Source organism: Enhydra lutris, unplaced genomic scaffold, assembly GCF_002288905.1.
Source record: "Enhydra lutris kenyoni isolate GAN:26980312 unplaced genomic scaffold, ASM228890v2 scaffoldscaffold44, whole genome shotgun sequence".
Classification (NCBI taxonomy): Eukaryota; Metazoa; Chordata; class Mammalia; order Carnivora; family Mustelidae; genus Enhydra; species Enhydra lutris.
In genome coordinates, this window is record NW_019154128.1 from 7,739,558 (window position 1) to 7,871,073 (window position 131,516).

At 43.7% G+C, this 131,516-nt stretch overlaps 2 protein-coding genes across 2 annotated transcripts; both read left to right on the forward strand.

Moving 5' to 3' along the window:
* Positions 1 to 18,333: 18,333 nt before the first annotated feature.
* Positions 18,334 to 74,810, forward strand: LOC111155948 (RFX family member 8, lacking RFX DNA binding domain). Its single transcript, XM_022516431.1, has 11 exons — positions 18,334 to 18,451; positions 53,343 to 53,453; positions 54,038 to 54,091; positions 56,383 to 56,496; positions 57,301 to 57,451; positions 60,003 to 60,061; positions 61,535 to 61,688; positions 63,815 to 63,909; positions 66,812 to 66,926; positions 69,205 to 69,521; positions 74,590 to 74,810. Exons 1-11 carry the CDS (start codon positions 18,380 to 18,382, stop codon positions 74,728 to 74,730), a joined length of 1,383 nt encoding a protein of 460 aa, XP_022372139.1. The 5' UTR covers positions 18,334 to 18,379; the 3' UTR covers positions 74,731 to 74,810.
* A 14,926-nt stretch (positions 74,811 to 89,736) lies between these two features.
* On the forward strand, positions 89,737 to 121,669 carry LOC111155960 (cellular repressor of E1A stimulated genes 2). The gene is made up of 4 exons (XM_022516441.1): positions 89,737 to 90,153; positions 92,290 to 92,459; positions 118,452 to 118,565; positions 121,189 to 121,669. Exons 1-4 carry the CDS (start codon positions 89,737 to 89,739, stop codon positions 121,334 to 121,336), a joined length of 849 nt encoding a protein of 282 aa, XP_022372149.1. The 3' UTR covers positions 121,337 to 121,669.
* Positions 121,670 to 131,516: the final 9,847 nt, after the last annotated feature.

A 131,516-nucleotide genomic window follows, 5' to 3' on the forward strand; every position in this document is an offset into this window, starting at 1 on the left:
AAGGAAAGCTGAGCACACAGTATTAGACCACAGCCTAAACAATGCTATGACAGAATTGAGCCCAGGGTGGGTAGAGGAGAGCACTGGGAAACCACTCGCTTAAATTGGTTGAAGAAGAGGGGTCTGGAAAGGCTGCCAGGACAAGGAGAGATTAAGCTGAACTAAGCTGGGCAGAAGTTAGCTGGGAGAAGATGAACAGAAGCCTAGAGATTCCAGACAGAAAGAGTAGGTTGTGCAAAGGCACTGGGACAAGCGAATGTGCAGCTCAAGGAACCGCAAGTTCTGTGCTTTGGGGAGGTGAGTGAGATGAGGCTAGAGAACGAGATATTCAAATCTACATAATTTCTTTATGAATATTTGAAACTATAGGCTCATACCTATAGAGAAGGAAAATCCTCAGGTGTGTGGTTACATCACTGCAGTCATTTTTGGCAAACTGAGGATCCAGAGTATGACAGAAATGTTAATGATAGCAAAAATTTAGGCCAAACTTAGTTGCAATACAAATTGCAACTGTACAATCTTGAGCAAACTGCTTAACTTCTCTCTAGAGAATGGGTTTTGTTTTGTTTTTACCGACATAAAAAAATATTCCATAAATGGATGGACATGACAGTGTTTTATGAGCTTTACGAGCAAATGTGATGAAATGGTAATAACAACAGTGTTAGGGATTAGCATTTTTAGCATTGTAATGTTCATCGTCGACAAAAGATTTCCTTAGTCTCCCAGCCCTCCACATGATGGGAGACCAAAGAAAGGAAGGCTAGGGAACATACAGTGGAGGGACCGGCGGGGAGGGGCAGACTCCAGGATCTCAGAGGTGCTGGGGGCCCCTGACAGAGTAAAGGATGAGGAGGAAGGTGCGTGCGGGTGTTTGCCTGGGCAGCACAAGGGTCAGGAAGGGGAAGTGGTTAATTGTCTGGTGGGCGGACAAATACAAAAGTGAGTCTGTGAATCAACATTCTGTGACTCTCAGCATATTTCTTGAGCAATTGTGATCACACTCTTTTTATTTTTATTGTTTTTTTAATAAAACTTCCAGAGCAAGGAAATGCCAAACTGATCAGTGTGTTCAGTTCTCACAGGGCTTTTCCATGCAGGGGTCAAACACAGGTTCAGGTGCTAGCAAAGAGGAAGAGCAGAGAAAATTCATTTGCATCATATCAGATGCTGAATGTATAAAACATGACTGCATGTGTATTTTTAATTTCCTATTTTATCTCTCCATGGATAGGACCTGACTTGGATTCTGCTTGTCATCAGAAAGCCTGAGCTGTGTGAATGGGGGGAGGGAAAAGTAGGAGCTGAGCCTCCACTCAGAGCCCCAAGGAACCAGAATTGTTTCTCTAGCCTCCCGTTCACACCACAGCCAAAGACGCTGCTCCCCTGGGAGAGGAGTGCGACGTGCTCACGAGGCCATCCCTTTTTCTTCTCTGGGTATGTGGCCGTTGGCAGTTGGGGCGGGGAAGGAGAGAAGGGAGAAGAGAAGTGGACAAAGGAAGCATGAGACAAGGACACTAAACTTCCGTTTTTGCTAAACCTCTAGAAACCATTTGTTTAACAGCCGCCTACACTTCCTGGACAGCCCACGTAAGATCTGACTTAATCTGTGATATAGCTCATTCCTGGACACCCCATAATATCTGGCTTATTCTGTGATATAGCTCATACCACTGTTTCCCAAACTGAGTTTCATGCAACCAGTATCCTTCAAGATATTTATCAGTGGTAATCAGTCTTATGTAAAAACAGACAAATAAATGGGGAGGGAGTGGGAATCTGTAGACAATTAAACTTGTAAACACTAAATTAAATGAAGTTAAACAGGCATATCTACTGCAGGACTGCTCAGGTCCTTTAATATAATCTGTGACTCACTAAGACAGACGATAGAACTATAGTATTGGGAAGTTTCCAAAGAAGAATTTTTTGTATGCATGTACAGAACACTTAGTTGCAAGGCTGTTCTACAGAACACTAAACCAGAGTTTAAATAATTGCATATTGATAAAATACTAGTGTTAATTATACTGTTAATAATATACTATGTTTGCATATTCTACATGCTGAAGGGGGTTTTAGGCAGATCTGAAACTAGTGTGGGTGTATGTGTGTGTCTTTGTCTACATGTGCATCATCCCCCAGAATATAGGTTCAAATATATATACATATATATACTTTTTATTGTGAACATTTTTTAAAGATTTTATTATTTATTATTTATTAGGGAGAGAGACCACACAGGAGAGAACATGAACAGGATGGGGTGGGGCAGGGGCAGAGAGTGAGGGATAAGCAGACTATGGCTGAGCAGGGATCTTAACCCGGGACTTCATCCCAGGACCCTGGGATCATGATCCGAGCTGAAGACAGACACTTAACTGACTGAGCCACCCAGGCACCCCTATTATGAACAATTTCAAACACATGAAAGTGGAGAGAGAGTATAATGAACTTCCTCAACCCCATGGCCGGGCTTCCACAGTCGTCAGTACCTGTCAATCTCCTCCCCTCTTCCTCCCACTCATGACAACTGGGTTATTTTGAAGAAAATCTCAGATATCCTCTAATTTCATCTGTAAATATTTGAACGTGTATATCGAAAATGGATAAGGAGGGGCACCTGGGTGGCTCAGTCACTTGGGCATCTGCCTTCGCTCCAGGTCATGATCCCAGAGTCCTGGGATCAAGCCCTGCATCAGGCTCCCTGCTCAGTGGGGTGTCTGCTTCTCCCCCTGCTCCTCAGCCCACTCTCATCCTCTCTCTCACTCAAATAAATAAAATAAGGAAGTAAAATAAAATGGTTAAGGATTCTCTTTACAAACATAACCATAATAATATCCCTGTGCCCAAAATTTCAAAATAACTGACATCATTTTACCTATTTCTTTGCAAGGAAAGTTGTAAGATAGGCAACAGTAAAAAGTTTACTGAGGACTTACTATGTACCAGGCACTGTACTAGACTTTATTGACTTTCTTTTTCCCTCACAGCAACACTGGATGGTAGCTACTTCACTGCCCATTTTGTAACCAAGGAAACTGCCACTTAGACTTCCCCCCGTGGAGTGGTTAAGCCTGTGCTCCAGGTGTTCTGCTACTTAGTGACTGGATGACTTTGGGACAAGGTCACTTCACATCTCTTCTTGTTGCCTTTCCCCCTGTGAAGTGAGGCAACTACTATGCTCCTCTCGTGCTCCTCTATACGTACAATCATGTAGAAGACCCTAGGGAGGACTGCTGTCTTCTGCACGTGTTAGGTACAAGGGGGGAAATCTATATTTTAGTCCAAACTGCTAAAGCGAGTCCAATGTAATGATACAGTCTGTCCTCTGAGATCATGCCCAGTCTCTTTAGGGAACATGATTTATCTCTGTTTCATTTCCTTCCCCTGTTTTTCCCCAAGATGGCCCCAAGCCGTAGGGGGAAGAGAGGTGGCTTACTGTGTGGGAGAACCACATAATTCATGGTGTAAGGCAGGGCAGTCTTCAGAATGGAGAAGAGAGCAAGAAACAGTCACACAAGGGCAGCAGGCATAAACCGGCACTGTTCCAGGCAAACCCCACCCAACATGGGTCCCTTCTCAGGCCTTGTCCTCTTCCCTGGCCCCTATCACGCAAAGCAATGCCCTTGTCTTCATGAGTGCTTCCTACTCTGATGGCAGCATGGCCATCATCTGTAGCTGGCCATGGTTAGACCTCAGTCACCCTTCCTCCAGGGAGGACTTTTTCCTGAGGGCCTTAGGGGCCCCTGAGCTCTCACTCCATCTTCACTATGTTCCCTGCCATCAGGCCCACCCTATGACCCTGAGTTATATGTCCGTTCTAACAAGGTCCCTAGCCAGACTTTCAACCACTATCTAACGTGTTCAATTCTGCAGACTGTTTTGGGGTTAGCCCTATTTTCATTTCTATGTCTCTGTCAGGATCAGTGATTGCTGTGGGGACCATGAGGGCAGGTACCATTGCAACATGTCCTTCCTGCCCCAGGCCCTGGCATGCATATGGTTCACATAGGTGCTTCATAAATATATATTGAGTGAAAGGTTCAAATCTAGCCCTCCCTCTGCTTAGCCATGATATACCAAGTATACTTCAAAATGATCACCTCGAGGTTGGTGTGGGATTACCCTGCTTTTCCCAGAACCCTCACTAAAAAAAACAAAGGATAAATATTAGAAACACATCTATTTGTGATAAGAAAAGGAAATCTGCTGACACTAACTCATGTGAAAAGGCAGTCCCTCAGAGAACACAGAGGAATCTTGCAGATTTCAGGAGGGACTGCAGAGCCACTTGGGATCTAGAAGGTGATCGGGCATCTGCCCCCTATAGGTCTCCCTGGCTCCACGGCCTCTCACCTCAGCTTCTCCTCACTCATCTGCTTCCTCTGCAAGCTTCTAAGAAGTGTTACAAACTGAGTGGTCTGGCTGGGGAATGAACCGAGGCAGGTGGGAGAGGTATGACATGGACCACTTCACTGCAGACAGGTGTGGATGAGAGGTCCTGGCCCAGCGGCGGCATGTGAAGATTGTATTTGAGAACGATGAGCTCGACAACTGTTTGCACTGTGGCCTAGCTCTTTGGGGTCTTCATATTAGTGGTTTTTAACCCAGATGAAAAAAAGCTTCTATTCACAAAACATTCTTTAACAATCTTTAGGCGCCTATCAGGATGTGTTTACTTTCATCCTGCAACAAAGCATATAGGCAGATGCCTTTTTTAAATTATAGCACTCTCCCTGCCTCTCTCTGCTGGGGATTCAATTCCTACTTAGCAGAAGGGGGTCACACAACCAGTTGAAAAGACAGTCTGCTGTCCTTTAGCTGCTTTCAGAAAGATGTGTCAAACATGTGTTTTGATGCTTTAGTGAAATTCATTTCACGGTGGGGATATCATGAGATAATTCTATGCAGAATAGCTTGCAGCAAACAGCTATTGGAGTATGCTTTTACCAAAGAAAAATATGAACTGTGAGGAAAGATGAAGGTCTGTCACACCAGAAAGTCAGCTAATGTTACCAGTGTAAAACTGCTTTTCCCAAAATAATTCCTCTGTGCTCATAAAAACCTTTAAAATAGTATTAACACAAACTTAATTTATTTTAAGTTTAACTTAATTAATTTATTAATTGAATTGCGTTAATTTATTAAAAATTAATTGCATTAGTGTGCCTTTATTCATTCTCTTAGAAAATTATTAAACAAATTAAGATGTGATTTATAATTTTGTACATGATTATGATTTGAATGGCTGCCTTTTGAGGTTATGGGGCAGCTCAAAAAGGATGACTTATTTAATTCCTACTGTTCCTTTGCAAAAAAGGAAACCACTTTGTGCTTTGTGTTTGCTTGGTTTTCTCTCGGACTTCAGAAAAAGCCCACTTTTAATGTAGCAAGAGTTCAAACATATTCCTCTACAAATTATTATTCACGAGCATTCTGTGATGAATGAAGGCTGTTCCCTTCCATTCCGTACATTCTCTGAGTTCCTCTGCAGATAATACTGTTTGTTATCCTTCATGGGGCCAGCCTTTCATGTGACCTGTGCAGAAGATGGGGAGGGGAGAGACTGTGGATTGGTAGCAATTAACCTCTGCAGAAATGGTTTTGTCTCCAAGGTGCTCCAAATCATGGGTTTCAGATCAAGAAATAGCAGATACGTGCTTTGTGTGGAATTTCGTTCCCATCCTATTCATGCCTGTGAATGTGGTGCACCAATCACTGTCAACTATAGCAGGAACCAGACACTCCGTAGGTGAATCTAGACCAATGAAAATTTTAACATATCATAGCAGTTTAGAATCTCTCCAATGAGACTGTTTTGCTCCAGTATAGTTTGAAAGTCTCCACGGCTTAATGATTTAGAGCCCAATGATCTTCGAAAAAGTCTCTTCCAGGTGACAATGAAACATGCGGTTGTCTGTTCTCTGAAATGCTCTGTCCCTGCAGATACTAACTACATTGTATATTCTTGACCAAATGCATTATACTCATTAGCTTTATTTAAAAATACATCTATTGCCTGAAGACACCTGGTACATCCACAGAAAGTGAATAATTGCAAGGATTGAATGAAATTAAGCACCCCAGATCAGAGATTGTTTTGTGCAAGGATAAGGCACAGCTGGTGCCCTTTTAGAAGGTGAAATAAGACTAATTGGATAATCTAGAAACCAATTAGACTGAAGTAGGCAGAAGTCACTGTTTAACTGAAAGAGATATATTCTATGGCAGAGGGAGAAAAAGCTTTTTGTGTGTAAAATGTGACATGAGGAATTGGAATTCTGTTTGATATGAACTTTAAGGTTTCAGTTCCCTGTAATGGTATAGGACATTAGCGGTCGGGTGCTGAACCTGAGTTAGAGGGAGACTGCACTTTTCAGGTACAAGAGAGCATATACATGGGTCTGGCTGTCTCATTAATGAAAGCAACAAAAGGAAGTTTTTTGTTATGTCAGTTGCAATTAAACATTCTTTGAAAATAAAATGAATTTTAGACCTAATTCTACTCCACGGTCTATGTGGCTATATGCGCAACCCAAATGAAAACCTTAATTATGTTGCTAGTAAAAGAGTCACATGCAGAGGTAAATGTCTTTTGCACATTTACCACATTAGGGAGGCATATACTGTGAATAAATCTAAGAGTGTTGTTGTATTAGCACATACCTACTCAGAGTGCATCTAGAAGAGGGCTGGTCAAAGTAGGCACACCAGCTGTCACCTGTCATAGAAGAAATTAACTGGTCCTTTGGGTGGAAGGTATAAAATTGACCCCATGGCCTCATGTCTATAGTCCACTAACCAACTGGCCTCAACAGCTTTGGACCAAGGCAAAGCAATGTTTGCATTTCATTGCATCTAATATTTGATGTAGTAAACAGCAGAGACCACTGGTCAACCAGAGGGTCAAGGTGTTCCATTATATTTCCAAGATCTATTCCAGTGCCTGGTACTGACTGGAGCAAAGTAAATATGCAAATATTACATAATCATCACAATGACATAGTAAGACCTCAAGTTGGCCCTAACAAGTTGAACCTAATAACAGTAGGCTCTTCTCTTGGTTATTTCCAGTCTCTGTGGAAATGAGTGAGCCTCTTGGGAAGTTTCTTGGGTGGCAGGGAGCTCTGCAGGATCTGCATGAAGAATGGCAGGAGCCAGACTCTCGGCTTCCACAGGCTGCTGAGAAGGACCTGCCCCCATTGCAGGAGGCCCAGGGTGTGAGCACTCAGGGCAAAGCAAACCCACTGAAGCAGCATACAGGTCCTGAGGGCTCCCGCCCGAGGTCTAGAGACACCTACCACCTTTCTAGAAACAACCAGAGAAGAAGGGCTGAACTCAAGAAAGCTTCTTTGGAGAACCTTCCATACCTTGGCTGTTTCATCTCTCCTCCTGATAGTTCTTCACCGTAGTTACCATTCAGCTTTCCCTGTTCAGCAGAGTCTCCTGGCACTACATGAAACAACCTGTTGCCAATCTGCGTGTCATTTATGGGACTGATAATCACAGCCTGGGGCGGTTCGCTGACCTGCGGAGTCTGAGTGACTGAGCCCCGGCTGCAGGCAGCGGACTGGATGGGGCTTGCGGGGGTTTCGGACACCTGTTACCCTATGACAACTTCGTGAAGGGTTGAAGCAAGACGAGTTAGGCAGGAAGAGAGAGGCAGGTAGTGTTCAACAGTCGAACCCACATGCATTCAGAAGGCACGGAAGAGATTCTCTTCCATGGGCTGGGTGTCCGGGGACAACATGGGGGCCCTGGGGCCCGAGCACCTGGCCCATGAGTATAGCCAGAACCGCCTTGAACCTGTCTGTTCGGTCCCAGGAGCAATTCCAGCGAGCGAGCGCAGCTCCCGGCCAGCCGAACGCGTGGTATGAGCGGGAGCGCAGCCGCCACTTCCTCGGGGGTCAGATGGGAGAACGGGGCGTTCCTGGCATTGGCTTCACTTCTCTGCCCTGGGTGGACCTTGGCTCCCGGTGCCGGCCTCAGCGTGCTGACGGTCAGGCTGAGCGCTGCTGAGGCCTTGGTGGGGCAAGCCCCGCGCGCCCGACGCTGCTCCCTGTCCAGCCCATCGTGTGGCTGCCGTGGCCGCCACGTCTGGCAGGGACCGAGCTGAGGTTGGCACGTTGATGCGAAGCCTTTTCAAAGAGCCTCCTGCGTGTGAATCCCGGCGGGGCAGGGGCCGCGGCTGTGTTTCTGTCCCCACTCTGTCTCCGCACGGCGCCGTGGCATCGCCCATGTGATCGCGTCTCAGAGCCGCATTTGTGTCCTGCTCCCTCCGAGTGGCTCGCTTTTGGTGACCCTGCGGCTCGCGTTTGATGTTATGTGTTGGAGGTAGGCTGTGAATTTTAATAAAATGATGCTTTCATGTGCAAAAAAAAAAAAAAAGAAAAAAGAAACACACAGTTGGCCTCCTATCATTGCCAGGTCATGAAGGAGTCTCTCCACCTGCTCTTCCCCTTGGGTCCTGGCCTGAGAGGGGCCGATGTAATGTCAAGTGTCCCCTACTGGATGGGTTTTTAAAACCGCCAGCCCTGAATAAGGAAATTCAGCTGACAAGATAAAAAGGGCAAACATTGGCCTCCATTGCTTATTTATAAGTCCTTTTCGCTTTACTGCCCACACCTACCCGCCTCCCCTGGAAAAAACACCCTCCCCAAGTTTTCAGAACCAGGCTGATTTCTGGGTGCAGCTCCCCAAAGTGGAGTCAGATGCCATCTGGTGTTGGCTCCATTGACCTGGCCAAACTTCAAGGCTCAGGTGCTTTAATGAATGTCCTGCGATCTCTCCTCTGGAATTGCTTTTGGAGCTTTTGTGCAACTATTGCCACTATTATTTTCCAGAAATTTTCCCTCATCCCAAACTGAAACTCTGTACTCACTAAACAACATCTCCCAATTTTTCCTCTCCCAGCCCTTGGTAATTACAATTCTTTCTGTCTCTCTGAGTTTGACTATACTAGGTACCTAATAAGTGGAATCATACTTTTGTGACTGGCTTATTTCATTTAGCATAAAGTCTTCAAGGTTCATCCATATCGTAGCATGTAATAGACTTTCGTTCCTTTTTAAGGCTGAATAACATTCCAAAGTATGTAAATACAAATACTACATCTTATTTCTCCACTCATCCATTGATGGACCTTTGGGTTGCTTCTACCTTTTGGCTATTGTGAGTAATGCTGCTATGAATAGGGGGTACAAATTACAAATATCTGTTCGAGTCTCTGCTTTCCGTTCTTTTGGGTACTGAAGGGATTCAGTACAAGTCTCCCCAAAATGTGCCACTTAGGCATTGTGGACTGTTTTAAGCTGCAGGCAACTGAGACCCTGTGGGCTCAAGAGAAACTTCGCTCTTCCTTTAATAACCCAGAAGAGTCTAAACTGGGGATCTTTCCCAGAATAAAATTACTACCAGAGATAAATTTTATCCAAGTGACCCATCCAAATGGCAGGGCAAATTCTAATTACCAAACGTTTGCCATTTCTTATTGTCCTGTGAATTGCCCTATTCCCCTTTGAAGCCCCAGACTCCTATCCCATTCCTCAGCTCAGGATGGCATATATACCTCATTTTACCTTTCTGTCTTTACACCACCCGTGTATGTGGAGTTCCCATTCTTACAAAATTAAATCTGTTTTTCTCCTGTTAATAGTCTGATGTAAATTTAATTCTGAGGCCAGCCATAAGAATCTTTGAAGGGTAAAGGAAATTTTTTCTTCCCCAACAGTACATACCCAAGAAGTGGAACTGATGGATCATTTGTTAATTCTATTTTTAATTTTTTGAGACACCACCTGGATTTATAGCAGCGGCACCATTTTACATTCCCACCAGCCATAAACAAGGTTCTAGTTTCTTTACATCTTCACCAACAGTTGTTATTTTCTTGTTTTTATTTCTTATTTTTAATAAGAGCAACCCCAATGAGTATAGAGTGATATTTCATTGTGATCTGGGTTTGCATTTCCCTAATGGCCAATGATGTTTAGCATCTTTCCATGTGCTCATTAGCCACTTGTATATCTTCTTTTGGAGAAGATATTCAAGTCCTTTGCCCATTTTCTAATTGGAATGTTTTGTTGTTGCTGTTGTTGAGTTGTCAGCAAGTGTTAAAGTGTCTTTTTAACCTAGATGAAGAAATGTTTATGAGAGGACTTTGAAGCAGTCAGCAGCCAAAGTAGCCGTTGCCTGACTGAGCTCTTCATTCCACATGCCCTGCATTTATTAGGTCACTTAATATTTACAATAGCCACACAATTCCTCAGTAAACGACATTAGCTTGGGAGACAGTAAGCAGTTTGACATCACAGATCAGTGACGTGAACATACAGCTCCTGAGGGCAAGGACGGCCTGGTCCTAGCTGCAGGTTTGGGGAATCACTCCAGGGCAGCGGTTCTCAGCCCCAGCCACCGCTGGAGTAATCTGGGGTCGGCCTCAAAAATCCTGATGCCAGCTCCCCTCAAAACTCCCAGGACCAGTGGTTCTCAGTGCTGGGTGCACACCAACATCATTACACTCCTGGGGAGCTTGTAAAAGCCCGTTTGCCTAGGCTGCTCCCACCCCCAGACAAATTACATCAGAACCTCTGGGGTTGGCTCTTGGGCGTCAGTATTTTTGAAAACCGCTCGGGTAATTCCAAAGTGCAAGCAGGGTTGAGGACCACTGCTAGTCACCACTGCTGTGTGACGTGATTTGAAACTTACACATTGGTTTGTGTTTGTTGCTTCCTCATTTGTTTCATGGCTTGGTAGCAAGGTGGGAAGAGCGTGTTCTGTATTTCTTTCAATCTTTTTTTTTTTTTTTTTTTTTTTTAGGATTTTATTTATTTATTTATTTGTCAGAGAGAGCGCGCGGAGCGCACAAGCAGGCAGAGTGGCAGGCAGAGGTGGAGAGAGAAGCAGTCTCCCTGCCGAGCAAGGAGCCCAATGCGGGACTCGATTCCAGGACCAGGGGATCATGACCTGAACCGAAGGCAGAGGGTTTAACGTGCTGAACCACCCATGCATCTCTGTCTTTCGATTTTTTGATCTAGCGGCCCGGCGACCCGGTCTCCCCCAGTCCCGCTCCCAGCAACCTTCACCGTAGGGCTCAGGGCGCAACCCAGCAAGCAGCGTCCGCCGCGAGCCCGGGGCTCTGGCCAGGCTGTCTCGGCTGCAGTCCCCGAGGCCCTCCGCGCCCCCCGCGTGCCCCGCGCGCCCAGCTCTAAAGTAAACACGGAGCAGCGGCGGCGCCCCGACGGGTGCAGAGCAGCCGCCCGCTCCCTGTCTCGGTGCGGCGGGCGCTGGTCGGAGCCATGGCTGAGGAGGTGCCGGCCTCCCCATCGGGCGGCGGGGGCACCCGGGGCCTGCACAGCGGCATCATCCAGTGGTGAGCCGCCCAGGGCGCATTCCCACCCGGCCGGGTTTCGCGGTCAAGGCTGGGAGGCGAGGCGGCCTGGCCCGATAGATTGGAAAAGTTGGGGCAGGGAAGGGGGAAACGTCACTCCCTCTGCGGCTGTCCCCAGGACATCCGGCCAGTGCCCAGTGCGAGGAGTGACCGCCGGTGCTACAGGAGCCCTGATAAATAGCGCTAGAAGGACAGCCCTTCACACCCAGAGCCAGTGCATTTTGATAGTGGATGGAGCTGGAGACACGCACACACCGTAAAGGCCTCCTGGAGTGGGTTTTCCATGTGGGGACTTCCTGCTGGTCACACTAACGGAGGGAAGCAATCCAGACTGGCCCCACACTGGGGGGCCTGTTGGTTGGTCCCGCTCTTACATATACATCTGAAGGCACGTGGGCGTTGGCCAGGAGAGGAAATGTTTCCCCTCAGTAGGAGATCCAGAATGGGATGTTTTCTAACTTAGAGCAAAGCAATTTTTAGCTTTAACAATGCATTCCACATTGTTTGTGAAATTCACTTCTGGCTATTTAAATAGGGGCAGAAAAACTGGAAAGAAAAATATCATTAGCCTCTGGGACTGATGAACTCATGGGTTTGTAGCTTTTCATAAATAGGAAAATAATTGAAACCAGTCCTAAAATCTAAAACCCAAGTTTTATAAGGTGTACAAATAGCAGATATCTGATTACTTTTTTTCAAAGGTTTTAAGGAATATTTCTCAGGAAAGATTTTCTGAAAAAGTTATGTGAGCAAAATAGAAAAATGAAGGGTGTGTTTGTGATTATAACATGAAAAGGACTAAAATTTTACTCTTTTCTTCCAAGAGAAAATTTTTGATACATTTTATCTTGCATAGGAGAAAAAAAAAATCAAAAGAATACATATTAGAGCACACATCAAGTTTTCAGAATACTACAGCAATGCTTTCTTTCTTTTACACTCATTGACTCAGACCCCTCAGCAGAGTGGCTCTTTCTTAGAAGAAAGACCTATAAGGATGCCTTTGTCAACCATTCCAGGTCACCGTTTAGTAAATTAGAGTTTCTGGATTTGCGTTATATTCCACAGACTTGAAAGAATGATTGGAGATTCAAACATACCTAGACAGCCTCCTGAGGTTATCTGTGAAATGACATAATGCAGGCTGCCCACAGTGCAGGTGCCCTAAATCACTTAGGATGGTGCAGACCATTTTAGCAGTGAGCCAAACTAAAACAAATTCAAGTCCTATGCCATGAATTCCTACCCACCCCTACAGGCCTCTAAAACGCAGAGGTCATACTCTTAAAGTTTGGGAAGGAGATGGAGAAATGGAGGTGAAGAGGGCATAGCTGCCTGTGGAGGACTGCTCTTTAGGTATTCAGTCTATGAGGTGAATGTTTAACAGATCATTGGTACTGGTGGTTTTAATACTGGCATTAAAAATATAGCCCAACCACTTTACACCCATTAGGATGGCCATTATCAGACAAAAATAGAAAATAACAAGTTATGTCAAAAATGTGGAGAAATTAGAGCCCTTGTGCTCTGCTGGTGGAAATGTAAAATGGTGCAACCATTATGGAAAACAATATGGCGGCACCTCAAAAAATTGAAATAGAACTACCATATGATCAGCGATTCCACTTCAGGGTATGTATCCCCAAAGAATTGAAAGCAGGGACTCAAGCAGATTTTTGCATACCTATACGTATAGCAGCATTATACGCAATAGCCAAAAGGTGGAAACAACTTTTTGTATAAAATGTGATACGTACATACAATGGACTATTACTCAGGGTTAAAAAAGGAAGGAAATTCTGATACATGCTAAATATGGATGAAATTTGACGACATTATCCTAAATGAAATAAGCCAGTCATGAAAGGACAAATACTGTGATTCCACTTGTATGAGGTACCTAAAGTATTCCCATTCATAGAGGCAGAAAGTAGAATGGTGGGTGCCAGGTACTCAGGGAAAGAGAAGGAAGAGTTAGTGTTTAATGGGTATAGGATTTCAGTTTTGCAAAATGAAAAGAGTTCTTATGGTTGGATGGTGGTGATGTTTGCACAACAATGTGAAGGTGCTTAATATCACTGAACTGTACATTTTAAAATATAAATTTTGTCATGTATATTTTATCACAATTAAAAGATAAATATATATTTTAAAAGCCACATACACACACAGTAGAGCGATTGAGTTTGTAATCCAGAGCCTTGGCTTCCTGGTGGGAGTTAGAAGATGTCCAAGGAGACCAGTTTCCTAGAAGAGTGGCAGTGGGTACTAGTGGGCGAGCTGTTTAGACACTCTTTCTGAGTGAAAGAGGGGGGTGGTTATTGTCACATGGAAAAAACATTCCACTTTTAGCATTGTTTCATTGCTTCATTTTCCAGTCACTGGTTAGGTCCTCAGCATTCCTTGGAGACTTTAGTGCCACTGTCCTAAACACGATAAATTCTCCAAGGAGAAAGATCCTGCAAGGAACAGGACAGTCTCCCGGAACAGAAGTAACAGACATTTTCTGTTTCACAGACAGGAAGGACTATAGGAATGAAGAGAGAAGTGATCAGACCTTGGGGGGAGCACAAAGGTATGAAGAGCAGTGATTTGACTTCCCCTGCTGGGTAGTGCAAACCGAACAGGTCTGACATGGCGGGACCCTTGGCTTCAGACCTCAGATGAAACTACGACACCTCTTCTAATCCCTATGCATGCTGAGCTTGGCCATAGTCTAAACTGTCTCCCACATATGACATGGCTTTTTCAAATTTCTGCAAACTGTTGAAATTAATGAAATGCAAATTTATTTTGAAAGATACAGAATTCATAGGAGCTTTTGATCAGGCTGAATCAGGATACTATAATTCCCAGCATGTGTAATTCCCAGCATTACATTTTTCTTTACCATGGAAAGGAGCGCTCAGAAAATGTGAGAATCGCATGGCTAGGTATGTGCGCTCTGATGTTGACTACTATCCAGTTGTCCATCGCTCAAAAGAAGGAGAACATCATGAATGTTTTTACAGTCTTAGCAAACAACTTCATCTGATGGTGCGACCTGGTAAATACCGTTCTTAGGCAGCTAAGCAAGGAATCCAATGATCTGATTCATCCCACAGCTTTATAATCATGGATCACCAAAACACATTTTAGTGACACAGAGTAAAATGCTTAACCAATCTCACCTGCCAGTAGTTCAGCCCGGCCTACTGCCTACACAATCCCCCACCCCCATCAGCCTCTCCTTAGACCCACATGTAGTTAAAAAGTCAGGCTCATTTACTGCAGATATTTCTGTGAGGCCAGTCTACAACAGCGACGTCTTGCTTCCTCTGAATATTTTGGAGGTAGACACTAAAACGACACCGAAAAGAGCTTCCGTGTGCCAAGAAGTGTACTAGGCACATCATGTGCTTTTTTTCTAGTCACAAAAGCTCTAGGAGGTATCTCAGAGTCAGAATACAAGCCTATCTGTGCGGTGCAAAGTCCAGGGTAATACTTGGGATCATAATTTTGAGAGGCACCTGGGTGACTCCATTAATAAAGCATTGCGACTCTTGATCTTGGGTTTGTGAGTTTGAGCCCCACATGGGGTACAGAGATTACTTGAAAAAATCATTTACTTTAAAAAAAAAAGAATCATAGGGGTCCCTAGGTGGCTCAGTCGGTTAAGCATCTGACTCTTGATTTTGGCTCAGGTCATGATCTCAGGGTCACGAGATCTAGCCCCAAGTCAGGCTCAGTGCTCAGTAGGGAGTCTGCTTGAGATTTTTTTCCTCTTCTTCTCACCCTCACTCCCCCCACTCATGCGTGCTCTCTCTCTGTCTCAAATAAGTAAATAAATCTTTTTAAAAAAATCATAATTTCCTATGCGTGCGGAGACTAAATGCTGAACCAACTACTATTTGAGCTGAAGTAAAGGCATGACCCAGAACAGATGCTCTTACCAGACAAACTAAAACTTTCTTTCAAACCTTCCATTTTTCCCAGTTAATGTATGCTGGCTGCCCACCACAGGCCAGTCTCTGAAATCTGGTGGGAACTTTGGGGAACCACCAAAGGCGTGGCCAGAAATGATGTGCAGCCAGGATCGAAGCCGCAAAGTCACCATGTGGCAGTTCAAGGCTTCAGACCAGAAGGCAGTCCTGTGTTTAGGTGTGTGTCAGAGAAAAGACTCCCATCACAGACCTTTACTGTCGTTCTTACTGATAGTATTATCTGGCCTTGTGTACCCAGAAACAGGCTGACTCAGTAATGTCATTCTGAAAGAGAAAGACACAGTTCATAGAGGCCTAGAACAAATGAATTTCTGTGACAAGGAAGAAGGGTTGGCAAAAATTTAAACTAGAGTTCATTTTAAGGAGTGAGTATTTTGCATGTTTCTTTTTTAAGGAGACCATTCCATGACTAAATCAGTTATAGCTATAAATAAACCACAGTGAGTTTGAACTTAACATCTATCACATTTTCTGGCAGCTCCCCAAGTGTAGCTATCTTTTGTAATACTTCAAGCATAGGCTTTTCATCTATCAACGAGTGGTTTCTTAACAAAAGAAATATAAAAATCACCTAGTTTTATGAATTTGCCTCTCCCCTCCCCACCAAGAGACATCATCCTCTTTCAACATGGAGCCAAATAATTGGTGCCATAGCAGCTATATTTAAACCATGGTAAAGTATGGCATATTCTCACAGCGATGTCAAGGAGACCCTTGGAAAATAGCCCCTGGCCAGGTACTGCGTTGTATAGTGGCTCTCCAAAATACATATCTTCCTGGAAGCTCAGAATGTGACCTTATTTGGAAACAGAGTCTTTGCAGATGTAATTAATTAAGAAGCGATCATACTGGATTTAGCTGGGCTCTAAATCCAATCACTGGGGTCCTCATAAGAAGAGGAGAGAGGATGCTCAGAGAAGAGAAGCCTAGGTGAAGATGGAGGCAGACATGAGTGTAACACATCTACAAGCCAAGGATGTCCAGTGACCACCAGAAGCCAGGAAAGGAGCATACAACACTTGCCCCTCAGAGCCTCTGGAAAGAACCAGCTCTACCAACACCTTGATTTTGGACTCTCAGCCCCCAGAACTGTGAGAGAACCAATTTCTGTTGTTTTAAGATGCCTGACCTGTGGTAATCAGTATACCTCAGTATGCAGGGCCAAAGATTCCCCCCACCTCCCATGTGTTGGTTTTTCCTTTTACTAGGAAGTCGTTGGGGTCAACAATGTGTCTTTAGCTCTGAGGGAAAATAAATTTGTGCCTCCATGTGCCTCATCCCAGAAAATAAACTGCTTATCATCAATGAGAAAGGAGATGTATTGGTAAATGTCCTTCTAAAAAATTCTTCTGTGTTTAAAAATTATATTGGCTTGCTCTGTATATTTCTCTAAAAGAATGAGGAGAACTCTGAAAGTCTCTCCTCAACCAGTAAAGGGAGGGTTGGGATCAGCTGTGACTGAGGACCACACTTTCTGATGTCAGTCTTCCCCACTTTTTGCCCCACACGCAAACCAGTTGCAGGAACAGGGACACAGCTGTCCCCACAGGGCTGGCTGTGGGCTGTGAGCCCCAGGCAGAACCCTTCATTGCCAAGGGACTGCCACCTCCTCCGAAGTGTGGGAGCACTTGATCAGTTGAAGACCCCACCCCGAGCAGAGGCCCAGAATGCTCCAGATCACATATAAATGCCACTCAGCTGGAGAGTGAAAGTGTATTGCCTCTATCTTGGTGTCTTGTATTTTACATCTTCTTTCAGTTTAAAGAACCAAAATATCATGGCCTGCCCTAAATGACTCAGATTTTAAAATTGTGTAAACAACTGGGGGAGGGAGACAAAGCATTGCACATGGGCCCTAGGTCACAGGCATACAGGGACTGGCAAGCCTACAGGGATGGTATAGCTAGTAAATAATCACTTCATAGCTACAGAGATCTTGGCTGCAACCTTTACAACAGGACATAAAACAGTGTCTGCTGAGCCAATAATTTAGGCTTCATTTTAATATGCCTACATGCCAAAAGCAAAAGCAGACCAACCAAGCAACAAACAAAACAATAATAAAAGCCCACCATGTTGATTATCTAAAGACCCAAAATCAGAATGCAAACCGGCACAGTCGCTGTGGAAAACAATATGGAGATACCTCAAAAAGTTAAAAATAGAACTATCCTATGATCTAGTAAGCACACTACTGGGTATTTACCCCAAAAAAGACAAAAACCCTAATTCAAAGGGATACACGCACTCCTGTTTATTGCAGTATTATTTACAAGAGCCAAACTACGCAAGCAGCCCATATAACCATCAATAGATGAATGGATAAAGAAGATGTGGTATATATATACAAATGAAATATTACTCAGCCATAAAAAAGAATGAAATCTTGCCATTTGCAATGACCTGGATGAAGCTAGAGGGTATAATGTTGAGCAAAATAAGTCAGAGAAGGACAAATACCATATGATTTTCTCCTATGTGGAATTTAAGAAACAAAACAAATGAACAAAGGGAAAAATAAAGAGACAAACCAAGAAGCAGACTCTTAATTATAGAGAATAAACTGATGTTTCCCAGAGGGAAGTGGGGAGGGGCTGGATGAATTAGGTGATGGAGAAGAAGAGTACACTTACCATGATGAATGCTGAGTAATGTATAGAATTGTTGAATCACTATATGGTACACCTGAAACTTATTATTAACAGTGTATGTTACTGATACTGGAATTAAAATTAAAGATATAATTTTTAAAAAGACCCACAATCAATATACTTATCTCTAGGCTGAGAACAAAAAGGTACATTGTTGATGCTGGTTGGTGAGCCTTTGCATTCAGAGACTTAAACAGGTTTCATTTCCTTGGATCCCACACCTGTTGATTCTTATCAGAATTTTCCACCCTAGAGAAACTGATGCCAATTTCCTCTGCCTTTTCTTTCTCTCCCCCAGGTTAGTTGACAATTTCTGTATCTGTGAAGGGTACAGTGTGCCTCGCTGCCTGATGTATGAGATTTATGTGGAGACCTGTGGTCAAAATGCTCAGAACCAAGTCAACCCAGCCACATTTGGGAAGGTAAGTTGTGAAGATAAAAATACAGTACTCAGTTAAAAAATTTTAAAAAAGTATGCAAGTGAATTAATGAGGCAATATTAAAATTGATTTGGGTCTGATGGGTTCTCAGTGGGAATAATTGGTTTCACTCTGGGAAGCCAACCAGATGGTTAATATACTCCTTCATCTTCCTTGAAAAGCCATTCTGTCCTTTGTCCACGCTTCACAGTGAGGGGCCAGAAAAGGTAAGGAATGAGTGGTACCTAAGAAAATACAACTGTGGCAGCTCCAAATATTCCAAAATTCAGTCAGGTTTGCTGGGCCATTATTCCCTGCATAGAAATGCCAACACTTGGGGTGCCTGGGTTGTACAGTAAATTAAGTCTGACTTGATTTTGGTGCAGGCATTGGGCTCAGGTCGTGAGATGGAGCCCCATGTTGGGCTCCATGCTCAGCGGGGAGTCTGCTCTGGATTCTCTCTCCCCATCCTTCTGCCCTTCCCGCTCATGCACACTCTCTCTCTAAAATAAGTAAGTCTTTAAAAAAGAAAAAAAGATATGCCAACATTCAGCACCACATGAACTCCAAGAGCCACTTGTGGTATCAGAGAGCTGGTGCTCCTACAATTTGGTTGTACTTAGAGAATTCATTGGCTATCAAATATCTCCTCTGGAGGTTCAGAGCTCTGTCAGGAATTTTGTGTAGATCATATAAGATACAGCAAACACTTATTAGCACAAGAATAGTCTGCTGAGACCCTCCACATACAACAAATATTTATTGAATGGCTGCTCTGTGCCAGGCACTGTTACAGATGCTGGGAATACAATAATGAACAAGACAGAAAAATTCTTGCCCTTACTAAATTTATTATAGCTGGAGGAGACAGATCCATAAGATAAAATACATAGTATATGAGAGTAGTATAAGTGCTGAGGGGACTAATAGAACAGAAGGAGATAAGGAGTATGTGTGTGTGTAAGAGTTGTAATTTTAGGGAAGGCAAACAGGGAAGGTCTCCCTCAGAAGTAACATTTGAATCCAGACTTTGAAGAGATAATGTAGTGAGTATGTGGATATGAACAGCGTAACGCAGTCAGAGCCAGTGCAAAGGCCCTGAGGAAAGAAGGAGCACAAACAGCAAGGAAGCTGCAACAGCTGGAGGGAGGAGTACAGGGAGAGAACCAGGATGGTCCTCAGGACCTTGAGGTCAAATCAGGGAGGTAAGAGGAGCCAGGTGTGCAGAGAGTGGGCAGGGAAATGGAGATCAAACTCTGGGTATATTTGGGAAACAGAGTCAGTGGGATTTGTTGATGGAAATAATAGAATCACAGGACTTAATCATTATTAAAGTAACAATAATAATGTCCAATCATAGAGTTGTATTTATTTTCAAGGCACATTTCAAGCCAGTTTTTAGAAATACACAGACAACATCTGGAAATAAGTTAAAAGGAGAATTTTTTTTTTTAAGAAAAGGGATATCTCATTAAAAACTATTGTAAAAGGGATATCTCATGAAATATTATTGTAAAATACTATTGTAAAGTTTAGGCTTCATGGAGTCTAGTCCATTGCTGTTTAACAGAAATATAATGGGAGGCACATATATAATTTAAAATATCTTAGTATCCTCATTTTTGAAGAGTTTTAAAAGGTGAAATTAATTTTTTATAATTTTGAAATTTAATCAAAAATATTCAAAATGGACTATCAACATGGAATCGATATTATAAAATCATTTAGTTATTTTTTTCATTCTTCATGCCAAATCTCAAAAATCTGGTGTGTATTTTACATGTAGAGCCCATCTCTGTTTGGACCAGCCACATTTCAATTTTCCAGTAACCACATGTGGCTGGTGATTCCCATCTCAGAGAGCTCACAACTAGATTCTAAGTCACCAGGCCATCTCCTTCCTTTCTCTCTAGTATATCCTTAAACCACTGGGTCTCTGCTTCTCTCCACTGGCCTGCTCCATGCCCTTTCCCAGAAGCCAGCTTCCTTCACTGGCTTCCTGATTTCTCATTATGGCTGCTTGGATGGTGCTTTCCATTTCCGCCCCAGTGACAAATTCTGTAACAGTCTGTGGGCAAGAGAGGCCTGCAGGAAAGACCTATGGGTGGGGAGGAAACAGTTGGCATCTTTAATGCTTTGTCTTGTGTCACAGCCATTGGCTGAAGCAGGTAGCATCAGAAGTCAAGAAAACAAACCAGCACCAGTGAAGGCTGAGGATCGCTCAACTAGTCGCAATGCTTGGGTGGTGTTTTGGGGAAAAATTTTTTCCTATACTCTTCCAGATTCTTTTGTTTGGCCTAAGATTTAAATTGACAAGAGACAAATTAACAGGAGAAAATCAAATTTAATTCTGTATGCATGGGGGCTCACTATGTTCTACCTGGCAGTCAGGCAGTTGAAGCTTCTATACCATCCAGAGCCAAGGAGAAGAGGGTAGGAAAGTGGGACTTCAAAAGGGAAGGAATGCAATTCATAGGAAAATGAAAAATAGTTAATGTTTGGTAAGCGAATGTTAGCTAGGCCATACAGAAACAATGAGAGGAATTTTAACAAACAGATTTTGCTAAATTCTTATCTTCCACACCTCCTTCATATTATACTGTAGTTATCTACAGTGATACCTCCTTTAGAAGATAGCAGGTCCTCTAAATTCTTTTAGGCAATTAGGAGAAAGGTCAAAGGTTCTTCCTGAGCCTTCTATTTCTTAAAAATAATCAGCCAAGTGGCGCCTGGGTGGCTCAGTCTTTAAGCGGCTGCCTATGGCTCGGGCCATGATCCCATGGTCCTGGGATCTAGCCCCACATCGGGCTCCCTGCTCATCGGGAAGTCTGCTTCTCTCCCTCTCCCACTCCTCCTGCTTGTGTTCCCTCTCTTGCTGTCTCTCTTTTTGAAATAAATAAATAAAATCTTTTTTTTTTTAATTAGCCTAAAATAATCCACATTCCAAAGCGATTCATTTCTGGATGGCGAATTTTGCACCCTTCCAGTGTCTCCTGAATTGTGGATCAGACCTCTTTCCACTTGTTATTCTCTCAAAAATATCCTTGAGTTCAAAGAGAGCTTGGAAGTCACCTGGTCCACCTCCAAACTCAGTGTAAGATCCCTTTGAAAGTACCTCTGGCTGGAACTTTAATGAGAACAAAATGCACTCTCTGGGCAGAGACAGTCACGGGGTATAGAGCTGGGTGATGGGGCAGCACACTTCTGTGTTCTTCCGTTGGGCAAACACAGTCCTGCCCCAGGATCTTGCTTGGCGAGTCAAGCACAGGCTAATGAGAATCTGCTGGACTCCTCCTCAGGGACCTTGGGGCAGCTCACAATCTGCACAGCCATACTGCTTTGGGTAGCCCCCTGGCTTGGGCTGAAATGATATGGGTAACCAGAAGCTTGCTGACTGGGCCACAATTATGCCGATTCAGTATCTTCCATCCGTCCTTCAGTCTTCCTTTTTATGTGTGCCTTCTCCTTCTTTTTGGTGGCCCTCGGATGGACAGAACTGAATTGGTTCATGACACACTGTCATCATGGGTTTACGCATGGCCTAATTCCATCTAGGTGTTTAGTTCTTGTCAACAATGTGGTAAACATCTGTGAGCCTACCACCCCAAATGAAGCACCACACCAGTTGCCCCATATCCCATCTCCCTGCCCTGCCCCACTGGTGAGAACCATCAAAAAAGAAGTTTTAGTGCATTTGTGTGTGTTTTTTAACCTTTTAACCACCTTTACCCCTTTTGCCCACTCCCAGTACATGCCCCTTGCCTTTGCCAACCACCAACCTGTTTTCTGTATCTGTGAGTTTGTTTTGTTATTGTTTTGTTTTTTAGGTTCATTTTTAAGATCCTATTTGACTTTTGTCTAACTTATTTCGTATATGTATTTCTAAAAAGCATATTTTAAATTTTTGTTGCTCAACTTTTTAAAAAGGGGTATGTTATTTGTCATCTTTGGGACTTTGCCCACTTAATATTGTATTAAGACTCATCTTAGATTCATTTGACCATTGTGTAATATTTTTCAATTTACTCATCTGCTGTCCTACTAATATGCATTTGGGTTATTTCCAGATTTTGCTGTTGTGAATGCTCACGTGTGTATTTCCTACTATGCACATGAAGATGTTCTCTTAGGCATTTATGTCCAGAGATGAACCTTGCAGGTGAAGGAGGTGTGCGACTGTGATATCTGGGGATGGGGCCAAACTATTTTCCAAAGTGACTGCTCCAGATTACCCTCCCACAAGCAATTCTATGGATTCCAGTGTTGTTTCCACAACATTTACATTTTTAGATCCACTCCTCTAGCCAAAATCTTCATCCCTGAAATGGAGTCATTGGTGGAAGTCCTGAACTTTTGGTAATAATAAAATACTTAGGAGAATCTTCTAATATAGAAGCTGCTCAAATATATTGGAACCAATTTTTTACATCTCCTTGTCTCCCCTCTCCACACTCAATATTCCTCAGCTCCCAAATTTTTACCTTCCTGCCCACTTGTTTCATTATGACTTCAATTTACTGATGTTCTTCTTAAAATGTAGGTAGCCCCAAGGGTACAACCCAGTGCCTTAGGAGTGCTCAGATGGCAGGGGCTCTTGTTTTTATGGGGGAGGTGGGCAGAGGGCTACTATTGCCTTTTATCCTTCCACAACACTTTGTTGGTTTCATTTTAAGGTTGTGGTCAACAGAAATACCCTTAAGTATTTTTCACATGAGTTAAATACAAAGTATTTGTATGTATTTACATAAATATAAAGTATTATTCTCAGATTATTGTTGTTATGCAGGTAACTATTTGAACATAGGAGTGGCCACTCTCTTACTCCTATATTTTAGCTTCTTAGTTTCAATCTGCAGTTCTGTTTCCCAGTATCTTCTTGATCTTGTAGGTTATCCAGTCTTTTCCCATATTTGAAATGCCTGTCTCTTATCCCTCATTCAAGAAATGAAAGCAATAGGAGTACATGCAAGACATTGAGTACACTCTGTGCTTGCAAGGTGTCCCTGAATAAGGTTTTCCAGCCAGCCAGGCATTCCCTCGGTTAGCTTATCAGTCAGCCCACACCTGGTCATTTCATCACAGGGCAGCCTGGGACACTTCCTCAAGGGGACCCAGTCCTGGGTAGCCTGGCTCTACAGCGTTTTCTTTATCTACCTGCCCAGCAGCTTGATCAGATGGAAATAGTGTGACTTGAGCATGACATGTTTAGTCTCTGTAAGATCTCCATTTCCTTTTCTAAGAAATCAAAGCCTATTTTTAAAAACTTTTTCAGAGTTTCTTATAAGTTGTGTTACCTCTAGTAGTCTCATGGCAGAGCATTCCAAAGGAAAACTTAAAAAGAGACTAAAGTGTGTAGCAATGGGGAATTTATTTAGCATTTTTTCATCTTAATACTTGCCTTAGAATCCATTCCTCAAGACAACTAACTTTCAGTTCTCGCTGGAGTTTGCCTGAAAAATAGGCCATTTAGTGGAGCCCCTGTTGGGAAGGGACCCTTACTGCCGAATTTGTGACTAATGGACTAGGGAGAGGAAGGGGAAAAGGATATGATCCCAAAGCATGTTTACAAGAGAAACAACAAAATACCCAATTCTCATTTCCTCCCTCTTCCCCTGGGAATGGAGTTGATTCCAGATTCCACATCAAGTTCCTGTGCAGATGTCGGAATGTTTCTTGCTCTTTTTGGCAGCCCCGGGCATATGATGGGTAGTGTTCATTCTTGGTGTAAGCGATATCTCACATGGATTAGGGAATTTCCATAACACTGACTTCCTTTTTAAAAATAACATTTACTGATGTTTTTCTGATTATAAAAGTATTACAGTCCCTTTATAGAAAGTGTAAAAATTAGGGAAGACTATAAAAAGAGGAAGATAAATACTGGCTATAGCCTCATTCTCCAGAGCTATAGCCACACACATATAGTTTATTTGCACGCTTGCACACACATGCACACACATGTGACCAGCAGGAGCTAAGGGACTAATCACACAGTGATTTTGCCTTCATTTCCCATGGTCCTTTGAACCTGCTCATTGGGTGGTTCTTCCTTCACTCCTGAATGAGCCCGTGAGCACAAAGTGTGACCTCTCTAGTCCTTGCATGATACAAAGCCCTGTTGTCACTCTTGATTTACTACACAGTATCAGTCTGATGCTTAGAATGTCCAGTTCTGTATAATATCAAAACTGAATTAGGTTTAAAGTGTAATCTTTTTCTTATCTCCTCCAGGACAGTTTCTTGCCTGTAAAGAACTAGACATTGGGGCTGCTTCCTCCTTCCCTATCCCTCCTCCCCAAAACATGCTGGGGAGTTTTACCCCTCTTTGAAGCAGGGGAGATAAAAATGGCTGGAAGGTTCCTACTGCTCAACTTCACACTTTGGGGGCCAGGCAGACTCTTGTTTCCTGGTCCCTTTGGTGGTTTCTTCAGAGCAGCCTGTGGGAATGTTCTAGTATGCATTCCTTGTGTTGGTGAATGACTCTTTCTGTAGCTTGACTGTCCATTCTGGGGGCCTTTTGCTGGACAGAGTCCGGGCTCTCCCACATGTCAGCTCTTTCTCACATGTAGACCACTTCTGGCCATAGGAACTACTCAGCCATTCTTGGTCTAAACAGCCTGTGGTTGTCCCGGCTGAAACCAGGGTGGTAGCAGCTCTCCTCTGCCTGTCCACTAAGTGCACTGGCCAGCCTTTCTATACTCTATTAGGAGTCCTATGCCATAGCCACTAACAACGGGGGCCTCCCAAAGAGTTCAAGTGAATCTGTGCACCTTCTTCTGCTAGACCTGAGATGATTGAGTCACGCTCTGTCTCACATACCCTTCACAAGTAAGAAGGTTGTCTTGCCACAAGAAATCCCCTTAGATCTCTTCTTCTCTCTATTTCATCGTGAGTGATTTGAGTTGCGGACTTATTAGGGTTTTAAAAAATCAATTTTAGCTAAATGCCTGAGTGTACAAGTCCCCTGTAATGCATGTCTCACAATTCACTTTGCTATCTGATATCTGTTGTGTTCATGTCTCATCCTGTTGTAAATGTACTACGTGGATGAATGGATTGAAAGATTGATGTATGGATAGGTGGGCCAGAGGTGAATGGACAGGTGGATAGACAGAAAGACAACATATAATATGGTAATTTTTATCATTTTTTCGTCATAAGTATACTCTTTAATTCCTATTCCCCTTTTCCCCAACCCCCTACCCACCTCCCATCTGATAACCATCAGTTTGTTCTCTACAGTTAAGAGTCTGTTTCTTGTATTGTCTGTCTCTCTCTTTTTTCCTGTGCTTGTTTTGTTTCTTAGGTTTCACCTATGAGTGAAATCATATGGTATTTGTCTTTCTCTGACTGAGTTATTTTGCTTAGCATTATACGTTCTAGCTCCATCCACGTCATTGCAAATGGCAAGATTTCATTCTTTTTTTTTTAATTAAAATATAATGTATTATTTGTTTCAGGGGTCACTGAATAATATTCCATTATTAGGCTGCTCCCATAGCTCGGCTATTATAAATAATGCTGCAGTAAACATAGGGGTGCCTGTATCTTTTTAAATTCATGGGGTCTTTTTTGTTTTTGTTTTTTGGATAAATACCTAGTAATGTGATTACTGGATCATAGGCTAGTTCTATTTTTAACTTTCTGAGGAACCACCATACTGTTTTCTGCAATGGCTGCACCAGTTTGCGTTCCTACCCACAGTGCACCAGGGCTTCCTTTTCTCCACAACCTCGCCAATACTTGTTTCTTGTGTTGTTGATTTTGCAATATAGTATACTTTTTAACAACACTAAGCCTGGAATCCAGCTAATTAGGTTATAACCCTGGGCAAGTTATTTCATCTTTTTGTGCCTCGACATCATCAACTGTAAAATGAAACGATTCATAATGTTAATAACAGTACCTGCCTTATGAGATGCTTTTAAGAAATTAATGAGAGAACGCATATAAAAAGAATTGAGTGGTCCTGGCACATAGGAAACACTCAAGAAATAATTAACTTTCAGAATCACATATCCATTTATCTAAACTTAGAATATCATAAACATTTCACACTAAAATATCTTAAAATAAATGTTGTAAAACAGTTTCAAATACTCTTTGGATGTTCCAGAATTCATTTAACCATTTCCCTAATTGGAAATTTCGGTTGTTCATAATTTTTATCTATTCTACCAGAAGTCTCCATCTGTATGTGGTAACTTCCTTAGGAGGGATTCTAGACCATTGTAACCAATACTCAGCTCTCATGGTAGTTCCCAATTTTTTTTTTTTTAAGATTTTATCCACTTACTTAACAGACAGAGATCACAAGTAGGCAGAGAGAGGGAGGGAAGCAGGCTCCCCACTGAGTAGAGAGCCTGATGCGGGGCTCGATCACAGGACCCTGGGGTCACGACCTGAGCCAAAGGCAGAGCCTTTAACCCACTGAGCCACCCAGGCTCCCCAGTTCCTGATATTCTTAACCAAATCCCTAATATTTTAACCTAGAAAATGTGTTAGTTAAGAACTATATTTAGCTGTTTACGGTGCACCTGGGTGGCTCAGTTGGTTAAGCCACTGCCTCTGGCTCAGGTTGTGATCCTGGAGTTCTGGGATCAAGTCCCACATCGGGCTTCCTGCTCAGCGGGGAGTCTGCTTCTCCCTCTGACCTTCTCCCTTCTCATCCTCTCACTCTCTCTCTCTCTCTCTCTCAAATAAATAAAAACAATCTTTTTTTTTTTTTAAAAAGAACTATATTTAGCTGTTTCCACTTGCACTTATTGGATGATTAGGGAAGGTAAGCACTTTTGCATGTGTTTTGGTCATATTGGGTGTATACATATTATCCCCGGACTACTTTCTATAGCAATATTGTTGTTTTCCCATTAATTTCTGTGAGTTGTCCATCTATTCAATATATACATTTCTTACTTATTACATTTTTTGGAAATAATTATCTCAGTTGGTTTTTAAATTTAACTATGGTGTACCTGATCATAAAATGAAATCACAGGATAGTCTGGGGTTGGAATTACTCAATAAAATAAAATGTGCAGATTATTATACTGCCAGGCAACTAGGCAATTTCTTTCTGCTTCTCCCTCTAAAACACCAGATTATTTCCCAGGGCCTTGAATCTGAGCCTGCTGCATAGTTTAAAATAATTCTTTTAGGTACCTACTATTTTACAGCTAGCATAGAGTGAAGGTGTTAAGTGATTTTCTTAAGAGGTGATGGAATTTTTAGAATCTGTGGTTGAAAGTAGGAATTTTTGGCTTCTAATTCTGCATTTTTAGACTTGCTGACTTTTTCTTTTATCATTTATTCTTCATTTGCACATTTTGGACCTCTTCCCTAAAGGAACCTCTCAATTTGGCCACATAACCTTGGTGTTTAATTGTACAAGAATTGCCTTTCTTGTTCCTTCATTTTTCTTCCTCTATACCCGGGCTTGGGTGGCTTCCCTAGGAAGAGCCTAGAACCAGGCAAGAGAAACATTACATGCCACTGTCAAACCCTGCTGCTTAGAAGTTAAGAAAAAAAGAAATAGCCAGGCAGGGGGGTGCCTGGGTGGCTCAGTCAGTTAAGTGTCTGCCTTCAGCTCAGGTCATGATCTCAGGGTCTATGGGATAGACCCCTGAATCAGGTTCCCTGTTCAGAAGGGAATCTGCTTCTCCCTCTCTCTCTGCTCCTCCCCCACTCCTGCTCTCTCTCACACTCTCTCAAATAAATAAATAAAATCTTTAAAAAAAAAAAAAAGGGAAAAAAAGAAAGAGGGATGTAACAAGAAACCAAGCAGAAGCAGAAGCTGAATGATTATGGAGGGAACTAGAGAAAAATAGTGGAAATCATTACTTGACTGCTTCAAACACCATGCCATCCATGCTCTGTATTTTTCTAATTCCACCATGCTCCAGGATTTCCACTTTCAACAAGACATGCACTTGGATACCATGCATGTCATGAACCTCTTCTAATTAGGAAACTGGAACAGTCTTCTATTTTTTTAAAATATAATGTGTCATAAATATAATGTCAGTGCTGACAAAACACATCAAAAACATATCTGGGAGATGAGAAGTTGAGTCAGAAGTAGCTATGTTATTCAATATTTTAATAGCATTTGCTACCAAAACCTTTAAAACAAAAAAATTAGGTAAAGAAGTAAATAATAAAAAGTGAAAATGACTATCACATTGGAAAAAGAGGAAAATAATTAAATTATGGCAGCTCACATGCTGGACTCTTATGCAGCTATTTCTTATTTTTTGAGAATTCTTAATGACAAGGGGAAATGTTTATGGTACACAGTAGAGGGGAGAAAGTCAAAAGCAAAACTGTACACATGCTAATTGTGTGACACCAGTTGTTTCCTGTGCATACCCACAGAATCCATACACATATGGAGGCTTGGAAAAAAAAAACAAACAAACAAACTAGAGGGGCGCCTGGGTGGCTCAGTCTTTTAAGCATCTGCCTTCCGCTCAGATCAAGATCCCAGGGTCCTGGGATCTGCCTGCATCAGGCTTCCTGCTCAGCAGGAAGTCTGCTCTCTCTCTCTCTCTCTCTCCCTCCCTCTCTCCCCCTGCTGCTCCCAGCTGCTCATTCTCTCTCTCTCATTCAAATAAATAAATAAAATCTTTGAAAAGAATAAAAAGAAAAAGAAGGGGGAAAAAAGAAAGAAAAGAAAAAAAAAAAACTGGAAAGGGGCACCTGGGTGGCCCAGTCAGTTAAGAGACTGACTTTTGGTTTCAGCTCAGGCCCTTATCAGGATCCTGAGATCTAGCCCTGTGATGGGCTCCACGCTCAGTGGGGAGTCTGCTTCTCTCCTTTTCCCTCTCCCTCTGCCTCTTCCCTCCCCCATGCATGTGCTCTCTCTTTAAAATAAATCTTAAAAAACTGGAAGGAACCACACTAAACCTCATTTAAACCACACTGAGGTTTAAATGGTAGTTCCCTCTGAATGGTATATTTTTGTCCCTATACATGTCTGATTTTTTCCAAATTTTATTTACACATATTTTCTTTATAATAAAAAAGGGGAAATACAACTGAAACCTTATAAGAGGAGGAACTGTTAGTTTTATTTCTAAGTTTTCCAATTGCAGCTTTAAGTCTGTTTTATTCTTTTAGCTTGTGCATTTGGTTTTTCCTGATCTCGGCACCCGGAGGCTAGGCACGAGAGGAAGTGCCAGGTAGGTTTATCATTTTTGTTTTATTTGAAATGTTAGAATAAACAAACATTTTGAAAAATCACAAAATGGGTGACACAAAAATGCAAAACTAAACAAAATAGAAATATCAACGCTACCAAAGAGTTCCCATAATTCACATTGAATCCTACTGCCTGGAATAATTTGGGTGATACTAGAACTAAATATTAGTCTCTACTTTCTTAGTGATTTTATTAAAATATGAAAGTGTTTTCTTGTTTCAACACTTTAAGTGTTTAGACCTGTAGATGTCCATTGACATATTTAAATAATTACACACACAGAGTTATAGAACTATTTTAATTATTCTTTGAACTAAAATTTCTAAGTATTCACCTAATTAGCATATTTGAATTATTTTCCAGAGACCAGATACCCAGACTCTATGTATTTTTAAAACAAAAGGAAATTCCAGTGTTATCAGGTGCATCATGGTGTAATTGTCACTCAATTACTATTATTTCTTTTAAATCAAGAAAAATCAGGAGAATCAGTTAGATCAGAAAATCAGTGAGAAGAGCTGGAAGCCAAATTAGGAAAAGGGTCTGCTACCCACGAGGGAATAAAGACAGCCGAAACGTTTGCCAAACTAAACATTGGGTAATAGTTCATTTGAAAAAATTTTTCTCTGCTGCTGTGAGCCTAGACTAGCAGCTGCATTTTCCCAGCTCAGCAGAGTGCCCGGGCTGCATAGCAGGAACTGACTGCCTTCTTGGGTTTGTGAGATTCTGAGTCTAGTTCTCGGGAGAGGGAATGTGGGTGTCACTGCCCTTCGCTTTAAAAAGGTTCACAGCAGTGGCAGGAGGAGGCTTTCTCTGTCACATGTCTCTGATATTGGAGTGTCTAAGCTGAGAAAGCAGAGTAGAGCATTTGTGATCCCATTTTAAAGCTAATGTGTATGAAATAGTATGAAACGGTCTACCTAACAGAGCTGATAAATGGCATTGTAGATAAAACTCAGATCTTTATTAGCTAGTTTATTCTGTGGCTTCTGTAAAGCATGTCAGTGGTTTGACATAATCTTAAGACAACCTTTATTTTTCAGGTATCATTATGATGGAATCTGTATCAAGAAAAGCTCTTTCTTCTATGCCCAGTATTGTTACCTTCTGGGTGAAAAAAGGTATCACAAGTTAGTATCTGTCATTTAAGTATTTTGGCCATAAGTCACAGTCTGATGAATATGAGAAGCGTTCATATTTTAGTTGAATCTAACTGTGTTTTTGGCTCTTCTGCTACTAATCCTTCTTATGGATGGAAACATACACATCATTCAACATGGCTTTGACGTGGGCAGTGTATCAGACTCTAGCAACATCACTGGCCAGGAAAGGCATTTCCAGTTCATTTTCTTGGATACTTTTCATTATAATTATCATCTCATTTGCCAAAACCATTTTTCATTCATTCTTCCCAACTTCTTGGTAAAATATGACAGAATTGGCCCCCTCTTTCTTAAAACTTCCTATAGCTCTTAAGATTGCTTTATCCAGTTTCTTCCCAAGTGACCTCTTCTTGTCTCCTTATTGCTCCCCTCCCCTTAAGTGCAGTCATCTTCCTGAGACTCAACCAACAGTGCTCTTCCTACCCCTTGGTCCCAAGATATCTCATCCTTCTTTATCTTTCACCTATCACTGCATACCCGTGGATGACTTCCTCCTCCTAAGTTGTTTTCCATGGCCCTTTCTCTCCCACTTCCCAGCCATTCCTCTCAGGATGTTTGCTGTATATTTTCATTTACATGACCCATTGGCTCTTCATATTTAGTATGTAGAAATCTACATTTTTTAAAAAGATTTTATTTATTTATTTGACAGAGACCACAAGTAGGCAGAGAGGCAGAGAGCGGGGGAGGGGGGGGAGCAGGCTCCCTGCTGAGCAGAGAGCCTGATGCGGGGCTAGATCCCAGGACCCCAAGATCATGACCTGAGCTGAAGGCAGAGGCTTAACCCACTGAGCCATCCAGGCACTCCAGAAATCTACATTTTTAATCTCCCTCCAAATCATCTCTGCCTCTTGACTTCCTTATTTCAATATATGCTACTAACAGATAGAATCTAAACAAAGTGTCACCCCAAAGCCATCCCCAGCTAGACTGGGAAGGAGAGAGTCAGCCCAGAGAAGGCTCCAAAGCCGCCATGGTCATTCTGATGAGCGCCTGAATCAAAAAAGAGGCAGATCTCAAAGACCTCTCCAAGGCAGGGTCTTCGGTTGGTTGACTCAGCCCAGCCTGTCCCACTGAAACCTCAAACTTAACCTCAAATAAAGTCATTATGCTCTTCTTCCAACCAGCTCTTCTGCTTCAATGTCTTATTCGTCGATTAGTCACGAAGACGGAAAAATTACATCAACAAAAATAGAGAAGTTAAGGAAGGGAAGAAATAGGAGACTTATTTCGGTTGAGGTTAGAACTGTCCTTATGCAAATGTATTCTCTCGCTTGCTGACCCATATGCTCCTGAAAGGCTAGAGCCGACATCTCTTTGTTTGCCCCAGATCACCCAGCAGGCTGTTTAGAGAGTCCTGCAGCATGACCAGTCTGACACTCAGTAGCCGTGAGAGGCCATGAGTGTCCTGAGATCTCTGGGTCCATTTCACACAGAGATAGAGGATCTAGAACGGGTCTTTGTGGGGGAAAAGAACTATGTTTTATCTTCAACAAGGAAGAGGAGGGCTGCCAGGAGACATAGATACAAACAAGGGTGACATTGGATTATCCATAAGATAAGCACAGGACCAGGGCTCAACACATATTTAATAATTGATAAAAGCTAAAGTCTTGGCCAGTTAAGCGAGTTTTTTTAAGTACTAAGATTTAAGGTAACTTCCTTACTGATTCCACATTTTTAGAAATACTAAATATATCTTAAAATACAGAAATATAATGATACACTATTGTTAATAATCTATGAAGCATGCAAATGAAAATATCTTCTGCTTTATTGTATCTTTTATACAAGGACCTGTGTGACAAATTCCTCTAAAAAATCAGGTCTCAAAACAGGGGTGCCTGGGTGACTCAGTTGTTTAAGCTCAGGTCATGATGCCAGGGTCCTGGGATAGAGCCCCAAATTGGGCTCCCTGCTCAGTGGGGAGTCTGTTTCTCCCTCTGCGCCTCCCCCTGCTTGTATGTTCTCTCTCTGTCTGTCAGATAAATAAATACAATCTTTTTTTTTTTTTTTTAAAATTTTTTTTTTTCATTCGAAAAGAGAGAACACAAAGTAGGAGGGAGGCAGACAGAGAGAGAGAGAGGAGGAAGCAGGCTCCCCACCAAGGAGAGAGACCAATGCGGGGCTCGATCCCAGGACCCTGGGATCATGACCTGAGCCGAAGGCAGAGGCTTTAACCCTCTGAGCCACCCAGGCACCCCAAATAAATACAATCTTTAAAAAAAATGTTTTTAAATTAGGTCTCAAACAAAAAAAAACCCTTTATTTCTTTAGTGTTCAGGTAATAAAATCTATATAACTCATCCATTCATTTATTTGTTCATTCAACAAATATTTGAGTTCCTACAATAAGTCAGGCCCTGTTCTAGTTACTGGTGATTAAGCAGTAAACAAGACAAACAGGGCCTCCCCTCTCATCAGTTTTAGTGGGGAAGACGTAAAACAATAAAAACGGAACAATAGCAAAATTAATCTGAAAATGATAAAATGGAGTCATGGGAAGGCCTCTTTGAGAAGATGCCTTTTGAGAGAAAGGTGAAAAAACAGCCAGCCATGTGAGGCTCTGGGAGGACAAGTATTCCAGGCAGAGGAAAGAGCAAGTGCAAAGGGCCCAAGGCAGGGATGAGTTCAAAAAAACAGCAAGGAAATCTGAAGGTGGAGTTTGGCGAATTAACAAAAGAGTGGGAGGAGTGGAATCTGAACATACAAGTAGGACCTCTGAAGTATTGGCAAGGAGGTTGGAATGTTATTCTGAGTGTGATAGGGAGCCACTGGAGAGTCTTAAGCTGGGAAGTGAAGCAATCTGATCTTTTAAAAAATTTTTTAAATTTGAGTATGCATGCCTATTATATTTGTTTCAACTGTGCAACACAGCGATTCAACAAGTCTATACATTCTGCTACACTCACCACAAGTGTAGCTCCCATCTGTCACCATCCAGGGCTATTACAATACGTCAACTATATTTCCTATGCTGAACCTTTTATCCATGTGACTCATTCATTCCATAACTGGAAGCCTGTACCTCCCACTCTCCTTCACCCATCGTGCCCATCCCTCATCCTCCTTTTCTCTAACAATCACCAGTTTGTGCTCTATTTGTAGCTCTGATTCTCCTTTTTGTTTGTTTATTCATTTGTTTTGTTTTTTAGATTCCACATGCAAGTGAAATCATATGGTATTTCTTTCTCTATTTGACTTACTTCACTTAGCATAATAACCCTTCATGTCCATCCATGTTGTGACAAATGACATTATCTCATACTTTTTTATAGCTGAGTAATATTATCCATTGTGTATATATACCACATCTTCTTTATCTATTCATCTGTCAGTGGACACTTGGCTTACTTCCATATCTTGGCTATGGTAAATACTGCTGCAATAAACATAGGAGTGCATGTAACTCCTCAAATTATTGTTTTCCTTTTCTTTGTGTAAATACCTAGCAGTGGAATTACTGGATCATATGGTGTTTCTGATTTGTGTTTTAAATGAAGATCCTCCCAGCAACCATGCTAAGACTGGACTGTGCAAGAACATGGAAGAGGAGGCAGAGTGACCAGCTAGGAGACTTTTTCAGCAGCCTGGCAGAGCTGGCCCATTGAGATTTCTCACTGAAATAAATTTAATTCTCTCAAAGAGGCAGCATAGGGGCGCCTGGGTGGCTCAGTGGGTTAAGCCTCTGCCTTCAAAGAGGCAGCATAATACTCTGCAATATTATACATGGATAAGGGCAGAGACTCTGAGACAGCCTGCCTGGTTCTACCACTAGTAAGCTATGTGATCTTAGGCAGGTCATTCAACCTCTCTGTGTCTCAGTTTCCTCATCTATTAATAAGAATAATAACAGTGGGGTGCCTGGGTGGCTCAGTTGGTTAAATGTCCAACTCTTGATTTCGGCTCAGGTCATGATCTCACGGTTGTGAGATTGAGCCCTGATTCACTCTCTCTCTCTCCCTCTGCCCCTCCCACCGATGTGTGCTCTCCCTAAAAAAAGAATGAAGAAAAAAAGAAATTTAAATAAGGAAAATAATATCTCTTCACAGGACTGTTGTGAGGATTAAATGAATTAATACAAGGAAAATGTTTGAAATAGCACCTGGCACACAGTAAGCACTTAATATGACTCTAAACATATTGCTCTTGACCTTGATGTATAGGTTTTATCATATCTATCATTTTTTCCGTGGTATTATGTATATGGTTGTTATTTTGGTCATTGTATTTTTCAGTTCTATCATTCCCATTTGATTCTTTGGTGTAACTTCTAGTTTTTTGTGGTTTTCCATTTTTTCAATTGTTTTAAGAGAATTTATAACTACTTGTTAGAGCATTTTTATAATGACTGCTTGAAAATCTTTGTCAGATAATTCCAACATCTAAATCATCTCAATATTGGTGTCAGTTTGTTACCTTTTCTTATTCAAATTGTGGCTTACCTAATTCTTGTTATTAGGGGTGATTTTCTTTTCCTTAGCTTCCTTCCTCCCTCCCTTCCTTCCTTCTTTCCTTTCTTCCTTTCTTCTTTTTCTATGATTGACATACAATGTCACATTAATTTCAGGCATACAACATAATGATTTGATGTTCTCATATGTTACAAAATGATCACCACAGTAAAACCTAGTTAATATTTTAATATTAATAACTTGGTAGTCACAAAATTTTTTCTTGTGATGAGGACTTAAGATCTACTCTCTTAGGGACCTCTAAATATGTACTATAATGTTATTAATATAGTCATCAAACTGTATATTATACCCCCAGGACTTATTTATTTTATAACTGGAGTCAAAAGGTACAATTTCCAATTATCCATCTCCCCACACCCCCTCTGGCAAACACCAATCTGTTCTCTGTATCTATGAGCCTGTTTTTTTGCTTTTTTTGAGTGGGTTTGTTTTGTTTTGTTTTGTTTTGTTTAGGTTCCACCTATAAGGGAGACCATGCAATATTTGTCTTTTTCCGCCTGACTTACCTCACTTAGCATAACATCCCCAAGGTGCATTCATGTTGTCGCAAATGGCAAGAGGTTATTCTCTTTTATGGCAGAATAGTATTCCATCATGAGGAATACACACACCACATTTTCTTTATCCATTCAAATGTCAATGTACATTTAGGTTGTCTCGTATCTTGTCTATTATAAATAACACTGGGATGAACATAGGGGTGCAAGTATCTTTTTGGGTTAGTGTTTTCATTTTCTTTGGATAAATACCCAGAAATGAAATTGCAAGATAATATGGTGGTTCTATATTTAGTTTTTTGAGTAAATTCCATATTGTTTTCCACAGTGGCTGCACCAATTTACATTCCTACCAACAGTGCACAAGGGTTTACTTTCCCTGCATCCTCAACAACACGTCTTTTTGGTATTAGCCATTTGACAGGTGTGAAGTGATATCTCATTGTGGTTTGATTACATTTCCCTGATCGCTGCTGATGTTGAGTATATTTTCATGTACCTGTTGACCATCTGTATGTCTTCTTTGGAAAAATGACTATTCAGATCTTCTGCCCACTTGTAAACAGATTTTTTTTTTTTTTGCTATGGAGTTGTATGTTTATATATTTTGAATATTAACCCTTTATTAGAAATACGATCTACAAATATTTTCTTCCATTAAGTAGGTTGCTTTTTATTTTGTTGATGGTTTTCTTTGCTGTGTAGAAGGTTTTTAGTTCCATGTAGTCCCACTTATTTATTTTTGCTTTTCTTGTCTTTGCTTTTGGTGTCAAATAAAAAAAAATCATTGCTAAGACTGATGTCAAGGGGCTTACTACCTATGTTTTCTTCTAAGAGTTTTATGATTTCAGGTCTTACACTCAAGTCTTTAAACCATTTTGATTTCATTTTTGTAGCATAAGGAAGTTTTCTCTTTTGTTGCATATGGTTGTCCAGTTTCCCTAACATCATTTATTGAAAAGAACATTGTATATTCTTGGCTACTTTGTTGTAGTTAATTGACCATGTATGTGTGGGTTTTCTACTGGCCTTCTATTTTGTTCCATTGATCTACATATTTTTCTATTGTATCCTGGGCATTTTCTGTTGATTTTCTATTGTATCCTGAGCATTTGTGTTATGACATTATATTTTTGATCCTATTTAAATCTTCTCCTTTAGCAGGCAGTCACCCAGTTTAGGTGGAACATATAGGTTCTGGCCTACTTTTGTGTACTGTTGTCCCAAAGACAGTTTAATTTTCGGAGCCCTTGCACCCTGTTCTGGTCTGCTTCATTCTTCTGACATTGGATGGACTTATGATCAATTCCTTACTGGTGCTATCTATAGGAGCTGAACCTGCTTCCCTGGTCCACTTTCTGCGTGGAATGCAGACAGCCAGAGTGGCTGAGCTGGGGTTCTTTTATGGTTGGTGTCAGGCAGGGAGATACCAGGTTCTGCTGGCATTGTTCCTGTGGATAGCATGCCTATGCCTATAATGTTCTGTGCTCTATTGAATTGGCTAAAGGATTCAGTATTGTCTATGCAGGTGGATTAGCCCACCTTTCAGTGCCCTGGATGTGGAGTTGGAGGGTGGGTCAGCTCACCACGATGTTGAAGCTGCCACTATGGTCCGACTGGGTTGCCAGCCCATGCTCCAGAAGCAAGGTTAGCAGCCCACTCCAGGTTTCTGTTAAGCTTCCTTCTCCTAGTCCTTTGTTCAGGGAGTGCAGATTTTTCTTGGGATTTATGTCTATGCCTATTGACAGTTTGGGGCTACAGTTCTCTCCAATATCCAGTCCAGCTATGTATAGGACATAGAAAGAAAACCCAGGACACTCACCACACTGTGGCGAGAAGACTCTAGCAGTTCACCTTCTTCCTTCCAGGCTTCAGAGCCTTTTTATCATGACCCACTGTAAAAGTTCCAGGGTATTTATTTGTATTAGAGAGAGGCAGAAAGGAAAAATGAAACTACACTATCTTATTCCCTGTACATCATCCTAGCTGCCTCAGAAACTTTCTGAAAGTAGACCGTATATACATTATAAATTAATGTTACCAAAAGTTGGAATGCTTGATGATATGATTGTGCCTAACAAATTAAAATATGATGATTAAAATGTGATGATGTAGGGACTTTGAGTTGGAAAAAGATGGCATAGATACATTTCTTTCTGCCTCTCCCTGCTAAATACAACTGTAAACACTGGAAATAATGCAGGAAGCAAAGGAAAACTCTGAAAGGTGATAAGAAGAAAATGAGCTGGTTGGGGACCCCAAGGACTGCACAACCAGCACAGTGATAGGGCACCCTGTATCTTCCCACCAATCACCCAGACCCACTGTTTCCCAACCCCCTCCCTAGCAAGACAAGGCATCTGGGTAGACTCATTTCTCCTCTAGTTCCTCTAATAATATTAAGCAAGGGGCAGCAACAGGGAGTTCCACCGAAAATAAACAGCCAGAGAAAGCCTTCTCATTAATTGCTGGGTCTGAGACACCTTTTTTTCACCAAAAGATACACTAAAGAGTGTGAGCTAATCTGTCAAGGAGACTGAACTATATAGCAAGTGGCCTAGTCCAGAAGCCTCTGTCCCCAGTGCACCCAGAGGCAGCTGGGGAGCACCAATGGAGGGAACCCTTGACCCACAGAGAGAGATGCCCCAGGCAGTCTTGGAAAAGCCCTCCAGCTCCCTCAGGCTGCACCATCTGGGAGGCTGGGTGGCACAAGATAATTCGCAAACCAAAATAATATATTCATACTTATGGCTAAATATACTACAGAGACATAGTAAGGATATACACTTGGAGCATAAGGGGAAAAGAGGCAGAGGTCTGGAGGAATCTATGTGCAGGCTTCCATATGCTCTTGCTCTCCCCTGAGGGCCACAAAGAGCACACTCTGTGTAACAAAATTACAGCAGCACCTATATATGGGTCTGCTCAGGTAGGCCCATTAGGAGACTCCACACTCAAAGTTTTTACTGGGGGCTGGTCATAAGGACATTCTTCCTAGCATGCACCAAAATTACAGTTTCCCAAAAAGAAAGTATGTTATTCTACATAAACTATATTGTTTGCACAAACAGTTTAGGCACAGGGAACTACTCTTATCAGTTAACTGTTGACTGGGAACACTCTGGGAACCAAGTTCCCAGACTCCAGCCAAGGGCCAGTCTTAGCAGCAGGCCTTTCTAAGGAGAGCAGTCTCAATACCACTATGTTATCTCTTTTCTGCACAATTGTATGACCCTGTGTATATGTGAAGAAAACATTGAATTGCACTCTTTAAATGGGTGAATTGTATGGTATGTGAATTATCTCTCAGTGAAGTTGTTTTAAAAAAAATCCCAGCAAGTTTTTTTTGTGGGCATAGACAAGCTTATTCTAAAAGTTCTATGGAAAGGCAAGGCCCTAAAATAGTTCAAACAACCTTGACAAAGAAGATTAAGTGGGAGGAAACACTACTGTAATGTAGCTACAGTAATCAAGACAGCAGTGTGGTTTTGGTGGAGACACAGACACAGATCAATGGAACAGAGTAGAAAATCCAGAAATAGATCCACTCAAATATGCTCAACTGGCTATTCACAAAGGTGCAAAGGTAATTCAATGGAAGGAGACTAGATTTTCAATAAATGCTGCTAGAAAAACTAGATATCCACATGCGGGGGGGAAAAAAAACACTCACAACTAAGCTTCACAACTTACACAAAAATTAACTCAAAATGGATCATAGACTTACTTTTAAACCACAAAAATATTAAACTTAAAAAAAATAGAAAATCTTGGGACCTAGGGTTAGGCAAAAATTCTGAGACTTGACAACAGAATAATAGTCCATAAAAAGAAAAGCTAATAAGTTGGACCTTATCAAAATTAAAAATTTTGTTCTGTGAAAGACTATGAAGGGGATGGAAAGACAATTTACAAATTGGGAGAAAGTATTTGAAGTTACCATATCTGTCAAAGGACTAGTACCTAGTATATAAAAAAATTCTCAGACCTCAGCAATAAAAAAAAAATCCATTTAGAAAATGGGCAAAAGACACAAATATTCATCTCACTGAAGAGGATATACACACGTGGCAGATAAACACATAAAAGAATGATCAGCATCATTAATCATTATGGAAATGCAAATTAACATCACAATGGAATATCACTGCATACCTGTCAGACTGACTAAAATGAAAAAACAGCAACAACCACCAAGTGCTGATAAGGATTCAGAGATGCTGCATCACTCATACACACATTGATGGTAGGAATGCAAAATAGTTTGGCAGGTTTTTTTCTTTTTTTAAGATTTATTTAAGAGAAAGAGAAAAGGCACAAGCAGGGGGAGCAGTAGAGGGAGCCCAATACAGGACTCAGTCCCAGGACCCTGGGACCCCTAAGCCAAAGGCAGACGCTTAACCACTGAGCCACTTGGGCAGCCCGGTTTGGCAGTTTTCATACAACTAAACATACAATTAACATTCAAACCATCAATTGTACTCTTGGACAATTATCCCACACAAATGAAAAATTACGTCCACATAATAACCTGTACAGGGGTGCTACATGGTTTCGGGTCAGGTCATGATCTCACAGTTGTGAGATGGAGTCCCTTGTCAGGCTCCATGCTCAGTGTGGAGTCTGCTGAGAGTCTCTCTCCTCTGTACTCCTCCTACTTGTGCTCTCTCTCTAAAATAAGAAATCTTTTTAAAAATAACAAAAAAATTAAAACCCACACATAGATGTTCATAATAGCTTTCTTTACAACAGCCAAAAATTGGAATCAGCCCTGATTTGCTTCACTGGGTGAATGGTTAAACAAACTCTGGTACAGCTATACCATGGAATATTACTCAACAACAAAGAGGAATAAACGATTGTTATAACAGCTTGGATGGATCTCTAAATGCTGAGTGAAAGAACTCCTGTCTCTAAAGATTCCGTATCTTTTGATTCCATTTATAAAACATTTTGAAATGACAGTTTTTAAAATAGAGGACAACACTGGGGAGGGTATGTGCTATGGTGAGTGCTGTGAAATGTGTAAGCCTGATGATTCACAGACCTGTACCCCTGGGGCAAATAATACATTTTATGTTAATAAAAATAATAAAAAATAATAAAATAAAATAAAATAAAATAAAGTAGAGGACAAGTTAGTGGTTGCCAGAGACCTGGAGGTGGAGAAGAAAGAGATGGCTGTGGTGATGGGGGGGGAGGCAAACAAGGATCCTTGTGATCATGAGTTCTCTATATTGTCTGTGGTGGGATGGATACACAAATCTCTATAAGTGATAAAATTGTAGAGCACTAAATACACACAAAAATGAGTTTAAGTAGAACTTGGGAAATTTGAGTAAGATCAGTGAATTGTATCAATGTCAGTATCCAGGTTGTGGTATTGTACTATAGTTCTGCAAAATGTTAGCATTGGGGGGAATTGGGCAGAGTGTAAAAGGAAGCTCTCCAAATCATCATATGTCAACCTACAGTTACATCAATTAAAAATTTCAATTTCAAATAATAAATGAGGCCTAATCCTACATGAAGACAGCTCCCATGAAGTCTCCCCACAGTGTTCCCCTGCCTATTTCTCAAGGCCATATCTGCAGATGTCTTGTTTCTCCTTCTGCTCACACCCATTCTCTCTTCTCACAGAGTTCAGGTCTTTCCTTTATTTCAAAGCATTCTCCGGCACGTTCCTCTGTGTGGAATTTGCAATGGCAGCACAGTTGTTTTTCTTCTGGAGACCTTAAATGGTGTCATTAGTCTAACCAAGCAGGACTCCTTAGAGTCAAGAGGTGCACAACAAGAGGGGTCCCCTCAGGCCTTGCACTCTTGGAAGTCTTCAACCCCAGTGGGCAGCAGACAGTTATGTCGGCTCAAGTGTGTTCTTACATTCACCTCCAAGAGCATGATCTCCCCAGTGTTTAAAACACAGAGGGGGAAACCCCAGCAAACCACAGATGAGTTTATTTGTAGTTCCCGAAAGTTGAATGCCCTGGTGAAGCAGGCACTTCTCTATGTGTGGTCTAATTTAAAAAACTTCGTTATGAAACTTTCTTAAGAGAAGAAAAGGACTCTGAATGTTTAGGTTTTGTTGTTGTTGGGTTGTTTTGTTTTTTAAGAGCATAGCTTGTTAGGGGTGTCTTAGAGTGGAATATATTCCATTCCCAGCAACAACCCTCTGAGTTATTGAGTGGTGTGCTTGCTGTTCAAGGGTACTCTGTTTGTCTTTTGCTCCCCTAGGACCTTGTGTTAAGGAAAGACATGGCAACACCAATAAGAGCATCAGCATTAGAGATTTGGCAAGGAGCCAGGTTTGGTAGAAAAGGGGTGGCTTTGGGGGACTTTGCTGCCTCTTCACCACCACCGCCAAGCACTACAAAGAAGCATATAATTTAATTAAAATAAATCTAGTCTCAATATGAGCCCCTATCTCCTCCATCTTTCCTCCATATTGCTCTTCCAATATGGCTCCAATAAAGCTCATCAGTATAGAAGTTCTGATGCCCAGGTCTCTGACATCATCCATCATCCATCCCACCCTACCCTTCACTCAAGCAGAAGCAGCAGGAAGACAGGATCCAGAGCCAGGGACAGCAGCACTGATGATCCCCTTCACTGGCCACCTGAACAGGTGGCCAAGGAGTGAATCAGGAGTCCCACGTCTCAATGGCATTTGCTTGCACTGGGCTGGAGTGGGGGTGGTGCTGAATTTCTCTCAAAATTGCTGAGGCAGCGTCTGCCCTGAACCAAGGAGAGACCAAGGTTTGATTTTCAAAGGAAATGAAAAATTTTAGGCTTTCTTTTTTTTTTTTTTTTGGAAAAAAAAAAAACTATAAATATGCAGTGTGCACCATATGAAAAGAACCCCTTCACAAAATCCAGAACGTTTTCCCTTCGGCTCCCCTCTCCGGGGTAACATAATTTTACAGGCAATAGGCCTCCTCAGATTCCAATCCTGTTTAGCTGGCAACCAGATTGAGACTTGGACCTGGGTATAATTGCTGACCTAGAAACTCACTGAAGAATTGAGGCCAGAGTATAAAATGCTTTATTATTGTCTAGGGAGAAGCTGGGAAGGGAGGGAGAGTGTGTGTATTATTGTGCCGAATTCACTGTTATGCTCTGCCTCTGAGGCAAAATCCCCATTACTGTGTTCCAAGGAAAATTTTTTTGTCATTTTGCAAATAGATGAATCCCCATTCTACCTAATGTAAGTTCTGAAATCAATTGTAGAGAGTCTCATGTTTCTCTCAGGAAATATGGAAACTAACCCTTGCCCTCATTCCTCCTCCAACAACAATCTCCCTCTCTCCACCTCTTTCTCTCTCTCCCACCCAGCTTTTCCAACTTAGGATATTAAAAGCCTTTAAAAAGCTTCTAAAATTGTGCCTTCAACATTCCATGCCTTTGTTCTTCAGTCCTTTGTTCTTCTGCCAGCTCATGAGCTCAGGGGGCTGCCTCAGTGGGCCCTGAGCCTACCAAATCTGGGGCTGTGGGTCCACAGCTGGCTAGTTGTGCCAACAAAGCAGAAAGGCAAAGGGTTCATCTTTCAGACCACACCCCCCTTAAGAAGAATGAGTTCACAGGGAGCTGTCAGCCTGGCAATTGTGGGCGCCACAGACCTAATGATGTCAGAGAGAACACCAACAGTTCCTTCAGAGTCCTTCTCCAGACCCAGGAAGAGTGTCTTCTCCTTCTGTTTGTGGAGCCATGGCACCCGGCAGGGGCTGAGCCCTCCTGGTTCTGAGGAGCCCAGAGGGCCTAACTCTGAGGCACTAATAAGGTGTCCAAGTTGCAACCCGCTTTTTGGCCCTGTCCACCCTATAGTTTTCAAGGCTGGTTAGAACTTGTTAAGGTTAAAAAAAATACACATTACCTGGTTGCTGTCTAGCAGCTCAAGAAACATACATGTGGAGAATTATACCCTAGACTGCACCCTTGTTTGGAAAAGAATTTAAAAGCAGGTAATGCTCCTAAGCTCACAAACACTGGACAATCCAATTTGCTCAAAACCTCCCTCACTCTCCCAGCTCCAGCTAGTGCCAGCACTACAAGGCAACGTGTTATTTGCTGTCTGCCGGTGAAGCTTGACTTCTGGTTGCTGAGTTTTACTTCAAGAGGGTGAACGTGAATGAGTTAGTCTCTCAGCACTTCCCAGGGTGTTCCCTGCAGTCATCATTTTGCAATTAAGTTGTTCATAAAATCTAATGGGTCAGGGTACAGTTAAGCAGTATAAAAAGCAGCAGTCCCCAATGCAGAATATGACTAATCCACAAACAACACTCAGCAAACCAGTTTTAAAAATAAGGTAGTTCTTTTCTATTTTAAATTTCAATACCTTATGTCTTACTTTGTCCTTCTCAAGTATACTATTTTTTATCCTACATATACATCTTGCAAGATAGAATAGTAGAATGGGTAATAGAGATGAGGCTCTGAGTCAGAGCTGGGTCTCTAGATCTTTGAGTTGTTTCTCTTTTCCAATATATAAAGTGGGGATAATAATTATTATCTACCTACCTCATGGATTGTTGGAAGAATTTAGGTAATACAAAGTAAAGCAGTTAGCAACAAATAAATGCTCAGTGGATTGTAGTGATTAATATCATTAGTAGGAGCAAAATTATACCAAAGAAAGCTTCTTTTGCAATCTTAATGACACACGTCCTATATGACTACATACATTTATGATTTTAATTTCAGTTATAAAAATATTCATCAAGTTAAGTTCATCTTCTCCTAATCAAACTGAAACATAATTATTCATGTGCTTTGAGTAAAAATTGAAATTAGGTCCCTTAATGATTGGAAGACGAAGCACCTTTGCTCTGCAATTGGACACCAAACAAGTATGGTCCACAAATTAGGTTTTATTACATTTTTATCCTCTTACCTTTGTAATTGCTTCAAGTTGTTTCACTGCTATTGGGTGATTTGAGAGGACAAATTAAGAGGCCAAAATGATGTAAATGAAAGCCTGGATTAATGACAAATGATGTCAAAACCTAAGAATGTGAATGCAAATTGTAGTTAGACTAAAAGAAAGTCAAATGCCAAAAAGCATATTAAGCTAACAGTGCATTTGAAAGATTTTACGGAAGAAAAAAAAAGGTGAGTTATGTGCCATATAATCACGTCTCAGCCCTGTTCATACTGGATCCTTCTTTAGCCAAATTGATCATAAAATCTAACTAAAGAAATGGGGTGCCTGGGTGGCTCAGTCAGTTAAGTGCCTAGCTCTTGATTTCAGCCCAGGTCATGATCTGAAGGTTGTGAGATGGAGCCTATGTCCAGCTCTGTGCTTAGCATGGCATCTGCTCGAGATTCTCTATTGTACTGTGTGAATTCTGAGCCTTCCTTCATCCCAGGTCTCTCTCCCTCCATTTCCAGGGGACTCTTTGCAGTACCTCCTGGCCCCTCCCAATTCCTAGTGGTTAAATCCTGACATCCTGGGCCTGGGCTGGCTTGTACCCTGTCGAGCAGGAGCTGAGAAGACAGTTTACCAGGAACACAAGTGACTTCACTGGGCAGACTTGACTTGGGGTCCTTTCTGAATCATGGGCTTCCCCCATGATTTGGCACCATTGAAGCATCTGAGGCCTCAGGGAATGGTGGAAGGAGACCTCTTGGACTGGAAGCCCTTCGTTCATGGCAAGGCTGGCTCTGGATGTTGGTGTGGTTTTATTAGAACCATATTTCAGCAATGACTATGCTTTTGACCACAATCTAATAAATGTCGCAAAGGACTGAGTCAGAAACGCACACAGGAAGTGATGCAGTGGTAGTGACCCCTAGAACACGAGGCCATCCTGACTGGTACCTCAAGAGCTGGACCATCACCTCCAATGCTGCTTTGGCCTCCCTACCCTTGTTGCCCCTCTTCTTGAGTGGTAGACCCCCCATGTCTACCATTGTCTCCCTTTCTAGCTCAGCCCAGCCTTGTCTTAAGATTAAAGCATGGGGTGGGGCACCTGGGTGGCTCAGTGGGTTAAAGCCTCTGCCTTCGGCTCAGGTCATGATCCCAGCGTCCTGGGATCGAGCCCCGCATCGGGCTCTCTGCTCCGTGGAGAGCCTGCTTCCTCCTTTCTCTCTCTGCCTGCCTCTCTGCCTACTTGTGATCTCTCTCTGTCAAATAAATAAATAAAATCTTAAAAAAAAAAAGATTAAAGCATGGGGCCAAGGCAGTGTCCATTTGGCCTACTTGGCCAGATCCTCTGGGTGCCAGTGCCCCTGACCTGGGCCTCCACGGATCCCTCTCTTGCCACAAGTCTGGTCTCCATCACTGATCTTCTGCTCACCAGCTTTGTAGCCCGGCTGTGATACTGCCTCTTTCTCTCTCACTAACTGGTGCATACTTTCATGCATCTTTGCTTGAAGGGGGCCTTGGAGACTAGGTAATTTTTTAAATAAATAGATAGGATTGCATTGAGCCCAGACCCATGTTATGAGCCATTGACCTGAATTAAGTGATCTCAAAGGTTAGAAGAGGCAGCCTTGCCATTCTTTTGAACAAATGAGGTATCACCCTCTGACCAGAAGGAGATAGACACTTTTGTTAACATCTGTCTTTAAAGAGGAGATTTTATTTTTCCTGTCACTGTTGTTTCAAAGAACAAAATCCCCCATTTATATGCTATAAAAAGAGGGGCGCCTGGGTGGCTCAGTGGGTTAAGCCTCTGCCTTCGGCTCAGGTCATGATCTCAGGATCTTGGGATTGAGCCCCAGGTTGGACTCTTTGCTCAGCGGGGAGCCTGCTCCCCTTCCCCACCCCCACTGCTTGCCTCTCTGCCTACTTGTGATCTCTGTCTGTCAAATAAATAAATGCTATAAAAATAAAATAACATCCCAGTGAGAATAATGGGATTGTGTCCCCTAGTCTGACACACAAAGACCTCTATGTGGCATGGGGTTCACTTTCAGCCTCCTTTTAACAGTGAGGAGGGTAACCCACCCCTCCTTTCAATGGCTGTTGAATTAAACTCATATACCACGTTGAACACGTGGTAGGCACTTGGGAGTTGCAATTGCAAATCCTAAATAATTGAGAGTATTGCTCTCAACTGATTGGCTTGCAAAGCTACCAGAATCAGGGTTGGGGCAGAGTGGCTGAACAATAAGGCAGAGGGTTTCCCTTGTTCTTTTAAGTCAAAAACCAAACCTCGTAGCTTCCAGACTTCTGTTTCTAAGTAGCTAAAGGAATATCCCATGAAGATTTCTGTCATCATCAAAAGAGTTTAGTAAGTGTTATCCAAGTACAGTCTTGTAATAAGTACCAAACAGAAGGGCTAACTAATCACAAGTGACACCCTCCTGAGTTTATCAAGCTGCTGATATACGGGCATGTAAACTGTCAAACTAACAAGGGGATAGCCTGCCCCCCCAACATATATTCCCTAACACCCTATACTTCAACCGTCTTAACTCCCATGCAATGTCTTTGCAGTTATTTATGTGACATCTTTTTTATGGATTGTCATCTCTGTGAGAACAGACTGTCCATCAATGATCACAGTTATATCCCCCAAGGCCTAGTGCAATGCCTGACATAGTAGGCATGCAGTAAATATTTGATGAGGCAATGGCAGATGGATGGATGGATGGATGGATGGATGGATGGATGGATGGGGCTGAATATATTCATACCATGGTCTTGCATTCATTTCCCAAAGAAAATATATTAGGAGTAGCATATTAACACAATATAGAACTGTAGAGAAATTGCTCTTTTTCCAATTTAGTTGAGAAAAGGCCTCACAAGTGATTTTTAGAACATCTCTTAAAGGCTGATGACTATATATTTTTATTTAAATTCCTCTTCTATCAGCCCTTTACTCAGTGAACTTTCATTTCTGACATTTTCTTCTGTCTTTTTTCCTTTTTTTAAAGATATTTTATTTTATTTTATTTTTTTATTTAAGAGAGAGTGAGACAGCACAAGCAGTGGGGAGGGGCAGAGGGAGAAGCAGACTCCTCATTGAGGAGAGAGCCTGAGGCAGGACTCAACCCTAGGACTCTCGGATCATGACCTGAGCCAAAGGCAGATGCTTAACTGACTGAGCCACCCAGGTGCTCCTCTTCTGTCTTCTTTCACTCTAGGTTTTATCCAGTGTTCTATTTATTGTTTGTTGGTCTTGAGGCAATGTCCCAGAACCTGTGTGGCAATGGGCACCTTACAAATTTTACCTGGAGAAACCATCATTGTCCACACCTACCCAAGAAATCATTGAGATATGACAAGTGGAATTCCAAGATATCTCAAATTCTTCACCTACGGGTCTCCTTGCATCATTCATTAATACATCATGCTATGTGGAGGGGAGGTTGACCAGATCCTATGATCTGAAACTCTCTTGTCATTGAGCACTTCAAAGTGTACTCCACTTCCAAAGAAGAGGGTGGTTTTCTGGTAGTTTCGCATCCAGACCCTAAATCTATTTGTCCTATTTTGAAATAGAATATTATGTGGAAATGTTGTGAAGTATTCTGCCCAGTTTCCCAAAACTTGGGCTGGAGACTGAACAGAGACAAACCTTTAGGAAAGCTTCTGGGGATTTGGAGAAAATGGGAGGGGCTGTAGTCTCTGCCTGTGTGAGATGAAAGCCATTGACCTCCATCTCTCCTATGCCCCTGGACTCTGACCTCCTCCCAGGTCTTCCTACCTTGAAGATGATTGCCTTGCTTCCAGAAGCAGAGCACTAGTCTACTGCCTTCCTCTTTGTATGTTTATGTAAGTTGAAACAATCAGGTGTAAAGATATGTATTGACTTAGAGTGGACAGAGCAGCTACAGCTCTGGGGATGGTGGGAGAACTGGGAAGGAGATGCCACCTCTTCTGGCATCCAGAAAATACACATTTCCTGTGCAAAGAGGGTTGTCCCTGGGCTCCCAGTGTCTCAAATACCCAGCATTAAAGGGAAATTATCCCACACCACATGGAGAGGACTGAATGTTCTCCATGACCTACAACTGTCTTCACTATAAGGTATGAACCTGAGAAATGCAATGTACATCTCATTATTCTCCATTTCCTTGTTCTGTGAAGGTGCTGTGTTACATACATCAGAGGATATTATCTTTTCTGAACTGATCATTTTAAAAACCCCAAATCAGAAAGTGGAAGACCTAATTTCCATGATAATTTTTCTTTTCTCTCAGGAGCAAGTTCTACCCATGGTGACATCATAACTTTACTTCTAAGGGAAATAAACCCTTCAAAAGAAATATATGGTTACAGTTACAGAAATTGATTTTTTTTAACTCCAAGCAGGTGCTAATCACCAGTTGTGTATAGAAACCTGGAGGAGAGTTTTGAAATAAAAGTTGTACCCCATGTATGTAAACTTGCTGCAAAAAAAAAGAAAGAAAATAAAAGAAAAAAAGAAAAAGAAGAACACTTCATACTTGCGCTCAGAAACAGGTGGCTTACTAAAATTATTTCTCTGTTATCTGTTCTGTCACAGTGGAGACATCATTGGCTTTGAAAAATCTGCTAATTATAACAGCATTATCCAACAAGAAGGAACAGTGAGTATGGAATAAAATAGATTTACTATCATAGACCCTGCAATATTCAATAATTGCTTGGTCAACTACAACTGTTTTCCTGTGCTTAATGTTCTTATTATATATGATCCTTAACCACTCACTCTTTTGACCAGGGTTGTTCATTATCCACAGAGTGCCACACACAACGCCGGGACAGATGTCTTCAAGGAGCTTACTGTTCACTGTACAGCAGCTGTTTGTGTTTATTTTGCTATCATTAAGAATGATGTATAGGTTGTTAGCAATGAATTTGTGTGAAAATGTCTCCATATTACAGCTATAATAGCTCTTTGAATTAGGACACCAGAACTATCAATAGCTAATCTATGACATCACACATTGAATTTCACTGAAGTTGGCCAAGATGACATGGTAGTAGTACTTTGACACTGTCTTGTTGATAGGTGTCATTGAATGAATGACTTTTCGAAACCTTTTTTTGTGACCAGCACTCCTGGGGACTGAATGAGGTGTGAAAGAAAAGTAAAAACACAAAAAGCCTACTTTCTGTACTTGAATAGAATACAGTTTCAGGGTTGAGAAACTAAGATAAACATGAAATAACTAGTGTGCTGTGGAATACAGGGTAGGCTGTAGGTAGATTGCGAAGTCCAAAGTGTGATTGGAGGAGAAAGGTTGTAGTGGGTCAGAGTGATTAGGGAAGGTTTCATGGAAGAGGTGGCCTGTGTTCATTTACTATTGCTACTATAAAGAATTAACACAAATTTAGTGGCTTAAAACACAAACGTATTTTCTTACAGTTCTGGAAGTTACAGTCTGGCATGGCTCTCACCAGGCAAAGATCAAAGTGTTCCCTACAGTCTTTCTGGAGGATGGAAGGGAGAATCCATTTCTTATCGTATAGCTTGTGAGGCTGCCCCTGTTCCTTGGCCCATGGACCCTTCCTCAGTCTTCAAAGCCAGCAAAGGCAGGCTGAGTCTTTCTCACACCACCACCCCTCAGGTTCTTTGCAGCTGGGAAGGGCTCCCCACTGTTAAGCACCATGGTGATTACATGGGGGCTACCTGGATGATCCAGATAATCTCCCCATCTCAAGGTCCTTAACCTTAATCACATGTGCAAAGTCCCTCTCACCATCTAAGGTTCCAAGGGTTAGGATGTGGACATCTTTGGTGGTCATTATTCTGCCTGCCACCATGTACTTTAGCTGATCCTGGAGGGGTCACTTGGATCTTCTTTTAGGAAGCATTCTTCTTGAGGGCATAGTTTACATTCATGCTGGGAGGTGTGCAGGCAGTGAGGAGGAAGAGGTGAGGGTTTGGGGGAGCCATAGACTCCAGGTGGGTAGAGAGCCTGTCTATGCCAGGTTGAGAATTTACATTTCACCTATACAGAAGACTGGTAGAGACTACAGGCCACCATTGAGACATCTTTAGCAGGAGAGTGACAGAATACATTTGCTTTGGGGGTGATAACTGAGGGACCAGTGTCATCAAGGATGCAGGAAGGAACAATAGCATCCAGGAGAATTGATAGGGGAGGAAGATAATGCCTGGGTCAGATATTGACAGGAGGGTCCCCATTGTATCTCTAGGGTGTGACACACAGTACGTTCTCACTGAAGATTACAACGTCATTTTTTTGAACTATTGAAAATCCCAAACTGCATTTGATATACCTAGGAAATCTAAATGAATTTCCCACTTTTTTCTTTGTCATTTTGCTGAGTTATTTCTCCAGAATGGGAATCCCTCTGATTCTTTCCTGAATGCCTTCTGCAGAAATCCCAACTTCAGTGTTTCTATAACATACTTCACTTTAGAGTTTTGATTGTTTATATTGTAAAGGACAGATTTCAATTTGTGATTTTAAAACAATTTTTTTTTTCCTGAAAGAAAAAATCTTTTCATAGGAAGAGCCTGGAAAGAATTAACTCCAGGAACACATAACTTTGCTTTCTATTATTATTTTTTTAGTAATTGATTACTTTCACATTTTCCTTGTAATGATTTCTTACATTACTACAATAGTATGTAATGTATAGTAATACATTACTATGATAGTACATAGTACATTGAACAGGTAGAACTGTGATTTTTTTGCCATGTTGAAATGTAGAGATTTCTGCAGCAAGACAAAGAACAGTCTTCCTGGAACTCTGTCTCTTGACTGGATCGTCCATAAGGCTCACTTGGGCGGCTGATTAAAATGACAGATTTCTGCCCTCGTGTGATCTACTAGGGCCCTAGGGATATGAACCCCAAGTGCTCCCAGGGATTCTGATGTAGGTGGTTTCAGGACCACACTTGAGAAACACTGGCTTTGATCATAGCAACATCAGTCTCAGGAGCATTGATGAATACAGGAGGTCAGGGTGTGCTATTGAGGAAAGGGATGTAGTTAGGGTAAGATGTGGTAGGTAAGAGAAGCTAGCCAGAATTGGACTGGATGATTCCTTAGTGCTTCTCTAATAGAAGATGGATGGTCAGGCCAGTGAACTCCACGAAACTGCCCCATCCTTTCTGATGACCCACATCCACACACTACAAGGGTTGCCATCCCATGATTCTAAATGAAGCCAGTGTTCCAAAATGGGAGGAATAGGGGTTGAATAACACCCAGTGCCAACCCAGTAGGAGCCAAACAGCACCCACTGGGAATGACATCCTTTGAGATGTCACCTTTCTGTGCAACTACTTTATGTATTTATTTAGACACCCATGCCTCTATTTATTTATTCTAAAAATATCAGTAAGAGGAAATTCAACTTGGTATCTTCACAATATTAAGTGCATAGTGTGCATTTTTCCAGGGAGAGGGTCAATTGCTTTCATCAGATTCTCAAAGGGGTTCAGGACCACAAAGAGTTAAGTAGTACAGATTTCAGGACGCTGAAAAGACTACTGACCATGTCTCCTAAGTTGCCCTGATCCTCACTGTGATATGGATTGATAACAAGGGAGCATGAGAGAATGAGGAAGCTGGCAGTGTCTGTTCTCGATTGTGTGTAGCGGCTTGTGGGGTGGTGGCCGAGGGCCACTCCTATCCATAAGGGTGGGTGCAGGAGGGTGGGTGCAGGAGGTCCAGAAGGCCACTCTGCCCTCACCTGGCTTATAGACAGGAACATACTGCAAACCCGCATAAGCAATCTACTAAGCAAGATACAAGTGAGTAGCTCAGTGAGGCTCTAAGTATATGAGATCTGAGGATATAAGACCAAAGGATGAAATACTGATCTTGGAACTGTACTGTCACAAAGCAAACCATTGGGTTGGAGAGAGAATGAAGAAGAGAATATTCATGCGTGTGGCAATCCAACGTGGCAGGCTTCACGAGCTTAATTTCCAACTCCTAGGAATGATTTCTACCTACTCCACTGAGACAGAAATTATTCCAAAGTCATTCTGGAAAACCTTGAAGAAGTCATTTAAAATAAAATCAAGGTCCTGCAATCAACCAGGAGTGATTCTGCCTTCCCTTACTCAAAGGGGACAGCAGGAAGGAATGCTGAATTCACTTCCTGCCATGTTACCTTTTTCCTCCTTGATGAAAAGGTTTTACCATTCTGTAATTTGTCCTCCTGAAGTCTGTGCTCTTCATTTTCCTTGGTAGTCAGGCCCTGGGATTTCTGATATAACTAACCATTTTTATAATACAGGCATCATGACCTTGATAGGATATGGTTTTATTTCAGAGGGACAGTTAAATAGACAAGGATTGTATAAATGTATTTGTGGTATTAAATTATTCATAGATAGTATTTTTATCACATGTTACTATACAGCATATATAATACATGACCACAAGAGTGACATATTTGGGTAATATATTCAGTCCTAACTGCTTCCTGATGACCAGAGTTTATAGAATATAGGGGAAAGTTAATATCCTTTAGAATGAAGTAAGGGGGAAAAGTTGCTTGGATCAATATGTCCAGAGATGTGGATAGATGTTTACGTAGAACATTAACCTATAATGGTAATGTGATTATTACATGGTTTATATGCAAGAAAATGCACTTTATTTTCAAGAGATAATCCATGTGTAAATGGTTTCTAGTGCGAAAATCATTCTCCGATAAGGACAGACCCAGTTGGATCCCCTTTGTCTGAATTCAGGAGATGTCCATTCTGGGAGCAAGAACTGGCAAAGAAGTATTCCTACAAAATGGTAGGCTTGCACATATGGGAGAAACTAACTTTTCATGCCTCTGATGCCCGGAGGAGTAGATGTCTTCTTATTTTGCCTGTGATCATTTGAACCAGATGGAGTAATATTTGCCTTCTCCCAGAACTGTGAGCGCCAACATTCCCTCCTGGGGTTGGTGGCAGTCAGGAAATTCAGGTCTTCCCCTCACATCCTATAGAAAGGCTCTACCTGGGACCACTGTGTCATCTAGAATGAGGGCTTCCCTATGCCAGAGCAGAGAACAGATAGGCAGATTTTCTGGAAACTGGGACTAGGGAATATGAAGGGGGAAATTGAGGTTTAGGGAGAAAGATGTCAGAGATTGGTGGCCTCTTTAGTAGATGGTACAGACCCTGGACTTATGACATCAAAATTGAAGCTATGTCCATGTTAGGCCAATGATGTGTATGCATTGTGCCACATAAGTAAACAACACTGTTAGAACTCAGCTGTTCTCAGAGCATAACAACATAAGTAGCAGCCACTAAGGGCTTAGAGAGGTCATTGAGGATCAGTTCATTCTTGAAGTGACCTTAAAATTGAAATCATTTTCTCTATCTTCCTAGATGGCCTTTCTTGCCAATGAATACTGCAACTATTGCCAAGATATTTTACAAAACGTGAGGAACCAAGAACTTGAGAGGGTAGGTTTTATCTATAAAATACAAGTATTTATGACTTATTATTAAGCATTTTACTTGAAAAGACCCCCTCAAGCGATGTCGAGTGGGAATTCATTGCACTGTAGTCCTTAGAAGTCACCTATTTATAGATACTGAGGTGACGTCTGAGGTGATATTTTTATTCAGTTTAATCATTTGAAAATTTTCCAAGGTGCTAATATAACCTTATGCTTCAAATATAATTCAGCTGCTTTTTGAGAACTAATTCCTGCTGATTTTGAATAAAATACTGGTAATATTATTTACCTTAGAATTTTCAGTAATGCTAAAGAGCCATTTTATTGATGCATGTTAACTAAAAAAGAAGCAAGGCTTTGAAGCAGGGTCATCTGTGTTGTAATGACTGGGTTTTATTCTAGAATTGGCTGTGGAAAACACAACCAAAGCTTTTAACCATTCTTAATTTTATATTTTGTAGTAGAAAATCCAGGGAAATAAGCACACATGTAAATAAAAGCTTTTCTGATGTACTTAGTATTCTAAGTACATCAACTTTGGGTGATAATATTCATTTAGCATGAGTTCATTTAGTACTTATTCAGTGTAAAGCATTATAGTGAAGCAGACACGTTAATGCTTTGCATTTGCTCATCATTTGCTCATCAAACATTAACTTAATTCTTACCTTGTGACTAGTACCATTTCTGGAACTAAGAAGGTATTCTCCATAAGGTTTAAGAGGTTATAATCTGGTACTAAAAGGAGCAATATAAACCAAAAAAAAAAATGATAAATGTGATACAATATGGCAAGTTCTAGAACAGCAGTTTGATTAGATTGTTTTGGGTGCCAGGAGGAAAAATAACAAAAGTATCTTTTTTTGAGAATCTACCAAGGGGAAGCCATGATGCTATTCATTGCAGTGGAAAAGCAGAGGTTTAGAGACACTCAAAACCGCAGTGGGAAAGGAGTTCCAGGTAGAACCAATGATGTAGGCAAGAGCAGCAAGATGTTCTCAGGCGTGACATGGCAGAAGGGTCACTATGACTAGATGTAAATATCTCTTAAGGAGAGAACCAGAGGGGATGTGGAGAAAGTAGTCTGGTACTAGAAAGGGCCTCATGCCCTGTGAAGAATTCTGATTGACTGAGAAGGTGGTGGGGAGCAGTGATGCAAGATTGCCAAATCAGAGCAGAGGGCAATGAGGAGGTTTTGTCAGAGTCAAGGTGAGAACTGAGGCAAGGGGTCAAGTCTGGAGCAGTGACAATGACATCAGAGAGACAGATGGACAAATGGGAGAAATATTTCTGAAGCAGATGCACACAGGATTGGATAACTTTGGACAAGGGTGGTGAGGGAGTTAGCAGAGATGAGCCCGTGGTTGCTGCCTCATTCATAAACCCACCAACCCCCAAAACCATGCTGCAAAGTTAAGAGAATTAGATAATCCTGTTTATACCACTATTGCATTTTTTGTTCAATATCTGTGAGCCTCTTTGGAGATGTCTTCCCTAGAATTTCTGCCCCAACAACTGGATTTCAAATCATGGGTTCGTCGTCATGTCCTTTGAGAGCTGGCCGTCACTTCCTTGACAGCCTGTATACAGGAATAGCTCCTTGCCTAGAGTCACTGGTGGGTCCTGTGTCAGGATTTCAAAGCCACAAAATATCTGAGCCTGCAAAAATCCTGAAAAGGCAAGGGTCTCAGACTGGCCACCTGGTTCAATAATAGAGTCTGAAGAGTCCATATGGGCAAACATAAAGAAAAGTAAGGAAGCCACCATTTTGTTCCACAACAAAAGGGGTCAGCAGAAGGCTCCACGGAGAATGATACCAGTGCCCTTTTGCTCACACAGTCCTTAGGTGAATTCTAACTTATCAAGGAGGCCTCTTTGATGACATACTGTTACATGTCCTTCTGAGCTTACAAATAATTGAGGGAATCAGTCAGTCAATGAACATTTGTTCTAATCTGTGGTCTATGCCCTGTGTCCAGATCCTCATCCTATTACAAATCAACAGGAGCCCCCTTGTGGTCAGAAGCAGCCTTCATTCTAGAAAACTCGAAAATGCCATTTCACATCATCCCACCCAAACGGCAGTTCTCACTGGGTTACTGGAAAGAACACTTCTAAAACTCAGCTTGGAAAAGCTGATAGGCTGAGCTATACGTTAACTGGACTGACATTCATCCCATTATCATTTGAGGCTGATTAAGTATATAACTGCAGATCGGTCTCACCAGGTGCAAAATGAGTTCTTGAAGGTAGGTTCTGTTCCCTCACCAGGTGGAGGACTTGCTCACTTCCTTCTGGAAATCTCTGCAGCAAGACAGAGTCATGCTTATGACATTGCCCGATGTGTGCCAGCTCTTTAAATGCTACGATGTGCAGCTATACAAGGTAGGAAGACCTTTGCTTGCCTTGCCGGTTTGTGTCCTTTCCAGAAACTGTTACCAGATGCTGGGGTTAGAACTGCAGCCCTCCTGTTCTGCAGGCTCCGGGGACTTCAGGCCCTCTAAGGAATAAATCATGATGTTGATGGATCCTTTTGATCTTTCCCTGAAACTCAGCTTTTCTTTATGAATTCAGCAAGAGTCACCTCATAGAAAGAAAAAGCCAGTGCACCTGGTGACCTATGGTTCCAGGGATTAGTGAGCCCTGCACTGAGTCAAAGTTCTTTCTCTGGTAACTTCAACAAAAGAAATCTTTAAAATGAGTAACTGGAATAATTGTTTTGGAATATACAGAAGTGCCAGGTTTTCTCACTGCTTTTTTTTAAACACTCGACCACCAGAATGATTATTGTTATTTGGAGGATCAGTTATATATAATTTCTGTGGTTCTGAATCTGGTCATGAACCTTTACCTCTTACTTCATTATTTTTTAGGAAACAACCTAGAGCTTCGACGTGTTTAACACAAAGGTTGAAGACTGGAGTCTGGGTTCAGCCCTTATGTAGTTGGGTTTGATCTGCCTCCTATGGGCTAAAATAGTGTTTCTGAAAATTTGGAATCAATTATCAATATTTGAAGATCTTTGGAAAAAAAAATCCCATTCTGGCTGCACACCCCACACACTGAGCAGTGGCAAGTGCTGCGTGGTAGCTTTCTCTCTGAGTTTGTGGCCGGCTGAGCGTGACCACTTAGAACTAGAGGATGTCTACTGTGGCCGGCAGTTACCACCTCTTGATAATTCTGTTGCAGGGAATTGAGGACATTCTCCTTCATGACTTTTTGGAAGATGTTTCTATTCAGTACCTGAAGTCTGTCCGGTTATTCAGTAAGAAATTTAAGCTGTGGCTACTTAATGCCTTGGAAGGTTTTCCAGCCCTTGTACAGATCTCTAAACTCAAAGGTAGGTTTCAATGAAAAAAATCAATTCTGTGAGTGTAGATGAAGGATCTAACTTTCATACTGAGGCAGGACACCTCAGCTGTGGCTTAACGCTTCTCCTCCTGTGCTAAACTGCAGTCCACAAGGCCTGATTGGTTCAAATCTGCCGGCCTTTTCTGGAGTGCAGTGTTGGGTCCTTCTGCTAATCCATCCATTGTCCCTTAAAAATACTAATATGGGCTTCTGGCAGGCCCAGGGAGTTAGAGGTGCAGGAAAGGTTCTGCTGACTGTGGCCCAGGCAGGGGAGTGGCCGGCATTGCATCCATCCAGTGGCTAAAACCCGCCTTCTCATACCAGTCCCCTGAGGGCCACCTACAGTCCTTGGGCTCGGTGGCCCTGTACGCAGGACTGACCAGGGCTCTGGCTCCAATATTCTTCTGCTTCTTTGTGTCTGTGTGGCTTCCCAGCAAGGCTTCTAAGAATATCACTCCCTCCTTAGAAATTCCCCCTTGTCCTTAACTTCTTCACACCTCTTGGGCCACTGGGGCATTCACACTTCTGTGGTCTCAGTCTCCACACTGACTTTCTAGAACATGTTCCCTTTCATCCTGCTGCCCGGTGGTAGCCTCTGGAGACTAATTCCCCAGGTTGCTTGTCGCCTCAAGGCCTACAGCAGCTTAAATGCCAGCACTCTCCTGCGTGTGCGAGACATGGTTTATGGTCCTGGAAATACCTCTTTCTCCCTCCTGCTTCTGTGAGGTTTTCCACCACTGCCTGTAGCTTCCTTCAATGTCTTCCCCACCTGGGCCCTCCTCTTCTGGGCCAGCTTGCTCAGGGCTGAGCCTTGCTTTCTTTGCACGTTCTTTGCTGTCTTCTCAGAGTGCCCGCAGATCAGGACCAGCTCTAATTTTAACCCACCAGCCCTGCACCCCTTACTGTGTTCAGTACTCACAATGGGAATCTTCCCATGGCCAGGCAGGGACCATGGGCTATGGGACTGCCAGCCAAGAATCAGCAGAAAGAGGGTGCTGCAGGGAGCATGAGGTCTGGAACTTGCTGTGGCAGAGGGTCCATGAAGTGAGGAGACAAAGCCGCACTCCAGCCTTCCTGTGGGCACTTCACCACTCAAGCCTGGTCTCCGTCGGTCCCTTCCCGCGACTACTTCAGAGCTTCCTAGTTGATCATCCTGCCTCCAGCCTCACCCCCTCAGTCACACTTCCCTCCACCCCTGGTGATGGCTCTACACAGTGATCTGGCCCATTAAAACCTTCCATGGCCCCTGCTGCCTGGTCGATCCATGGGCTTTCACTCACTATACAGAATCATTTACAGCTTGGTCTCTGGCCTCATCCTTGTCCCAACCTCCACCCCCTGCACTGGTGCTCCCCAGCAACATAAGACAGGTTGTCTCCAAAAAGGCCCTTATTCCTGCTTCTGTCTCTGCCTAGACTGCCAGTCCCATTCCCAACCCCCAATCCCCTCCACCGCCAAGCCCTCACCCCTCCCTAACTCCTAACTTGCACATTCTAAATGAAGCCACACCTAACACCTTCTTCCAAACAGACCTCTCCCTCCCCTCTGCACCCCCACACATCCCTTCCTTCCTTCTTCCCCAGGTGGCTCTCACTGCCATGTGCACTTAACCTGTTCTGGGGAAGGCGTCTGCACTTCCTGGTGACCCATCCTCAGAGGGTGAGCCCCTAGAGGGTAGCAGCTGCCCTCCTTTGTCCAACAATCCGGCAAACACCCAGCACACATTTATGGAGCAAAGACTGCACGAGTGTCCCTCATAAATATTTGTCAGATGAATAAACGCACACACTCCCTTTATGATTCCTCTTTTCACCCTTTCCTTCTCTTGGATCACTTTTCTTTTTTAAAGATTTATTCATTTATTTGAGAGAGAGCAAGCAAGCATGAGGGAAGGAATAGAAGGAGAGAGAAAATCCTGAAGCAGTCTCCCCGTTGAGCACAGATTCCAATGAGGGGCTGATCCCAGGACCCTGAGCTCATGACCCGAGCTGAAATCGAGAGTTGGGCGCTCAACTGATTGAGCCACCCGGGCCCCTCTCCTTGGGTCAGTTGCTGAGGAGAGCCCTGGAAAGATGACCTTGTTGGGGGAACTCAAAATTCCTGGGCAAAATTCCTAAGCTCCTTTGAGCAGGCACATCAGAGGCTGGGAGTACATCACATTCCAGCATGGAGGGGTGGGGGGAGTGGTTTTAGTCAAGTGGCCCTTGCCAGCATCTCCTAGTCATTCGGGAAAGAGTCATGTCTATGCTGTGCGTCCCCTCCCCCACTGTATACATAAGAACTTGAACCTACAGGGACACCTGGGTGGCTCAGTCAGTTAAGCAACTGCCTTCGGCTCAGGTCATGCATGATCCCAGGGTCCCGAGATCCAGCCCCACACTGGGCTCCCTACTCAGTGGGGGGCCTGCTTCTCCCTCTCCCTCTGCCCCTCACCCTGCTTGTGCTCTCTCTCTCTCTGTCAAATAAATAAATAAAAAATATTTATTTAAAAAACTTGAAGCTACAGTATTAATAATGGCCACGTGTATTGTTCTTAACAGAAGTGACTGTGTTTGTCAAAAGACTAAGAAGGAAGACATACCTTTCCAACATGGCAAAGGTAGGTTTCAGCCTTAAAGGACAGGAGGGAGCAAAACAGTTTCCTAAAGCAAAAATTGAAAGCTGCAAGTATGCCCTAAGAGCAGATGGTAGCTCTCTCTGTAGGGAGCCCGTGTCTATCCCTTTACAAAGCAGAGGGCAGACAGGAGGACCTTGTTGGCCACTAACTGGGAAAGCATAGTGTGCCCAAAACTCTCAGCTAGAAGCCAACCCCACTGCTCCCCTGCTCAGAAAGGTTTTCCCCGTAGGAGGAAGAAGCAGAACAAGCAGGTCAGTGTTCTAAAGTTACAGAAGAAGACCCCACATAGGAGCCGACCAGCGCCAGCCAGTGTCAGAGGTGAAAGGACATCATGGCAGAGCCTAGAACAGACAGACAGAGCCCTTCACCCTGAGCGTGGCCCCATGGACTCTGTGTGTCTGGCCTACCAGGTTTCTTAGCTCTGACCTTTTCCCTCCTGGGTTGTTTATGTAGCTTCAGTGCTCAAGGAAGGCAGAGAAGGGCTGAAAGAAAGATTCTGTAATTCTGAAATCCTGTGGCCACCAAATCAGGACAGCACTTACACTGCTATCTGTTCCAAATAGGTCCCAGCTCTGGAGGAGTGCTGCTGGGCCCTCCACTTCACCATCTCTGTCCTCCCAGCACAAAACTCTCCTTGACTTCACGTTTCCCAGGCTTGTGTCCTGCCTGTGCTCACAGCCCATCCCAATCTCCAGCACTTTCTCATTCCTGATTGGGTCCACTGGTGATGGCCAGCCCATGCACCAAGCTCAGGTTCTAGAGCCATGCTGCTCTGAATCTTCTTTCTGAACATGATGGCTTGCAAAAGTTTGGTCAGCACCCCCGGTGCCCTCAGGCTCTTCCCCTGTCAGATGGAGGAGGCAGCGTCAGGGCCTGCTCCTGAGGCTGAGGTTGAGGACGACTGACTGCTCAGTCCATGGATCCCAGAAATGGAGGGGATTGGGTGTCCCTGTTGGATGGCTGAGGAAGTCAGCTCCCAGGGGCTGAATTCATGGCCTGAGCCTGCAAGCGGACAGGACAGAGACGGTGTCTGAGTGCCCATAGTCCCCCTCCAGAGCTGGTCAACACTGGCGTCCAGGGAGCCTCACTCTCCTTGCAGAGTTTTAGGAAGAGCCACCATGCTGCTCTCTAGAGTAGCTCAGGCTCGTGGACTGAGGTGCAGAGAACAAGAATCAGGGAGAGGAAGAGCCACAAAGCCCCGAGAGCCCTATCCACATCTGCCTCTGAGCAGAAGCACTCCAAATGGTGATTTTCAGAAAGGCCATCCTAGAATGTGTGCAATTTGCCCATTTCAGTTGTCATGTAGGATTTAGTTTTAGTGGATAATACCCAAATCTACTTCTCTTTCTTCTCAAAAAATTTTTTTAAAAAATCTTAGTTGTTTGGAAAAGGGAGATTAGGCAAAAGTAAAAGGACAAGATTTAATGAAGTATTATGCTTCTCCATTATTTTTAGACTATGAGAATGGTGTTGAAAAATAACAGGAGAGTCAATGTTTTGAAGTCAGATCTACATGCCATCATCAGTCGAGGCACTTTGGACATGTCCAAGAAAGCCCTGCCAAGTAATCCAAGTAGCGCCGTCCTGGAGACACACGCGGAGATGAAATGTAATCTTCCCTCAGCACCTTGCGCTATTGGGACGTTTGGGATACATTTGGGGTTGGCACAGCCATCACTAGTTTGTGAATTCTTAATAGAGGTAGAACCTACTTTTCTCTTTGATATTCTCATTTATCTGCTCACACATCTCTGCCTGCAGGGGTGAGGAAAGGTCCACCAGGCCACCAGGGCTAATGCACGTTTGTTGAATGAGTGAACAGAGGAAGGTGGTTGTTGCTTCCCAGTATTTCTTCCTGAAAACCAACCTGGAGTGTCTCCTTTGGAAAAAACATTTCTGCATCGATCTTGTACATGCAGATTCAACAGCATCTTTCCTAACTGTCCAAAATGGATTGAGTTAGCTCCCTGCCTTGCCAGATTCTGCTGTCACTATTTTTAGCATCACCAAGTATTATTTTTAACAAGGTGAAGTTTAGCCATGGTGCTCTTACCATATTTCACTATTTTCCAAACAAGTGATATTAAATATGTAGATATTCCTGCCCTTTGCTATCTGATAGTTGTAAATATTTTTCAGGGGAAAAATCTCCCTTCCACAAAGAGCTCGGCAAGCAGGCTGACAACATTGTTTCATCTCCGGGAAGCTAAAGTAGTGAGAGAAAGAGCTGTCTTCACTCAGGGGTTTGAACCTGGGTGCTGTTTCAGTAGGAGAGCTGTGGACGGTGTATGACCTCCTTCCCCAGACTACTGGTGAATCTCTAGGCCTTTGTAGGAGTCACCAGGAGGGGCCATGAGGGCTGTGCTCCATTCATATGCATTCCAGACTCTCCACAGGATGGCCTGGGAAGGTCCAGCAGCCTCACCCTCCATGAGCCTGGCCCTGTCCTGATATACTTACCTATGCGGAGAGCTGCCTCCCCAGAACCTGTGGGCTTCCTCAGGTGTCAGCTGTGGCTTATTCATCTTGGTCCACCCAACATAGTGCTGGCACAAGGTAGCACTCACGTACCTTCGTAACTAGATGAATACGTGGATTCAGTAGTGCATAAATGCACCACAAGTTATCCTAGCCTCTTTCTTTAACTTTGAAGTAGGGCTGACTTTGGTAGGATTATACCGGTTATTAAAATACTTAAATAGATCCATACTTGTTGTCAGGTCACCCCTGCCCCTATTGCCTGGCTGTCCCGAATCCCAGCTCCTCCCCTCCCAAACCGGTAATGAGAAGGTAAACCCCTAACCTAGCAAACTTCAGCGATGTGGACAAGCAGGGCTCATTAGTAGGAGCCCAAAAAGCCCCCCTTCCAGGCTACTGGCTCTCCCCCAAGCTCTGGGTGGTCCCCCAAAGCATGCTCTTGCCCCTAGCCAGAGTCCAGGGAGCCCTAGGAGGGCACAAGGCCAGTTCTCCTGTGCTCCTACTGGCATTCTTGTGACTAGAACTTCCAAGAGGGCACAGAGCCAGCAGGAGACAGTATTCTAGTTGCCTCTGCTGGCGTCTAGTAGGTAAATGCTTGAGGTGTCCCTGGAGGATCCTCCAGATGAGACCTGGCCAAGCCTCAGTCAAGGCCATGGCAACCTCCTGGGGTTTCTAATCTCTGCTTGCTGCACAGCAGCATTCCAAAAGTTGGGAGAGCCCAAGGCTGTTCTTTGCTCGGTGCTGCCTGTACAGGCAAGGACCCAAGTCCTGACGTCACACTTGCTTGGGGCTCCACCCTTCAGGTCTGTACTTACTGAGTTTATAGCCCCAGGCAAGGCACAACCCTCATTGGCTTTGATGTCCACCTTGGGTTTAAAGGACAGTAATAAACTACCCCTTCTGTGAAACAGCAAGGGTAGGTGAGCTCACGTCTGTATCGTGTGATGAGCTCATCTGTAGCTGAGTTCTGTGTAATTATAAGGTGTAGTTATTATTATTTCAAAGTACTTTTTTCCATTTCAGTCAGTGACAGAGGTGGTTCCTAAGAGGCAAGACCACGTATCTCTGGACCAGCTGACAGCAGAGGTGACAAATCCAGCTTTAGAATTCATCCTTTTTGTTCAAAAGGAGTGTGAGGCCCCAAGGAATTCCTTTGAACTGCCATTCCAGTGTTGCCCCCAGGTCACCTGGTACACAAATGCGGACAGTAAAATCCTGCTACTTTGCTTGCAATCTTTTTGTTTCTTTTGTTTACAGGTTTAAGCAGTTTGGTTTCTTTGCTGGGGACATCCACAGATCTCAGCATATTCCTGAATTGTCTGTCTTCAAATCTCCAAACATTTGTCTTCCAGGTACAAAAGGGTGCTTTTTTTTTTAAAGGGAAGAAGGGGCTGTTGAACATTCTAGCTGTGTTTTAGCACCAGTGCCCATGCCCTGAAGAAGTGAAAGAGTTTTCTCTGGCCAGAAATGTGTCAAGGCTGGTGCGGGTGTTAAAGATAGGGAAGTGGTGTCTCACTCCCTTCTGCAGCAAGGCAGGAATCCGAGGCTGGCACATACCGGTGTGTGTTTGTGGGTGAGCTCATGCGCTTGGGTGAGCGTGTGTGGCCTCAGGTGTGTGTACAAGTGAGCTTGTCTGTGCAGATGAGTGCAGGTGACAGTGGATGAACATGTGTGTATGGGCGAGCATGGGTGAGTGCAAGCGAGCACGAGTGTGGGGTGAACATCGGTATGCCAGTGAGTGTCAGGGTGGGTGAGCATGTGCACGCAGGTGAGCATGGGTGAGTGCCAGAGTGTCTAGAAGGAAGAGGGATTTTGTCCTTTTGGGGAAAACAGTGTTGGTCTGGGTATTTTGTGGAACCATCCAAGTGGCAGGCTTGATTTCACAAAATCAGAGATGTATCGTTTTAGATACAGATGGGCTTGGTCCTTCTGGTCGACTTGAAACTCGGGCGTTACTTGAATAGGGCGTTGCTCTGGCTTGGTTGTCCCCATCCTCAGCCTCGGCAACTGCACTGTGAGAGCTGAGAGTACTGTCGGAGAAAGCCATGGCACCCTTGCCCAGTGGTGCCTTGGGGGTGGTGGGTAAGGAGCTGGGGGCTGTGCATTAAAACCTAGACCCAAATAAGGCAGCCCAAGGCTGCCCTGCCTTGAGGCATTGTCCCCCAAAGGCCGAGGCAGTCAGGCAAGGCCTTGATGAGGGAGGTGGCATTTAAACAAGATGTAGAAGGTGAATAGGATTAAAGCAATCTAAGAAAGGGAACAATGTTTATACGAGACTGGCAAGAGCAGAATGAACATATGAGAAAATGGAGGACCATTTATGGAAGAAGCAGACGTCTCTGGAGCAGAGAGCTAAGGCTTGGAGGGCCTGTGCTGGAAACACGACTTTGGGCTTTCTCTGTTAAGCCTCCAGTCACATTTTTTCTCTCCTTCCTGCCCTGCCTGTTCCTGTCTGCCTGCCTGTCCTCCCCATCAGAGAAAAGGCACAGGTAAACCTAAGGCCACAAAGACTGCTGGTGACAGTACGGTTGCACACTTTAGAGATAAACCAGAAAAATTTGCAGGAGGGAGCTTGAAAGTCAGTTCCAGCCCTTGGCAGGTGTCTGTTTCCATCCTTTGCTTCTGGGTGATAATCTTTCCAGATGCTGTATGGCTTTCATCTCTCCTCATTGGGCTTTGGCAAAGCCCACTGGTAACAGTGTAAGTGTGTCTCGGGTTGTGTTGCTGTGGAGACAGGTGTTTATTTGACAGCTTCACTCATAGACGCTTTCAAGGCCCTGTTCCTTGTTTTGGGTATTCTCCCCACCTCTGACTTGAGCCAAGATGAGCCCAGTAATGCCAATCCTGCCTCGAAGCAGCCCAAGAGGCTCGTCCTATTTTAGACCATGTAACCCTCAGAGTTTCCCCAGACTCCACCCCCATATCTTCAGCCTTCACAAATGAGGCATGTTAGAAAAATGGTATTTTTGTAATCATGCCTTTGAAGGGCTTGTTTTTGTACAACAGCTTGGCTGACAAAAAACAGGCTATTGTCAATAAAATACTCAGACTGCGAAAATGTAAGCCCTGAGGCATGTCGGAGATGACTAATGGCTCCAGTGGCCAGCATCTGTCAGTGCCAGCAGAGGAAGCCGGCCCACTGGGTCACGGGTAGGCTCTCCCAGTTCTCAGGGCAGTTGCGGCTCAGCAGCAGTTTCTGAACAGGGGAGCCTGAAGTGCCATGTGGGTGGCGAGCAGAGGAATGCACCACAGCATTCAGGATTTACGTTTGAACCCCTGTGCAGAGGGCTGGTCACCCAGGACTACTTCTCTCCAGGCTTTTCAAAAGTGTCCTTGTGTGTATTGAGCAGGGCTTCTCCCGGGGGCCCTGAGTTAGGTGGGCAGAAGCACCAACAGGGGGACCGGGTGCCCACAGGGCAAGGGTGCCGCTCCTGGATGGGGTCCACCAGCTCCCAGAGACCAGGGCACTCACAGTGGGCAGAGGGAGGAGCAGCAGAGATGAAAAAGGGTGCTCCCTCATTTCTCACCAGTTTCAACATCTCCTCAGAGACTTGCGGTCGAGCCCCATGTGTGGTCCACATACACGATGAGACTTAGGAAGGCTTTAGGGGCATTCATTCTAACACATACCCGCGAGATTCATAGGATCCTGTGGGTTTGTAATCCAGGGCAAGTGCGGCCCAAGGCGACTCTCGGCCTACGTGGAGTTCACAGCCTGCCTGTGGAGGCATCTCACCAGTCGCCAGTTTAGTGCCACTCAGGCCCGGGTGGAACCTTCTGGGCCTCAGGTCATGCACACGGCGTGGTGGCCAGCTTCGTGCTTTCCAAAATCAGCACCCTTGCTTTCCTTACTACCGGCTCCTGAGCCGCATTTGCACTCTCTCGGGCTTGGCAAGCACACAGTAGCCAGCAGCTCTCTTGGTGGCAACTGCCCGGTGGGCCCAGTGCTGCCTGTGGGAGTTCTCTCCTGGGCTTCACAAATGACCACTTTTGAAAAACTGTGTGGGATCCAAACAAAAAATGTAGGCCAGTTTCCCACCTCTTTCCTCCTCTCCACCAACTTCAAAGGGTTCTGCCCTGGAATCATCTCTGCAGGAGATGCGGGGAGACCAGAACTAGGCTAGTGTGCCTCTGCCCCCCTTCCCGCCTGGGCCCCGTGGGAGCGTCTGCGCGTGGCAACTGTGATCTGTGGCACGTGATCTTCCCGATTTTGTCATAAACCCCAGCATTTTTTTCCTCACAAAAACGGAATAGCCAAGCAGAAGCAAAGAAGAGTTTATCAAATTGGCCGCCAGCTTCCAGCTAAGATGGAATTTCCTTCTCACAGCCGTGAGCAAAGCCATGACTTTGTGCCACAGAGATAGTTTCGGTAAGTCAGAGAATACAAGACATTTTGAAATTAAAAATGTTATTACAGCATAGCTGTTATCTGTGTTCTACATAGAATCCAGTCACCTTCTTTTCACCTTTTTAAAAAAGATTTTATTTATTTATTTTTGCAAGAGGGAAGAGAGAGAGAGCACAAAGGGAGAAGGAATAGGAGAGGGAGAAGCAGGCTCCCCGCTGAGTAGGGCTTGATCCCAGAAACCTGGGATCGTGACCTGAGCCAAAGGCAGGTGCTCAACGGACTAAGCCACCCAGCCTCCCCTCTTTTCACCTTTTTTTTTGTAAAAGACAACATAGACATAGAAAGCCACGATAATTGTTTTTTAATGGCATCATGACAGTCCATCAAACAGTCTAACCAAGCTTCCCTTTCCCACTCCATCATGGTTGGTTGTATAAGAATCCGCCTATTGTTCTTGAATTGCGTGCTTGGGTGTTTTTAGAAAAGCACCCAGGGAGCCAACTGAGATGGGGAAAAAATGGGTTCTTTGGGGCACCCAAATTTAAATTTCACGAATAGCGATTGATACAGTCACCATTGCATGGAGAGAGCGGAAAGAGCGAAGTGTAACATCCATTGCAAACTATCTGGTCAAATAGGCAGACCAGTATTACCAATGCTCTGGAACTCTTTCGAGGGTGGCTGCTGTCAGCTGCCATGTAGGTGACACCCACTAGTAATGAGACTCTCCCATTTCATGGAATCCAAAATGATTCTGCTTTATGCTAATGCTCTCCCAGAACAAAGTGATGGAGTGGAGCTCATGTGCTGGGCTCATGATAAGAAATCCAGCCCTGAAGCTGTTGCCCCCAACCCTACCACTCACCCTCTTCGGACCTCCCTATGGTGTCCAAAAAAGTATTTACACTTGGTTTTCCTCTTCACACAGTTAAGTGGGCCAGGGATTATTGATCAGGCTTATTCCAGACCAGGTTGGGACATCCCATCCCACCCAGATCCATCAGGCAAAAACAAACATTATATAAGGCTTTGAAATGGACAAAAGTTTGTTGGAAATGGACCAAAAAACCTTTGAAATAGGCAGAAGTTTCAACACATCCTTCTGAGTTATCTCCAACCTTTCATTGTGTTTGAGTTATTTTACAGCTGTCTATATTGTATCAATAATAATGCAAATGATTCTCCCCAAGGGAAGTGCAAACTAACGTGTCAGGTGGGTCTATGGATTGCGGCCTTGAGGACAGATCTGTGGGGCATCTTTGTGTAAATTCTTTACCGTCTATGTTCAGTGCTTAGAATTCTCCTTTGAACAAGTTGGCAACATTTTACGAACTTCCTCTTTAATAAATGACTTACACGAGATCTTTGACACATGTTCATTTTATATCTGTAGAGAGCCCTGGTTTTACCTTCATTAAGAAAGTATCTTTTATGGGGCGCCTGGGTGGCTCAGTGGGTTAAAGCCTCTGCCTTCAGCTCGGGTCGTGATCTCAGGGTCCTGGGATCGAGCCCCGCGTTGGGCTCTCTGCTCAGCGGAGAGCCTGCTTCCCCCTCTCTCTCTGACTGCCTCTCTGCCTACTTGTGATCTCTCTCTCTCTGTCAAATAAAGAAACTTAAAAAAAAAAAAAGAAAGTATCTTTTAATGATAGCCATAAGCCAGATCCCCCTCCCCCCAACCCTGCCTCACTTTTCAGCTGAACATTAATTATCCTTCTTTTCTGGAAGACCAAAGACCTTGGGATTTGGATCGTTCAGCTGTGTCACGTGCCCTCCCGTCGCTCCTACACGATCTCCCTGATAGCTGCCCTTGCAGGCCTGCCAGGCTCTCTTCCCTGCTTCCCTCGGCAGGAGGCTGCCACAGGGGAAAGGCAGCACTACATTTCCAGCCCCCCATCCGCAGCTGGCTCCCTCCCATACTCTGCCTCCATGTCTCCTCCTAGCCTATCCCTTACTGCCCCGTATGCCAACCACAGGGTGCTGAGGGGCACATTCTCCAGCTCTGGGAATGATACCTCTTTCTCTGTCAGATTTGTTTTTCTCCCACCTCACACTAGATGGGCTCTAAGTTCCCTCTCAAGGCTCAGGCTATTTAGCTATCTGTGCTTTCTGTCCAAAAGCCACCTTGCTGGAGTTCATGGGTTTGGAACGCCTGCCCAGGACCCCCCAGGATCTGCTACAGGTGTGAGAAGGCCCCAGTACACAGGAATGAAAAGCCTCAGAAAAGTTGGTAGTTTCAGAGTAATCTGCTTATTTGCCCATCTGTCTATCTAATTATTCATTTGGAGTTATTTCAATGTAGGCTCCTGGCATCTGTTCCATTTGCTGCTTTTGGAATTTGTGACTCATCTACTTCAGTCATGCATAGAAGAGGAAGAGGAAGACAACGACGTGGGAAATCTCAAGGAAATGCTACCAGATGACCAGTCTCTCGTCCAGCCAGACCAGGCCCCTTTCTACCCTCCAGATTCTTCACCAACTCAGGAGTATGAAAGCCCAAGTGTGGATCCACACCGGGTGACCCTGAAACACATGGGCCAGAGCCCATGTTCCGTGGGTGTGAGCAGTGTGGTTCTCAGGGTCCTGGGCTTCCTGGTGGACACTGACACAGGCAATAAGGTACAGACACAGGGGTCCCCAGCTTCTGCAGTCTTTGCAAACAAAATAAGAACTTTAACATGGTTACGAAGCCCATAAAGATCACTTTGTACAGACAACAATACACAATTCTATGTTTGTCTTTGCTTTGGGAGATTTTGCCAGAGGTGATTATAGTAGCTTTGAATGGCCTGGGTCTTGCCTTCCCACAGCTTACTAGGTGTGGTTAGGCTAACTGAGCTAACTAAATTAAGAAAGAAGCACTGAACACACTTCTAGTGTTTTGGATTTTGAAAAGATGGAATTGGGGTACATCCTGAAAGATATAAAAATGAGAATTGCTGGGGAGCCTAGGTGGCTGAATCTGTTCAGTGGCCAACTCTTGATTTCAGCTCAGGCCATGATCTCAGGGTCATGAGATCAAGCCCTGTGTCCAGTTCCATGCCAGGCATTGAGGCTGCTTAAGATTCTCTCTCTCTCTCTCTCTCTGCCTTTCCCTCCTCTATAAAAAGAAAAAAAAAAAAAAAAGATTCTCTCTGCCTCTCCCCCATCTCAAAAAAAAAAAAAAAAAGAATTGCTATTTATCTAATACAAACTATACACCCTTTATATGCATTATCTCAAAGTCTTACAATCCTGCAGAGTATCTGCTCTTATCATTTTCATACCATGCTGAGTTCACTGAGGCTCAGAGAAGCTAAGTGACTTGCACAAAGACACAGCAAGTAAATAGCGGAACAGAGATCAGAGCCCTGGCCTGCCTGATCTCCAGTCCATTCTTCTCCCACAACATGAGATCAGAGGAGGGTGATCCACGCCCCAAGGGGAATAGGACACAGATTGCAGAGGTCAGAGAGGAGGGTCCTCTCTGAGTGCCAGAAAGAGGAGCCAAACTGATGGAATAAGCAACTGAAACTCCTCTGTTGACCAAGGAAGCTGGGGGTGGGGGTGGGGGAGGAAGGGGATGGTGTACCTGGAATTTAAAAAAAAAAAAAAGTGGCCTTAGTACTAATTTCTAAAACTTCTATAGACATGTTTGGAAGTTTAGCCACTTTGCATAGTGTTTCTTCTGCACCCTCAAGTTTGGTCCTCTTTTGAGAAGATGAGGAGTTGAGTTGGGCAGGAGATCCAGACAGAAGCGTTACCCTTCACCGGAGTGAACAGTGGTCTTGCTCATGGAAATGAGTCACAGCCTGAAACTGTCCATGCCCTACAGTCCTCACAATAACCAGACCCTCCCAAGAACCTTTCCTTCCTGAACAAACCCTCATTCCAAATACTGCAGTGTGCAGACAACCCTGTTAATTTTTTTTTAAATGAAGATTTATTTATTTTTTGAGAGAGAGTGTGAGCAAGGGGAGGGGCTGAGGGAGAAGGAGAGAATCTACAAGCAGACTCCCCACTGAGTAGGGAGCTTGATATGGGGCTCAATCCCAGGACCCTAAAATCATGACCTGAGCTGAAACCAAGAGTTGGACACTTATCCTACTGAGCCACCCAGGCGCCCCCAGAGAACCTGTTACTGAGCACTACTTAGATGGAATGCCAAAAATTATGTAAGCAGGAGCAAAAGAAATGCCTCTCAGGTTTACAAATTCTGTCTTTGGTTTTTGTTTTCTTGGGGATTTATAAGAATCTTTAATCTGCTAACATATAATATGATAGAGAATCAAATAGAGTATGTGGTGTTTCCCAAACCTCTTTCATCATGGAAGTGTATTTGAGCATTCTGTAGAGTTAGTGGTCTTTAAAGATTTTATTCATTTATTGACAGAAGGAGAAAGACAACGAGAGAGGGAATACAAGCAGGGGGAGTGGGAGAGGCAGAAGCAGGCTTTCCTCTGAGCAGATAGCCTGATGCAGGGCTTGATCCCAGGACCCTGGGATCATGACCTGAGCCCAAGGCAGATGCTTAATGACTGAGCCACCCAGAAGCCCATGGTTTTTGTTTTCTTACAATAGTAAGTTCATATATCCAGTGGCCATTGATGCTGTTGGTTGAGTAGATTCAGATGTGTGTCCATAAATAAGAAACTCACCTCCCCTGAGAGTGTGTAAGTGAAGCAGACATGATAGGCATGAAATAGGGATATAGTGACATACCGATCTCAAATCAGGGACCCAGTGGCAGGGGCAGGAAAGCAGGGGCCCCCTCAGGAGAGCAACAGCTGGAGACAGGGCATCATTCACAAGTTGGTACTTCAGGGCTGTTGGCAGAGAGAGGCCCAGTTAGACCCAGCTGGCCAGGCTGTGCCCAGCAGAATGTCTCTCTGGGCACCCTGACCCTCTGGATAATGTACCCTGTCCTCGAAACAGGGCCCCACAAGGGCTGGCCCATACACTCTGGAGCATTCTATGGAACCCTGCCAGGACAAGCGATTGTGCTGGGTGCTCATATGTGTATATCTCTCCACTCACTGGTTGGGGAGATAGCTAAGACTGTGGACAATTTGACATGCCCCTTGGTCACCAAGGTAACTGGGAGTAAACTTTTACTTCTTGGGCCACAGTTGAAAGCTGGTAGAGAACATACACTGTGAGCTCCTTGTGTTGGACATTTAAATGCACCCTTTCAACAACCCAATGAGATGTACCAACATTACCCCCATTTCACAAATAACATAACTGAAGCTCATGAAGGATTGAGTAATATTTCCAGGGTCACCTTGCTATAATTGACAGAGTAGGGATTCAAACCTTCATAGATCTCTGTCCCTTCCTAGCACCCTCTCTCTCCCCAGAAGGTGCTACCACGTGCTCTAATTTCAGAAGCAATAATTTGGGAATAAATTGAAAATACCTTCGACTCTGATGATTTGGGAACATAAGTGGGTAATTCTAGTACATAACTTCCTGGGTTCAAATGCCCTAATTTCCCTTCTTAGTTGACAACCTTGATTAGGTTGCTTAATTTATCTGTTCCTCAGCTCCTTATCTACAAAATGGGAATAATAATACCTAATTCCATAGGACTATTATGAAGTTTAAATAAGTCAATCATTGCAAAATTCTTGACCATAGTAAGAACATAGTAAGACTCCGTAATCATTAGTCATCATTATTATTTCTCCAAAGAAACTTAATCCGAGCCCCTTTCCATGACACTACCCAATCCCCTAGCAACTCCAAAGTTTATTGCAGTGGGGTTTGACCTATATTTAATTGGTGGAAACAATAGAGAAAGACATTAAATACTTAATTGAACTACATAATAAAGCAATATAGGCAGAAGAATGTCAGATAACCCAAAGTAATATGCATTAGAGAATAATTAAACCTACTTCTGTTTGTGCATGCCTGCTGAATTAGCTATAATGACTTAAGCACTCTAACACCAAAAAGTTACACTCATCTAATTTTTATTGCATTTATCATTCAGCATTTGCACTCCTCATCAACAAAAAAGCACACCCTCTGTGTCCCATCTGCATTCAATCTGCCACGAGTTAACATTCCATTCAGCTGCACATCTGTGGCTTCCTCATTCTTTGAACAATTTAGTGCTGCCCGGCACCTATGAAAACATCCAGCGTCAGCATTCTGGACTGCCATATCCATCTGTCACTCTTCTACACGCCAGCAACATTCAACATAGGAAGGTGCCCAGGAGTGTTTAAGAATAAAGTAAAAAAACCACAGATACTAAATAAAGAATATTCTTTTAAAAACATACCACATGGCGGGGTCACCTCGCTGGCTCAGTCTGTAGAGCACGTGAATCTTGATCTCAGGCTTTTGAGTTTGAACCCCACATTGGGTGTAGAGGTCACTTAAAAAATATTTAGAAATAAAAAATAAGGGGCACCTGGGTGGCTCAGTGGTTTAAGCCTCTGCCTTCGGCTCAGGTCATGATCCCGGGGTCCTGGGATCGAGCCCTGCATCGGGTTCTCTGCTCAGCAGGGAGCCTGTTTCCCTTCCTCTCTCTCTGCCTGCCTCCCTGCCTACTTGTGATCTCTCTCTGTCAAATAAATAAAAATCTTTAAAAAATTAAAAAATTAAAAAAATAAAAAATAAAGAAATAAAAAATAAAAACATTTTTCACTTTAGGGTATTTTTCACTTTAGGGCATGTACTCAAGAATTAAAACATGGCAAAGATATTTAAAAACAAGGGACTTGAGCTATAGGACAAAAGTAAAGACCACTTTTTTGAGAGAGAAGAAACATCCTCTCATTGGGTGGTGATGGTTATTGTCAAATTTAGGGAGAAAGAGTGAGAAATACTTTCACTAACCTTGCATTTGAAGTTGTCTTGTGTACATCTTTGTAAAATATATTCACTTATGGAAGGTGGAGGGGGTTATCTATGAAACCAGACCAAGAAAATATGTGTCTATCCGTTTGAAAGTAATTATGTCCAAGGATATGCTAATCTGAGTACCATCAGAACTAAGGGAAAGAAAGCATAGTCCTTGTTTCTCTGATAGGAAACCTTGCTCAGGCAAGTTAGATGCTTATCCAAGAGCAAGCACTAAGCTAACATTAGAATCGGTGAATCTCTCAAATCTATTACTACTCAACTGAATGTTAATTTAACCAATGACTGTTTTCATGGTTCCCCCCTGGCCCTTATCTACTGGTATATTTGATGAATGGTAGAGGGAGAGTCTATGTGGGAATTTGAGCCAAGAATGCAGGGATTGGTATCCATCTGAAGACAGCCCAAGTGAATGAGCATTGCAACCACATGGAGCCCCTTAGACATTTCACAGGTTTCTTCTTGATTTTCACAATGAATCCACGTTCTCTCGTGTCTTTAATGGAAGAGTGATGGATTGATCTTAGCAACTCACAAACAACAGGCCCATTCTTTTTCCTAAAGACAGCCCACCTGCCTCACCCCCCTTGGGCCCTCTTTCTTGCACCATCTCAGGTTTGAGATTCCTTCCTTGAAGTCTTCACCAGGCCCCGAGCATTCCTTAAAGAAATTAAGATCTCCCATAATATGAACAAATAAAGACAGAAGGTCTTGAGGTCTTGAGGTCCCACTGTGGGGTGAGGGCATGGTAGAAGAGTATAAATGGTGGGTCCTGCAACAGGAAATAACTTTTCTTTCTATCTTTGACTTTTAAAACATTTCTCCCTTGCAGCTCATCCAGCTATTACTGGAGGACAAGGCCACAGCAAGCACAGTCAGACTCAGTCTTCCTGTGGGACAAGAAGCCCTGGTAACCCTAAAAGATGGACAAAAATTTGTAATTCACATATCAGATGTACCCCCAAAGCTCTGAAAATATTTTTTTTTTCTGGGAAAGCAGTGCTAATATATGAGATTATTTATTTGAATAGGACGTAAGATAACATAGATTTTCCCTTTTAAAATTATATTAAATGTTAAGTTTTTGTATTGATAAGAAGATTTTATGTACATAATAGAGGTAGCATTGTCTATGTTGCGTTTATATGTATTTCAAGAAGTTCGTTTTGATGAATCATATAAACCGATTTGGAGAAAAACTTTTGCCTCTATCACTTTTCTTCAGGGCCTTTCAGGTGTGTTTATCAGGAACTTAACAGAAGAGACATTTGAGGAATCTTGTTGGGAGTAGAGAAATAGATCTCTAGAGAAAGGTAAAGTCTGAAGAATACAAACTGATACAAGGAGTGGAAGGCCAGTGGTCATAGTTTTCTTCCCCTTGGTAGTGCCTTGATTGAAATAGAATTTGCAGAAAGATCCCCTCAGGCAGTGAGGAACAGACAAAATGCAATTTGATACCGACTGTTAGGCTTACACATTGGTCCATTAAGAACATTCTTAAAGGGAGGTCAAATTTTGAACCCAACAGTGTCTTCAGTAAATGGCGATGTCCTGCTTTGAATCCCTTTTTATTCCTCTCTTTGTTGCAAAATCCTAAGAAATGCTGAAACTAAGAATAGATCCTTGTTAAAACCAGACCGATTTTTATGTAACTGATTATAATATTTAAAAGGAATTTAACAATTCATGCTTAACATGATTTCTGGCATAAGTGGAGATAATGGAGAATATTTTATTGAGCTCATGTTATTTAAGAAATGAATTAAATTTCCCTAAATGCTTGGAAATTTTAAAGAAACACAAGAACTTTATGTTTCTAGATTCATTAAGAATTATTCATCTTTCTGGTTAAAGAAGTATCATTTTTCAAGGCCCTCTACTCCTACACTTAATATATTACCTCATTAGTTAAGCTCTCTGAGAGTTGTTTGTCAAAGACTAACTCAAAGATATTCCTTTGCTCACTGTTCAGTGACCCTGCATATCATTTGTTTGCTCACATGTAAGTGGAGGGGTGGGAGACTGAGTCAAGGAACAAAGGTAGCACCAAGATGTATCCGTCTGGGAACAGTGAATTTTGTTTGCATATTTGGGGGTAAACTGATTAGCTGAGAGCCAGCAGAGGACATAACGTCCTTGAAAAAGCCAACCAGGTTTATCAAAGGCACTAATCTGAATTGTTTCTCTCTGGGGTTAGAAGTTAGGGTAGAGATGAGGGTGGGTAGTAAGAAAGAGGAGTAAAAGGGGCTTCTGGGACCCTCATAGTGTTTCCAGTTCTTGGCTAGGGGGGTGGCCATACAATGTGCTGGGGGGGTGGCCATACAATGTGCATTCACCTTGTGAAAATGCGTCACGAATATTATGATTTGATTTACTTTTCTGATATATGTTATGTGTGAAAATGTATTTTTAAAAATAGAAGTCATTGCACACATAATGGGGATTGTGTTAGAGGTTCCTGGTGGGAGAATGGCTAAGAAGCCCGCAGGATTTCAAGAGATAGTGAGCCAGGCTGGAAAGCTTCCGAGGCCAGCAAGCACCGATGTGAAAATGGGACTGCTCCACCATGTACATCTTTGTTTTTCCCTCTCAATCCACCTCCCTGATGAGCTGAGGCAGGAGACCAAGCAAGGAGACCAAGAATCTAACCACATCCTCCTCCCTCACTTCAGGCCTCAAGACCCAACACGGTTCTCAGCCAGGAGAGAGAAGAAGCGTTTATCCTTAATAGAGTTTGACATTTGGATTATTACTCTGCATCAGACATTCTAATTACTCAACAGAGATGGTTCCTGTTTCATTCATGGCAAATTATACTGCTAAAAAGTCTGAGATTGTCTTTGCCAATAATTTATTTAACAAAAATTCACTGAGGGAATTATAATTTATAATAATAATATGTCACAAGCCAGTAGCATCCAGGATAATGTCTCTTCAGGAGCCAATAAAGAAAGAACATACTCAAAACCAGTGATAGATTAATTACACTACTGTTCCACTCAAAGGGGAGATGAAAGAAAGTCCAAATCTAATTGAGGTGTACCTGTCCACAAGTTGGTTCTCAGAAGAGTCGGCTGAGCCAACCAAGAGCCTATGTCCAGTGGCCAGCCCAGACTGAAAGCATTTTGTTGCTAGAACACAGTGCTAGCAGAGCCGAGGCACTGGTGGGGAAGAGGATTCCAATTGTGGGGCCCCTGCATGTTGCTCTACTCCCAACAAGGAGTATCCTCGCCACAGCAGGAGCTCATGTCCCAAGGTCTTCAAAGAGCTCTTTAGATCACCAAAGAGTAGCCTCGCCCAGATGGAACATTCTTGGTAAGTCTTTGCAAATTCTTAGTATTAAGGGTTTCCTCTCTATAAGCACTCAGCACAGCAGCTTTGGGGACATGCTTTTGACATGGCCACCCAACGTAAACCAAGTCACCGTTAGATCAAGACAACGTCACTTGAACCATAAAGAAGTAGACGTGAAATCTACAGTTCTTATGATTGAAAGTCACTGGTGGTCTATTATGTGAACATGAACATGAGCATAAATTAGGAGCACCCTCTGGCCCGTTCCCCAAACTTGGGTTTTTATCCAAGAGCCAGAAATAATTCACAGAGCTAGTGGCAAAGGTTGTTTTCTGCTTGCACCATCTATCACTTCACAATCTGGGCATGACAAACTAACCCTTAATGGCTTAAAACAGCCACACTGTGTGTATTATTCCTCACTGGTCCTCAGGTCGCTTAGACAGCTATGCTGATCTGGGCTGGACCTCGTGAACCTCAGCTGGGCTCACTCAGCCATCTGCCACAGAAGCAATAGTATTTTCTGAAATAGTCATTTGAAATAGAAATACTAATGACACCGTGTACAAACAGAAACCTGCCCAGGGCCCATCATTAGTGTCAGTATAGTGCTTGCAGAAAGAGAAGCACATGAAATAGCACATAGATCTTGGAACATAAAATTGCACCCACAATGATGTTGAATTTGAATCCACTAACCCTCTGGCAGCAGACAGATCCTACAAACACAGGTATTTGATCTACAATGTATGGCGATGTATTCTGAAATTAAATATTTGTCATGTATATTCTTTTACCAGGTACACTTTAAGCATCAAGGATCATCATGGAACTAAACAGGCAAATCCCTGCCCCTTGGGCCTTTATATTCCTGGTAGAAGACCCCAACACGGAACTAATTAACGGAAGTCTGATGTCTTAGGTAGTGATTGCTATTACTAGGTGTAATACTAAAAATAATAAAATAAAAATAACACACAATAATGGGGATAGTGATGGGGAGACAGGTGTTACTTCTTATAGGGTTCTCAAACAAGGTCTCCTTTACAAGGTATAATTTGAAAAGAGATCTGAAGAAAGTAGAAAAAAGAAATTGTGATGATCTTCTAGAAGTGTGGGACAATGAATCAGAGTCACTGAGTAACCCATGGTAGGGAGTCTAGTAGCAGACCTCACAAATCAGAGCATCCAAAGGTTTATAAACTTCAGGGAAGGGTGAGTCAGAAGTAAACGTGCCTCTGCCCTCCCCACCCTACCTGCTCTCCACATCCAGGAGGTGACAAAGAAGGTTACTGTGTGTATCAGCTTGGGGGCAAAACTGTCACTCTTCTCGCTTTCCCCCAGCCCCTAGCAACCATTCCTTTTATTGACAAATGGTATTCTGTTGTATGGATATATCACATTTCATTTATCCATTCATCACCTGATGGACGTCTTGGTTGTTTTCCCTGAATGGAAATGTCGATAATGACATTTCCACTTGAATAATGCCTCTACAAACATTGGTGTACAAGTTTTTGTGTGGACATGCGTTTTCATTTATCTTGGGTATATATACCTAGGAATGAAATTGCTTGTTAATATGCTAACTCTGTGTTTAACATTTTCAAGAACAGCCAAACTCTTTTCCAAAGTGACTGCACCATTTTATATTCCCATCGGAAATGGTAATGGTTCCACATTTTCACCAATATCTATCCCTTGCCTTTTTGATTATAGGCATCTTAGTGGGTGTGAGGTGGTATCTCATTGTGGTTTTGATTTGTGTTTCCCTAATGACTAATGATGTTGAGCATTTTCTCATGTACTTATTGGCCATTTGTGTATCTTCTTTGGAGAAATGTCTGTTCAAATCCTTTGCACATTTGTATGTATGTATTGATTGATTTTTAAAGATTTTATGTATATATTTATTTGAGAGAGAAGAGAGCATTTGAGCAGCAGGAGGGGCAGAGGGAGAGAGAGTATCTTAAGCAGACTCTGAGCTTGGAGCCCAATACATGGCTCAGTCTCACCCTAAGATCATCACCTGAGCCAAAAACAAGAGTTGAACACTTGACACAATGATCCAACCAGGCACCCCATTTGCATATTTTTAGATAGGCTGATTTGTTTTCTTGTTATTGAGTTGTAGATGTTCTTTGGATATTCTGGAGACAAGTTCCTTGTCAGATACATGATTTGCAAATATTGTAACAGTAAATACTGCAGGACATCTCTGTAACAGAATGTTTTACCTAGCAAAAAATCCATTCTTTCATATCATCTAATACTTAGCCCACATCCAGATTTCTCAACTTACCTCAGTAATAGATTATAATATATATATTATTATTATATATAATAATAGATTAAACTTCATCTTATGTCTACTAAATCTTTTCATACCTATAACCATACATCCATAATTTTTCATGCCATTTATTTGTGGAAGAAACTGGGTTATTCATACCGTGGGGTGTTCCACATTTTGAATTATATAACTTGTTCTATTGCATTCTATTTTTCCATTATCTAGAAGTTAAAATAAAAACTTGGGCAGATTCAGGCCAAAATTTCTGTTTGTTTCAAGTTTTTATCTAAATTCTAGTTAGTTAATAGGAAAAAAAGAACCCTAAGGGTTGCTAGAGGAGAGGTAGGTGGAGGGATGGTGTAACTGGGTGACAGGCATTAAGGAGGACACATGATGTAATGAGCACTCGGTGTTATATGCAACTGACAAATCACTGACCTCTACCTCTGAAACTAATAACACACTGTATGTTTATTGGATTTAAGTAAAATTAAATTAAAAAATAAAAAATAAAAGTTCTATGGAAAATAACAAAAAAAAATTCTAGTTAGTTATCATATAGTGTAATATGGGTTTCAAGAGTAGAATCTAGTGATTCATCACTTACAGCATTACTTACACAACACCCAGTGTCCTCCTTAATCCCCATCATCCATTTAGCCCATCCCTCCACCCACCTCCCCTGCAGCAACCTCAGAGTTAAGACTCTCTTATGGTTTGCTTCCCTCTCTTTTTTTTTTGCTTCCCTTATGTTCATCTGTTTTGTTTCTTAAATTCTACATATGAGTGAAATCATATGATATTTGTTTTTCTCTGGTTGACTTATTTCATGTAGCATAATATGCTCTATCTCCATCTCCATCTTTGCAAATGACAAGAATTCATTCTTCTTGATGGCTAAGTAATCTTCCAGTGTTTATATATACCACATCTTCTTTATCCATCATCAGTCAATGGTTCTTTCCATAATGTGGCTATAGTTGATAATGCCACTATAAACATCAGGGTGCATATGCCCCTTCGAATCTGTATTTTTGAATCTTTTGGGTAAATACCTGGTAGTACAATTGCTGGGTCATAAGGTAGCTCTATTTTTAACTTTTTGAGGAACCTCCATACTATTCTCTAGAGTGGCTGCACCAGCTTTCTGGTGCAAGAGTGTTCCCCTTTCTCTGCATCCTTGCCAACATCTGTTGTTTCCTGACTTGTTAATTTTAGCCTTCCAACAGGTGTGAGGTGGTATCTCATCATAGCTTTGATTTGTATTTCCCTGATAATGAGTGATATTGAGCATCTTTTCATGTATCTGTTAGCCATCTGGATGTCTCCTTGGAAAAATGTCTATTTATGTCTTCTGTCCATTTCTTAACTGGATTATTCATTTTTTGGCTGTTGAATTTGGTAAATTCTTTATGGACTTCAGATACTAATCTTTTATCAGATATGTCATTTGCACATATCTTCTCCCATTTCATAGGTCAGGCCAAAATTTTTTAAAATGCTTCATAGACAGCCCTGTGCAATTCCTACTTGTGTATACACTATTAATACTCCATGCCACTGTAATGGGCTGAATGTTTGTGTTCCTGCAAAATTCATATGTTGAAGCCCTAGACCCCAGTGTTTTAAGATGTGGACTTTGGGAGGCAACTAGGATTAGATGCTCATGAGGGTGGGGCCCTTGTGATGGGTTTAGTGCCCTTATAAAAAGAGAAAAAGAAGAAAGGCCATGTGAGAACACAGTGAAGTGGCCATCTATAAGCCAGGAAGAGACCCCTCACTGGACACCAAATCTGCCAGCACCTTGATCTTGGCCTTCTCAGCCTCCAGAACTGTGAGAAATAAATGTGTGTTGTTTAAACCACTTAGCCTATGGTATTTTGTTACAGCAGCCCAAACAGACTAAGACAGTCCTCTGTCCCACATTTGGTGAAATTAAGGCTTGAGAATGATCACGGGGCTCACTTATCACCAGGCTGGTATATCCACTATGAGATTCCACTCAAAATTTCACTTAGTAGTTTATATATTGATTACTGTTGTCTATCTTGATTGCTTCATTAGGGGTTGCAAAATGATTTTTTTCCTAATTTTCTAATTCCTTCTAGATGTATTAGATGGAATTTATCTAGAAAGAAAATCTTTCCCTCATCAACAAATTGGTTACCTTGAAATATAATTGAAATGTAAGAGGAAAAGCAGGATAAATGTTTGGATTGTTTTTACTTTAGAAAAAATAGAATAAACCAGATGCCCTGATAACTTTCAGTGATGACTACTGAGATTCTGTCTTTACCATTACTTACACCTTACACAACTATAGTACAATGTCAAAAGCAGGAACTGAACGTTGGTGCTGTTTGTGTACAGTTCTGTGACATTTTGTCATGTGTAGATATATGTCACCACCACCACAATCAAGATGCAGAACTCTTCCACCATCACAAAGACCTCCCTCAGGCTACCCTCTTATGGTTACACACCACCCCCCATGTACCATCACTAACCCTTAGCAACCACTAGTCCATTTTCCATATCTATAACTTTATCATTTTGAGAATGTTATATAAATGAAATCACACGATGTGCGACCTTTTGAGCCTGAGACTTTATTTTTTCCCTCAGCATCATGTTTGTAAGATCGACCCAAGTTGTTGCGTGTATCAGCTTTTATTGCTGAGTAGTATTCCATAGTATGGATATGCCCATTTGTTTAGCCATTCACATATTGAGGGACATTTGTGTTGCTTCCGTTTTGGGGCTGTTACAGATAAAGTTGCTATGAACACTGATGTATATAGGTTTTTGTGGGAGACATACAGTTTTAGTTCTCTGGGGAAAATGCCCAGGAGAGCCATTGCCAGGGAGTATGGTAAATAAATGTACGTTCAGTTTTTAAAATAACTTCCACCATTATTCTTTCTGAGGCTTAAATTATTCCATCTTTTCCCAGTGGAAGACCTTTCGAGTTGCCTCCTGTGTTTTTCTGACATGACCCATTAATCTTTTCTAGCTCTGTTTCTTTTCTGACTCAAGAAGGTATCACAGGCATAACTTATACATTTCCAACCCCAAACTTTAAACCGTGCTTTGTTACCTCTGACCGCTTGCCTCTCATTGTTCTTTACAAAGTATTTATGAGCACGAAGTAATGAGTGAGCAGTAGATCTGCAATCTGTTCTCTCCCATTACTAGTCAAATCTTCTTACAAGGATACTGAGGACCAGTCTCCTGCAACCAAACCTGAGATTATTTGCTAGTGGGAGAGTCCTTTGGGATAGCAGCAAATACCCATGATTCTGGATTGCTTACAGTAAACAAACCTAAAATCTCTGGAAAATGTTAGTAAGCCAAGTAACTGAGTTCCAACTCAAAATAGCTCCTTCTGGGTAAATGCTGCGACCACACACACATCATTTAGAGACCACATGTGCTAGTCATACACTGCTAGTACAACTATAAGATGGTAAAAATCATATTAGAAAAAGTTTGGCTGTGTTCCTGTCTGTTTGGGCTATCATAACAAAATATGAACTGGGTGGCTTAAAACACAAACACTTATTTTCTCACAATTCTGGAGGCTAGAAATGCAAGATCAAGATACCAGGTAACACGGTTCCCGGTGAGAGCGCTCTGCCTGGTTTCAACTATCTTCTTGCTGTGTCCCTACACGGCTTTCCATGGGGCAGGAAGGTGGCTGGAAGAACTCTCTCATTTCCTCTTCTTATAAGGCCATCAATCCCATCACCAGACCTCACCCTTAGGACCTAATCTAACCCTAATTACCTCCCAAAGGCCCCATCTCTAAGTACCATCACAGTGAGGGGTAGAGCTTCAACATATGAAGGCGGGGCCACAAACATTCAGTCCATAACACAGTTTTGTATAAACATATACCTAATATATCAGCAGTGATTTTATTCCTACATAATTAACCAAAAGAAAGAAAATATATATTCACAAAAAGACTTGTACAAGAGTACTTATTAAAGCTTTATTTATAATAGACAATAGCTGGTATCCATCAATAGGATAAGAGACAAACCCATTTCAGAATATTCCTTGTATTCATGTGTTTGATCTGCCATAACAAAACCACAGGCTGGGTGACTTAAAGAACAGAAATTTCTTTTCTTGCAGTTCTGGAGTCTGGGAAATCCAAGATCAAGTTTCCAGTTGATGCAGTTTCTGGTGAGAGTTCTCTTCCCACTTGTTGATGGCCACCTTTTCACTTCATCGTCACATGGCTTTTCCTTGGTGCGCATATATAGGGAGAAAGAGAGTACGCTGGTGTCCCTATCAGGGCATTAATTCTATCAGATCAGTGCCCACCTTTACAATTTCACTTAACTTCAATTATTTCCTTCGAGGCCCTATCCCCAGATCTAGCCACCCCCAAACATATGAACTGGTGGTGGGAGATAGACACAAACATAACAATAACAATAAATTATCGAAAGTGTAGTACAAAGATAAAGAAACAACAGGTATGAAAGACAGGTTAGAAACCAGAGAGGTCTAAAATGTTTCTAATGAAAGAAGGAAGGAAAGAAAGGGGGAAGGAAGAAACCCATACCTAGATGCATACCAAAGACATCGAAAAGAGGTTTTAAAACCACAGGAGAAATAAAGAGCAGTCATCTTCAAAGGAGTGGCCATGAAGCTGAAACCTGATTTCTCAGCAGCAACGTGGAAACCAAAAGTGGAATGATAACTTCCATGTGTTGAAGACATGCTTACTGCTAGAATTCTATACTCGGAGGAAATAATTTCTGTGAGCGAAAGAGAAGTAAACTTTAGACATACAAAAGAGAGTTTGCCACTAGTAGACCCTCGTTAAAGGAATTCTAAAGGATATGCTTCAGGAACAAAGAAAATGTTCACAGATGGAAGATCTGAGATACCAGAACAAATGTGAGGAAATTGGAGAATATGTAGCTAAATCAAAATAAACGTGGACTCGGGTGCCTGGGTAGCTCAGTCGGTTAAGTGTTCAACTCTTGATTTCAGCTCAGATCATGATCTCAGGGTTTTGAGATCAAGTCCAGAGCTGGGCTCTACACTCAGCAGGGAGTCTGCTTGAGATTCTCTCCCTCAGCAACAACCCCCACCCCCCCGCCAAGTGCACCTGTGCTCGCTCTCTCAAATAAATAACATCTTTAAAAATAAATAAATGTGGACTGGATAAAAGAATAATAACAATGTCTTATTGTATTAAGAGAAATACAGCACTAAAACTAATAACAGGTAAGTCAGGAGAAGGGACAGTCTCTTTAACAAAGAGTGATGTGATGGATCAATTTGATCTCTATAGGGACAAAATGAACTTCATCCATACACAGAAAACATCTTTAAATGGATTATAGACTTAAATGTAAGAGATAAAACTATTAAGTTTCTAGAATAAAACATCAAAGATATTTTTCATGGGCTTAGGTCAGGAAAAGATTTCTTAGAAAGGATACAGAAAACACAAACTATGAAAGAAAAAAAATTGATACATGTCATCAAAATTTTAAATGTTTGTCCTTCAAAAGACACTGGAAAGAAAATGGAAATACAGGTCACAAACTGGGAGAAAATATTGGCAAAACACATACCGGGTTGGACGGGTATGGAGAATATATAAAATAACTCTCACCAACTCAAAACTGGGAAGACACAACCAGATTTTTAAACCAGTAAAGAGTTAAACAGATGCTTCACCAAAGAAGATAGACAAAAGCGAGCACGCACATATAAAGCTGCCCAATGATTTTTGTGTGTGAGAATATACATTTTTATTGAGCAGTTGGGCATGAGGCTTAACTTATTCATGAGATTTGCTCAGTTTTATTTATTATTTTAAAGCTAGCCAATATTAGTAGTCATTGGACAAATCTAAGTTCAAACTGCAATGAAATATCACTACATACCTAGCAGAGTGGCTAAAATTAAAAGCCACCCACTAGCCAGCGTTGCCAAGGATGTGAAGCAGCTGGAACTGTCGTGTAGTGTCAGTGGGAAAGCAAAATGGTATAGACACTTTAGGGGGAAAAGCTTGACAATTTATTATAAAGGTAAACCTATAATTACCATATAGCCCAGTAATCCTGTTCTTAAGTACCTACTCAAGAGAAACGAAAACATGTGTCCCCACATAGACTTGTATATGAATTTTTTTTAGCATCTTTATGCATAATAGCAAAAAAAAAAAAAGGAAATAACACAAGTATCCATGAACTGTTGAATGAATCAACAAAGTGGTATATCCATACAAGAGAATCTTAGTCACCAATAAAAAAGAAATCACTACTAATACGTAGAACAACGTAGATTAGGTCATGTGATTATGGAGCGAGAAATCCCAGATCTGCACCATTGTAAACTGCAGGCCCAGGAAAGCCAGTGGTGTAGTCCCAGTCCAAACCCAAAGCTCTGAGAAGCAGGGGTGTTAATGGAGTCAGTTCCAGCCAGAATCTGAAAACTTGGGAACGAAGAGTGCTGATGTCCAAGGGCAGGAGAAGATGAGCATCTCAGCTCTATTCAGACCCTCAAGGACCAGGTGATGCTGCCCCTATTGTTGAGACCCATCTTCTTTCCTCATCTACTGACTCAAATGCTAATGTCTTCCCAAAACACCCTTATAGGCACACCCAGAAATGATGTTTTAGCAGCTGTGTGGGCCTCCATCAGCCCCGTGAAGTTGATGCATAAAAACATTAACATTAACAATTACGCAAAGACAAGCTGTGGCACTTTTCAATGCCAAAACACTGGAGTACAGAAAATAAAATTAATTCTTACAAATCAATACCAAAAAACCCACAGGGTAACCCAATAAAAATGGAAAAAAGATATTAACAGGCATTTCCCAAAGGAGGATATCCAATTGGCCAATAAAAGATGAAAAGGTGATCAACCAGTCACATTAGTCATTAAAATAAAAGTTATTCCTTACCATTTCTTGTCCTCCAGTCTGGGAAGAAGAGAAAAAAAAACAGAAAATCTAACAATAATCTGTGTGGATGAGAATGCAGAGCCACAGGAATCTCATACCTTGATAGTAGCAAAGTAAGTTGGTATAATCATTCTGGAAATCAGTTTCACATTACATAATAAAATTAAGCATACTTACACCCCAAAGCAACAATCCTACAACAAGGTACATACTCTAGAGAAACTCTTGAATGTGTGCATCAACGTCTTAGCTTAGGTCCCACCTAAGGTCTAGACCAGAACATGGCACTCAGGTAGTTTACCTTGGGATAGTCTTTTTTTTTTTTTTTTTTAAGATTTTATTTATTTATTTGACAGACAGAGATCACAAGTAGGCAGAGAGGCAGGCAGAGAGAGGGGGGAAGCAGGCTCCCTGCTGAGCAGAGAGCCCGATGTGGGGCTCAATCCCAGGACCCTGGGATCATGACCTGAGCCGAAGGCAGAGGCTTAACCCACTGAGCCACCCAGGCACCCCTACCTTGGGATAGTCTTAAAGAACAGGAGTGGTGTGCTAGAATGATTAGACCAGGGAGAAAGGAAAGCCATTTGAAGGGGGTGTCATGGAGAGTCAGTGGAAGCAACTGGGGCTCAATCTTGCTGGATAGCCTCTGAGAAACTGTATAAAGTGAATTGCCCACCTCTGACCTGGAAATGGGGAATATTTATCCACTGGCTCCAGTCCCCATTGCCCAAAGATCCCTTTTCTTGGGATCTATGAGTAGAATAAATCACCTTTGCCATGGCATTTACTCTTGATCTGCTGGCCCTGCCTGATCTGCATAAGAGAACCTATTAACACATCTACTGACAATATTTGAATAAATGATCATATAGCTACACAATGCAATACTATACAGCCATACACAACCACAAACAATAAAACAAGGATGATTCCCACAAACAGAATTTTGACTGAATGTACAAAGACACAAAAAAATACATCAAGCATGATTTCATTTACATAAAGTTCAAAATAGGGGAAAGGGAATCTACAGCATGGAGCGATGCATACGTAGGAAGTCAGACTGTAAAGAAAAGCAAAGAAATATGTATCACAAATGTCAAGATTGTAATTACCTCCAGGAGAGGAGGCAAGGGATTGTGATTTGGGGAGAGGGGCAGATGGAGAGCTTCTGGGGAACTGGTAATGGTCATGGCAATATTTTCTCACTGAGTGATTTTAACAGATTTTCTTTTTAGTGATTCTTTAAATTGTACATAGGTACTTTATGCATTTGCTGCATAAGTCCTAACTCTTAATAACAATATTTTTAAATGGTTATCATGTGGCTTGATGAATGAGCAGAGGAGTAAAGAGTGAGAAGGCAAATGGATCAAAATGTTAACTGTATTATCTACCCAGTGCCAAGCGCAGGTGCTCGCTGACTGTAGCACCACAAAGAGGCTGGTATGGCCGCTGCAGAGTCTGGGAGGGACATGCGGTGGGGACAGACACACAGGCAGGGACCAGGCTACAGGGGACCTATATACTGGATTAAGGAGCTTGGACTTCTTCTGACTGGCAATGAACAGCAAGAATCAGGCATTTATTCTTCATATCATGTGCTGGGGCTGGCAGAGGAAAATGCCCCCTTTCACCAGAGCCTCAAAGGAAGAGGGAGTCCCTCCTGGTCAAGAGCAAGAGCCTTGGTGGAAGGAGGCAGCCGTCAGGTTTGCCCAGCTCCCTGCAGAGCACATGAAGAGCAAGCTGCTGTGCTGAGCTGTCTCTGGCCGGTCAGCTCTGAGCTCCTCCTGGCCCACTGGGATAGATGTGACTGTCCTTATTTTGCAGACACAGCCAGTAGGTCATAGAGCAGGATTTGAATTCATCTGAAGTCGTTTGAGGCAGCCCATGTTTTTAACGACTTGCTCCACTGTCTCTGCAAGACATCATTCTGGGGGCGAAGGAGAGAAGTGGGCAAGTCAGCAGTAAAAAAGGATGGCAGAGCCATGGGAGGAGACAAGATCCCTGGGAGAAGAATACCAGAACTCCCCCTGAGACTACCAACAGAAAGAGGGCATCCTGGAAGGAATGGTTGGGGTGGATGGGAGGAGGCCACCCTGAAGTACACTGAGGAGATTAAGTAGACTTTTCCTAGGATTATTAATTTTTTTGACAGAAAGGGACACAGCAAGAGAGGGAACACAAGCAGGGGGAGTAGGAGAGGGAGAAGCAGGCTTCTCGGGGAGGAGGGAGTCTGATGTGGGGCTCGATCCCAGGACCCTGGGATTATGACCTGAGCTGAAGGCAGACTCTTAATGACTGAGCCATCCTGGTGCCCAATTAAGTAGACTTTTTAAAGAATAATGGCTTTGAAGAGAAGTGAAAAGGAGGAGGGTAGATGGGGGCGGGGGCAGGATAGACAATGGATCCTCTGGTTACTGCCCAGTGGAACATATGCCAAAATACCTACAAAAAGTCTGGTGCTAGTTCTTGTTACTTTGATCCATAACAAATTGGAAGTAGGACTATTAGATTTGGGATAGAAAATCTAGAGCAGAATATATCTCCTTATGGGCAGATAAGGGAATGCTATAAGCAAAAATGTAAATGATTTTGAATTATGTTGATATCTATAAAACTACTATCAGAAATAGCCCAAATTTCCACCAATAAGAGAATGTTTTAAAACTGTGGTGCATTCATACAGTTCTCTGCCTCGTCCATCCCAGGCACTTTGTCTCTGGGTGTCTGCTCTCTTTTACTTTAGTTGATATGTAAACATTTGATTTTGCTTTCAGATGAACTGACGACAATGCGTTCCTGTCTGAGCAAAGCGTAAAGACGGTCATTGTCCTTACAGAGCAAGGGAATCGGCTTTGGCATCAGATTGACTCCGTGCTGATCTTACCTTCACCGTTTACTCCTCTATAAAATGATACCAATCTCTACCTTGGTCTATTACCAAAATATAACGCCCGCTCCATGCCACACACCGTTCTGAGCCTTTGCAGATGTTAACTTAATCCTCCCATCCAACACCCCTATGAGCTAGCTACTCTGGTTTGCTCGTTTTTCTAATAAACTGAGGCACAGACAGATTGAGTGACTTGGCACGTCACAAAGCTGGTGACGAGAGGAGTGTGTTGATTCGGGATTTGAACGCCCACCGCCTTCTGGCTGCAGAACCCGTGCCATCCAACAGGAAACCAGCCCATTCCCGGAGCTGGCAAGCGGTGAGGGCTCTGCGCACGGCGGCTGCAGGACGTGCAGCGTGCAAGTGGAATCAGCTTTTCCGGGAGGCTGGACTTCTGAGCGCGGGCGTGAGCGGGTGCGGACCCCGCCCGGGAATCCTGCGGCGGTCGGAAGCCGAGTCCAGTTCCGCGCGTCCGCCGCCGCAGGGGGGCGCTGCCGCCCTCGCCGGCCGCCCGCGCGCTCCAGGCGGTCCCCGCGGCAGGGCGCGCCGCTGCAAGATGTCCGTGCGCCGCGGCCAGCTGCCCGCGCGGCCCGCCACCCGCCTCTCCTGGCTGCTGTGCTGCAGCGCCCTGCTGTCCCCGGCCGCGGGCTACGTGATCGTGAGCTCCGTGTCCTGGGCCGTCACTAACGAGGTGGACGAGGAGCTGGACAGCGCCTCCACCGAGGAGGCGCTGCCCGCGCTGCTGGAGGACTCGGGCAGCATCTGGCAGCGCAGCTTCCCGGCCTCCGCACACAAGGAGGACGCGCACCTGCCGCCTCCGCCAGGCGCCGCCCGCGCCAGGCCGCCCCCAGCGCCGCCCGGGATGTTCTCCTACCCGCGCGAGAGCGGCCCGAGGCTGCGCCCTGGCATCGCCCGCTTCCTGGCCCACGCCAGCGCCTGGGGCTGTCTGGCCACCGTGTCCGCCCACGAGAAGGTAAGCCGCCCAACCGGGAGCCGGCTGCAGGTGCATGCCTGGCGGTGGCCTGGGGACGGGGAAACGCTAGCGACCGCCCCCGGGGCTCGGACCCAGGTCGCACAGATGTGCCCAGCGGGCTGGGTTGCACTCTGGACGGCGCATAAATAATGGAACCAGATTGTGCTTTGCTTAACGTGGCAGAGGGGGAGGGGGGTGCTGACAGCCAGGCATCCTGCCAGGTGGATGGGGACTGAAGTGCAGTCTTGAGGTGGTCAAAGAGAAGTACGCATAACCAGTGCCTGACCCGTCCAGACCTGGACAAAAGAAGCCAGACCTGCCTTTGGCATCCCAGAGTAGGCGCGTGCGGCCTCCCAGGTCAAGGCACCCAACAGACCCGAACTTCCTGGTCACCTACTGACACTGGGGACTGGAAAAAAGATGCCACGGGGGTTTTGGTGGAAATTGACATTTTGAAATAATGGAACTCAAGAATTTTCCTGGAAAGGAGGTTTAGGGTGCAAAATGTATACATGCTGGAATGAGATGTTTTCTGCTGCAATTTTATCATTCAGTTCACAAATGTTTTACTCACCTGTTAGCCAGATTTCCACCTTAAGCCAAATGGCACGGATAAATATGGGGATGTGACATCCATAAGTACACACCCTCCAGAAAGATTTCAGGGCTGGTAAGATCCATATAAGGGATTTATTACAGGGAGGTAGTTTGAAATCCTATTTAATTTATGCAAAAACAAATTTGGGGGGAATGTGTAGGTCATTGGGCAGCAGGCAGGCTCTGATCCAGGTGTGGGTCTCACCCATCTGGAAACTGGCCAAGTCACTGGATTGTCCACTTTGCTTTCTTCCTATGTGAAGTTAAGTGGTTGGCTATGTAGTTCTGAAGTTCCTGTTTTACTCTTAAAAAATAAATAAGCTTATTCTGATTTTGGCAGTGATCTTAACCACAGTCACAGTATCCAAATGGTTTCTCACAGTTATATATTATACTCCTAAGACACACCTTACGAAGATATGAAGCTTAAATATGAAGCTGATCTTGGTTTAAAACACAAATTGTGGGGCGACTGAGTGGTTCAGTTGTTAGCTGTCTTCCTTCAGCTGGGATCATGATCCCAGGGTCCTGGGATCGAGCCCCGCATCGGACTCCCTGCTCAGCGAGGAGTCTGCTTCTCCCTCTCCCTCTGCCCCTCCACCTGCTTGTGCTCTGTCAGATAATATTTCCTATGTACACATCATGTGTGCAAAGCATGACTCTAGGCAGTTGGACAAGCTGAAAAACAGAATCTGTGAATGAACTTATATTACCATTTTGGAAGACTCCTTAACATTGCATCTTCTTCAAAGAGGAGAGCCATCCTTATTCCAAGTCTACACACCCCTGCCATATAACACTGGAAAGACAAGGACAACCCTGAGTTCTGAGCTCAGTGACAATATGGAGCACTCTGTAAAGAGTAAATAAAGCTCAGGAAGATTGGGAGGCAGGAACCAGCAGGGTTTGGAAAACCTAAGAAATATCTGAGAACTTGACCTCCTTCACTGGATAATCATGAACAAAAGTGAGTGTAGAGTGTTTCTGTGACTTCCACGGTGAGTTACTGAATCATATAATGGAATATTGATTACAATAAAAAAATGTAACTAATACATAAGAAAATGGTGTGGCTCTAAAAGAAATAGTTCCCCCCGGAGACTAGAGATCACAAGATATTGAAGTTAAGACCTAACTTCTATCCCGGAAGTTTTCAAAACCTTGGGAGAGTGGGGCTCCCAGGGGCAGCTTGTGGGAAAGGTTCTAGCACCCCTCCATGAATTTCATCTCCCCTCCCACAAATAATTTTAAGTTGTGTAAAGTGAGCATTTTCCTATGTAGATGCAGCAGCTTCAAGGATAATCTCCTAGCTGTTCTTACACACAGACTGCCCCTGTTCAGCTCCTCTGTAGAAATTCTGGAGCCCTCCCCGCGTGAACTGGGTCAGTTGGGAACCACTGTGCCTTCATTTACTACCTGTCAAAACCACAGTGATCCCATCCTCGTTGTTATATTTCCTGGCCAGAGACACACATGAAGCTCCCAGCTCACATCAATCCAAAACCTTGCATTGAAAAAGCCCTTTGCGCTGTTTGTTAGATCCCAGGACTGCCGTTTGGGAACTGCCTGCCCATCAGCGACGGCCCCTTGAACAACAGCACTGGGACTCCTTTCTTCTATGTGACACCCAAGGACCCTGCAGTGGCTGATCTGATGAAGAACCCTATGGCTTCCCTCCTGCTGCCAGAATCGGAAGGAGAGTTCTGCAGGTAGACAAAGGGGTTGACCTTGCCTTCCCAGGTCCACTGCATAAAGCAGGGAGGCTGTGGGGTGGGACCGCTCTGCGTCACGTGACTTTAGCAGGGCCCTGTGATGCCAAGTGATGTGTTCACCAACCTGAAGTGGCAAGAGTGGCTTTCCACTCTTTGGGATCAGATTGATTTCTGCCACTCACCAAGCTGTGTGGTTGGGAGCAAGTGGCTTCAACTTTGGGGGCATCCGCTTCCTCCTCTGTGAAATGGGAATAATAATTCCTGCCTCATAGGGTTACTGGGAGGGGTGAGGGTCTTGTACAATACCTGGTGGGCAAATGGCAGCTCTTGTTATGATAGACAAGAGGTAGGGAGGGGAGGCTGGTGATGGAGGGATCTAGTAGTTGGTCTGTGAGGCACCCAGAGCATGGAACCCATTTACCGCCCTCTAGGGGCTCCCTAGTTCATTCTCTGTTGATTGTTTTTCAAATTAATTTCAAACCCGCCATTCCCCACCCAACCGGAGATGTGTGCACAAAGACCCCAAGTTCTTTAACCCTCTTTTTCAAAAAGTCTAAAGGAAAAGACACTTAAGTGCAGATGGAACATTAATTCTGCACTTGTGTAGAGCCTGAAATCACATCCTGCCTGGGAGATTTCTGCCCCAAGCTCGTGTGGGGGGCTGCCTGGCAGCATCCCCTAAGGAGCAGCAAATGTAGCAGGTGGCCCCAGGCAAGTCCCCCAATCCCCAGGACTCTGTCGCTTCCCTGTAAAAGGTAGTGACACTTTAGGAACTAGGCTAGGATTCATCCCAATTCCAAAATTCCGGTATTCTTTACACAAAACATAAAAAACATATTAAGCAAACAAACTGATTCATTCTTTTGGGGGGTGGTAATAAAGCGACAGTGTGCTGTAAAATGTCACCCAGATAAAAGACCCCGTCTCTTACCCTTGGGCACTGACGAGGAGGAGAGACTGCATCTGGCTGGAGACAGTTCAGCGGACCCAGTTCCCTCTCTAGGGCCCGGCAAGGAGCCAGAAAAAGGGATGTTTCCTCTTTCATGGAAGAGTCTCTCTGTTCTTGGGCAGCCACGCTTGCTGGCCCCAGAAGGATATTCCCAGGATACCCTTCTAAACGTCTGAGCAGTTCCTAAGTCAGGCATCCTCAAAGTCGTCACAAGGCCGGAGCGTGTCCATGCCACACCTGCTCATGGAGACAGACAGCAGAACACAGAGCCATGCAGCTGTGCAGCGCTCAGAGTGTAGGAGGGATTGTGGACTGGAAAGTCCCAGGCAGACGTCAGCAGGAGCTGAAAGCTGGCAGCCCCGAGAAATCTGGCTTCGAGAGGTCCTCGCTGGGGGGATACAGGTCCCTAAGAACTGGGCATGCCTGTTTGCATGGTGTACATGCTGACCAGCTGCAGAAAGGGCAAACCCCAGGACCAGCCAAGGTAGCTGGCCGAGGCAGCTCAGCTCAGGACCCAAGGCAGACCCCTGCCGGGCCTGAGGGCCTCGGTGTCTCAGCACCATTGCACATCTGGACTGGAAGAGGAGGGATGAGCTGCCACCTTTGGTGCCCCTGTGTCTAGCTACTCATTCTAAACTCCTCAGAACTGCTCCCTGCTTGCCCTGCTTGAGATTCTGAAGCATTAAAATCGAGCTTAAAGAAATGCACGCAAACATCAAGTTTAGCCATAGGAAGCCCCGCAGCTCAGGTGACCAGGCTGTGGGTCTGTTGTCACCCCCAGGGCCACTACTTCCAATGAACTGCCTGCACCCAGGTGTGTTTCCTCTGTGCGAGCTTCATCGTCCAAGTTCAGTGTTACATTTTGGGTTTGGGCTCCAGAATCGTGGGGATGATGAGCACAGAGACTTCACAAGAAAGACAGACTGACACCGGAGCCCTGAATAATCAAACCAAGTGGGAGCTCCTCAGACCACAGGAGCATAGCATGGCATCAGGTGGAAATGGCCATGACTAAGAACTACCCCAACATGCAAGAAGTTCAAGGTTATGGCCCGGCCAGGCTGTATCCGGCTGGCCCTCCTACCTGATCCCAGAGCCCAGAGGGATGGCCACTGTGACCAGGGCTCTTTGTCAAGCACATCAAAGCAATTCCCACAGAGCAGCGGGATTAAAAAACAAAAAAACAACTCCCATTTCTCATGATGATATTGATAAATCAAAGCCTCCTTCAGAAGGCAGCTCATACTCAGAAAAATGAGCATTGTCTTCGGTCTTTAAAGCTGGTGTCCAAGGGAATTCAAAAGGTACCACAGCCTTTGTACCTTCACTTTCGGTGCAGGCTGTGTGCTCACAGTCCTCTGCTGCTCTCTGCCGCTGGGGAGGGCCGGAGGCTTTCCCATTTCACCCTAAGTGGGCAGACAAAGCCAGAGCTGGTCTTCTGTGGGATGCCTCGCAGGGCTGTGTGGGCCCTGAGGGCCACGCAGGGGCTGAGGAGCCCGCAGCCACAGAACCACAAACCAAGGCCAGACAGGAAGGAAGCAGCGTGGCCGCCGATGCTCTAGAGAAGGAAAAGAAGTGCCTTCCCAGCCATTTCCTGAATGGCCCACGGGGCATTTCAGCTACAGCCTGCCTCTGCATGCATCAGGGTCGGCTCTGGTGCCGGCGGAGTCTGCACTGGGACGGGTTGGTGAGCCCCCTTTCCAGGGACCACAGCCCCAGAATGAGGGCTGAGCACAGTTCCTGCCCGAGGGTAAGCCCAGGGCATCTGATTGTACTGCGAGGGCAGGCTGATCGGCCCTCTGCTAGTAGAGCTCCACACGCAGACAGATAGCTGTGGGTGTGAGTGTGTGTGCGTGCACGTGTGTGTGCAAACGTGCATGTCCTGTCACACACATATCCAACTATTACCGTTCTGAGGGCGTATATGTCAGTCACCTCCACTGGTCCCCCCCTCCCCGCCCCAGTCTGCTCTGTCACCTTGAGTTCATCTCAAGATGAATTCCTCGGAATCCATGTCAGATCCTGGAATTCCCTGCTTAAATGCTTTCATTGGGAAAAATAACAAAATCCTTGCGTGGCCGGGAGCCTGCCTCCCCCTCAAAATAGAGAAGAGAGCCTGTGTCTTTGCTAATTGGCTTAATAGTTGGTTGATATCCTAGTTTTATTAATTTGAGAGGTTTAACCTAAAAGCTTGTTGTCATCAAAGCTGATACAGGTGTTTAGCATGTAGCTAAGAAATGCTTTTTTTTAACTGAGATGTAATTGCCATGTAATATCGTACGTTTAAGGTGCACAACAGGTTGATTTGATACATTTGTATATTACAGTGTGATTACACCATGGCATTCGCTAACACCTCTGTCACATTCCATAATTGCCATTTATTTTTTGGAGTGAGAACATTTAAGATCTGGTCTCCTAGCAACTTTGAAGGATATAATGTATTATCATTGCCTTTGATCGCTGTGCTGTGCGTTAGCTATCCGAAACTTATCCATCTTCCAACTGCATGTCTGTATCCTTTGACCAACATCTCCCCAATTTCCCCCAATCCTCATTGCCTGGTAACTGCCATCCTACTCTCTGCTTTGGTGAGTTTGGCTTATTTTGGATTCCAAATGTACATGAGACCATATTTGTCTTTCTCTGTTAGACATTTCTTGCTCAACATAATGTCCTCAGGGGCCATCCATGTTGTCCCCAGTGGCAGAATTCCCTTTTTATCTTGGCTGAGGAATATTCCATTGTATATAAGAAGTGTTTTTCATTCAGTAATACCACATGTATGCTGACACAGATCATGCCTCCCAAAAATGATACTTGGGTCTATCAGCTGGCCTGTAGATTAACGATGAAGTTGGATCTAAACTGCTATAGGGGGCGGGGTGGAATGCCTAGGTGGCTCAGTGGTTAAGCATCTGACTTCAGCTCATGTCATGATCCCAAGGTCCTGGGATCAAGGCCCATCAGGCTCCCTGCTCAGTGGAGAACCTGCTTCTCTCTCTCACTCTGTCTGCTGCTCCCGCTGCTTATTCTCTCTCTCTCTCTCTCTCTCTCTCTGTCAAATAAATAAATAAATATGTGTGTGTGTGTGTGTGTGTGTGTGTGTGTGTGTGTGTGTGTGTGTATGTATTTTTTTTTAAACTGCTATGGTTGAAAGACATTGAGTATCCAAAACTCTCAGGAAGTTTAATGATGAAGAGAATACACAGCAAATGTCCTTTCCTTAATTGAAGCTGGGTAAGGCCAACATCTTGAGAATAAGCAAAGGAACGAGTACTTCTCCATATCTTACAGGTTTATGGGGACCTTAAAGAGTTTTTCAGTGAATCTGTAAAATTCAGCCTGGGATAATCCATCCCATCTAGCTATGAGGTTCCCCCCAAACTTTTTACCACCCTGATCCTCTGGTCCCTGAACATACCCTAAAATGTCACAGTAAAGATACTAGACTTAGTTAATTGCACACAGTTGTCTTGATTCCCACCCAAGGCATATCGAATTGGGTGCTATCACCCTGCCCTTCTTCCTGGAGGAGATCATCTGGAAAAAGAATCTGACTGGATAATTAGCAGAAAGCGCCTTTCGGTACTGAAAAAGGATAGGATTGGTGGTTCCTAAGGGACGAGTCTCAGGTTTCTCAGCTCAGGATAACATGACAGATTGAGAATAAGACTCCACTTTACAAGCTTTCACCAGCAATGAGCAACCCCCGCTCTCTCGTTTTCCTCTCCCCTCGAAGACACCAGCATGTAGAGAGGCTCCTATGCCTAAGCGAATTTATGCTCAGAGCAGAGACCCAGTGGTATGGACATCCAATAAATATTGATTGACAAAGAAAGCCCACTGGAGACATTTCTCTTCTGCGGAAACATCTTTCCTTATGGAGTTTGCAGGCCTGAACACTGTGGAGCTTAGGCTTTGCATCTTCTCAGAGAACCAAGGCGAAGCAAGTCGTCTGGGCCAGGGAGGGCTCTTCTGTTGAGTGACATTCTGCTCATTGGCATTAGATGAATCTTCATTTTGAAGACCTGGAAATCAATAGAACCTAAAGGGGCTTATCAGCACCATTATCCCTGCAATGAAAAAAGTCTGATAATTGAGACACAGGCTAGGTTTCGACTCAGTTATCAAGAAAGAAAGATCTGAGGGGCACCTGGGTGGCTCAGTCAGTTAAGTGTCTGCCTTCGACTCAGGTTATGATCCCAGGGTCCTGAGATCAAACCCCATGTTGGGCTCCCTACTCATTGGGGAGCCTGCTTCTCCCTCTTCCTCTGCCCCTCCATCTGCTTGTGCTCTCTCTCTCTCTCAAATAAATAAATAAAATCTAAAAAAAAAAAAAAAAAAGGATCTGAGAACACCTGTTTACTTTTCCCCCAAAAGGCATGAAATATTGGCATGGCTCATTCATTTCCCCCCACCTGAGGGCATCCCTGCCCAAACAAGGAGCTTGTCAAAGCTCTTTTTTTTTTTTTTAAAAGATTTTATTTATTTACTTGACAGAGAGAGAGAGAGAGACAGATCACAAGTAGGCAGAGAGGCAGGCAGAGAGAGAGAGGAGGAAGCAGGCTCCCCGCCGAGCAGAGAGCCCGATGCGGGGCTCGATCTCAGGACCCTGAGATCTTGACCTGAGCCGAAGGCAGAGGCTTTAACCCACTGAGCCACCCAGGCGCCCCTTGTCAAAGCTCTTTAATTGACCAGGGCTCAGTGTGGTTGGGCGTTAGAGGAGATGCTAAAATTTTGGATTGTAAAGGAATCTAGTTTCTGAGAGGCAGGTGCCAGATTGTGAGTGGATTGCAGCCGGGTGGGCGTGTAAAACACAGTGGGATCCCTTGAGAAACGATGGTCCCTCAGAATGATTTGCTTGGAGGGGTGCATGTTGCAGAGGCAATTCAACCTTAAAGAATCATACATCAAAAAAGTGCTGCTCACACTAGAGAGTTTGGGACAATGTGCTTGGACACAGGTTCCCGCCTGCTCCTCTGAGCAGCCCCGGCATGTGGCAGGCACTTTGACAGGACGAGAAGCTCCTTTGGTGAAACATGGGAGGGTGTTGATGGGAGGGCTGGTCTGCCTTTATGCCATGAGCACAGGCTAAATGCTTGTTGAGCACGTGCGACTGAAATAGTGCACTGAGTTTAATCGTTTCTTTGCATAAAATAGCAAGAAATTCCGGAAATAGGAATGTCCCTTAGCCTACATCATTTTAACCATTCTTGTAGGAAGAAAAGATGATGTTGAACAGTAGCTAAAAAACCTTAGCCCAGTCTAATGCCAAATGCAGGCTCTGGGATTTGTGCCCCAAGAGCTGTGTGTGGAAGTCTCTCTTTTTCATCCTTTTCTAGAAGAGTTCAGGCAAGTGAGCACACAGTGTAAGCATGTGCTTGCAACGGCTCGCCTGCTAGCGGCCAAGATGCATCTCTGTCTGCACTTTGTCTACCTGAAACGTGACATGCGTTTCAAAGCGCTGGGCCCAGCCCTCATCAGATGAAGAAGCTGAATTCAATTTCTCTTCACTGAATTTTGTTCATTCCCCTTGAAGGCAACATATAAATCTTCTAAACAGATGGCTCTCTGTCCAGGTTCACTTTGCCTCTTCTCTCTTGCCTACACATCCCTGCAGTCCTGCAGCTCACATTAACCTGAGTTGCTTTCAGAAGAGCTGTCTGGGAGAGAAGGCAGCTGTGCGGGGAGAAGGCTTCCCAAGCAGATGTTCGGGTATTCTCTCCTGTCTTCTACTCATTTCCCGGGTCAGCACTCCCAGGAACCCGTGGCCACCTCTTTCTCCGTAATTTCCTTTCAGCTCCATGAAGTTCTGTCCTCGTGGTTCCCAGGGCACTCGTTTCACAGGTCCACCGATGATTCTGGTTCTTCTATCTTTATACCGCCTCTTTCCCACATCTCTGCCTACCTTTCCCCATCAGTCACCTGTTAGACGTGATTCTACCTTGAGCTGAAACGATTTGAATTCATGATAAGGATGTAACTCCCGTAAACATACACTTTCCAGAAAGCTTTTAGGGTTGTTAAGATAGATGTAAGGGTTTTCTTACAAGGCCCTTAGCCTCTGGAAAGTGCTAATCTATTTTGTGTATCTATTGAATGTGTCTATTCTGGACATTTCCTATAAGTGGAATTATATAATGTATGCTTTTTATGACTGATTTCTCTCACTTAGCACGATGCTTTGTCAATGCAAAGTGAACAAATCTTTTAGAATCTCTAACAGCAAGAAAGAGCGTTTAATCGAGCCCAAGTTAGGATAGCTGCCAGGGAAACGTGCTCTTCATAGGGAAGAAAGTACTCCAGAGAATGAATCATTTTTACAAGGTTATATACTTTTTACATCCTGTTAGAAGCTCACAAGATTATGGATTTGCATATAGGCAGGAATCAAGAGTTTTATCATTAAGGAATTCAGGGAGCAGGAACATTGATCACTATCTCAAGGACAAGATGGTTTCCTTTGGGCTACTCCTTCACAAAGCAGGTGTACAATGTATGTGTGGAGGTCCGTAAATCAGGCTTTGGGTTGGAACAAAGTTTATGAACAGTCATGCTGACTTAGAAAGAAATCTAGAATGGTTTCCCTTGTAGATCTTTATTTTTTTTTTTAAGATTTTATTTATTTATTTGACAGAGAGGCAGAGAGGTAGGCAGAGAGAGAGGAAGGGAAGCAGGCTCCCGGCCAAGCAGAGAGCCCAGTGTGGGGCTCGATCCCAGGCCCCTGGGATCATGACCTGAGCCAAAGGCAGAGGCTTTAACCAATTGAGCTACCCAAGCGCCCCTCCCTTGTAGATCTTTAGAGAGTTTTGCCCTTATCAGCTTTCAGGGTTCATTATGTTTTAGCATGTATCAGTATTTCATTCCTTCTTATGGCCAAATACCATTTTATTGTCTGAATATGCTGCATTCTATTTATCTGTTTTTATTGATCTATTCATCAGTTGATGGACATTTGCTTCCATGTTTTGGCTGTTATGAATTATGCTACCATGAATATTTGGAAGTTTTTGTACTTTTTTTTCCCCCCCAATTCTCTTTGGTATCCTCCTAAGAGTGGACCAGAACTGCTGGGTCATAAGGTAAGTATATGTTTAACTTTTTGAGGAACCGAATGTTTTCTTCACTGGTTGTGCCATTTTCTCTTCCCATCAGCAATGTATAAGGTTTCCAGTTTCTCCACATCCTCACCAACACTTGTTATTGTATGCTTGTTTATGATGGCCATCCTAGTGGGTTTGAAGTGGTATCTCATTGTGGTTTTGATAGGCACTTCCCTAACGACTACTAATGTTAAGTGTCTTCTCATGTTCTTCTTTTTTTTTAAATTTTATTTATTTATTTGAGAGAGAGACAGTGAGAGAGAGCATGAGACGGGAGAAGATCAGAGGGAGAAGCAGACTCCCCATGGAGCAGGGAGCCTGATGTGGGACCCGATCCCAGGACTCTGGGATCATGACCTGAGCTGAAGGCAGTCGCTTAGCCAACTGAGCCACCCAGGTGCCCTCTTCTCATGTTCTTATTGGCTATCCGTGTATCTTCTTTGGAGAACTATTTCATACCTTTACCTGCTTTTAATTGGGCCATTTGTCTTCTTATTATTCAGTTGCCAGAGTTCTTTCTATATCCTGGATATGATCCTTGTTGGATGTATAATTTGCAAATATTTTCTTAATGCATTTTTGTCTAATTTTCTCTTCTTTCGTCATTGGAAGAAGGAGAAAAACTCAGGATTCAATATAGACATTTAAATTCTAGGGCACCTAATTGGCTCAGTTGTTTCAACGTCTGCCTTTGGCTCCAATCGTGATTGCTGGGTCCTGGGATAGAGCCCCACATTGGGCTCCTTGCTCATCGGGGAGCCTGCTTCTCCCTCTGCCTGTCGCTCCCCCTGCTTGTGCTCTCTCTCTCTCCCTCTCTCTGTCAAATAAATAAATAAATATTTATAAATAAATAAAATCTTTTTAAAAATCATTCATTCATTCATTCTATATAGTCTTGCTTAGCATCCTTTCACTTCTGTGAGGTGGGTTTCCCCCATCAGAGAAGGACATAGTTGAAGTAACTCTCCTGAGACAATACAGAAGTGTACCTAAATTATCTATGTAGAATGGTAAGAAATGTCTAAGAAAAAAGACTTTAACTAATTGGATTACAAAGGAATTTGTGAGGGAAAGCTGTTATTCTAATAATGTAGAGATGTGGTGGGAAGATAAAAGAAATTCAATTAAACATTAATTGAATTAAGTGTATTGTATGCAAAGGAACATGGTAAATATTGTGATGAAACTAGGCAAATTTTCTTTCAGACAGTATTTACCAAGCACTCCCCAGGCAATGACCACGTGTGTAAAGGGCCCCTAACTGTTAAAACCACACCGCTCCACAGTAGGGAAGAAGAGTAGAAATCCACACGGGAGCTGTGATTTCCACTAGCTCAGCCTCTCCTTCGCATCTGTCCGTCCACCATTTCCGCCTCATCCGACCCAACCTGATCTGTCCTTCAAAACTAAGAAACTGAGGAGCCTAAGTGGCTCAGTCCTTTAAGGTTGGACTCTTGATTTCTGCTCAGTTCTAAGGTCATGGTCCCAGAGTCCTAAGATTGAGCCCCAGGTTGGGCTCTGCACTCAGGGCGGAGTCTGCTTGAGATCCCCTCTCCCTCTCCCTTTGCCCCCTCCCTGCCCCACTCACGCACTGTCTCTCCCTCTCTTTCTCTAAAGTAAATAAATAAATCTACAACAAAGACACGAAGCTCTTGAAAGTCCCTTCCTTTTTTTGCCTCTTCCTTCCCGGGTTAAAGATGTGTTCACATTTTCTAGTCCCAGTAACTACAAGTTAGTTCATTACCCAGGATGTGCTTCGTTTCTGCCTGCCTCTCGAGGAGAGCCCGAGTCTCAGCCCCCGACATCGCCCAGTCCCTGCTCTGGACAGCGGGGGTCTGCAGGCTCTCCGCTTGCTGATCCTAGTTCGCTCTCCACTGCCTTCCCAGCCCGTCCCCCTGGAGGTGCCTGAGAGCCAGCCACGCTGAGGTTGACGCAACTGTAGGCAGCTGCAGGCAGATGTGATTCTCAAAGTGGCACAGCTTTCCTTATAAGGTGGGACCAGGCTCCAAGGTGCTTAGCAGTACCTACAGCCCATGAGGGCCTGGCCCTAGGCTGCCACCTTCCGTCTGACGGATTAGGAGCTGAGGGTTGAGAGCTGGAGGGCAGACGTGGAGGGTGCAGGGTTGCTCATACCCTCCCCACACACGGTCTCTGCAGAGGGACAGCTCTGCTCCCCACTGAGCACGCACAGCCTCTGGATTCGGCTCCTCTGGGGCTGCCTTCTTTCCTTCTCCCCTCTCAAGTGAGTGAGGTGGCGGAGGGCCACGCAGCTTCTTTTGCTGGATTCATTGTTTGCTGCACGACTCCGGGCAAGATGGGTAGTAGGATTTGGGGAGGGACCCCTGAACAAGCAATGCCAGACAGGTTACCTCTTAGGCGCGAGCTCCAACAGCTAGACCATTTTAACACAGAATAAGGACCAAAGCAAAGCACGCTCTGAGGGCTCCTGTGGGATTTGTGGCACCTCCTCAGGGAGTGGCTGTGCTCCCTCTGACACAGGAGCCATGGTGGATCCAAGAAGCACGATCACAGGAGCTGAGCAGCAAGCCCCGCTTGCCCAGGACGGGCTTCCAGCGGTGTGGGCAGAATGGCAGAGGGGGCTTGGATGGAATCCTGGTGGTTTGGGTGGTTTCAGGGCAGCATCCAGTCAGAGCCCAGCACTGCAGATGAGGAGCTTCCAGGGTACCCCTGCCCCCCTCTCAGAAGACCCCATGGTGTCCCCACTCGGGTCACTGGCTGCCCCTCATTGCGGGCATGGAGAGCACCTCTGCTCCTTACCTCCAGCCTCCAGCCTCCCGGCACGCTTCCTTCCAAACACCATGTCTCTTGCCTGGGCCTTTATTTTCTTCTCTGAGTTTCAGCAACCTCTGCAAACAAAAACAAACTCTTCTGTGTCTCCTGCTGGTACCGAGATCCAAAATGCAATGACACCAGGGAGGACACCTTTTACAGGGTTGTACGCACTTACCTGTCTTTCCTCCCGTGCACCAGCCTGGGTGCACTGGGGAGGGTGCCTTGCCTTGTCCTGATCACCTAGACTCATTCATGTGCTCTTGTAAACAGAAGAGCAGCCCTTCCTGAGATGTGCTGGCTCCCCTTCACCCCCTGTCCACCCATGGCATTCTCTATCCCCGTCACACAGAGACGCAGGAATTCCTGGCCAGCCTCAGTTGGTTATTGTTTCTTTAGCAGTGATTTTATTTTCTTGCTCTATCAGGAGCCAAGGAATGCAGGTAAGCTAGAGTCGAAGGTCAGGAAATAGCAGATGGGGTATCAGACTGGGGCACTGTGCAAAGTGAGAACCAGTAACAAGAAGTAAACGGACAGACGTGGGGGAGCTTCAGGAGAAGAGGCAGTTCCTTTCCTGCCAGAGCTGCACACATCCCCAGTCTGGGGATGGACCAGGAGTGTCCTGGACTAATCCAGAAAGAAGAGGCCACCACTGGATCCCAGATATCGAACCAGGAAAGTCATTTTTCCCTTATTTCACTCTATAATCCCTATAACAGAATATTTTTGTTTAATGGGCAGATCGCACTTTAAAATAACTCCTTCCCCAATTTTTGTTACTCAAAGGTATATATACATATGCAAATCAGAGCCTGGGATCAGCATGATCTATTATTTTTACCTCACTGATTTGATTCAATTCCAAGCAAAACTTAACAGTTTTACGTGGTGTTGAGGACTGTGATAGGTCTTAAGGTCTGACCCTGTTTGCAAGCAAGTTGGCCGCACTCCTTCTAACCAACAAGTGAGCCTGCCGTGGTTTGCAGATCCTGGCGGAAGACACAAAACTCATGGGTCAGAGACAAGGGACTGTGTTTCTCACCGCAATTGCAGTGACCAGAGCAGCGGTGTGTTATGGCCGGGGTTCCCATGGGCCCCAGTTCCCACGGGAGATGGCCATCTGTACACACAATGGGTTGCATAACAGGAGAGGAACCCTCAGCCTAGAGAAACAGAGTCTTATGTAACAGAGAGCAAGCCTGCCTCCCCCGACCACCATCCCCGAGGAAGACCATGGGTGGGTAAATAAGCCTGCCCTTTGTCCCAGAGGGAAACACTGTATGTTCCAAGGCAGTCTGCTCTATAAACATCTTCTGGAAAAGATGGTCCTGAACAAAGGAAGCTAGTCCTCTGCTCACAAGAGGTCGGAAACATGAGAGACCCATGGAGAATTGCTTCCAAATGGATAGTGTGTGGAGGGAGTCTTATCTCAGAGAAATGCACAAATTTGTGAATATTTTTTTAAACATGGGCCATCTTTGCTTTGCACAATACAGTATTAGTAGAAACGGATGCATGTGGGAATGATCCTTACTTTACACAGTTCCATCAAGATTTTACTGCCTGTATCAAGAACAGTTTGTGGATCACTATTTATACCACACAGCTTCAGGTGGTCATGCTTCAGCCCCAAGATCCGTTCTCATAACAGGGAGAGTTCCAGAAACTGCAGACCCTTCTGTCAGTGAGGAACCTCTCAGATGACAAGAAATAGGAAAAAAAAAAAAAAAACAACTCAGAGGAGCTTAGGGAAATAAATTCATTAGTTGACATATTTGAAACGTCCAGAGGTAGGTTTTTCTTAGGGCCTCTGCCGTGTCTGCCAAAATGAGATTTTCTCATTTCTCCTCTCTGCCTTCTCCTCTGCTACATCTTAAGGGCGGCCGCACTTGTGATCCAGATGTGGTGCCGGCAACTTCGAGGCCGCTCCCTCTTTCTGTCCAGTGAAGGTGAGCCCCTCTTCCAGGTAGACTCCAAGAAGAGTAAGGGGGTTGCCATCCCGGAATCCCCAGCAAGTAGCTCCTTGAGCTTTGCTGACCAGACTTCTTGTGCCAATCCCTGAATCCATCACTCAGGCCCGGGGATAGAGCGGGCTGGTGTAGGCGATCCCAGCCCTCGGGATCTGGGGGGGACTAGATGGGATAGGGTTCCCTGACACTGTGTCAGGGAGAGATGGATGCCTAAACAGTATGCAAAGTACAGTGTCCAGAGGAAGGAGAGTGCGGTCTCTAGCCCCTGTTCACCAAAGGAGGCTCTCAAAAACGAAAAGGTCCCCCAGTAACCTCAGTGTGTTGTGCTTATGGGACCAAGGCTGGGGCTGCCATCCCTCCTTTTTCAGATACTAAATGAGTTTCCTCTTGCGGCCGAAACAGCACCACAACCTCAGAGCTTCAAACAACACAAATCTATTACATTACAGTTACGCAGCACAAAACTCAGGGTGTAGGCGAGACTGTGTGCCTTCCTGGAGGCTCTAGGGGAAAAGCCATTTTCTTGCCTTTTCCAGCTTCTGGAAACTGACTGCATTCCTTGACTTGTGACCCCTTCCACCTTCAAAGCCAACCATGGCTGGTTGTCTTTCTCATGGCTACATCTCTCTGACGCTGTGTTTTGACTCCCCCTGTGACTGCTTTGGGCCCCTCTGCATAATCCAGGACAGTGTCCCTATCCTATGCCAGCTGATTAGCTGCCTCAGTTTCCCTTTGCCATGTGAGTTGACACAGTCACGTGTTAGGATGCAGACATCTTTGGTGAGGGGCATTATCCTGCCTACCGCAGGTGGGAAGGAACTTATACTGAGTCTAGCTGGGCAAAGGGAAAGTTTTCTGTGTACCTGTTTAAATACATAATCTCCTTTTTTTCCTTTTAATTACATTCAGTTAGCCAACATGTCATACATCATTACATAATCTCCTTTCTATTCTGGGTAATCACCACCAGGGGAGAAGCAAAACGCTCCCTATTTTAATGTGATGGCCCCTATTTAAATTCGGTGATGACTTACTTATGAATACTAATTCATTGCTTTTATCAAAGAGCAACTTTGTGAAGAAATTAGCTGTAATAGTGAACAAAGAATTAGGTACAACTGCTGACAGTCTCCTCCAGTAGATGTAAATTTGGTTCCTGTTTACTGTTCTTGCTTATTTTCTCCTGTCTCAGGTATTTTTACAAAGTTCTATGTAGATTCGTTTTTTGTAGTTATTATGTGGATTTCTTCCCATCATTCTTTCATCTTCACCCACAAGAACAATTCACAATTCAGCAACTACATTTTTGCGGTGTCCTGAACACAGCAGACTATAATACTTTTGAACAGTACACAGTGTTCTCACACGAAGCAACTGACCTAAAGCTGTGGGCACGTCCACTCTCTTGTTATAACTCAGCAGGCTGTGTAATACAGAAAAGCTTCCAGGCAGGTGAAAACAAGTTCCTTAAATGTCAGCAAAACATATGCTTTGCTTAACAGATGTACCTTTCTCAAGATTTGAATGCAGTTTAATGGGTGAGCATGAGTTTTAGTGAATCGTGCTTCAAGGCTTCCATTTTATGATACAGTGTCTGTAAGACTGATTTCAGTGACCCAGTCTCTGGACTCCACCAAGTCAAATTGACCGTGTGTGGTCCAGGGCCTCAAGCAGACAAAACATCCCCATGAAGATACGTGAATGTCAAATAATGATACTGGATTTCAAAGAGGAAAAAAGAAATGCTAGCATTTTCTCAAGCTGTCATCAAATTATAAAGCGAAACAGACAGATTGGTAACTAGGTGGGTAGACTTGAACTGAAATGCGCAGCCCAGCTAGAAACCGTCAAGGTTCTTCTAGTGGGGATAAGTTTGACCGTGATGCCGAGGGGCTTCATTGTGTTAGTCACCACTTCAGAGTCACCGTTCAGTCCCTCCCATCTTTGGACTCATTCAGGCTGCCATCACAAAATACCACAGACTGGGAGGCCGAAACAATAGAAATTTATTTTTTCACAGGTCGGGAGGCTGGAAGTCCAAGATAAGGGTGTCAGCAGGGTTGGTTTCTTCTGAGGCATCTCCCCTGGGTTTGAAGATGACCTCCTGCTTGCTTGGTCCTCACGTGGGCTTCCCTCTACATGCCCCTCCCTTCTCTCTTCTTATAAGATCTGCAGTCCCATCTAATGAGGACACCACCCTCATGACCTCATGAACCTTAAGTCATCCATGAACCTGAATTACCTCTCTGAAGACCCTGTTTTCAGATGCAGTCCCACTGGGAGTTCATGCCTCACCACTGAACTTTGAGGGCCACACAGTTCGGTCCATGGCAATCTTCTTGCTACTTCATGATCAATACCACCACCAGCCTAGGCTGTACAATTCCTGAACTCTCCAGCGACTCCACCCTTTCAGCCCCCAAGAGAGTTGAGCAGGAGCAGCAGCAACAACAACATCACTCTCTTACGACAGGGCTTACGACAGGCCAGACACTCCTCTCATTACCTTACGTGAATTCATGCCTTTAATCCTCACAGAGGGATTCCAGGGGTTCCAGGAGAACCAATGATTTAAAGATTTTATTTATTTATTTGACAGAGAAAGAGATCACAAGTAGGCAGAGAGGCAGGCAGAGAGAGGGGGAAGCAGGCTCCCTGCTCAGCAGAGAGCCTGATGTGGGGCTTGATCCCAGGACCCTGAGATCATGAGGAGAGCCAAAGGCAGAGGCTTAACCCACTGAGCCACCCAGGTGCCCCAAACAGCCCCACAGTCCAACCCAGGGGTCAGAAAATGGTTTCTGTAGGGGGAGGATGGCAAATTTTGGAGGTGTGGTGGGCCGTACAGCTTCTGTCATGACTCCTCAACTCTGCCGTCGTAGCGTGAAAGCAGCCCCAGGCAAATGAATGTGACTGTGCGTCAATACAACTTTTTTTCAAGTAGACTGAAATCCAAATTTCATATCAATTTCACGGGTCATAAAATATTACTCTTCTTTTGGATTTTCTCCATCCTCGGACAATGTAAAATCCATTCTTCTCTGTCACACCAAACAGAAATAGGGCACAGGCCATCGTTTGCTTGGTCTAAACCAAGTGAGAAATAAAAGATTAAAGCTTAGGGGCACCTGGGTGGCTCAGATGGTTAAACGTCTGCCTTCGGCTCAGGTCATGATCTTCAGGTCCTGGGATGGAGCCCTGAGTCGGGCTCCCTGCTCAGCAGGGTGCCTTCTTCTCCCTCTCCCTCTGCCTCTCCCCCTGCTTGTGCTCTCTCTGTCTCTCTCTTTCTCTCCAGAAGAAAAAAAAAAGAAGATTAAAGCGGAGGGAATAGCGAAGCCTCACCTTTAACATTGACCAGCCAACATGGAGAACGTGGGCAAGAAAACTCCCGAATCTGACAGATTTACGCAGTCTGCCGCTTCACCCTAGACCTCCCTGAGCTGTGGCAGCTCTTTACAGCTTACGGCAGAGACAAGTAGAATAGAATGGGTACTTCCTGTAGGGAGATGTCAAGTATCTTCTTTCAGGTTCATCAGTTAATTGAAGGCTGAGTAGTGGTTATCCCCACTGTTAACCCTCCTCGTCACTGAACAAGAAGTCTCCCTGTCTCCCCACACTGACATCTCACAACACCACTATGAGGCAGGAACTCTTCATGTCTGTTTCTTACAGGTGAGGAAACTAAGGCTTAAAGAGTTTGAGTCACAGACAGGATTCAAGTTTAGGAGGCTGATTGGGAGCCCATCCTTTTTTTTTTTTCCTTAAGATTTTATTTAAATAATCTCCATGCCCCACGTGGGGCTTGAACCCACAACCCTGAGATCAGGAGTCACACACTCCTCCAGCTGAGCTAGTCGGGCATGGCAGGAGCCCATGCTCTTAGCCACCTCACTATATGCCTTTCACGTCATTCTGCATTTACCATTTATCAGAATACTCAGCCACACAGACTGTGCAGGACAGACAAGGGAAGAGCACTTTATCCTCCTTTCTCCTGGCTGTACCTGGCCGCAAGCAAAAGGGAAATGCAACCTGTCACCTGCTTCCTTCTCTCCTTTGATGTGTTGGAGAATAATCCATCATTAAGTTTTCTCACTTGATAATGAGATGCAGTGCCAGAAAAATCTTTCGAGGCAGGGGAAGGGAAATCATTCAGTCTGCCTCAAAAAGAAGAGCTTCTCTATCTTTAACTTGCTCACATTAACTTACTGTGGTCTCAGGTTTGTGTGAGAACAACATCCATTACTTCCTTATGATGCTCATCGTGCTTTTACAGATCTTTGAACTCTGTGAAGAAGACAGGCAAGAAATTAATGTCCTCACTTTCCAGAGAAGAAACTGAGGCTCCGTCCATGGGGCTTCAGCTCACAAGGTCACTGGGAGCGGACACTGGGCACTTCCTGTGACCTGGCTCCTCCACACAGCCCCACAGTACAGCGTGACATCACTCAACATCAGAGCTGTAGTCTTCCAGCCCCTTCTGTATGCTCAGCGGACAGGAATGGTAGAAAAATGGTTGAGAATTCCGTGAGTAAATAGATCTCACAGCATGTGCTTCTCCAAATAAAATGTTCACAATTTAATTTTTAGGTGGAAAAAATAAGATAAAAGCTCTATGTAGGATAGAATTCCAAGTTTATTTTAAAACACACTTATGCTATTTTCTAACATATTTTTATAGTCTCTAAATCTTCTACATGGAAACTAATTATGTTTTTATCTCAAAAAAAGAAAAATTTTTGGCTTAAAGTTTTAAAATACAACTACGGACTTTATCAATCTAAAAAATTGTAGGAAGAAAAACGTTCTTTTAAATGCATTCTCATAAGAAACAAAAAGAAGTCCCTAGGGGTCAAAAATGAAGATGAAACCAAAAACCAGAACCAGAACTCTAGTGGGGTTTACCAGTCTGGGAAAAATAGAGACTTCAGTGGTTTGGTTTTTTGTTTGTTTGTCTGTTTGTTCGTTCGTTTTTATTTGAGAGACAGAGTGAGAGAGAAAAAGAGCATGAGCAGTGGGACAGGGAGAAGCAGATTCCCCATTGAGCAAAGGTCCCAGTGCAGGACTCACTCCCAGGACCGAGCTAAAGGCAGATGCTTAACCTACGGAGCCACCCAGGCACCTGGAGGTAAAGGCATTTTCTGATTGGTTGGTCTGTTTTTTTTGTTTTGTTTTGTTTTGTTTTGTTTTGTTTTCAGGCTAAGGTTTTAATACAAATGGAAAGAAGAAACAATAGCTTGGACTGGGTCAGATGAAGAGTTGGAAATAAGGTCCTTATATAAAACCAGACCTCCAAAGAGCTACACTTTAATCTTTCGATTAAAGATTGGGAGATCTTATTCATTTTAGATATCCTTATAATCAATGAAGTGTATCTTGGGTATCTATTTCTAATGATTCTGTTTCTACTGGCTCTTGCTTTTTCCTGTGAATGATGGATGGAACTCATCTTTAACAAGGCTTTGTCTGAGAATCCTTTGAAGATTTCCCCAGGGATACTGAACAGCCCAAGAGAAAAAAAATAAAACTAAAACAGATACCGAATAGTTAAGGGTCCCTCAACAAAACCATCAAAGCTGACCACCTTAGAGTGAAGTCCGCTAGTCCGAAAGCCATACCCATGCTGTCAGAATTTCTAAGTGGCTTGGGGATGGCACATTTTAAAAATGAATAAACAGCCAAGGAAAGCATTTGAGGAAAATCTCTATTTGAGGAAAATCTCTACCATGCAAAATGAACAGATAGAAAGAACTAGGGGAAATTAAAACAATACAAAGAGAAGGAAACAATTATTCAGGACAGAAGACAATATATTGCAGAAGAATGGGCTTTAAAATAAAAACAGGACAAAAAAGCTTTTAACTGAAGCATTAAAAGGTAGATTTGATGGGGCGCCTGGGTGGCTCAGTTGGTTAAGCAGCTGCCTTCGGATCAGGCCATGATCCCAGAGTCCTGGGATGGAGTCCCACATTGGGCTCCTTGCTCAGCAGGGAGCCTGCTTCTCCCTCTCCTTCTGCCTGCCGTTCTGCCTTCTTGTGCTATCTCTCTGTCAAATAAATAAATAAAATCTTTTAAAAATAAAAATATAAATAAATAAATAAAAGGTAGATTTGAGGTAATCTCCCAAAGTAGAATAAAAAGAAATAGATGAAACATATGAGATGAACAATAAGAAAATTAAAGGACTAATCGAAAAGGTCCAGTAGTCAAAATAAAAGAATTCCAGAAAAGGTGAATTGAGAAAATAAAAGAAAAAATTATCAGTCATAATTGAAGGAAAATTCCCCAGAACCAAAAGACATGAGTCTCCAGGTTTAGAACTATCCCTCAAGTACCCAGAACAATGGATTTTTTTTTAAAGCCTGTATCAAGGTATCTTGTCATGAAATTTCCAGGGACTCATAGGTAAAGGTTAGTTTAGGAAAGCTTTCACAGGGGCAAGGGGAAGGTCACATACAAAAGAGCAAGGAACAGGGTCACATTGGGCTCTTTAATAGCAACACTGGATGGAGCAATGCCTTCAACATTATTTGGGGGAAATTATTGCAAACATAGCATTTACTACCCAGCCAAACTACCAATCAAGAATGAGAGTAGGGGCGCCTGGGTGGCTCAGTGGGTTAAAGCTGCTGCCTTCGGCTCAGGTCATGATCTCAGGATTCTGGGATCGAGCCCCACATGGGGCTCTCTGCTCAGCGGGGAGCCTGCTTCCTCCTCTCTCTCTCTGCCTACCTCTCTGCCTACTTGTGATCTCTGTCAAATAAATAAATAAAATCTTTTAAAAAAAGAAAATAATGTATTTAAAAAAATGAGAGTAAACTGGGGGCACCTTGTTGGCTCAGTCAGTGGAGCATGTGACATTTGATCTTGGGGTTGTAGGTTGGAGCCCCACACTAGGAGTAAAGATTACTTTAAAAAATAAAATCTTAGGGGTGCCTGGGTGGCTCAGAGGGTCAAAGCCTCTGCCTTTGGCTCAGGTCATGATCCCAGGGTCCTGGAATCGAGCCCCACATTGGGCTCTCTCCTTGGTGGGGAGCCTGTTTCCTCCTCTCTCTCTCTCTCTGCCTGCCTCTCTGCCTACTTGTGATCTCTCTCTGTCGAATAAATAAATAAAATCTTTAAAAAAAATAAAAATAAAATCTTAAAAAAAAAAGAATGAGAATAAATGTGATCACTATTTCAAACACACAAAACCTCAAATAATTTTACTTCCAATGTCCTTCTCAGAAAACTTACATATTTTGAGCAGAATCATTATACTAAAATGAGGAGAAGAAGTGATCCAAAACAGGAATGGGAAATTCCTCATTGAAATTGGGAGTTCTCCAGAAGACTGTCATGCAACAAGCTTAAAAACAAACAGTACAGGTGGGAGCCCGAGGATGACGGTTCTCAAGAAGGAAAAAAGGAACTCAGCGGAATACTGTCTTTTTCCTAATTGAGATACAGTTCCCATACCATAAAATTCACCTTTTAAAGTGTGAAGTTCGCTTTTAGGATATTCACAGTGTTGTGCATCTATCACTGCTATCAGAACATTTTTATTTCCCCCAAAATAAACCCCATGCACATTAACGTTCTTTCTACATTCCCTCCTCTTCCAGCCCTTCCAGTCACTAATCTTCTGTCTCTATTAATTTGCATATTCTGCATATGTATATACATATACACTATATGTATACATATATGTATACACACACATACACCTTGAAGTATCTTCAGAGTTTATTCATGCTATCAGTGCTTCATTCTTTTTTTTTTTTTTAAGAAGTAAGGGCACAGATTTTATGAAGAAAATTTTTTTTTTAAAGATTTTATTTATTTATTTATTTGACAGATCACAAGCAGGCAGAGAGGCAGGCAGAGAGAGAGGAGGAAGCAGGCTCCCTGCTGAGCAGAGAGCCCGATGTGGGGCTCCATCCCAGGACTCTGAGATCATGACCTGAGCCGAAGGCAGCGGCTTAACCCACTGAGCCACCCAGGCGCCCAATGAAGAAAATTTTTTAAGTGATGTCTACACCCAACACGGGACTTGAACTTACAACCCGAGATCAAGAGTTGCATCCTGTATTGAGTGAGCCAGCCAGGCTCCCTAGTACTTCTTTCCTTTTTATAGCCAAATAATAACCTGTTGAATGGCTAGCCCATATTCTGTCTATTTTGAGGCCATTTGGTTTAATTCTACTTTGGGGCTGTTCTAGATAAACCTCTAGCAACACCAATGTACAAGGTTTTGTATGAACTTACGTTTCAGTTCTTTTGAATACGATTAAATATATCTGGTGTTGGTTGTGCTAAAGGAAAAGTTGGGGAATTACTAAATGGGAGGCTTGTAGAAAATTAAACAAAAAAGAAAAAGGGGAAGTTATTACTAATTCCAAATGAAAACAAAAGGTTGTATAAAAAGTTTATTCATAGTGGCTTATGTAAACACTGTGTTCATTGTAAACACAGTATTTATATGAGTAAAAATAAAAATTATGGCATAACTACTTAGGGAGGAAGAGACAGAGAGAGTGTGTGTGTGTGTGTGAGAGAGAGAGAGAGGGAAGGACAGAGATGCAGAAATTTGGCCTCTAAAATATTTAGCGCATCTTTTAGTAACCGATAGAGCAAGAAAACAACAACAAAACCTGCAAAGATATAAGAGATTTGAAGACACTCGAGATGCTTGCTGTAATGGTAACTTGTAGAAACTTGCACCAAACAGTTTGAGAATGTCCATTCTGTTCAGGCACGCAGCAACTGACCATGAGGCTTTAAGGCTGATTTTAACAAATATCAAACAATAGACACCATATGGATAACTTTCTGACCAAAATGTAGAGTTGGAAATCAGTAACAGTGTAACTAGGGGAAAAAAAATTATTGGTTAAAAATCACAGTTTGGTGGTGCCTTGGGTGACTCGGTTGTTAAGCATCTGCCTTCGGCTCAGGTCATGATCCCAGGGTCCTGGGATCGAGCCCTGCATTGGGCTCCTTGCTCAACGGGAAGCCTGCTTCTCCCTCTCCCACTCCCCCTGCTTGTGTTCCCTCTCTTGCTATCAAATAAATAAAAATCTTTAAAAAATATATTACAGTTTGAACAAACTCACTGTATTAATTCCATGTGCTATACAACAAATTAACCCTAGTGCAGGGACTTGGGATAGCAGGGAGCTGTTAGCTCAGTTTCTGGGGGTCACCATTCTGGACATGGCTTAACTGGGTCCTCTGCTCAGGGTACAAGCAAGATGTAAGTGGGGCTGCGTCCCATTATGGAGCTCTGGTTCCCTGTGAGTTGTTCCTTGTGGAACAGTTCAGTTTCTTGTGTTTGTAGGACTGAGGCCACAGCTCCCAGAAGCCACCACAGCTCCCAGAAGCCACCACAGTCCCCTCCACAGCCAGGGAAGGTCACCTCCAAGCAGCTGACCTCTTCAAGGCCAGCAGGAGAGTCTTTCCCATGGGTAAGACAGTCTCTGTCTCTCCCACAGTCTCTAAGTCTCTCTCACTGGTGTGACACCTTATAAGCATAGGCTTACCATCCCTTCACCTTTGCCATATTCTTTTGGCTAGAAGTGAGGGCCATCTCCTACCCACACTCTAGGAGAAGGGAATGTACAGGGTGGCGCCCTAGGGGTAGAGATGACCGAGGCCGTCCCAGAATTGTGCCTACCACGCTCACTGATAGAATAAGAAATGCTCATGGAAGTGAACAGACTTAACCCCTCGCTGACTATGAAGTTTTTTATTAAGGAAGAATTTACATTTTAATAAGTCATATTCATCTACCTTTGTGGTTTGTGCATTTTGTGTCTTGCTTAAGAAATTCTTTACAACCCTGAAGTCATAAAGATTTTGTCCTTAAAGTCTTAGTGCTGGGGTGCCTGGGTGGCTTCAGTCGGTTAAGCATTTGCCTTCAGTTCAGGTCATGATCCCAGGGTCCTGGGATCGAACCCCGCGTCAGGCTCCCTACTCACTGGAAAGCCTGCTTTTGCCTCTTCCTCTGCCGCTCCCCCTGCCTGTGCTGTCTCGCTCACTTGCTCTCACTCTATCTCAAATAAATAAATAAAATATCTCTTTAAAAAGTATTACGGCTTTGCTTTATACATTAATCATTAATTCAAATGTAGAATTTACTCGTACAAGGTGTGATATAGGGATCTATTTTTAGATTTTTTCATATAGATAACCATTTTTTTCAGCACTATTTATTGAATAATTAGAACCTCACCTGCTAATTTCTAACTCAGTCTTTGTCATATGTCAAGTAACATAAAAGTGTGGATCTATTTCTGGGTCTTCTGGTCTGTTCCCTGGGTCTGTCCTTGCACTGGTACCCACTGCCATAATCAATATGGCTCTATAGTGGGGCTTGCTACCTGGTAGAGGAAACCCCTCACCATATTGCTTGTCTTTATCATGGTTTTGACTATTCTCAGACCTTTGTTATCCCAGGTGAAGCTTAGATTCAGCTTGTTTAGTTCTATTTAACAAATAGTAGGACTGGGAGCGCCCGGCCAGCTCAGTCAGGAGGAGCACATGATTCTGGATCGCAGGGTTGTGGGTTCAAGCTACACATTTGGTGTAGAGATTATTTAAAAATAAAATCTTTTTTAAAAAATCAGAATTTCAGTAGAAGGACGCCTGCGTGCCTCAGTCTGTTAAGCATCTGCCTTTGGCTCGGGTCATGATCCCAGGGTCCTGCTCAGCGGGGATCCTGCTTCTCCCTCTGCCTGCTTGTGTGCTTGCTCTCTCTCTCTCTGTCTCTCTCTTTGACAAATAAATAAATAAAATATTTTAAGGAAAAAAATAGTTTGAATTGAAATTGCCTCATCTATAAAGATTAATTCTGGGAAAATTGCTATTTAATTGGGCTTTCTCATTCATGCATATGGGATAACTCTCTATTTAGACCATTAATACATTTCAATAAAGTCACAAGTTTTTCCACCAAGGTATTACAAAATTTTTGTTAAATTTATCTCTAGGTATTTTAGAGGTTTTGTTGCCATCTCATATTCTTTTTTTAAAAAAGGATTTTATTTATTTATTTGTCAGAGAGAGCACAAGCAGGGGAGCCGCAGAAGGAGAGGAAGAAGCAGCCTCCGCACTGAGCAGGGAGCCCGATACAGGGCTCGAACCCAGCACCCTGGGGTCATGACCTGGGCCGAAGGCAGGCACTCAACCAGCTGAGCCACCCAGGAGCCCCTTTCTTATATACTTTCTAATATTTAAAAATAGTTTTTTGCTTATAAGTAGCAATGCAGTTGTTTTATAATCATTGTCCTTGACTTCAATGATTTTGCTGATCTTTCTCTTTAATACTAATGTTCTGAGTGTGAATTTTCTTGCATTTTCCTTTGTATACAGTCATATCCTTTGTGAATAACTATAACTTTATTATTTCCCAACCTTTATACCTATTTCTATTTCTTGTCTTACGACAAAAACCACAATATCTAGTAATATGGACATGCTTGTCTTTTTTCATGACACATAACATATGTGTAGGATTTTGATAAATATCCTTTGCCCTAGGTTGCTGGGAGTTTTTTTAAAAAATTATAAATGGAAACAAAAGCAAAATATGTAATTAGGACTTGAAAAAAGTTTTAAAAAAATTTCACATCAAGTCCAAATTAAAACAGGCATAGGATTTGAACAGACATTTCTGCCAAGATATATACATGGCCAATAAGCACATGAAAAGATGGCCAGTATCATTAGTCAACAGGGAAATGCAAACAAAAACCACAGTGAGGTATGGCTTCGTATTCACTCAGCTGGCTGGAAGGAAAAAGACCAAGATGGGTGTTGGCCGAGATACGGAGGAGCCAGCCCGGCACACTGCTGGTGGGAAGGCAAATAGCACAAAAGCTTCTTGGAAAACAGTTCTGCTGCTCCACACAGAGTTAAACGTAACCTTGGCGATTCCCTTTCTCACAGTTCCACTGCTGAACAACATGTCCACACAAAAACACGTGCACACGTGCACGTGGCCACATTATTTGTAATGACCCGAAAGCAGGCCACAAACCAGATGGCCGTCAGCTGATGAATGGATGAACACAACGGGGTCTAGCCATACAAGGCGATAATATTCGGCAATAAAAAAAAATGAAATACTAATTCAAGCTACAGCACGGATGACTCTTGAAGTCGCGATGCTAAGTGAGAGAAGATAGTCACAAAGACAGATTCCGTCTGTCCTGGCAAAACAGGCACATCTCTAGAGATGGAGAGAAGACCAGCGGTTTCTTGGGATGGGGTGCAGGGTCAGGAGTGAGGAATAACTGCTAGTGGGTGCTAGGGTTTGGGGGGGGTGATGAAAATGTTCTAAAATTCAGTTACGGTGATGGCTGCACAACACTGAGTACCCTAACAACCCTCCACGGTTGAAAGGGGGATGTTTATGTAAATATATACATATAAGTAAAGATGTAAAAAATTAAACTTTAGATAAACAACAAATAATTTTCTCACATAACTATGTGTCATATAATATTTTATCTGGCAACCCTAATGAGAATTTTTAATTAGGAGAATTATATTAGATGTCATACCATATCATGTCATATTCTTTTAGCATTCTATTTCACCAGAGAAAGGATCATATCCAGAAAACAAAATACACCCTCACTGCCAGGTGACTCCTTCAATGAAAGCAAGTCTTAGAAGAATTCTGCCACCGCGGGAACACTTCCAGCAAGCAGTCACACGTGCAGTCGCACTAACATTCTCATTGTTTCCTGCGTCCCATATGCGGAGCATGGAACCTCCTCCTTCTGATAGTGATGTCTGAAAACCTTCACCTTGGTCACCACTGCCTTATTTAGGAGTACCACTCAAAGTGTATTTAAGCGAGTGCCACCCCCTAGAGGTGTGCTAAGCAGCATCATGATTCTGGACAGCGGCTCCCAACCGCGGTCTTACAGAGTACCGGGCTGGTACGTGGCCCCTGCACAAGGGTACTCCGGGTGTTTGCTGCCCCGAGGGTGCAGACCGGAGTGTTACTCACCCAAACACATCTTCCACGTGGCCCGCATCAAAATATGTTAAAGGAATCACACACAATCTAAAAACCTGAATGATAAGACCCACCACGTGACTATTTTTCATTTTTAATAAAATCTTTGGTATTTCAGGCTGACGTTCTATCATCTTTTAACATGTGAAAAACGTTCTTTGAGTGCAGAAAAAATATCGTTGACCCGGAAGACCCCCGATGCGCCCGCTTGACGCTCACCGGCCAGATGATCGCCGTGTCTCCAGAAGAAGTGGAATTTGCCAAGCAAGCCATGTTTTCAAGGTTTGTGTATGCTTGAAAGTCGGTTTGCCTGGAAATTCACTGTTTAAGTTGAAGTTTAAGAATCTTGAAATTGAGGGACGCCTGGGTGACTCAGTTGGTTAAGCATCTGCCTTCAGCTCAGGTCATGATCCCGCGGTTCTGGAACTGAGTCCCAGTTTGAGCTCCCTCCTCAGTGCTTGGAAGCCTGCTTCCCCCTCTGCCTGCTCTTCCCCCTGCTAGTTCTTTCTGTCTCCCTCCCTCACAAATAAATAAATAAAATCTTTAAAAAAAAAAAAAAAAGATCTTGAAGTTGAAGAATCAGGGCTCTAGGGGTCGAATGAGCAAGAGGGCAGAGCTTGGGAAGCGGGGAGGAGGGTGTGGGCAGGGAGGGGTGGTCTAGGGGTGGGCTGGAGTGAGGGGGATGTCCCTGTAGGGGCCCCCTGGAGTACAAGGTGAGAGCTGGGCCAAGGAGCAGCAGGTATCCTCCTCGGGGTGCAGGTGATAAAAACGGGCAGATTAACGCTTTGTCTAAGTTCGTGAAAGAGTGACATGACAGCAGGTGGTAAATTGGAAACGCCACCCACAGCCCCAGGAGAAGGGAAGATTTTCCATACAGGGGAATCATCAAATAGGTAAACGAAGAAAGGAGAGGGGAAGTGTGGTTGCCCACTGCCATGGAAAAGGGGTTCACACACACAAGTAGAGAAAATGGGAATGAACTCTGGAATTGGATCGCGATTGGATACATCAACATGAATGCAGGATTTTCAGAACATAGGTTGAGAAAAGAACACTCGTTTTGTGTGTGTGTGCGTGCATGTGAGATACACACGCACACACACACACACACATATATATATTTAAAGATTTTATTTATTTATATGACACACAGAGAGAGACAGTGAGAGAGGGAACACAAACAGGGGGAGTGGGAGAGGGAGACGCAGGCTCCCCACTGATCAGGGAGCCCGATGCTGATGGCGGGCTTGATCCCAGGACCCTGGGATCACGACCTGAGCAGAAGGCAGATGCTTAACGACTCAGTTATCCAGGTGCCCCTGAACTCTATTTATCTTTATAAAGTCCTCTTTCTTTCTTTCTTTTTTTTTTTTTTTAAGATTTTATGTATTTAACAGAGAGAAGGAGAACTCACAAGTAGGCAGAGAGGCAGGCAGAGAGAGAGAGGAGGAAGCAGGCTCCCCGCTGAGCAGAGAGCCCGATGCGGGGCTCGATCCCAGGACCCTGAGATCATGACCTGAGCCGAAGGCAGCGGCTTAACCCACGGAGCCACCCGGGCGCCCCAAGTCCTCTCTATTTCTAAACACTCCTCTTTCCGTGTTATGGCGGGCAGTGAGAAGAGGCCAAAATCTTGGGTAGGCTGCGGGGTTTATTAAATTCATTTCCTGCTCTCTGCATCACGGCAGGCGCTGTGTTGACACATTTTTTAACACTATGTTCCTGGGCCCCTTTATCTCCCGCTTCCACCAATCTCGTCTTTCCCTTCTCCGAAGGCCCCACTGTGAGTCTCCCGAGCTCCCTCCACCTGCCACTCACTGCCTGCACGCGAAGCCGCAAAGCCGGTGGCCCCTGGATTAGGAACTCTTAAACCTGCCCCGTGCCAGCAGGGGCCAAAATGCGTTCCAGTTCCACGTACAAAACGCATTTGCTTAAAATAACAACAAACCCTTTCATTCTCGAAGGCACCAGTATTTGGAGTGTTGGGGCATCAGATCAGCAACTGCGTTTCAAATGGTTTGGGGGAAAAGAAAGAGTTTGTTGTATTGTACTTTCAACCTCTCTGGGTGTTTACAGTTACTTCAAAACAGATTGTCTCTTGCAAAAGGCCGTCAGCCTATTATCACGTCTCCGTTGTTGCAAATAGCCTTCCCAGTCTGCGCTTGGCCTTCGAGTTTTGTTTCTGACATGTTGAGATAGAAACCTAATTTTTTATTTTTATGAGTTTAAAAGAAGTGAGCCCAGTGCCTGCCCTTAAGAAGAACGCATGTGTTCTTCACGTGAGGGAGAAAGCCAGTCAGGAAGTAGAAGGTGGAGTGTGACGGGCCCTGTCCTTCCCGGCTGACCCTCCCCTTGGTTCAGCAGTTCTAAGCCTGTGGCAGGAGTGGGAATCTTCCCACCAACAGCTGTTTCAGGGCCTCGAGATTCTTTTGAATTTCCATACGGAGATGCAGAAAGCCTTTCTTGATGTTTCCTGCTATCAGCAACCATGTTCGCCGAGCCCTTGCCCTGTGCAAGTGCTCCCTGTATGCATGTGGTCTGCTGCCCACTTGGCCCCATGACCTGGCCACCGTCATCCCCCATGACGAGTAAGGAGACCAGGGTTTGAGAAGGCAGATGGCCCGTGAAGCCTCAGAGCCCATCTGCCACCCACCTGGGATTTGAACCAAGGCACCTGGGACAAGGCTGGTTTGCCCCTCTGTGGACGTGGCCGTTTCCTGCCTTCCCGAGGCTGTCCCCCACCCCATCCCCGGTTCCCTGGCTTCTGCCTCTAGCCTCAGCCCAGAAGAGGCCTGGGGTCCGGAGGCCTGATGACCTGGCCGGTGCCACGGAGACGGGACCAGTGCCCCAGGAGGGCCCGGCCGCTAACGGGAGCCACTGTCTCGTGACCTCTCCTTTACTTCTGCAGACACCCCGTGATGAGGAAGTGGCCTCGTCAGTATGAATGGTTCTTTATGAAGATGAAGGTAGAACATATCTGGCTGCAGAAATGGTATGGAGGAGTAGCCGACATTTCCAAGGAGGAGTACTTCAAAGCAGCCCCAAGAAAGGCCTGATGCGGTAAGAAGGTCCTCGGGGTTTGCGGGAAATGAACACCCTCTCCGTGGCACTGCCCGCCGGCGCCTGACAGCTGTCTGTCCATTGCCGGCTTCCCGGCCTCCCTGTTACCCTCCCCACAGAACGAGAGAGGGTGACCGGGGAACCCCGTGCCAGGCTGGAGATTGGAGTGGTCATTTGCAAACCCCCAGCTCATGCAGGTATACGTATATATAACCTCTGTTTGTATCTTATTCCACCCGGTCTCACCGACTAGGGAATCATCATTGATTGTCAAAGTGACACGTGGAGACAGTTGCCGTTCCATTCCTTAGGACCAAAAAAAAAAAAAAAAAAAAAGTGTGTGCCATGTGATTGCATTGTATTGTGAGAGTATTTTTGTTGCTAGCTCCGCCCAAAGCAGTCTTGATTCGAAGCTCACAGGGAGCACGAAGGAGCTAAACCTGCATCACACGGCCACGGTCTTGCGTTTGGGGTGAGCACACAGGACGGGTTGTCTCTGGAGTCCTCATCGTGCTACTTACCAGACTGCAGATGCATTATCAAATCCCATTTGCTAGAATGTCCTGGTCACTTAGGAAGCCTTGGTCCCACTGTAACCTGACAAACCGCGTGAGAACACAGAGCCCTGGGCGCAACCGCATTCTGTGTAAGCCGACCGTGGTGATTCATTCGTGGAGTGGGACGGCTTCAGCACCAAGCTCCCCAGATCCCCACGGCTAATGCTTCTGACGGAGGGTTCCCGTCCCTTAGGCACGAGGAGTGGCATCCAAAATAAGAAGCATCTCATTCTGTGGCGTGTAGGGAGGAGAGGGGGGAGGTAAGGAAGCAAGGACCATGTACAAGGAAGCAGAGAAGGTGGTAATTGACGGCACGATCCCTGCCCAGCCTGGGACCAGGCCCTTGGCAGGGTCATCTCCTGTCAGCCGTACAACCAATGAGACTCATATCATCGTTGCAACTTATAGATGAGGAAACTGGGGTCAGACAGGCTAAATCAGCGTCCCAGGCTCTGACTCACCACACATCATGGATGGAGCAAGAGAGTCACTGAAATGCATGGGGGTCATTGAATCAGCAAAATCAGGAAAGTGAGGATTAACGTGCCTGTCACTAATTTGCCACTGTTAACTACCAAAAAAAAAAAAAAAGTCTCTGAAATTTGATTGTTACTACAGATGTAAATTTTTACAAATTATATGCAGGAGCTCCTGGTTTTGAAAGAAACGACATTGTACCCAAGTACACATCTAAGGCCTATAGAGGACCTATGTGTGTACATCCAAGACCTCTTACATTGAAGTCTATAAAGATCTAGCAGTACCCAGTTTTCCAACTTTTTATAATGGCTATGAACCCTCTGTGGTGGGTTAGGTGTGTTGTATAACATCAAAACATGACACTATCTGTAGGAAATTTACATTTCCTAAATAAGTAACATGTTATTAATGGTTATACTTTTATTTTAAATATTAAGACATGAACACAGTTTGAGATATCAAAATATTTTTAAGTGCCTGTACTAAAAGCATAGTAAGATGCACAGAATTCTTTTTTTGTCAAAATCCAATTCTCAAAAGAGTTCCTAACAATAACAATTTCTAATACATAAGAATAAGTTCACATTGATGGTACTTTCTATCTCTGAGTTAAAAATTTTCGCTACCCCCAGTTTAGAGGTAAGAGGGGGAAACCGGAAGGATAAACCACCTATCTCATAAGTCAACCTCATACCTTAATTCTTTGGGCATCACTACCTCCAGGTTCTGTCTTACGAATAATGTTTATATGCTAAGTTTGCTTTTATAATCAGGTTCCACTCAGCTCATTAAGCCCTCTCTGTTGCTTCAAGGGGCTTTGCAGTGTGGGTGCCATTTATAACCACTAATGAATGTTATTGGTTATTTATCCAAACGTTAGGAAATGAGGTCTACACAGGTTGGATGATAAGAAGAGTGTTGAAAGTGCATCTGTGTAAGAATGATGGGCCCCATTCAGGCCGGTATGTTTCAGCAAATCTCTAGAAATTTACATTGATGAAAATGTTGAAGGGTGTAGGAAATTCTACACATGGCAATAAACAAGAAAAATTAAATGCATATGATTAGAAAGAAAGTATCTCTGTTTACAGATGACATGATTGTCTGCATAGCAAATTCCAAAGAATCTATTAAAAAAAAAAAAAAAAGAAAACTCATAGAACTAGTGGGCTCAGCAAGGTTTTGGGATACAAGGTCAGTCCACAAAATGTAATCACATTTCTAAATATTAACAATGAACAATGTGGAAACCAAAATCAAAAGCACAATACCATTCACAGTCACTCCAAAGAAAATAAATATTTTGGTATAAATTTATCAAAACATGTACAACATCTATATGCTGAAAATTAAGAGATGCTAATGAAAGAAATCAAAGACCTAAATAAATGAAGAGATACACCATGTTCATGGATTGAAAGACACAAAGTATTAAGGATGTCAGTTCTCCCCAGATTTATCTACAGATTTAATGCAATTTCTGTCAAAATTCCAGCAAAGTTCGTAGACATATCCAAGTTTTTCTAAAAATTCCAAGGTACAGACCTTGAAATAGCTCAAACACTCTTATGAAAGAAAGATCAGTAGGAGAAATCACTCTATTCAATGTAAAAATTTATTATATAGCTACAGTAATCAAGACAGTATGGTTTTTATTGGTGGAGGCACAGACATAGATCAATAGAACAGAATAGAAAATCTAGAGAAAGAACCACACAAATACACTCAGTTGGGTTTTGTATAAAGGTACAAAAGTAATTCACTGGAGGGGAGCATAGTCTTTTCAACAAATGTTAGAGCAATGGGATATCCAGAGGCAAATAAAACCTCAGCCTAAACCTCGTACTTTATATGAAAATGAACTCAAAATGGGTCACAATCCTGAATATAAAATGTATAACTAAAAAACTTTTTTTAAAAAAATAGAAAATTGTAGGGACCTAAGGCTAAGCTTCAAGAATACTTTGATTTGACGCCAAAAAGCACAATCCATAAAGAAGAGTTTGAAAAATTCATCAAAATTTTAAACTTTTGCTCTGAAAAAGACCATAGTAAGGGAATGAAAAGGCAAGCTACAGCCCAAGAGAAAATATTTGCAAGCACATATCTGACAAATGACTAATACCTAGAATATATGGAGAACTCACAAAATTCAACAATTTTTTAAAAAAAATCCAAATAAAAAATGGAGAACATATACAAACACTCCACTGAAGAGGATGTACAAATGGCAAATAAGTCCATGAAAAGACACTCAACATCATTGATCCTTAGGGAACTGAAAATTGGAACCACAGTGAGAGAGAGACCACTGTGCGCTCAGCACAATTGCCAAGATCAAGTAACAACACCAGATATCAGCAAGGGTGCAGAGAAACTGCTTCAGCCATACAGAGCTGGTGGGAATGTAAAATGGAACAGCCACTCTGCAGAAGCACTTAGCAGTTTCCTGTAAAACTAAACATGCAGCTGCCATACCACTCAGCAATTGCACTGTTGGGCATTTATCCCAGAGAGATGGAAACTTATGTTCACACAAACACTTGTTCATGAATGTTCATAGCAGCTTTATTCATAAAATTCAAAAACTGTAAACAACCAGATGTCCTTTAATGGGTGGCTGGTTAAACATGTGATACATCCATGCCGTGGAATACTACTCAGCAATAAAAATAATTTCCCATATGAGCAACAACTTGGATGACTCTCCAGAGAACGATGCTGAGTGAAAAGTCAATCCCACAGGGTTACGTGCTGTACAGTTCCGTTTATACAACATCTTGAAATGCAAAATACTAGAAATGGAGAACAGATTAGAGGTTGCTAGAGAGGAGGGTAGAGGAGAGGAGGGAGTGACACAAGGGATCCTTATGACGGAAACGTTCTGTGTCTTGACTATGTTAATGTCAAAATCCTGGCTGGGATACCATATGGTTTTGCAAGATATTACCCTTGGGGGAAACTGGGTAAAGGGCAGACAGGATGACTTTGTATTGTTTCTTAAAACTGCATAGGAATCTACAATTTCTGCAATTATCTCAGAATCCATAATTACCTTGGAGTAAAAAATTTAATACAAACAAAATAAAAGGTTTAGCTTAGGTTAAGGCATTTATGCTATCTCTTGTTAGTCCCTAATGAAAACAAAGAACTGAACTATGCCAAAATCTAGCAGAACAGACATTGGTTGTCTTTGGTTAACCTTTAATCATACGCATCTGTGAAAGAGGGAGAAGATTTAAGTTTCCTTAAATGTATTCAACTTCAGATTGAATACAAATTAATAAGAATTCAACTTATCTCTATATAGATTTTATGTGGGACACTTAAAAAGGAAGGATATCTTCAAGTTTCTGACATAAGCATGTTGAATAAGCTATAGGTACCCAAGTCTATACATACTGATTCTCCCCTGAGGTTTATGGCAAAGAACTGTACTCCCAGCAAACTTCCTGGAATATTCCTAAATATTCTGGGAAAGAACTCTTTTGTTTCTATCAATAACTATATCCTGACCCCCATGTTTTTATTTACAGTGATTGTACATATCCGTCATGTTGACAGAAAACATACAATTCTGATGTTGTTTCAATATACCTTGTATATATTGACACATTAGGAAACAGTTATTTTTTGGTTGAACTGTATTTCTGCAACTTTTTCAGAAAGTCTGTATTTCACTTTTAATGAGTTAACCATCAAATACTGCTCTGAAAATAAAACATGTCTAGAATAATTTATTGATGCACATTTGATTGCTGTAACAGCAAGCCTGTTATTAGAAAATTTGAATTATAATGAAGCTATGGTTTGTCTATGCTATGTAATGCATGTGGAGTGTGAAATCTATTTTCAACACTAGACATGTCTATTTAACCAAAGACTGTTTCATTCTTGATATGATTCTCAATTAAATAAAATTATGCTCAATTAAATAAAATTATGATATTTATACATAGTCCTTTCATGTAATATTGTAAATTGACATTATTCTATTCCTAAGAAAGTAGACATTATTATAATATATCAGCAGTTAAATTTCCCCTAAATAGAAAATAATTAGCAGGGGAGCTTTGTCAATAGGATTCTTTAAGTTTCTGAGTACGATGCACTTAACTTGCAGACTTGAAAATGCTGATGTAGCCACACTTTGGTATTCCCGCTCTTGGAAGTATTTGCCATTTTTAGGTACCTGTTATGCCTAGAGCTTAGGCTTATGAAGAAGCTCCCTTTCACTGCTGAGAAAACACACCCAAGGAGTCCCACATCAAGGGTGGCACAAAAAAAAAAAAAAAAGACACAGGTCTGCAAGAGTGATTAATCCTGCAACTTTCATAGACCAACTGATATCCTGGCTTCTTAGAGATATTCCCATCCACCACTTAGAGACCACTCGGCCCATTTACCCAGGACTGAAGGTTCTCCAGGACACGGGGCTTTCAGTGGTAGAGTCAGGAAAGTCTGGGCAAATGGAGATGGATCAGTCACCCCCCTGACTGGACCTCAGGGCCTCTGGTCCTGAGCAGATCATCTCCAGAAGTGACTCATCTCTGACACTGTGCCTTCGGACACCTTCTGCAGCCGCACCTTCTCTCCTACGGCCTTCTGTCCTGCTGCCAGAGTCCCGAGGTTCTTGATTCATCATCTGAATTCGCCTGCTCAAGGAGTGACCCACCACAGGGTAAGATTCCATGGAGAACAAGGCCCTGTCCTCAGGAAGCTTCTGTTTGGTAAATAGTCTGTAAACAACCAGGTTTTTAAGCCAGGTCTTCTGGAAATGTCTGTAGATTCTCCAACACTTTGGCCAGTATCCCCAACATCCCTGCTGCTTTCTGTTGGAACCACCTGGCACACCTCCCCACACCCTCCCCCAGCCACCCCTGCCCTGGATACACTGGCTGTTCATCTCTGCAACCAAGTAGAACACAAGAAAGCCACAGCGCCAGAATTGGTCCCATCTTAGATCCAGGGCCCACATCCTCCCTGGGGCCCTCCACACCTCCAAGCTCCTCCTTGGGTGCTCCCCCTTCTCTCAAGCAGATGTCAGGGCCACTCCACAGTCTTCAGCCCTGGGAGCCCACGCCCTCGTTCCCCTCCCCGGGGACTCTGAAGCCTTCGGATGAGCACCACCTCAGCTCTGTTCAGAATTGCCCATTGCCTTCCCTCCTCTTCCAACAGGCTCCCCTGCGGAGAGGTTTCCCACCACAGCTGCAGGATGCAGTCACCAGCAAGGACAGGTGATCCGACGTAGAAGCCAGCACCACGGAGCAGGGTGGGACAAGGGGGAGCTTCGGGTGTTCTTTAAGGGTAGCAGATACGCCTCATGATGGGAACTAAGCTGGGGAAAGAAAGAAGTGAAGGAGAGATGACCTCAGGGAGAAGCTGGGCCAGCTGTCAGGGGACCCAGGACAGCAAAGAATAGCTGTGCTAGCCTTGAAAATAGTTCAGTTATCTTCCTGTCAAAAATGGGTTTATTCAGGAATGGTAGAGAATGGCAACTTGGGCCAAGCAGGCTGTGGCGAAGTCCACGCAATTCCACAAAACAAAGGAGAGGAGGGTCTTTCATAAAGGAAACAGGGGAGGTGGGTGAGCTGTTACAATGTTCATTGACGTAAACGGGGAGTTCAACATGCAGTGGCTTTTCATGGGCTGAGTTGTGACAGTCTCCCATTGGCTGGGCTGTGGGAGTGGGGAGGAGAGAACCCATTCTCCCTCCTGCCTGGAGAGTGGAGTGGTAGCTAACTCAAGTGCCTCTCCTGGTGCTGGATAATTAATTCTTCGCGTTGGGTCTGCAATTGACAACTGTTGGCAGGGCGTGAGAGCTCCCCCTGCTGGCCTCCTCACGTCATGTTCAGTGAGGTTTCCTTTTACCAATTTTCCGCAGCTGCAAGGGGGCACTTGAGCCGACCAGCTGCAAGGCCAAGTCGCTGTAAACACGGAGACGTGGGAACTAGTGCTCCATAGAGCCGAACTGTCAGTTATCACCACGGCCAGGCTGTGACTGTGGGAGGCCGCTGGAGTGACCAGAAGATGGTGGTGAAGGTGAGCCAGATGCCTCCGTCAGTGAGTGGACAGTGAGCAGGAGGTGGGAGGTGCCAGCAGGGAGGAGGGAAAGAGGGGCACCTGAGCCCCATGGCGGGTGCTCGCCATGTTTGTTTGTGTTTTTTTTTAAGATTTTATTTATTTATTTGACAGAGAAATCACAAGTAGGCAGAGAGGCAGGCGGGGGATGGGGGGGACAGGAAGCAAGCTCCCTGCTGAGCAGAGCACCGAGTTTGGGGCTGGATCCCAGGACCCTGAGATCATGACCTGAGCCGAAGGCAGAGGCTTAACCCACTGAGCCACCCAGGCGGCCCCTCCACCCCACCCCCCCGCCGCCATGTTCTTGACAACGCTTGCTGAGACTAATCTCAAGTGGTGCTCCTTGAACGAGTGGGGCTGTTTTGTCTTGCTCTCCTGAAGGAGTAGTGATTTCAAATAGAGCGGCATGGCTTGAATCTGTTGTTTCTCAGCTTCGTGAATTTGAGAAATGAGTGAATCCCTTGAATCCCGGCTTCTTCGTGCGCACAGCGGGAAGAGTATCACCAAGCGCATGGCTGAGCACAGGGCCATAGAAGGCATGATGTCCCGTTATTTTCACATTTCATATTAGCCATTTGTCCGTGTGTCAGACTCCTCGGTAAGACTGTGAGCTGCCTGAGGGGGCTGATTTCACACTGTGCCGTGTTCATGGCTCGCAAGGTAAGCACTCGACTAACGTTTTGGCCAGAGCCCCTCCCCAAGTCCCATGGGTACCTTTCACGGACACATTTTTTTTTTTTTTTTACTCCTTCTCCTGCTGTGACTCTCATCCCTAGCCTTCATGCCCCTCACTGAGATCGTGCGTCCTCCTGGACACTTCCAGATAAACGGCTGACCCTGCCAGAGCTGCTGACTTCCCAGGCTTCCAAACCTGGCGTATTTTTCAGGAGAGCCTGGCAAAGGATCGCTGCGCCACCTGCTGGCGATACCCGGGAACTTCACCCTTTTCAGAACCTGGAAGCCGGGGACAAAGAATCCCGAATCCAAAATGCAGGATCCAGGCCAGAGAGAAAGTGCGGCCCCGAGCCACCTTTAATGAAGTATCCGTGGTGGACATGAATGCACACCACGCTCTCCCTTTGAAAACATACGCAGATAAGTGTTTTCCCGGCACATGATGACAGGACAGATACAATATGACATTTTGATAGTGATTTTTAATTAAATGTCTAATTATTTCAATTATTTGTAATTATTTATATGTTAATTGTTTATAAAAAAATTATTTAATTACGACAGTTCCTGTCGTTGAACTGCTATAAGCTAGGTTTTTCACATACTTAAAAAAAAAACAAACCTCATTTAGTTTTTACATCTGCCTTGCAAGGAAGAAAATGCTGCTGTTTTCCACGTGGGAAACCTGCAGCTCAGCAAGCTCTTCAGACCTGCACTCCCAGCGCGCAGGACCAGGTAGGCAGCCCAGCAGGTACTAAACCCAGGAAGGGATGCCTGGGTGGTTCAGTTTGGTTAAGCACCTGCCTTTGGCTCAGGTCATGATCTGGGGGTTCTGGGATGGAGCCTCACATTAGGTTCCTTGCTCAGCAGGGAGCCTGCTTCTCCCTCTGCCTCTACTGCTCCTTCTACTTGTGCTCTCCCTCTCTCTGACAAATAAGTAAAGAAAATCTTAAAAACAAAAACAACAAAAAACAAGACTGACTCAAGGCTGTCTGACTCCCACCGCCCCTCCCCCCTCTCAACACTTGTAGGGGTTTCAGGAAGATCCTGGTTCTTTCCATGTAATTTTCCTTCCATTCTCCACCAGGGTGAGTGGCCATCCCTGGCATGGCCTCAGGTTTAAGCAGGTGCCGCTTCCAGCAAATTGAAGGACTGCTGATGTGTGGTCCAGGCCTGCTACGAGCCTTTCGTTCACCAGGTGTGCCCTCGTTATCACCTGCCCCAACCCTGGGAGGGAGGTCCTCCTCTAATTGCCAAGTGAGAAAACCTGCCGGGAGTCGCGGGGCTAGGAATCGCTGGTACCTCACGTCCATGCTCTGAGCCACCACTCAACAGGCTACTCTGGGGATTTTTCAGTATCAAATTGTGATTCAAATTTTTATCTTGATTTGGTAATATAAGAATGGTAATGCAGACCCAGTACCCCAGCCAGGCAGTAGGTCCACACCTCCTTCCCAGCCCCCCATTTCTTGGCTCTTCCAGCCCTTCCAATGTCTTTGTAGCCAAGTCCCTATATTAAATCCCTGTTTACTGGAATTTTTAATCTAGAGTGTTTTTCTGATTGGACACCAATTAACACCTTCTAACAAAGAAGAAACATTCTTGGCATCGATCTCTTAGGCTCTCATGGAATAAAAAAAACATTTGTTCCTGCCTTAACTTACATTTCCTGAGTCATACAATGTTTTAATTACTTTTAAGATCATGCTCTGGACCTCTCTGACGTGAACACCACTTTTTTATAGATAATTGTGGAAGAATGATGTAGTTGACCTAAAAGTATTTGGGAACAGTGAACAGTATGACTGTTGGGAGTTGGTTGGTTCTGAAACATAGCAATTATTTTTTATTGTATTCATCTGTGGTGTACTACATTCAGCAAAGTAGCTGGTGATTTTTTAAAAAGATTTTATTTATTTATTTGACAGAGATCATAAGTAGGCAGAGAGGCAGGCAGAGAGAGAGGGGAGGGGAAGCAGGCTCCCTGCTGAGCAGACAGCCCTATGTGGGGCTCGATCCCAGTGATGAGGGAGCAGGAGGCTGACTGAGGACAAAGCAAAAGCTGGCACCTTGCACCCCCTCTCCACCGCTTCCCCTCGGTAATGTGTGTGACATTCCTCAGGCACCCCTGACTGCCATAAACGAGAAACAAATAGTTAACTTGCAGAGATCACAATCCTGCAAGACAGGAGTCTCCCTTGGTTTACAAATGTCCTAGAGATCTACAAACAAAGAAGTTACCTTATCAATAGCACAATTTCCATAGGCAAATAACTCAGTTCCTCAAGCCCTAATGTCACCCTCCCCTCCATAAACAAAACTGAAGGAGGCTGAGGTAGAAGGAAATGTAAATAAAGTTAAATTTCTTCTAAACCCAAATCTC

What these genes read in the sequence shown, in the direction of transcription:
- LOC111155948 (XM_022516431.1), top strand. Translation starts at nt 18,380, where the DNA reads ATGTATGAGATTTATGTGGAGACCTGTGGTCAAAATGCTCAGAACCAA. An exon ending in ACAGATCTCTAAACTCAAAG is followed by an intron (nt 57,452 to 60,002) that starts GTAGGTTTCAAT and finishes TGTTCTTAACAG; the next exon opens with AAGTGACTGTGTTTGTCAAA. An exon ending in ACCTTTCCAACATGGCAAAG is followed by an intron (nt 60,062 to 61,534) that starts GTAGGTTTCAGC and finishes CATTATTTTTAG; the next exon opens with ACTATGAGAATGGTGTTGAA.
- LOC111155960 (XM_022516441.1), top strand. Translation starts at nt 89,737, where the DNA reads ATGTCCGTGCGCCGCGGCCAGCTGCCCGCGCGGCCCGCCACCCGCCTC. An exon ending in TCGGAAGGAGAGTTCTGCAG is followed by an intron (nt 92,460 to 118,451) that starts GTAGACAAAGGG and finishes CTTTGAGTGCAG; the next exon opens with AAAAAATATCGTTGACCCGG. An exon ending in AAGCAAGCCATGTTTTCAAG is followed by an intron (nt 118,566 to 121,188) that starts GTTTGTGTATGC and finishes TTACTTCTGCAG; the next exon opens with ACACCCCGTGATGAGGAAGT.